Source organism: Hemitrygon akajei, chromosome 22, assembly GCF_048418815.1.
Source record: "Hemitrygon akajei chromosome 22, sHemAka1.3, whole genome shotgun sequence".
In the NCBI taxonomy this organism is placed as follows: Eukaryota; Metazoa; Chordata; class Chondrichthyes; order Myliobatiformes; family Dasyatidae; genus Hemitrygon; species Hemitrygon akajei.
This window is the reverse complement of record NC_133145.1, coordinates 33,965,880-34,105,780: the sequence shown is the minus strand read 5'-3', so window position 1 is coordinate 34,105,780 and position 139,901 is coordinate 33,965,880. Positions and strand designations below refer to the sequence as shown.

The 139,901-nt window shown below is 39.1% G+C and overlaps 3 protein-coding genes and 1 non-coding gene across 9 annotated transcripts; 2 read left to right on the top strand and 2 right to left on the bottom strand.

Annotated features, from left to right (window-relative positions):
• Positions 1–1,783: 1,783 nt before the first annotated feature.
• On the bottom strand, positions 1,784–15,231 carry cybc1 (cytochrome b-245 chaperone 1). 2 transcript variants are annotated; one of them, XM_073025959.1, is made up of 7 exons: positions 15,124–15,231; positions 9,925–10,070; positions 9,440–9,481; positions 6,467–6,540; positions 4,819–4,915; positions 4,073–4,217; positions 1,784–3,020 (listed from the first exon to the last, which is right to left on the bottom strand). In XM_073025959.1, the coding sequence occupies exons 2-7, from the start codon at positions 10,010–10,012 to the stop codon at positions 2,894–2,896; spliced, it is 573 nt and encodes a 190-aa protein (XP_072882060.1). In that variant the 5' UTR covers positions 10,013–10,070; positions 15,124–15,231; the 3' UTR covers positions 1,784–2,893. The 2 variants fall into 2 exon arrangements, with proteins under 2 accessions (XP_072882060.1, XP_072882062.1); XM_073025961.1 differs by lacking the exon at positions 9,440–9,481.
• Positions 15,232–15,300: 69 nt separating this feature from the next.
• narf (nuclear prelamin A recognition factor) lies at positions 15,301–47,251 on the top strand. Of its 2 annotated transcripts, none has more exons than XM_073025958.1 (12): positions 15,301–15,386; positions 16,292–16,398; positions 16,536–16,619; positions 16,712–16,852; positions 22,366–22,498; positions 26,669–26,803; positions 32,309–32,427; positions 33,448–33,577; positions 39,293–39,365; positions 39,441–39,578; positions 41,407–41,564; positions 44,774–47,251. In XM_073025958.1, exons 2-12 carry the CDS (start codon positions 16,372–16,374, stop codon positions 45,013–45,015), a joined length of 1,380 nt encoding a protein of 459 aa, XP_072882059.1. In that variant the 5' UTR covers positions 15,301–15,386; positions 16,292–16,371; the 3' UTR covers positions 45,016–47,251. The 2 variants fall into 2 exon arrangements, with proteins under 2 accessions (XP_072882059.1, XP_072882058.1); XM_073025957.1 differs by lacking the exon at positions 15,301–15,386 and adding an exon at positions 15,722–16,085.
• Positions 47,252–55,364: 8,113 nt separating this feature from the next.
• Positions 55,365–55,436, bottom strand: trnaq-cug (transfer RNA glutamine (anticodon CUG)). The gene has a single exon. It is a non-coding gene; the product is annotated as a tRNA-Gln (tRNA).
• Positions 55,437–55,888: 452 nt separating this feature from the next.
• cfap52 (cilia and flagella associated protein 52) lies at positions 55,889–138,353 on the top strand. 4 transcript variants are annotated; one of them, XM_073025955.1, is made up of 14 exons: positions 55,889–56,007; positions 67,816–68,015; positions 81,639–81,775; positions 84,722–84,850; positions 85,635–85,734; positions 89,013–89,129; positions 89,656–89,756; positions 91,034–91,204; positions 92,487–92,635; positions 92,735–92,880; positions 100,120–100,271; positions 115,580–115,682; positions 132,664–132,775; positions 136,681–138,353. In XM_073025955.1, the coding sequence occupies exons 1-14, from the start codon at positions 55,947–55,949 to the stop codon at positions 136,686–136,688; spliced, it is 1,686 nt and encodes a 561-aa protein (XP_072882056.1). In that variant the 5' UTR covers positions 55,889–55,946; the 3' UTR covers positions 136,689–138,353. The 4 variants fall into 4 exon arrangements, with proteins under 4 accessions (XP_072882056.1, XP_072882054.1, XP_072882055.1 ...); XM_073025953.1 differs by having other exon boundaries at positions 136,394–138,351; XM_073025954.1 differs by lacking the exon at positions 136,681–138,353 and adding an exon at positions 133,237–133,436.
• The last annotated feature ends 1,548 nt before the right edge of the window (positions 138,354–139,901 follow it).

Genomic DNA, 139,901 nt, shown 5'->3' with positions numbered 1-139,901 from the left:
TTACTGTCTGTCAATAGTTTGTACGTTCTTCCTGTGACTGCATAGGTTTCCTCTGGGTGCTTCCATATTCCAAGAATGTGCAGGCTAGTAGGTTAATTGGTCAAATGGGGGTAATTGGGTGACAGGGACTTGTTGGCTAGGAAGGACATACTACTGTACTGATTCTCCAAATAGAAAAATAAAATGAGACCTTCAACAAGGTGCAGCACATAAGTCTTCTAAACAAGAGGTTAGAACACCCTTTCTTAGATATGGAGTCCCATACTGATCATAATACTCCAATGCGGTCTGACCATTGCATTACAAAGTCTCAGCATTATATCGTTTTTGTTACAGTCCTCTTGGAATGAATGCTAACATTGCATTTGCTTTCCTCACTACCAACTGAACCTACAAGTTAGCTTTAGGGAATCTTGCACTAGGACTGTCACATTCTTTTGCACCTCCAGTTTCTGAACTTCCTCCGTTGGGGAAAAAAATAGTCCATACATTGACTATACATTTCTCTGCATTCTATTTCATCTACTGCTTCTTTGCCCATTCTTTTGGGCTTCTACCAGTCAACTAATCTTCTGTCCATGCTCGTGAAGGGTCTCAGACAGAAAAGTCAACTGTTTATTTCTGACCAGCTGAGCTCCAGCAGCATTTTTAATGTTATTCTGTCTAGCTAATGTTTGCTGTAGTATCATAGACTTACCTTGTTTAGAAGACTTATGTGCAGCACCTTGTTGAAGGTCTTTTTTATTTTTGGAGAATCAGTACAGTAGTAGGCCATTCCTAGCCAACAAGTCACTGCCACCCAATTACACCCATTTGACCAATTAACCTACTAACCTGCACATTCTTGGAAAATGGAGCACCCAGAGGAAACCCATGCAGTCACAGGAAGAACATACAAACTATTGACGGACAGTGAAGGAACTGAACCCAGGTTACTTGCACTAGATAGTGCTACGTAACATGCCGTGCCTTCAGAAAAGTCAAGTAATCCACTTCCACTGACTCTCCTTTGTCTATCCTGTCTGTTATTTCCTCAAAGAATTCCAATAGATTTGTCAGGCAAGATATCCTCTTAAGGAAACCATAATTGACTTAGTGCCTCCTCATCCTTAATAATGGACTGTTAACAACTTACTAACTGTGGAAGTGAGGCTAACTGGCATATAAGTTACTGTCTCTTGCATCCCTCCATTTTAAAAGAGTAGAATGACATTTGTGATTTTTCCAGTCCTCTGGCTTCAATTCAGAATCTAGAGTTCCATGGAAGATCACTTACTAATGCCTCCATAATCTCTTCAGCTATCTCTGTCAAAACCCATTCGGTCCAGGTGACTTATCTAACTTAAGACCTTTCAGCTTTCAAAGCACCTTCTCCTTAGTTATAGCAACTACACTCACTTATGCCCCGGACTTGAATTTCCAACATGCTGCTCGTGGGGTTTTCCTTAATCCCACTGAAAGAAGCTCCTCATGTTTTAAATCTTCTCCGCTGCCTTGTGCAATGATGAGCTACTGCAACTGTGCACTTCTCCCAATCTAATGAACTACCTTATTGTGATCTACTAGATCATGTACCTTGTATCTTTTTGTTTATTAAAATTAACACATTGAGTCCTGAATTCACCACCCTTTTCAATTTCCACTCCATGTTGTCGGAAGTTCCTTCTTAACCCTTTCTAAACTTTTTGTCTTATTCTTTATTTTGGGAACTTCAGCAATCTCTCCCTTTTACTTAATCCAAAATTTTGCAATCTTTAAATAATTAATATTTCTAAACACATCCTTTCACAATGATTTTTATTTGAAAATAGTGAATATGCAAATTATTCAGAATTATGCAAGCAATTACTGTAGATGCAGGAAATCTGAAATACCATTATTAAGCTGAAATGTTCTTTTTATAAATGATACTTGACCCATGTTTAGTATTAGATAGTAGCTCCAATAATAGCTGGACAAAAATGAAGATCCCAAAATAAAAAGGGGCTGTCAAAACGGAATTCATGCAAAATCTATTTAGCCATTCTAAATAATTTCAAGTTACAACACAAACTACTCAGCACCTAAACTATTCTAATTCTACGTTGATGTTTATATATCCAAAATTGATGCTTTAGCATCACATTGTATGAAAAATCTTTCATAGGAAACCCCAGAAAGAAGTTTTAAGCAGCTGTAGGCAGAATATTTTTATATTATCTCTCCTTTTGATGCAGGAGACCATTTGGCCTATCAATGCTATGCTGGCTATTTCAATAATCCCATCAAGCCCATTTTGCCACTTATTTCACTGCAAACTATTTTCTTTCTCTCTCATGTCCATCAGCCCTATTCTCTTCCCATCTACCTGAACTGAGAGTAATTTACAATAACTACTTAATGTACCAATAAACACATTTTTAGGATATGTAAGGAAACTGGAGCACCCATGGGCAACCCAAGTTACCACAGGGAGAACAAGCAGCATCCACATGCACAGCACCAAAATTCAGGATTGAATGTGGGTTTCTGGAGCTAAGAGGCAAGAGCACTACTTTCACAATGCACCACTTCTTTTAAACTGGAATAGTTAAAATAAATACAAAACTAATTTCTCCGTTCCAATTTTCCTGGATGGATATTATTTTTGACAGTTTGCACAATTTATTGTACACTTATTTAAAGCAAGCAGTCAACGTTAGCATTGATGGAATGTGAAAAGTATAGTTCATTGCACTGGGGAAGAAGTTTGCCTCATTGTTAAGTGTTGGACACTGATTGATCACTATACTTTCATAAGTGGTGTGTTTATAGATGATCTTTTAATGTTCCACAACATTGTCAGACGCTAAAAGCCTTTGGTTTACTTTAGTTGTGTTCAAAATGTCTATGAACCGCTTTCTGCCATTAATCATCAGTTTGTTTCATTGTCACTGCCAGTACTTTCACTGCTGTCTGCAGACAATTCTGCTTTCTCATCAAAGGCAGGTTTGTTAAGATTCAGAAAGTTGATTATAAGTTCCGCTATGGCCTTCACATCACTGTGAAAAGAAGAGAAAGACAATAAATTAGAAATGCAAACTTCGGGAAAAGCATTTTGGTGCAACAAGTGGATAGGATGCACAAAATACGTGGAAGATATAAAGTCAATACTATCCTTTAAAACTGAACTGGATAAGCATATGATGGAAAGTGTCTGGAATATAGTACAGACTGACAGGAAAGAATTTGGACTAAATGGATTGTCCTTCAAAATTGCTGGTACAGATTTATTTGTCTTCAAGGCTGTACTTTACAGTGGTTTCTGCATTCATCTGACAAGAAAACACAATTTATAGATTCTAATTTACTTTCGCTTATCAACAGTGGCTGCAGAAGGTGCAACATTGCCAAGTTATCATATGTTAGTTTGCTGATTCCTACTTGTTTTGTCCTTCATGGTAAATGTAAAAAAAATATTTTTTTTCTGTATTACATTCTTGTGCTTTGCTCACTATTTGATCTGAGAACAAGTATGATTTCCTCCTAGACATCTGGGATCCTATGTTCAATTTGAAGATTCAAAACAACAACACACACAAAGTGCTGGTGGAACACAGCAGGCCAGGCAGCATCTATAGTAAGAAGAGCTGTTGACATTTTGGTCCGAGACCCTTTGTTCTCGGCCCGAAACGTCGACAGCGCTTCTCACTGTAGATGCTGCCTGGCCTGCTGTGTTCCAACCAGCATTTTGTGTGTGTTGTTTGAATTTCCAGCATCTGCAGATTTCCTCGTGTTTGCTCTTTAACAACTTTCTAAAACTACCTTCTCTCCTAAATTTTCCCTCTCATCTGTTTTTCAACAGCGGCACAATTGTGTGGATAATCATGAATTTAGACCATCCGTTTGGTCTAAGGCTCATCAGTTGCACTGCTGGAGATGCTGATATAGAAAATATGAAAAGTAATTTAATTCACAGGAACTTATACAAGTAATTAAATCAGCACAAATGTGTGAAACTTCAATATAAACACTTTTTCTAGTTCTCCAACATAAATATAACGTAGATTAATATATTTCACAATCCAATTGACTCAAGAAACAAAGAGTTTACCTTTGATTACCCAGCACTGCGCTTTGGGTAAGTGGATGTGAAAACCCAGCTGAAAATCTCAGTACAACAACATAACCTTTGCCCAGATATCGTATTCTCTCCTCCTCCACAGTCACGTCATGAATATGCTGAATCTGCATCACAACTATAAACAGACTGCTGTGAGTCACCAGCATAAGCAAAACTAGCATAAAAATTATAGCACACGGTGATGCCACTCAATGTTCCTTGAACATGGTAAAGGTGAATTGGCTCATATCATTGCATTAAGGTGAAATCTACAGAAGCCACATGCATTGTTTCTGCCTTGTTGCAAAGGTTGACATTAAAATGCTGGTCTTTCCATAAAGGGCCCAAACTTTGTTTTAGCCTTTTCCTTGGCTCAATATTTTAGGCAGATTATAAAATATTAATTAATTAATCGAGATACTGGGCAGAGTAGGCCCTTCCAGTCATGCTGCCCATCAACCCCCGATTTAGCAGTATCATCGCACAAGATTCTTACGAGACTGTGGCGGGAACTGAACCTGAGTCACTAATACTGTAAAGCGATGCACTAACTACGCTACCATGCCGCCCTCTGGCAACCCACATGAACTAAAAATAAATAATTCCTTTTCTGAACAAAAGGAGCAGTTATTTCTCCACCACTTCAATATACTTTAAGATTCTGTCATCACGTTCAAAGAATTTTTCATAGAGGGCAAAAAGCTATTTGATGCAAGAGATAATAATTAGCACCTCACCTTGTTCCTGGCTGTTAGACCACATGGTCAGTATCCTTGTATAAAGGTTAAAATTCTTAAGAATTGCAGTTCCTTTAATCTTGTCAAACACAACTTCCTGAAAAACAGAAGAGGCATCAGCATTAAACAAATCGAAAAACACAAAGTCCTACATTCTTATTTCTTGCCAGTTATCATTAAATTCAACAAACTACGTACAAAGTTTTTATTCATCAAGTATAAAAGGTGATGCTCAGCAGATGGTGCACATGTTCACAACTGCAAATGTAGAGCTTTCCCCAATTAAGTTTTTGTCACTTGCCAAAATTCAGATAATAATTCAAAAGTTCTCAATTCAATTGTTAAATATGAACTTAGCACACAATCTGGGCCGTCATCTTTTCACAGCTACCATCAGACAGAAAGTACAGAAGTCTTGTTGTTTGAATTTCCAGCATCTGCAGATTTCCTCATGTGAAGTCTTGTATCACCTGGTTCAACAACAGCTACTCCCTTTATCCTTTTGGTTCTTGAATCAATCAGCAAAACTCTAATTACTGCAGGTTAGCACCACACTGATCTCCCTCCTGGCATTTAGCCCAACAAGCATGACAAGTGCTCTAAGCCCCTACACCTCCTCTCTCACCACTATTCAGGACCTTAAACAGCCCTTCCAAGTGAGGCAGCAGTTCACTTGTGAGTCCATTGGTGTCATCTATTGTATCCAAATGCAGCCTGCTCTACATCAGTGAGACCCATTGCAGACCAGGTGACCATTTTGCCAAGAACCTTCACTCAGTCTGCTGTAAGAAGCAGGATCTCCTCCTGGTTACCTGTTTCAATTCAACTTCCCATTCTGACATGTCTGTTTATGACCTCCCTTACTGCCATGATGAGGCCAAATTCAGGTTGGGGAAGCAACAACTCGTACTCTATCGGGGTAGCCTTCAACTTGATGGGACAGATACTGATCTCTTTAATTTCCAGCAATTTCTTCCCTCTACCACCTTAATAGTCTGGCTTCTACCTCCTTTTCCAACCCCGATGAAAACCTTGTCCTGAAACATCGACGGTTTATTACCTTCTATAGTTGTTACCTATCTTGCATGTGTTGAACTATGAATACCTTGATCATTCTACACTAAAATTTACTTTTCTAGTTTAACAGTGTTTCTCGTAAACAAAAATTGTATAACTTATGTTTTACTTGTGAATGTTGTGTATGTGATGCAATTTCCCCGTGATGTTGCTGCAAATCAGTTTTTCATTGCATCTGTGTGTCCATGTACAATAAACTCAACTTTTCTGATTATAACTTGAGATTAGTTGGCAAGTATTTGCACAGGGATGTGAATTCAAAGATATCTAAAGAACAGAAACCACAAGCATGAACGACATGCAGAGTGAAATTGGTGAAATTTATTCTTCCAGTTTACTGCTATTAAATGTGGCCGAGGTTCAAATGAACCCACCAATGCAGTGGTTTTAAGGGAGCAATCTAAAACTTAGGGGAAAGATCAAGTGCAACGAACACCCTTGATAAACACCAAATACTGAGTCACATTAATTGCTTCATTTCACAAGTAGTATTAAAGTATTGCATAACCATGAATTATCTTTACAGAAACCCCACAAATACTGAAGACAAACCTAACAAGTACTTTCCTACCTCCCAGTCTTCCAAGTTTTGTATGGCTACAAAAATGCATCCTGCAACATAGAATAATTTCCATGCCCAATTATCTGCAAAAATAAGTAAATACATTTATTTGATCTTGTTCAGTCTTTCATAATTAATCTCACCTTAACTTCACAGTAGTAAATACATAGCTAGAACACAGCATCATTTGATACAATTTCAGATTATCTTGGAGTCCAGCAGAACGCAAATTACAAGATATTTTCTTAAGCAACACACACAAAATGCTGGAGCAATTCAGCAGGTCAGGCAGCATCTGGGAATTCTCCTTAAGGGTTGCCTAGCCTGAAGTTTAAATCTTCTTCCATAGATGCTGCCTGACCTGCTGAGTTCCTCCAGCACTTTGTGTGTGTTGCTTTTGATTTACAGTGTCTGCAGATTTTTTCAAGTTTAAGATATTTTCTTAATTGGTAATTGGCTTATTACAGTCACATTTACAGTGAAAAATTTCCTTTTGCATGTCATCTGTACAGATCATTTCACAAAAACAGTACATCGAAGTATTAACACAGCATCAACACAAGTGATGCCAACCAGCTCAATAAACTGATTAGAAAGACTGGCTGTGTTATAGGCGTCAAACTGGATACATTGGAGGCTGTGGTAGAACAAAGGACCTAGAGAAAATCCTGGCAATTCTGGAAAATGTTTCTCACCCTCTTTATGCCACCTCGGCTGAAAAGAGGAGCACTTTTAATAATAGACTAAATCAACTGTGCTGCTCCAAAGAGTGCTATATAAGGTCATTAGCTCTAAAATGAATCAACCTATAGTTGGGGAAGTGATGACCCCCTCCTGTTAGTCTGTTTGAAATAAATTATTTTCTATTCTTTCTTACTTCTCTTCTAATATTTGTATATCTGTGCACCTGTAATGCTACGGTGACACTGTAATTTCCTTTGGGATCTATCTATCAGTAGGGAAAGCAATAACAGAATGCAGAATAGAATGTTACAATTACAGATAAAGTGCAGTGTATAAGGTGAAAGGTTCATGAAATGTCAGGTGAAAACACAGTGCAGTTCACTTCAAAACAATTTTTTGAATATTTTAACTGGGCATACTATGCAAGTTTAATTTGTAACTTTCTATTATCAGTCTTAAATTCAGTCCAAACATTCGTCCATCCAATCCTTTTTCCTCCATTCAAAGTGGCAAAACAAGAGTTGAAAACTGATCCAAGACCATAAACTTTCAGTGCATATGTCTACAGCCTTCTGTGCAGCTACAAACTTATATTACTTGTTATCAAGTGATCCAACAGCATCATACGTTCTTCAAAGTTTTTAGAACATAATGAAACCTTTCTAAACTGAAGCCGGAGTGCAAACATTAAGTACTGAGTGTTAAGCTACTTGATTTATCGTGTAACATAAAGGTGTCTGAGTACAGCAGCAGAAAGTGCCATCTTCAATGTCAAATTTAAAAGAGAATAAAAATCAGTTCTACAAAACGTAAGCAATTTACTCCACTAGATTTGGCAGTGAAAATGAAAAAAAAAACTGCATTTGTTTGTAATTTACATTTAAATTCAGATGATTTCCATTCCATAATATTTTACAGCGCTACATTCTATATTCAGCATGTTTGTCTGGAACAGGAACTAATGCATAGTAACTAAGTTTATCTTAAGTCTAGGTTATCCATCCATTTCTTGTTAATAAGTAGATAACCCAGTCCTGCCAGTGATTGCTAAGGTAAGGGAGGAACAAAGTTCAAATCTGAATTTTCCCAGTAGTAGTCAATTTATTTATGAACAGACAAAATTTTGACGTCACACGCTTCACAAACACCTTATCGTCTGCTTTTGCCATCACAACAATCTGACAATTTAAGAACAGAGGTAAGTTGTGATTTTCCTTGATTAATATCTAGCCACAGGTGTCAAAATGGTTGTTATGACGTGTCTAGTGTGGTGGTGTAATGGGTAGTGCTTGTCACTCTCACTTTCAACTTCCACCACTGGCTAACAGTCTTGTGAAAAGGAGAGCTGAATGTGTAAGTCTCCCCCTGCCAGTACATAGCCTCTCCAGCAGAAAGCCTCATGTAGTGCCTCCTCCTTAGACCCATTGAAACTGAACACCTTTCCGACTCAGGCTGAACTAGAGGACGGGGAGGAGGTCTGGCCCCTGCACACGTAGCACGCAGGCCCGCCAGTGTGTGGACACGCGCTGGTGCTCATGAACCAGATCCCCAGCTATGGGTAAATAGCTCCACTGCCTTGTGGGCAGCCTTGGGAGACCAAGTCTGCAGGAATAAACCCAGACAGGAAATCTGGAGTGGAGCCCCTAAGGTGGCTGGATGCCATTGAACACCCTTCCGACAGCTCCTGCAAACAAGCTGGTGCCAAACATATTGCTTCATAAGCTTTCCTTTTTACTACACTCATGAGGACATGAGGGGGATCTTGATGACTGGGCATCTCAGGATCTCAATATTTCCCACCCAGGCTTGTGGTGCTGATGATCATCACTCATTGTCCTTCGAGACAGATAAATGTCAACTAACTATCTAGCCACAATAGACCACTTGGGCACAATAAATGTCAGAAAATTAGACAGGTCGGACTACATGCGTAAAGGGAGCTGCTTCTATTTGAATTAGTGGATTTATGTCCAATAACATCATAAAATCCTACAATATTTATTTGCACATTTTACTTTATTCATTTAATCTGCAGTTTTATCAACATCATCCAAAAGGGCTCTACAGAAAATAATGTTGATTGTATTATCATGTAATCCATTCCCCCTTCATCTTTCCAAGCATAACATTTGTCAATTATTTCTGTTAGCTGCAGTTTCTACTATTTTCTGTTAATTGATGTAATGTTCCAGGTTCCCTTTAATTTGATATGATTGCAAATGCCTACTTGTTTTCAAATCTGTAAAGCAGAACTGTAAATATGTTACAGATATAAGATTAGATCATGATTTTTCTCACCCATACTGTAGTAGGCAGCAGCTAACCCAATAGAACCAATTCCTGCAGGAGAGAAAAGAACATTTCACTCATAACTATTCTCTTAATCATAAAATTTCTGGTGAAATCTTTTTCCTGCTGGTACTAACTGATCCAACTTCCATTGCTGAAGACCAAAGTAATTCATTGTTAAATAGCCCTCAAAACACTCCATTCTATTAATTTCTCTTGTAGGACTTACTCTGCTGCACTTGTTCTGTGCAAACAACAATGAAACAATTTAAGTTTTTAAATCCTTTTTTTTAATTAGTCCCATGGAATCCTTAGTATTCATCTGAAACACATTAGATTCTAGTCTGAAAGCATAATTCAAAAGATAACATTCAGTAAGATGGCACTGCCATTGCACAACACTGGCATACTTATGTGGAATTTGAACCTACTTCCTAATTCTTTTGAAGTGAGACTGCTACCATCTGAAAGTGATTTAATTACCATGCACTTACCGACTAACACAGACCATGATCTAATACCAGGAGTCCTCGTAAGGTGCAGGATTGAATCTGTTTTCTCCTCCACAGTCATGTATGCCATCTTAATAAACAACAATACCCAGTGTATGGAATATAAACTGGCAATGCTTTCAATGGACCTGTAATGAACCACAAAATGACAGTGTAATACACACTTGAAAATAAGATGCGGCAAAGAGCATTGCCAAAGATGTTAGATGCCCCACTGATAGCAAATGTCTCTTTTGTAGCTATTATAAGGTAATCCAATATGTACTGGATTTGGAGAAGTGGTATGTGCTTCCAGTAAACCAGTGTTGATGATACAGCTAATGTATCTGAGACTATTTTGCAGTTTAGGAAGACGATCTTGTTAATCAGGCCACTTTTAACCAACATTACTCAATGCTTTTAACTCTTTGCCCACAACTTTTTAAATACATTATTTTATGGATATCATTGATATTGCAAAGGGGAATGATTCACCTTCTTTTGAATGCTAATTGAGCATGCTATTATGCAAGATAAATAAGGTAGGCTGCATTTATCAAGAAATTGCACTGATGACCTGAGAGATTTATACCATTAAACACATTTCAGATTTTGCTGTCATAAGTTACCCCTATAAATATTAGAACAGATTCACAGGTTCAAAATCTGTATAATTAACAGCTAATGTAATTATCAAGTCATCTTACATTCAATTTGAAAAACTATTTCTATAGCTCTTCACAGAAATAAAAACAGAAAGGTGTTATCACAGGTGCACTCAGTGGGGACAAAATGGAGGGCTCATCTGTTGAGTCTATATGGATGAAAATGCAAAAATAAGGAAGGTACAACCATTCTGATGGCATTATACTACCAACTTTCCACCCCCACCCCAAAACACACACTCAGGAACCATAACCCCGGAACTAGAAAGAGTTAATTGGGAACAGTGGTGTTGTGCAAGTCCAAATCTAACAAGTGGAGGACGTTTAAAGCCAAGCTGCACCAAGTATGGAACAAGTATGTTCCAATAAGAAGGATGGCAAGGTAAGAGAACCTTGGACATTGAGAGAGGTGGTGAATTTAGATAAGGAGAAAAAGGAAATGCATATAAAGTTCAGGAAGCTGAAATCAAACTGATCTTGCGGAGTGTAAAGAAGCCAGAAAAGAACTCAAATAGGGAATTAGGAAAGCCAGGAGGAGCCATGAAATGTCCTTGACAATTAGGATCAAAGAGAATCCCAAGGAACTCTATACATATATCAAGAGCAAGAAGATAATTAGGGAGCATAAGGACAACTCATGGATAAAGGAGGGAATGTGTGCTCGGAGGTGGAGGACGTGGGTGAAGTTCTAATTGGGTACTTTGCATCAAGATTTACCAAGGAAAAGGACATTAAGTTTAGGGAGATCAGTATGGAAAATGCTAATTTGCTAGGGCATTTCAAGATAAAGAAGATAGTTTTGAGCCTCTAGAGGAATACTAAAGTGGCTAAGTCCCCAAGGCCTGATGGGATATACCCAAGGTTACTGACAGTGGCAAGAGATGAGATTGCTGGGGCCTCAACAAAATCTTTGTGTTCCCTCTAGCCACAGATGAGTCCTGGAGAACAAGCAATTAGTTAATGTTATTCCATTATTCATGAAAGGAAATAGGGATAATTCTGGAAACTGTAGACTGGCGAGTCTCATGTCAGTTACTAGAGAGGATTCTTAGGAATAAGATTTATGAGCACTAGGTAAATGATAGTCTAATTAGGAACTTGACTTTGTGCAGGCATTAAATTATCTATTAGATTAAGTGCATTGGATCCATGGTTCTTTGGATTCAGAATTGGTTGCCTATAGAAAACAGAGGATAGTACTCAATGGGACTTTCGGCTGGAGGTTTGTGACTAGTGGTGTTCCACAGGGACCCATACTCAGAACTCTGCTGTTATTTTGTCAATCCCTTCCATTCTCCATCCCCAGGTTCATGGGCATTCTGTGAACTCTTTCTACTCTTCATACTCTCCAAAACACTTCATGATTATAAATACTGCTATAGATCCTCCTGGAACCACTGCTGTTTCACCTAGAACCACAACAGTTCCTTCAGTCTATCAATAACATTAAAATCATTTATTCCTAGAATCATTTCAGAAAATCTCTTCTGCACCCTTTCTAAAGCCTTTGGATCTTTTCTGAAGTGTGGCACCCGAGACTGGATACAAGTTTCCAGATGTGACCAAACCAGAGTTAAAAGTATCATTGACTTCCTTTATCTTGTACTCCATCCATGGGGCCTGTATACTTTTTTTTCTTATTCTACCTCATCACTTCTTAAACAAACTATCACATACATCTCCAGCCTTCTCATATATATCTTAATTGTGCTTTCTAATTTAGTCCCTAACCATTAAGCAAACTTCTTCTCACACTGCTATTGACCATTTTATTCCATGGACCTCAGTCTTGTTGAGAAGCCGAACCCTGTACAATAAAACTCCAATAATCCAGCATCCAATTGTTTGGGAATCCAGCTGGTCCAGCTCTGGGTTCACTTTCTAGTCCAGAACATGAGAGTGAGGTCCAGAATGCAAGCAGGATGTGCAGTCAGAGCCAGCAGAGCAGACTGCGGGTGGGGCAGGGTCCAGACTGTGGGCAGTGTGTGCATTTAGCCCTGGGGTTGGAACCCAGAGTACCGGGTCAGAAACATGGGTCAGTTTAGGAAGCTAAGGACGGGACCAAAGTGCTTGCATATTTCCTGTTACTTTTGAACTTACTGGCTTAGAACATACATAATACACCAAACAACACAGCACAGGAAAAGGCCCTTTGGCCCACAAAATTGTGCTGAACTAATTAGACTAATGACACCTAAAGCTTTGCTGTAAAATTTCATATATTACCGTGCAACCAATAAACTTAGTGAAATTAAAATAATTCGGGTTGCTAATAGATGTTACATCTATAATCAGGAAAATCTGCTTATCTATCATTACCAGAGTGCTAGATTACTGGAGCATTATTGTAGCCAGCCACTGCATTTTCCTCATAAATGCTCTTTTTCAAACATGTATTCATGGGATTATGCAAAGATGACCTTCGTTCCTTATGATCCTGCAGTTGTAAACCATGGGAACAGGCAGTACAGCTGCAGTATTTTAGTTCCACTGACCCAGGTTCAGTCCTGACCCTTGGTGCTGTCTGTGTGGAGTCTGCACACCCTCCCTGTGACTATGCGAATGCCACCTGGTTACTCCAGTCTCTTTCCACATCACAAAGATGGGCAGTTAATTGGCCGCTGTAACTTCTTGTATAATTGAGTGGTGGAACATGGCAGCAGATGCTTGAAGGGTGGAGCGGACTCAGTGGGCCGAATGGCCTACTTCTGCTCCTATATCTCATGCATCGGAATCCAGGGAAAATAAAGTGGGATTAGTGTAAGTGGCTGGCATAGACTCAGTGGGCTGAAGGGCCAGTTTCAATGCTGTATTTCTCTCTGACTTTAATCTCGTGCAATTCTCCCTTTTCCAACAGTCCTCACCTTTTTCCATTTTTTAGGCTTTATAATTTATGATCTAAGCCATCAGTCTTTCCTTTGACAGCCTCTTAATTAAGTATCTTTTCAACAATATTTCCATAGGCCTGCTGTTCCTTCCATTTACTCATGTGTGAAGTGCATCAAGATCATTTATAACTTTACTGTAGAAGTGCTACTCATGGACAAAGCTGTGGCATTTCACTGCAGTACTCTTTAAAGGAAATTCTTCCAGAATATCATCATCATTATGCACCATGTGGTATGACATAGGCAATCATGGGCTATCCATGGACATTAATTTTCGACAGAAGTGTTTTGCCATTGCCTTCTGCTGGACAGTGTCTTTACAAGACGAGCGACTGTCAATACGCTTCAGAGATTGACTGCCCGGCGTCAGTAGTTGCACAGCCAGGACTTGTGATATACACCAGTGGATAGAACCATCCACCACCTGCTCCCATCACTTCATGTAACCTTGATCGGGAGGGCTAATCAGGTGCTACACCTTGCACAAGGGTGACCTACAGGCTAGCAGAGGGAAGAAGCACCTTACACCTCCTTTGGTAGAGAGGCATCGCCACCATGCCTCCCTTATTCTAGATGAATACATTTATAAATTCCCCATGGACCATTGGTCTATCATCAAAGGAGCACTTCATGATCCATCTCTTCGACCACTTTGTATCTCCACTCTTTCATCTGAGTATTTCAATCTTAGAAGTCACTTCCAATCGCATTGTATTTACACTTAATGAAATTTAAGATTTTATGCTGAATTGCATGCAGTCATTTCAACTTAATTCCTAATCCTTGTTTGGTGTTTATCATACATCAATGTTAATGCTTTGTGGCCACCTTCCTCGTATTGTGGCTCCAAAGAGTGTTGGTAACTTCCAGTAATCTGCCGCTGTTGTCTTTTAATGAGCGTATGACGGAAACACAAAGGATGGGATATGGGCAGCAACATCGGTGGGCAATTAAATCAGTAAAATCTAAGCGTTTGCTGCTCACCCAAGGCACGGAACGTCTTCGGAAGCCCCTTCTGTGAAATCAATGGGTTCAAACAAGTCACTGTGGCTAAATATGGCAGGGCAATTGTACTCGCACGGTTCTGATAACAGGTGTTCCAACTGAACCGTTCACTCTATCTCATACCACAGAAACTGCCTGATCTGCTGAGTGCCATCCAGCTTTTCTGATTTTTTAATCCCTAATCTGACCCCATCATGACAATTCCGCTGTTAAAGATAACACACTTAGAAAATTTGCAGTTATAGTTGTTCTTTCCTGGTTTGTTGAGACTGAAGGGTGTTGGGCAAGGGATTTCAAAAGGGGCGTTTTTGCGGTATAACTTACAACTGTCGGAGAAAAGTCTAAAATCAGAACAACTTGAGATTTAGAAGCAACACTTAATAGCAAAGCACTTAATTAAATATCTTAAACATGCAAGCGTTGAAGAAAAATCAGTGCAGTTTAAAAACACATTTTAGAATAAGAAAGTAACACATGTCTTAATTGAAATCTGTTCCGTAGTGGATCTATTGAGTGGCTTGCGATCAGTTTCAGAAACTTTTAGTTAGAAAACACATCTAAAACAACAACGACCGGCATTATAACTATGAAATAGTACCCTTGCCCTTGAAAATAATTCTGGTTTTAGAGGAATAAAGTCATACCGTCAGTTCTTCCTTGTGAGCCTCACCAGGAAGGCGAGCAAGTTTCAGAATGATTTCTTCCTCTTCTCGCTTGAAGATCTCTGCTCTCTCATTGGTTTGGATTAGGATCCGCCTCCGGATGCCTGCTACCCAATCAGAAGGACGTATTAACTTCGTTTCCCACCCTCACCCCCACCCCCTCCACTGCAACCAACACAGAAATGAATAACAAAACGCAGTATTCACGGGTGGCTGGGTCGGTTCCGCAGTTGTGTCAACTTACGGTTAGTATCTCTCATGATAGCCAACCGGAGGTCAGAGTTGGGACTGGAAGTGCTACTTTTGCAGAAACTGGGCTTTAAAATAAATAGTAAATAGTTCGGGCGGTTTAGTTTGAACTCGTTTATTTCTACGAACTGAACGAAAGTGAAACAAAGCTCTAAATTCAAACTGTTTTTTATTTTATTTTATTGTTTTCCGAGTGCAGAAGGGGTGAAGTCAGTTATGGAGGATGTTGGAACAGATGAGCCCCCACATTGTACTGTTCCCAGATACGTGCGCTGTGTCAGGTTCGCAATGTCGTTGAGCGGGGAGGCGGTTCTAGTGTGTCTGCGGGGCGTTCCTGCGGCAGAGCGGACTGGCTCGGGGTGATACTGTGCCGGACGGAGTGACACCGCTCTCGGGGAGGGGTCCCGTCCACGAGAGAAGCATGAGACTGGAGACAAGCCCTGCTTGATATGCGGGAGAAGTGCTTAATCCCTGGCGTTTGTCTGCTGCCTGTTAATAAACCGCGTAGGCTGCCGGAGGCGACGGCTGAGTCCCGATGAGGGGTCTCGGCCCGAAAAAGTCGGCTCTTTATTCCTCCCCCTGCATGCTGCCTGACCTGCAGTGTTGCTCCAGGATTTTGTGTGTGTTAGGCTGTCTGTTGGAATAGTTCGTAAGTGCCGGAGGAAAGGTTGTTACCACGGACGGGAGTATCGTTGGTATGGACTGCTTGAATGTATTTAGCTATGGTTTCATTTTGAAAATCTCTGGGGGGTATCGGCGAGATCGTAGCCGCCGGCCCGGTGTGTGTGTGTGTGTAAGCGAGAGACTCGTCGTTAAACATCCCGCAGACAGCGTCGAGCCCCGGGAGCGAACTCCCGATTGCGTCCTTCTCAACTTCAAAACAATCTCTTTGTGTCGCCAGGGTGGTAGAACCGCAACTGTACGGGGAGCTCCGCATTCTGGTGGAAAGGGGGAGAGGAAGGCGAACGTCATTCCCTCGACATGAAGTGTGACAAATGCACTAAGAAGGTAAATAAAAATCCTTTGTCCTTGGTTAGTTTTTAAAATGTTATTCCTTTCGTATATGTGCATTGTAACAATGCGTAGGCTTGCGATTTCTAAAAAGCTGAGTGTTGTTATTGACAACTGCTGGTGTTTTAATCCAGGAATGTAGTAAAAAGCGGATAAATGATGAAAACGAAAGTCTGGTCATCGACACGAAAAGCTCAAGCACCAGCGATACAGACGAGGTAACACGCCGAGCGGGGGCTGGGGGAGAAAATACTTCGGTGGTAAACGATTGATGCGTGCTTACTAAATGTTTGTTCTTATTCTTTCAAAGGAAAGTGAATTTCATAAGTTGGCCAATGCAAAAATATTCCTTAGTGACTGCCTGGCCTGTGAAAATTGCGTGACTCCCACAGAAGGTTCGCGGATTGCCCAGCAATGCCAAGAGTTTTTAACTGTGCTTGACCTCAATCAGGTAAAATACACGGTATGGGGAAGAGAAAGGCAATTAAATTCATGCTTTCTGTAGATTGCTGTAAAACTGGGCAGAATTTTGTTTTCAAGATGCACATATTCTTTGAGTGCTGTTGCCGTTTGGTCATATGGAGCCACAAATTTCCAGATTTTTTTTTCCAGCTTTTGTTCACTTTGCATGAATGGGATTTACCAGGATTCTCCCTATATGCTTCTTGTAGCTGTGGGATTTACACTGTAAACACGTTTTAAGCTAGCAACAAAAAGTTACAGCTGGAATCCATATTCCAAGGACATTTTTATGGAGGAAATTTATGTGTCTCTGAGGCATAGAAAAGGAGCAACAAACTGCTGAGGTCTCACTTGCGGGGTCCTGCGTTAGGCCTGGTACTCTATAACTTTTTTTTTGCAACAAGATTGTCTGTTAACTTTCTCAGGCAGCACCATCCCCCCTGTCATCCCTTCATTTGGAATTTTTTTTTCCTTTCTTATCCAGTTTGTCATGAATTCAACCTAATTTGTTTTTCTTTTTGTCATTGGTGAAGGAGATAAATGGACAAAATATGGTTTGCCTATTGCCTTTGTCTTCCAATCATTTCATACTTCCAACGTCAGTTTGGGGGGGGGGGGGTGGAGTTAAACTTATGCTATTTATCCTATATCCTGCACATGTTCTAACTTGTTCTTTCAAATGTCTACACCAGAGTTGGACAGCAAAAAAAAACGGTCCCTTTGGCCCATCAAGTGTAGGCTGACCATTAAGCACCCATGTAGTTCTTCCCCCCACTTACATCAAGTCAATCCAGATTCTGCCTCTTGTATTAGGCACGACCGATAACCTGAAACCACACATCACTGGCATATGAGAGGAAACTAGAGCACTTTGAGAAAGCCCGTGGTATCACAGAGAGATTATATGAACTCCATTAGGATATCCCCTGAATTCAGGGCTGGATTCACATTGGAGAATTGGAGGCAGCAGTTCTATTAGTAGTGCCACTCTGATAGCCGTAATATTAATTGCAAATAGTTGTAAAGTATGAGTCCAAATATTTCAGGGTGCAGTGAGTCAAAAACATTATTTCTGCAATGAAAAATCCCAGGCTTGTGTAACTTTATAGATAGATAGATACTTTATTCATCCCCATGGGGAAATTCAACTTTTTTCCAATGTCCCATACACTTGTTGTAGCAAAACTAATTACATACAATACTTAACTCAGTAAAAAAATATGATATGCATCTAAATCACCGTCTCAAAAAGCATTAATAGCTTTTAAAAAGTTCTTAAGTCCTGGAGGTAGAATTGTAAAACCTAATGGCATTGGGGAGTATTGACCTCTTCATCCTGTCTGAGGAGCTTTGCATCGATAGTAACCTGTCACTGAAACTGCTTCTCTGTCTCTGGATGGTGCTATGTAGAGGATGTTCAGAGTTATCCATAATTGACCGTAGCCTACTCAGCGCCCTTCGCTCAGCTAGAGTTCTTGAAAGGGTATTGAAGAGCTTAACAAATTGATTTCTTGATCAGCTGATAACATTTGGGAAGTAACCAATGTCCATTAAATGAAAAAGTGAGCCAGCTTATTGCAAACCTTTATTTGTGTTTCCACTTTATAGTGGTAGCGTATTGTTAATATACCAGTACACCCCAGAAGTTAGAGGCTTCAATAACATGAAATAGCAGGGAATAGTATAACAGTAGTTCGTGTTCAGGTGTACATCAAAAGAGCGCTTGTACATTGAAGTATATGCCACTGAAGAGCAAAGCATATGGTTCACATTTCCTTTGTAATGGTGCCTCGATGTTTGGTGGCTTTTCAATTAAAGTGGCTGCGCTTAATATTGCTGCCTGCACAAAAGCATGTGCCACATCTTGCCACCGTCAAAATGTGACTGGCAGTTGTACTTCAGAACACAGCTGTAATTAGCTGTCCAGGTTCAGATTACAAAAAAAGACTTATTTCAAAGTTGGGTGCCGGCATGTGTTGCGGGGGTGTCTTAATGAAAAATACTGAAGTCATCCAGCTGTGCCGCTGTACCATGAGCTCACTTTGTGTTCTTTACTTAGACGGGCAAAAGTGTCAATTAAATGTGATCATTATTAGAGTAGAATAGTATCTGAGTGTGATCCAAAGTAAAATCTCCATTGCAGGCATTTCAGCTCCATTTTTATTTTAATGGTGCATACCATTAAGCTCAAATTAATTGTCTTAAAAGCCACCAATGTTTTCATCCAATTTAGTTGACTTGAAGTGATTGTTCTAAGATAAATGACTTTCAAGTATTGATGGGTGTGGGCCAGTATGTAATAAATTGTGGTTATGTCAAAGATGACCTATAATTGTTTGAATGTTGGAAATTTGTTTGTCATCATGCTAGACAAATAATTTTGCGTTAAATGTAAGTGCATTGTATTGAATGTGCTGAAATTACCATGTCAGGTACAGAATTTGCAATTGTCTGCAGTGTATAAAATACATCATGTAGTTTATAATTTGAAAATAAATTAATAACAATAAATATTCAAGCTTCTAGTATATTATGTATAAGAAAAGTAGTGATAGTATAGTGATGTATTAGTTAGCAGGACAAAGTTTCTGAAGTCCCAGAATATCAAGCATTTATTCCAGTTGACAGTATACCAAACAGATATTGTGCAGAAATATTGCTATTTCCCTGAACAGTTGCCATTGATGTTGGCAGTTTCCACACATGCAGATTTTTATAAATACCTGAAAATGTGTGATGCTAGGACTTATTTGCTCGTCCCTTTATGGAGTACAGCAGTGAAGTATGAAGTTGTATAGATCGTCCAACACTAACAGGGAATCTGGTTACATATGGTGCAGGGAAAGAATTTAGTGGAAACTGGCTGCAAATATGTAATAGCTTCTCTAGATTTTTTTTTGTATTTTAAATAGCTTGGGTTTTTACAAGGAGTGAAATAATTAGAACATTTTGACAGCTGTCTAAACAATGCTGTCAAGAGTATTTCTCATGTAGGTGGACGTTATCTTGACCTCTTCCTTCCAGTGATAAAATTAATATTGCAAAAGATGCAGAACCTCACTCCTGAGTATGTGTCAGCCTTCATCCAGTACCACACAACCTGTAGCTTGCAAGCAAAGTGTGAGGCTAGGGGACTTGCTATAGACGAACACAATGAATTGATTCAGTGTCAGTCCATTCAGAATATTCACTTTCAATAGCAGACAGGAGATGAAGGGGAGCTGGCTGGTGAAGGGAGAGAAGGTATTTGGGAGTGCCTGGCAGGTGGGGATACGTTCTCAACATAGGCCAGTTGTCTCTCCTGAGGTAGACAAGATATTAAGATACCTATTAAGAAAAACATAGTGTAGACTCTGTTGGTGCATGGCCTAGTGGATAAGGGATCGGAAGAGTAATCTGAAGGTCACTGGTTCGAGCCTCAGCTGAGGCAGCGTGTTTTGTCCTTGAGCAAGGCACTTAACAACACATTGCTCTGCCACGACACCGGTGCCAAGCTGCTTGGGTCCTAGTACCCTTCCCTTGGACAACATCGGTGACGTGGAGAGGGGGAAGGCTTGCAGCTTGGGAAAATGCCGGTCTCCCATACAACCCTGCCCAGGCCTGCACCTTGGAATCCTTCCAAGGTGCAAATCCATGGTCTCACGAGACTAACGGATGCCTATTACTATTATTACTAGTATAGTCTCTCAACTGGACCAACAGCATTAAAGCCAATGGTAATCCACTCATTACCAAGGCTGCTTCAGCATTTCAACCTGCTCAAGTGTCAACTCAATTGAAACCTATCTTTAAGAATGAGGAAACAGGTGCATGGCTGCTCCCTCATCCAGGTCATCCTGTTTTACATTTTTCTCATAATTGTACAATCAAAATTCTGTAATTTCTTCCCCAACAACACTTTGTAGAAGTACTTTTGCAGGGTAATATATGGATAGGCACATATAGCTAGGGTGACCAAAGCTTTTGCAGAGTACATTTGTCAACGTGGACTGGAGAGCGAGTTGGTAAATCTAGCGGGAACAAAGGATATAGGGAGTGGTGAGGGTGGAGAACTGTGGAAGGGATGTGGGTCAGGTGGCGGGGGGTGGGGCATAGATGCAGACACGCCCAGCTCTGAGACACCAGGCAAGATCATCTGATTCCAAACAACCGGTTTACTGAACAATACAGAATGATCATCACTCACATATGTCATAGAGTTTAATTTTATTATGATGGCAGGAGAGTGTAATAATAAAATTACTACAATACTATGCAAAAGTCTTAAGAACCCTAGCTATATTTATGTGCCTAAAACATTTGCACAGTACTGCATAATGTAAACAGAATTGGTGAGCATTTCATCATTAAAATCTGGAAGAAGCAATTAAGTAATTTTTCTGAGTCAAGTTCAAAGGATTCACTTTATAATGAATAGATGTCAGCTATTCTCATGTTACTACATACAAGGAAGTATTTATGAAAGCTCAGTGACTGGATGCCTTGTAATGTTAGGAAATAACTATTTGTTTTATTTTTTTATATTAAATTGATGTATGGAGGTTCATTTTCATCTCAAATGGAAATCTAGTGAATGTGTTTCTTGCCTGTTCATCAGGAAAAGCTGACTTGCACGTGCCAGGGTGTTGAAGGGTTTCCATCAAGCAACTGGGTAGTCAAGTTGTACATGTAGTAAGCTCTCTTTAACTTCTCAGTGCATGCAGTAAACATAAATGTCAATTTACTTTGCTCAATTTTTTTTTTTGGCTCTTGCTTGAAGAGAATTATTTCCGCATACCAGCTATTTAAACTCTTCCCTGAAGGAAGTTGTGCAAAATTACCAGGTTGTTTCACTGCACGTGGGCCTGGTGCAGTTTGTATTCGCTTCAGTCAATGACAGATTCATTTGATTCAAATCTGAATAACGACAGCTAGTAGACTTTTTTCCTCTAATACTCTGCTGGGAAAATCAAGGGCATTTACTGTATCCCCAAATTTATTCCATAGAGAGCATACAAACAACACTTTTTACAGACATAATTTTTGCCAGTTCTCATTATGCTGGATGTGACTGATACAGGCGTATCTCTGTCCCTTACCCATTTCTTCCTAGACTCCCCAGCCCCAATCAAATTAGATAATGTCATATTCAAATCGGCATTGTCTTGAGAATCCATGCTGATGACTTCCTGGAAAATATCTACATCCCGACCATGTTTAATATGAGATGGATACTAAAATGGACAATTTATTAAAGGATACAATCCTATGTGGGAAAACGGGATTAGTGTAATTGGGCACAATGAGTGAGGGGGGCTGATGGGCTCATTTCTTTGCTGCTTGACTCTTAAAATTACTGAAATCCTCACCCTGGATTTTGCCTTTCACAGGCTTCACTTGTTCGGTAAGCACTCTACGCACCTAGCTCCAATGCACATAGGTTATGGAACGGGGGGAATCGACCATTGCATCTCAAGTTTTAATAAATGGATCTCAGTGATTTTTGTCCCTTCTTTTCCACAGAGATGTGATGAGTCCAAACATAAAGTGCTGGTAGTTTCGATTTCCCATCAGTCACTGCCCTATTTTGCTGCTAAGCACTGTATAAATGTTGCTGATGTAACCCAAAGACTTTCTGGATTCTTGAAAAGCATTGGTAAGTAATGTTTAGCTTCTCTTGTCTTTAATCAAACTTCATTTTAATAGGCGACATAAAGCTGTAAACTAAAAATGTTTAACTTTGAAGTGGAGAATTAGAACTCGTGTTTTCAAGCAGAATTTCTTGGAGAAAACAAATCCGTAAGTGTTCAAGTAATGCATGCAAATGAGCGTAAGTGAGTTGGCTCAAGCTTACTGCATCAGATGTTGCTAAGATTGGATAACTTACTGGCATCTTTTTTTTCTTTTTTTTAAATCTTTATTAATTTTTAAACAAACATAAATGAAACATGAATACAGAGAGTTTGAGAGTACATAGTTAATAGTTTAAATAAACATTCAAATAGATGATAATCAATATATAATAACCTCCCAAACTCATGGTAATTGCGAACAAAAGAAGTAAAAAAAAACACCCCAAAAAAAGAGAGAAAAAAACTAACCAACATGGGCTATTGCATTATGTCAAATATATACAGTAGTGCCAATAACTCCAAACCTCCATCCAAATAATTAAGGATAATAAAAGTGAGGTTTAGGAAAAGACAATTTAACTCATACGAAAATGTTGAATAAATGGTCTTCAAGTTTCTTCAAATTTAACTGAAGGATCAAAGACAACATTTCTAATTTTTTCTAAGCTCAAACAAGAGATAATTTGAGAAAACCACTGAAATATAGTTGGAGGATTATTTTCTTTCCAATTCAATAAAATAGATCTTCTAGCCATTAATGTAACAAATGCAATCATCCGTCGAGATGAGGGGGATAAACGACTATTATCCGCCATTGGTAAACCGAAAATTGCAGTAATAGGATGCGGTTGGAAATTGATATTCAGAACTGTTGAAATAATACTGAAAATATCTTTCCAGTAATTTTGCATACAAGGGCAAGACCAAAACATATGGGTCAATGAAGCAACATCATTCATATGGGTCAATGAAGCAACATCAGAATGACATCTGTCACAGGTTGGATTAACATAAGAATAAAATCGAGCAAGTTTATCCTTAGACATATGAGCTCTATGTACAACCTTAAATTGTATTAGGGCATGTTTAGCACAAATAGAAGAATTGACTAATTGTAAAATTTTCTCCCACTGCTCAGTGGGTATAAGACAATAAAGTTCTTTTTCCCATTCCTTAATTTTTTCTGATACTTCTGGCTGTATTTTCATGATCATATTATAAATGATAGCTACCAAACCCTTCTGACAAGGATTCAGAGCTAAAAAAAATTTCCGTAATGTCCGATGGACGTAGTTTCGGAAAAGACTGTAACTCATTATTCAAATAATTTCTAACTTGCAAATATCTTTTTAAAAAAATGATGAGTTTTAGGTAAATTTATATTTATTAGATAGCTGTTCAAAGGACATAAAACTATCTAAAAATAGATCACGAAAACATGTTATACCTTTTGTTTTCCATAAAACAAAGGCTTGATCCATAAAAGAGGACCGAAAAAGAAAGTTAGATATTATAGGGCTTGATAAGATGAACTTATTCAAGCCAAAAAATTTACGAAATTGAAACCATATTCGTAATATATGTTTAACTATAGGATTAGTTATTTGTTTATTCAATTTAGATAAAGAAAAAGGAAGTGAAAATCCTAAAATTGAAAACAATGAAAAGTCTTGTACAGATTTACATTCCAAATTTTCCCATTGTGGGCAAGCTGCTATAGTCAATTCTTGTGTCCAAAATATTAAATATCGTATATTAACTGCCCAATAGTAAAATCTCAAGTTTGGCAAAGCCAAACCGCCCTCCTTCTTAGGCTTCTGTAAATATTTTTTGCTTAGTCTAGGATTTTTATTCTGCCACAGATAGGAAGATAATTTGGAGTCAATAATATCAAAAAAAGATTTAGAAATAAAAATTGGTAATGCTTGAAATAAATATAAGAATTTGGGTAATACCATCATGTTAATTGCATTAATTCGACCAACCAATGACAAAGATGATGGAGACCACCTGGTAGCAAGTTGCTTAATTTGGTCAATTAAAGGTAAGAAATTAACTTTAAATAAATCTTTGTTTTTTGGTAATTTTAATACCCAAATAAGTAAAATAATCTGTGACAACTTTAAATGGTAAATGTTTATAAATTGGAACTTGCATATTTAATGGAAATAATTCACTCTTATTAAAATTCAATTTGTAACCAGAAAAGTTACTAAACTGAGCAAGCAAGGACGAAATAGCAGGAATAGATCTCTCAGGGTCGGATATGTATAGTAACAAATCATCAGCATATAATGATAACTTATACGTCCCTTCCCCACGAGTAATACCCAAAATATTACGTGATTCACGAATGGCTGTAGCTAAAGGTTCCAAAACAATGTCAAATAGTAAAGGTCTTAAAGGACAGCCTTGCCTTGTACCACGGAGTAACTGAAAAAAAGGAGATCTTTGATTATTGGTAAAGACCGAAGCCAAGGGTTTATAGTATATTAATTTAATCCATGATATAAATTTCGAACTAAAATTAAAATGCTGCAACATATTAAATAAATATGGCCATTCAACTCTATCAAATGCTTTTTTAGCATCTAAGGAAATGACACGTTCTGGTATTTTGGGTGAAGGAGTATAAATAATATTAATTAATTTTCTAATGTTAAAAGATGAGTAGCGGTTTTTAATAAATCCAGTCTGATATTCAGAAATAATTCGAGGTAATATATTTTCTAATCTAGTGACCAAAATTTTACTAAAAATCTTAAAATCCGTATTCAGCAAGGATATAGGCCGATAGGATGCACATTCAGTAGGGTCTTTATCTTTTTTAAGAATTAAAGAAATAGAGGCTTCATAAAAAGATTGTGGCAATTTACCTATAGTTAACGCATCTTTAAAAATTTTACAAAGCCAAGGAGAAAGTATAGAGGAAAAGGATTTAAAAAATTCTACAGTATAACCATCCGGACTGGGAGCTTTACCGGAATTCATTGAAAAAGTAGCCTTTTTTATTTCAGTTTCCATAATAGGTGCATCTAGGAATACACTATCCTCTGTTGTTAATTTTGGGATATTCAATTTTCTTAAAAATTCATCTATTATAGAAGAATCCTCAACAAATTCTGATTGATATAAAGAATTATAAAAATCTTGAAAGGCTTTATCTGTTTATGGTGGATTGTCAGAGTGCCATCTGGTTTACGAATCCTAGTAATTTGTCGTTAAACTGAAGCAGTTTTCAATTGATTAGCCAATAATTTGCCAGACTTATCTCCATGTACATAAAACTGGGTTCTAGATTTAATTAACTGATTTTCAATCGAAGAGGATAATAACAAACTATGCTCCATTTGAAGTTCAACTCTTTCTTTATAAAGTTCTTTGCTGGGGGTCACTGAATAAATCTTAACAATTGCTTTGATTTTATCAACCAATGTTAATATTTTAGAATTAGTTCGTTTCCTAACTCCAGCAGAGTATGAAATAATCTGTCCACGAATAAATGCTTTAAAAGTGTCCCATAAAATTCCACTAGAGATCTCTGCTGTAGAATTTGTTGAGCAAAACAAATCAATTTGTTGTTTAATAAAATTAAGAAAGTCTAAGTCCTGCAATAAAATAGAGTTGAACCTCCAAGATTTAGCATTAGTCGATGAGTCCATTGTCTTAATAGATAGCTTCAAAGGTGCATGGTCAGAAATGGTAATGGAGTCATATTTACAATCAATAACATCATTTTTTTTAATAAAGCATTTTAAATCAGTTTGGAATTGTACACAAAATACTGGAGTACACAATGTTAATGGCAGTGTTTTATGGTATAGACTTGGGAACTTGAGTGCTGGAATAAAATCAATGTTACAGTGAAATGGCTTCTCAGTATTTAATTTCTATATTGGCAGAAAAATGTGCATGCATTAATCTATCCACCAGAGGTTAGGTGCTTTCTTTGAGCCACTCTTTGGGCACTACTTTACAGTGAGGATGCTGTCCAGATCTGTGGAAAGAAAACATTCAGTCAAATCTTGTTGGGAATTAAAATATTAAATCCTGCTATAAATCTGATTTTTTTTAAAAATAGAGATGCTGGAATACAATGTGATAGAAAAATAATTCCAGTAGAAGTTAACTTCCATGTATTTTCCAGTAGAAGGACTTTTATTTTTGCTGATAATGCAATTTGTTCTTTTCAGGGGTTCATTATGTCTTCAATATGATATTGGCAGCTGATTTTAGTCTTCTCGAGAGTCAAAGGGAGTTTGTTCAGCGCTTTTACCAGAGAAGCCAAAACCAACATGCTTTACCAATGTTTGCCTCTGCTTGCCCTGGTAATTCACTTTTATGCATTATATCTGATTTTATGTGTTGTTTCGCAGCTAACAGACAAATAATTTCATTCAAGTTACTGTGATTGCAATTTTTTTCAGTAAAGGAGTGACTTAAATTTGGATTGAAATAATCAGTAGTTTAGTTTACTTGTCGAATCCTTCAACAAAACATTCCATAATCCATCTATAAAATCACATCATAAGCTTTTAATAATTAGTGTTGAAAGCCAAGTTTCATCTAAAACATCGTCCACCCTCTGATCATTATAAGCAGTGGAACATAGAAGGGTGTAGCTCAGGAATGGACCCTTCTGCCTTTGATGTTGTGCCGATCATGATGCCAAATTAAACTGATCTCATCTGCCTAAACGCAGTACCCTTCCATTCCCAACTTGTTTGTGTGCCATCTAAGTCCACCTAACATTTAACATTGTTCCTGTATCTGTTTCACCACTTCCCCTAGTGCTGTGTTCCAGGCACCTAGTACTTTGTATTTCTTCCAAAAAAAAACTTCTCTCAAACATTTTACTCAAAAATTTCTACCCATCTTCTCCCTCTGGTTAACTTTTGTATTCAGGGATGTGGAGATGGAGGGGAATTTCTGATTACCTATCCTACCTGCCTCTCTCAATTTTATATACTTTTGTTAGTCTCCACTCCAGAAAAAACAATCCAAGCTTGTTCAACCATTCCCTATTGCTAATTACAAATCCAGTTCATATCTTAGTGAAGCTCTTCTATATCAAGTCCATCCTTCCTGTAGTACACCAAATGGAACTGTTGACCGTACAGCAAACTAACATCAAAGCAAGAATGCTGTTTTCACCACCTATTTACTTGATCCAAGATTCTCTAGGGTACTGTCATCTACTGTATGCATTTGTTTTACATTTGAATTTGAAGTCCCAACAACTTTCGCTTCTCCACATTTAATTCTATCAGCTATTTTATCCGGTTACATGTCCAATGCGTAGTTGTCTGCTGTTGTTTTATGGTTGCAGTAAATGGCTAGTGGGAGTGCCCGGTGAACATCAACGAACACTAGAGTAGGCTTAATGTTGCCGTTATTTTGATGCCACCAAGTAGCGCGATCCTATCTATATAAATGTCTTCCCTTCTCCCATCTTTCACAGTGTATGTGTCAACTCACAGTATTCTTATGATGACTGATATCACGTGATTAATTTTATGAAATGTGTTTGAAAAAATAATTTCTAAACAGTAGAAAATATGCAGACACTGGAAACCCAAAGCAGCACACACAACGCTGGAGGAACTCAGCAGGTTGGGTAGCATCTATGGAAAGTAGTAAACGGTTGTGTTTCGGACGAAGACCCCTTCTTTAGTCCTGAAAAAGGGTCACAAGCCTGAAATATCGGCAGTTTACTCTTTTTCCGTAGATGCTGCCTGGCCTGCTGAGTTCCTCCAGAATTTGCATGTGTTGCTTTGGAAAAGTAATTGTCAGGTAAGTTGCATTTAATATGTTTTTTTTATCAAGTTGCCTACTAATGCAAGGTGACTATACCAACATATCTGAAAATACTGCATTATAACCAAAGTTTGCTCTGCAAATGTGAAAGCAGCACATTATAAATGTCGAACAGAGAAAGGATCCATTCTGCCCTTTGTGTAGCTGTCAGTTTATTGTTGCAGCAATCCAAATCTAAGAGCCTGCTCTCTTCCCACAGCAGGTTATTTTTCTAATCTCCACTTGAATTATGGAGTGATTTCTATTTTGGCAAACAATTTTGAGCTCATAATAATGCTAAAGAAATTTAACCAAGCTCCTAAATTCCCTTGGTAATTATAAATTGATGATCTTTTATCAGTGACTCTCAAACCAGCAAGTGATCTTCCCTCTCAAGTATACAATATATTTTTAAAATTTACATTAAATCATAATCTTCTCACTGTATCCAATGTCTCCACAATTATTCTACATTATTTATAGTATTAACCAAGTGATTTTTCATATAAATCAAATTTGGTAAGATTTTCAAAAGAACAATTTAAAATCTTAGCTTTTCCTATTACAGAAAGTTAAAGGTAAATTTACTGGGGGTGTGGCATCTGGCTTTGATCTCAGCAGCCTTGGTTGTCTTTCCTGCTTTATTTAGCATTTATGATGTTGCTTGTCTGTTTAAATTCAAGGGTCCTGCCTCAAATGCTGTCAATTGGCTAAAATGTTGATGCTCTACTCTTACATAGAAGTGGAAATTCGTGACGTATAGCAGTTTCTCAGTGGGTGGAGGGGTTTGGGTGGGAACAGATGACAAATCAACCTACAGAGTAGGATTTTATTTACCCCCCAAAAAAAACTTAATTTGGGAAAACTCACTGAACTAGAATTTTAAAAATAGTTTAATGAATAACCAGATCTGTTGTGTTAAATGTTGACAACAAAAACCCCCTTATTCTCCTTCCCTGTTTACCTGGTCTACAGAGGATGACTCAGTGAAATTGCTTATTAGTGTTGGAGTGTGATAGTGATTCTGGTATTCAGCCCAGTTCCTTGAAATTGGGTCATATGATACCTATTGTTTCATGTTGTGCAATGTCTGCAAATAACTAAAACTGAACTAAGTGAACGGTGAATTGAAGCAAAGTGACACTGTACTATCAAAGTTGGTAGAATATGACCAGAAGGAATACAGACAGACAGACCTACTTTGCCAATAACAATATTCTGCCTTGTTAGATTCACTGTTCCTTTATCTGCAATTTAAATGTAAGAACTTCATGTTGATCCTAAACAATTAACCTTACTTTAAATTTGAATGAGAATTTAAGTTGAAGTTTAGTGTGGAACTAAATTCTGGTATATTGCTTGTCCTTTCTTTTAACGAAGCAGTAAACGTACATGTTTGCTGAAGGTCTTTTAAAATTATTTTCTCTTTTTAAAGAGATCTACATGGGGTGGAGGTAATTTTAATTTACGATTCCTCTGACAAACTACGAGTAGGGTGTACAACGTATTAGCGAGCATCCCAGATATATTTGATCCAAGATCGGTGTATTGTCATTCAAGTGTACACATGCATACTGCCAAACAAAACAACATTTCTCTGGACCAAGGTGCACAACACATTACATATAACTCACACACAACACTAAGTAATATTGCCACAAATAAATTAACGGATAATTAGGTGCATTTATGATGCAAGTTTTTTTTAAATGATGAGATTCATGCTTGGAGACTGAGAGCTCAGTAATCTTCCAGCCTGGTGGAAGACGCTGTTCCCCATCCTAACAGCTTTTGTCCTGATGGTAGGGAGTCAAAGAGAAGGCTGGGCAGGCGGGAGGGATCACTGACCAGACCGAGGGCCCTGTGTCTGCAGCGCTCCTGATAAATATCTCTATTGGGTGAAGAGCCAGCCCGATGATCTTCCCCAAGTCTTCACAATCCTTTGTAGAGCCTAGCAGTCAGTTGCCTTGCAATTCCCATATCAGTTATGACATTAGCTATCCTGTGGAACTTGCTGTGGACATTAACAAAATACCTTCCTAGTGATGTGTTGCATTTAGGGACTGATTTTTTTTCAATAAACCCACCATCTAGAAGGAAATATCAAGCTATAGTGGATTCTGTGTTTAAAATGCTGCTGTTCCTTGGATTTCTTTACAGACATAGTACAATTTTCATCAGTGATTATTGTCTAAATAGGTGATAGATAAACGTAAGAATATTGATTTTTTTTTTCTGTTTTAACATTTGCAGATGTTACACATTTCAAGTTTGTTATTCTCCAGAGTATAACATTACTATTTATTTTTAAATCTCCAAGCATTCTACATTGAGAGGAATCTTGTGATTGCCCATGACAGACTGTAGTAATGTAACCCCGGGTTCTAACAATAGTTTCTGCTTGGGATCTAAACTTTCACATGCCCTTCTGCTTGTGTCAATTCAAAATACTTTATGTTCCTTTATAGACACAGGCATTGTCAACAAGCTCAGAACTTGTTACCCAAGCTTTCCCTTGAGAAACTTGTTGGTAATGTATAGAGTGGATTTGTATTACAGATGAAAGTGAATGTGCAGAGTCGTGTATAAATCAATCTCACAACCAACTTCAATTGCTCTTTGCATCAGCAAAACTTAGGAAAATGATTAATTATACCCAATACTTGTACTCATTACTGTTTGTGTTACCGATCCCAATTATAAAATTGTATTGATAGAAGGAATAAAATTAACTAACTTATTCAAATAGAATATTTTAGGTATCTATTTCAAAGCTGTAAGCCACTATTGGTGAGTGCGGAAGAACAACAACAGTGTCATGTTGGTTTAACAATTATACACTTGCATTCTGAGCTCTATTTCAAGTCGAAGAGCATAGGTCCAGATTGAGTCAATGTGATTCAATCTACTCGCTTGTCTGGGTGAATATAATTCACCTACTTTTGTGTCTGGCTATTGAATTCATATTTTTCCAGTGATTATATAACACAAATATGGTGTTAGCAACACTTGCATTGTTCAGAGACTATTCCTGAGGTTGGAATGGTCATTTGTTGGTGTATGGTCTCTTGCTGGTCCCTGCTGTATGAGTACAGCACTTCACTGTATCAACTCAACCTTCCAGCTTGGGGCAAAGGCACTGAGGTCTGGCAGGAGTCCATTCCTCCACCAGATGGATCTCCACAGACTGATGCCCATGGTGCTATGTGGCACCTGAGCACAGGTAACGTCTACCGTTGTAGTTGAGTAGCTTTGTGATGGAAGATCCTTTTGCATTGCTTCAGGTGTTTTAACAGCTGAGGTGAGGCCAGGCAGTGGGTGACTAGTGTACAGTGCAGTTTATGCATCAACTAAACCATTAAAAAATATATATGACATTACCTCAAGAAAGGGACAACTCTTTACCAGTACCCTTGCATAGGTTTGTCCTTGTCTGATAAAACTGTAGTGAATGTGATTTCTTTATTTCCATGTAGTACATATCTGTAGAAATTGTGACTTTAACAGTAACTGTACATTCTTTACTGTTTATGTGAGGCATGTATTGTAAATTTATTTGAAATCTTTCTATAAAGTATTTGAACTTAAACCATGTTGACTAAAGTTGAATTGGTGGAAAAAAAACATAATTCTTTTCAAAATCTAAAATATTACATTGAAACTTCAAAATGTATAATATTGGATTGCATTGTTTTCACTTCTTTTTGGAGCTTGCAGAAGATTTAAGTATCAACTAGTCGTTGATGGAAGTCCTTGGGACATAAAATCTAGTAGACACTGGAAGAGAAAGGCTTTGACGTTTCTTCCAAATATCCAATCATCCCAGTCATAAACTCAAATTAATTGCAAATTATTTTACAATAGGAAAGTAATACTTGACATTTGAAGCGAAGCCTTTTGTTTATAATTTGTGTAAGCAGCTAATTTAAAACTCAGTAAAAATGAGAAGGTCTAATGCTGTTATTTCCCAGAATTGGAGCAAGTGTTGAAAGGTTGTTCAAGTATTGATTATACAGTTTGGTGCTTGTCTATTGCAGGCTGGATTCGTTATGCTGAAAAAGCACTTGGGAGCCTTGTACTTCCGCACATCTGCACTGCCAAATCTCCACACCAAGTCATGGGATCCCTGATAAAAGACTATTTTGCTAAAAAGCAGGTAAATAGGTGAAAGTAGCACACTTTTGTAATGTTAGCCTTCATGACAACTCCATAGTAAGTTTCTGATGCTATCTAAGCAGGATATTAAACTCTTCTGCAGTGCTGGTCAATATCACTCACTTGACCAGTCCTTGGAGATGCAGGTTTCAAAACGGAAACAATCTCTGCTGTATCTGTGAACAAAAAAAAAGATGGCTCACTGTTTTGACCCAATGTGTTGATGTGAATGTGCCCAAACTATTCCTTATCCAATTGCTTCTTGCTGCATATCCAGATACACATGAGGCTTGTGAACAAGATTAATGACCTCCTTCACGTAGGTTGCTTAAGGCATTCTCCTGTAGTGCTGCAGATGGCAACTATTTGCAGAAGTCATGATGTGCTGAAGGACATAACAGCAGCATTTGTCAAAAAATAAACAATTTTACCCATGGAATTCTGAGATGTGGCAAACACCTACTGAAAATTAAACACTGACATAATCATCAAAATGGAGGGTAATTAAAAACTGTCGTCTAAATGCATGCTAATCTTTCTGAAACATTTATTAAATTTGACCAGAAACAGGGTGCTGAAAAAGCACATTATTGAACCGTGTAACACAAACAAAATGGTGGAGTAACTCAGCAGGACAGGCAGCCTCTATGGAAATGCCTGTCGGCGTTTTGGGCGGAGATCCTTCTTCACGAATGTGTATTCTCAAAACAACATACGATAGAATCTAATGCAGAAAAATAACTAGTTTGGGGAAATATTACAATGTTACTGATGCAAGAAAGTTCTATGGCCATCTTGTAAAATACCTTCCTATGTTTAAATTTGAAATCTCTGTTCCTTTACAATAGAAACCTTTGAGGTATAAAGTATGGCCAATTGTAAATGGCTTTGCATGGCTTTAATAACTTTGTTCTAATGTAGCCCTGGATAAGTGCGGTATTGAAACAAATAATTTTATTTGTTGTGCTCGGACTGTAAAGGTATTTTGGCTTTTGTCCTTCACGTGACAATTGTTTTTCAGCATCTCCCTCCTGAGAAGATCTTCCATGCAGTCATTACTCCCTGTTATGACAAAAAACTGGAGGCACTAGGGGAAGATTTTTACAACAGTGTTTGCAAGATACAGGATGTTGACTGTGTCCTAACTTCAGGTAATGTCAATACCTTTGATTAAAAAATGGAAAACATTAGAGATGAGCAGTTTGTAAGCACCCTGAAGGAAAATAACTGGCAAGTGCAAACTACTGATTATAAAATTAATAAACCAACTTGGTATCTGACTTGTGTTGCTTTGGAAAATATTTGAAATATGTGAAACTCCATGTTAGTTAGAAGCAAAACTGTTATATATATATATATATATTTTTTTTTAAGTTAGCATTGGTTTTAATGGCATCTTGTTCATAGCCCTTCACCCTAGTGGGTCATAGGCTGCCGACAGCAGCTCACCACAGTCCTGTCTTGGGCTAGTCTTTCAAATTATTCCCAGGTGTAGTCCATCTTCAAAGATCCTTCCTCTCTGAGGGGTGAGGTCTTTGTTGCTTTTATAGGCATTTCTGTTGCACTGGGCTTTTATGGGGTGGGATTGCTAGCCCCATGCCCAACCCGCCTCCTTTTGTAGCCAGGCTTGAAACCATCCATGATGGTGTTTTAATTGCATAATGTACATAAAATACAGCCAATCCAATACCAAGATAGGTAAGGTTAACTATTGATGATTTGAATTGTCTGGACTTGATGTTACTGGGGTAAAAAACATCAGGGTTTCTGTTCGGAGGTTAGGTTTTAGTTAGTTGCTGTGAGGTAGGGGAGGAACCCACCTCATGGATTATCAAGTTGTAGGTGGTAGCTGATGTACAAACACTTATTAGCTGATTTGGAGGTGGGAGGAAAGGGGTTGAGTACTTGGACTCAGCTCACTGGTATAACATGATAAGGGTTGATGGGTTATTGGGTGATAAATGTTACTGGAATGGATATGATGAAGGTAAATTATTAACTGACAGCAGGCTTGCTGGGAGGTCCATGTTATCCCAGGATACTGGGGGCTCCCAAGCAATCTGCTGCAACTGCCCCAGAGTACTCTAAAATGAGTGTTGCATGTCACATTTTTACCATGATGCACAGTCACGTTGGGCACACTGAGATGGCTCACACCTGCAAGTACCTGCATGATTTTTGTGAAGTTGTTTTAGGGAGAAAAAAATCAAACTTTGGTTGTATACTTTTGGAAAATTGTTATTGGTGGAAAAAGTATTATGGTCCTGAATTTCTAGGTAAACTTAACAATTTGTTTATAATCTTTTCCCTCTCTCAGTTTGGTCTTTCTCTCATTTGGATTAAATGTTGGTCATTACCAGAAGGTCGATGATTATTACTGAAGTGAACTTCAGGAACTAGAGGGTTGATTGCATTGGGATTGCAGAAACCACAATTAAGAAATTTGTTGATGATGCCAAAATGTCAGTGTTTGGCAGTGAGGGGAAAAAAGAAGAGAGCAGTTGAATACTTGGGTGGACCTAAGTAGTCCAGAGCATTGTGCAGGCCTTCGTGTGGGGAAGGTAAACAGGCAAGAAAATGAACAATAAAACAATTCTGAGGAGTGTAGAGGAAGAAGAGGATCTTGGATTGCACAAACTGGAATTGCTGAAGGTAACACAGTGAGTTGATAAGGCAGTGAACACAAAACAGGAGACGATGCCAGGGCTATAAAATAGAAACCACTGTTAAAATACTATGTGCAGATCAAGTCACCGCACTTCAATCGGGATGAGAACCAGAGCAGCAGTGATGGTTGGAGATGTTGGTCTCCGTTGGTCACATTATAGTAAATCTCACCACCACCTTCTGTACGATTACATTTTCTGTAGTGACCAGAACTGATCACGGTATTCAGGCTTTTGGCCTGACTACCCTTTTTGTCCAATTATGTCCTTGTCCTCATATTTTCTGCTTCTGCTAATAAATGAAAGCATCCTGTATAACTTCTTCACATTATAGACCTGATTGTCCTTCCTCATACTACTGAATACCTTGCCCTTTTTTTGCCTTGTCACACTACTACAATGGATTTGCTCTTGTACACCTGTATTAAATTACACTTGGCAATTTTCTGTTAAATTTACCAGACCCGACCTGTCCAAATTGATATATAAATCTATGTATACAAGCCATCTGATGTATTTATATTTAACGTTTATTTGTTTGCTTTTGGCGCTGCATCAGATCAGAAGTAACAATTATTTCATTCTCCTTTACACTTGTGTACTGGAACTGACATTAATCTATCTGAAGTTGGTTGTAGGTTACATTGAGACAACGATAGGGTGCAGAGCTGAGCTGAGAACTGGCAGATGGTGTTCAATGCGGAGAAGTGCAAAAGTGATACACTTTGGAAGGTTGAACCTGAAGAAGGAATAAAGGGTTAATGGCAGGATTCTTAGTGTGGAGAGACAAAGATTTTTGTATCCCCATCCATGGATCCCTCAGAGTTGCCACACAAATTGATAGGGTGATTAAGGAGGCATAAATTGGTCTTTATTAGTCAGATGATTGGCTCAAAAGCCATGAGGTAATGTCACAACTTTTTACAACTCTCGTTGGACCACATTGAAGTATTGTATTCGATGCTGGACATCTCTTTATAGAAAGGATATGGAAGCTTTGTAGAGAGTGCAGATATTTACCAGGATGCTTCCCAAATTAGAATGCATGTCGTATGAGTATAGGGTGAGTGTGCTAGGGCTTTAGAACAAAGGAGATGAGAGTTGACTTGATTCAGGTGTATAAGATGAGAGGCATAGCTAGAGTGGGTGCCAGAGACTTTTTTCCCTGTAGTAGAAATGACTAATATGAGGACTTACAATTTTAAAGTATTTGGAGGAAAGTATAGGGGGAATGTCATATTTTATTTTAAATGAGCTGTGGGTACGTGGTGTATGTCTCCTGGGGTAGTGGTAGAGACAGATACATTAGAGACAATTAACAGGCTCTTAGACACGTGGAGGTTTATCTGGGAAGGAAGGTTAGGTTGATCTCAGTAGGTTAAAAGTTTAGCACAATATTAGGGCCAAAGGGCCTGTACTGCTTCTTGTTCTTTGTTGGGGGAAATGTTTAGTCTGAGCTTTTTGAATCATTTCATTTCATTTGATCTGTGACTAATACGCCTTCCACATTCACGTTTGCTGAATCAGCCTTGTAAAACTGGATTTGTATCAATTTATGACCTTTTCTCCCATTTCATCTGAGACTTATGAACTGTGATCACTACTTTAAAGGGTTCTCCCACTGACACACTATGCACCTAATGGGCTTTATTCCCTAAAACTAAATTCAGAACCAGCCCACTGTTTACTCATCCTCCTGCCTCCATGCACATAGTGCTACATTCATAATGACTTCAGACATATCTCGATGTTAATATAAAGTCCTACAAAGATTTGAACCACTTATAATAAAGCAAGTTGTATCAGTCATCGCTGTGCATCACTGAAACTGACCTTTTGGCCTAACGTGCTCAAGGCAGCCACCAGGTACTTGTCTATACATTTACCAGAACCTGATGAAGTCAGATTTGCCAAGTCAGAATTTGTTGAAGGGCACCACTTTCACCTGGTGCACCATTAGTGAATCTGAGGTATGCATCAGTTTGCAAATGACTCATCATTTAAATAGATTTTTGTTCATTGTGCTCCCAGTTGCACAACAATATCGCAATTGCATGCCCAACACCAGATTCTGGAAACAAGCACTCATTTTACAGGAAGGGGTTATGAGGTAGACAATGGAAAATATTCTAGGACATACTTAAAACCTCTTGGAAGAAATGCAGCATCCCTGCTAGACTACCCCATGCCTATGGCCTGCATTTTACCTGACTTAATCTGCAGAGTCCGCAGTGATATGATCCGGTTACAGTAGGCAGCTCTACCGCTGTGCCTTTCAAAGGGAACACTCGCCATCCTGCAAGCTTCCCACTAAGGAGGGGAATAACGATTTATTTTGAAAGTAACCAGTGAACAAGCCCTCCACTGAACATAGATCTCCCCAGTTAAATTATCTGGTCGCAAAGTACTCTTACAATATGTAACATTTTAATCTTGTACTTTATTCTACCGGTAAGATATATTTGTATAATCTGAATCTTCAACCCTATGTGGTATAATTGCTGATAAATATTAAATAAATATTGTTACAAATGTTCTGCAATTTTTAGATATCATTGGTAATATCAATTAAAGAAAGTCTGTTCCGGTTGTTTTGTGAAACAGTTAAGTGAGCAAGTTATGAGTGCTTAATCAAGTGAACCTTGATTCTCCTCAACTAACTAATAGATACCGTAGATGGAGGGTTTTTTTGTGGATTTAGTCCAGCAATAGTCAGATAAAATATCCTGCATTCTGGAGTTAATAATGTAGCAGTGCATAAGACTAGATTGTAGAGCTCTCATGGGTCAGGAGTGGTTTCGTACCAGTCGTCACTCCGGTCTTAATAAAACAGAGCAGGAGTTTAACATTTCATCAGGAAAAAATGAATTGCTGATGAGCTGCATTTTGGTAACATTGATGTAATACATAAGTGAGGTTGTATGTTCCTCCAGAAAAGAATAATCAAAAGTAACCGAGGAACCACATGATATTAAAAGTGGATGTTGGATTGATGTGTGATAGAGCTGCTGAAGGTGAATGTCAACTAAATACTAATCTGCCAATTAGCTTTGTGTGAGGTCTGTTTGATAAAGCAAATGTGCTTTGAATTAAAATGAAAGCTTGGAAGCGTCATGCTTAGAAGTATTTGATAAATATATAATTTCAGAAAAATTCTTGAATATTGAGATTTTTGTTCTTGGAAGTCAAAAAGAGGTTGACACTGGAAATCAAGAGCAGCTTTGAACAACATTCAATGAAAAGATTCAAGTACATTATTATCAAAGAGTGTATAAATTATACAATTTTGAGATTTGCTTGCTCTCAGGTGGCCACAAAGCAAAAAACTCAGTCAGGTAACTCAACGGAGAGGTTGTAGAAATTGGTTAAGAGTTGGAAGATGGAGTTGTTATTGTCTTAATATTGAAATTATTGCAATAATTATTCAAAAGTATCTGAACCTAATTAATTTATAACTTTTTATTTATATTTAAGTGCAATGCAGAACAAATAAGAATACTACCAGTACAGCTGCAGTACTATAAAAATTGTTAGTTCCTAATAGCTATCGACTGAGGAATTCATCCAATGTACACTGCTGTTCTTCAGTCTGTAAATAAACAAAATTAGCATGGATGCCTAGTGTAGATAATAGACTGCCTTCAGTTGCATCTTCCAAATCTTCATTTTCACTGTAACATTCAAGACAATTGTCAATACTTTCAAATTCTTCATAGTTTCTAACTTGTTGAAGTAGTGAAATCATTTAATTTTAACTCCTGGCTATTTCTGGCATCTCCAAGCCTGAATGCTTGAAACCGCAGTCAGCAACATAGTTCTGAGTTCTCTATTTGTCACCACTATCAGTGACAAAAATCACTTTTTGAACATAAATGTACACAATTGATGCGAGGTTAAAAACTGTTTGCTTTAAGCATGTGTAGTTGTCTAACAGCCACTCAATTGGACGCAACTGGAGTTGGTTAGAAACTATTTGGCAACAATCTCTTATCCCAATTAAATGTCATTGTGCCCTAAATAAACAAAGGGAATCCTGATTATTTCCTCGATTAGTTTTTGTTCTATAAGAGTTGTCACAAATAAGCAACTGCACCCATTAACCAATCCATTGTATTGCATTAAGAATCTGACAGTTATCTTCTATACTGTATCTAAATGTGCAATCTGAAAAATTGTTTTTCTATTTTAATATGGTTTCAGGTGAAGTAGCACAGATGATGGATGAAAAAGGTCTCCAGCTAACAGACGTGGAGCCGAAATGTTCAGACAATTTGTAAGCTACCTAATTTTCCTCGAAATTTTCCTGATTGTTAATGAGAAACATTATAACCTTTATTATTTGGTGCAGATTTGAAGAAATTGGTGATGTAGCTATTGCAAGGCATGATGGGAGAGGATCTGATGGCTTCTTGGAACACATTTTTAAATATGCTGCTAAGGAAATCTTTGGCATTGAAGTGAAAGAAATTATCTACAAAACACTCAGGTAACTTTTCCTATAGAGAAAATTTCCAAATGGATTAAATTGCTGTAATTATACAGAAACTGTAAAATTGTTTTCATTAATAGTCTAAGAAATTTAACAAACCTAGTGAGTCCAAGGCAAATAAACTGTCCTCTGAATCAGTGTAACTGTTTCCATGTTAGTCCAGCAGTCCTTGATCCTTGAGTGAAATTGTTCTAGTACTGTAGATGGCTTTGAAATTCTTGCATACTTTCATTTGCAATTGGATTAAAACCATCCAAACACATTTTTAGGTCATGGAAAGTCAAGATACAGCAACTTTCTTTTTATTTTGACTATTCCTGGGCATGAATTATATGATTATTTTTTTTCTAAATGCTGATTGTTGCTATAAATGTTTTTAAGTATTTCTGAAATCCAATATCATTGACTTCAATAATCCAAGAGTAATACCACCATGTGGCAGAGGACAGTGGTTTGCACCCCATAAAGGACCTGCCCCGATCGGTTCATGACCTGATCAAGGCAGAAGAGCAACCATAAGCAAGTTCCCAGGTGGCAGAAAACTGTTAGCAAACGTGCCCCACTGTTCCCCTGAAAGCTTATTTGTAACTGTGGGCAGTATGTAAATTAGGAATTTGTAACCTGGGGAGTATTTGTACACTTTTTCACAGACTAAAATTTCTGAGTACACCACAGCAATGTGAAACTTTTATTTTGCTCCAATGTGTATCAGAAAGCTTAGAGTACAGAGTCCCATTTTCTTTCATTCTCCTTTTCAGGATATGAGCATTGCTGGCAACTCTCTTGGTAATTGCCCAGTTTTAATTGTCTTCAGTAAGATGATAGAGGACTGCTTTCCTGAACAGTGAAGTATTGTTGGATACAATAGGAATTCTAGGAATTGGAATCAGTGGCAATGAAAGGCAGGCAAATCATTTCCACACCAGGATTTGTGACTTGGAAGGGAAACTTGCAAGTGGTGATGTCTCAAACAAGAGAAAATGTGCAGATCCTGGAAATCAAAGTAACACACACAAAATGCTGGAGGAACTCAGCAGGCCAGGCAGCGTCTATGGAAAAGAGTAAGCCGTCAGCGTTCTGTGTTGAGACCCTTCAGCAGGACTGGAAAAAAAAAGAGAAGTGGGAGTAAGGGGGGGGGGGGGGCGGGGGGAGGAGAGGAAGAAGTACAAGATGGTAGATGATGGATGAAAACAGGGGAAGGGGAGGCATGAAGTAAAGAGCTGGGAAGTTAATTTGTGTAAGAGATAAAGAGCTGGAGAAAGTGGAATCTGTTAGAAGACAGAAGGCCATGGAAGAAAGGGAATGGGGAGAAGTATCGGAGGGAAATGAGGGGCAGGAGAGATGGGAATGGGGAATAGTTGGGGAGGGGCAATTACTGGAAGTTCAAGAAATCCATGTTCATGTGATGTGGTAATGTCTCTGTGTGCCTGCTGTTGTCCTCCTTGGTGATGAGGGTAGTGAGTTTGGGAGGTGCTTTCTGAGTAACTTGGCAAAATGTACATGGTCGTGTAGTGCAGTTAAAGTGCTGGATACTTTTATACTGACTGCAGTGGAAGTGCCTTGCCAACAGCATATTGCTGGAAAATTCAGTACTATTTTTACTAAAATACTCTTAAAATATTTTTTAAATATTTTCTCACAATGAGGGGACAGAATATAAGCACAGAAACGCTGTAAATGAACCTACTTTAATGAATTTTGATCACATTTTGTATTTATATATTGTATTATTTAGTCTGCTTTTGGAGTGAAGGGAAGTTTTCAAATTTTGAATAGTCTAGTTTATTTTGTATGCCGTTTGCTTTAAGTTTGTGCTTTTGCTTAGGAATAAAGACTTTCAAGAAGTCACACTGGAGAAAGACGGGGAAGTTGTTTTACGATTCGCAGCCACATATGGATTCAGGAATATTCAGAATATGGTGCAAAAACTGAAGAAAGGGAAATTTCCTTACCACTTTGTTGAAGTTCTTGCATGTCCAGGCGGTAATGTATTTCTCTTTCAGCCATTTTAATGTGATGTGGTAGTGTATCAGCCTATTTTATTCTACTACTCTATCTAGAGGATAGTATTCTCCTGAAGGAAAGTTCATTTTGGGAAGTAAGGCTTCTAATGACAGGATGACCAGCACTGAATGAAAAGAAAAGATTATAATGCGATGCTAATGTTCATATTCTGTGTGCTGTCAGATTCATGGAAACTCCTGTTTTGTGAGGGTCAACAGCCAGGATATCCTGGTGGCCAGACATTTCAATTCCTCTTCCCATTGGCACACTGGATGCATGTCCACAGCATCTTCTGCTTCCACAATGAGCCCAGTCACAGGCTGGAGGAGCAACACCTCTTATTTCATCTCCAACCTGAGGACATGAACTTAAATTTTCCTGTTTTCTGATAACCACTCCCTACTTCCATGACCTGCCTGTCACCTCCCTCTAGTTCCATACCTCCTTCCCTTTATTCCATGATGCACTGTTGTACCCTATTAGATTCCTCCTTTTGCATTCTGTTACTACTTCCACCAGTCATCTGCTATATTCTCAAATCATTCCCTCTTTTCCCCCTCCCCGCCGCCTACATTCCTCCTCACCTGGACTCGCCTTTGACCTGCCAGCTTCTGCTCCTATCCCTCTCTTTGCATTTACTCTGCCCCTTTCCTTTCCTTTCCAGTCTTGAAGAATCTCAGCCCAAAAGGTCAACCGTTCATTTCCCTTGCAACGCACATGAAATGCTGGAGGAACTCAGCAGGTCAGGCAGCATTTATGGAAATGAACAAACAGTTGGAAGTTTTGGGTGGAAACCTTTCTTCAGAGTTTTTCCTCTATAGCCTTGGGGAATCTAAAGAAGACAATTATTTTTAAATTTAGGTCTATAGAAACTTTGCAGAAAACAAGAGAGGAGCCCTAGGGCAGATCAACCATGACTTTTGGGTGAACGAAGATTGAGGGGGTCAAATAGCCAGCTCCTAATTTTTTGTTTGCTCTTAACAATTAAATTGAGTAAATAGATGTTGAATCTATTTTATTCTAGCTTTTTTAAGAACAGGAAGATTCGCATAAATTTCTGATTGCCTTTTTTTGGTAATGAATCGGAATCAAGTTTATTACCACCAGCATGTGACGTGAAATTTGTTAACTTATCAGCAACAGTTCAATGCAATATGTAATCTAGAAGAGAAAAACAATAATAAATAAACAAGTAAATCAATTACAGTATACAGATATTGAATAGAAGTGAGGTAGTGTCCCAGGATTCAATGTCCATTTAGGAATCGGATGGCAGAGAGGAAGAAGCTGTTCCTGAATTGCTGAGTGTGTGCCTTCAGGCTTCTGTACCTCCTACCTGATGGTAACAGTGAGATGCTGGAGGTCCTTAATAATGGACACTGCTTTTCTGAGACATAGCTCCCTGAAGATGTCCTGGGTACTTTGTAGACTGCTACCCAAGATGGAGCTGACTAGATTTACCACCCTCTGCAGGTTCTTTCGGTCCTGTGCAGTAGCCCCTCCATACCAGACAGTGATGCAGCCTGTCAGAATGCTCTCCACGGTACACCTATAGATGTTTTTGAGTGTATTTGTTGGCATGCCAAATCTCTTCAAACTCCTAATGAAGTATAGCCACTGTGGATATCACTGTATGTAACAAGTACCAAATTTTGTTCTCTATCTTTACTACTTTGGTTAATTTTAGCTAGTTTGGTAGTAGAGGTATTTTGACCCTAATGTCTCAAATTCCGACAGTGAAATCAGCCAAGGTGCTTGTTCCTCAGTGCAATTCACTCATTCTTTCTGAAGCACATGCTATATTAAGGCCGGGAATAGCACCAAGTGTGCCATTTTTCCCAATGATTGATTGCTTTGTCAGTGGGCATCGTCTGGGTTTGTGTGAAGGTAAAAGGATAGTGTACCCTACATAACACAGACAGTGTTCTTTATTGAATAAATCCACATAACCATTAAGCTAAATCTCGCAGGATCTTTCATTCAAATGAAGTTGCCTAGTTTATTACTGCAGATATTACAAAAATATTTACGCTAACAGTAGTGGTGCCATTTTTTAATGTTATGGTATTTGAATTGTTTTCATTTTCTGTTGTAATAAACCCTGATAATGTTTAACAGTAGGGGACAATGTAATGTTCACCTGGAGAATGTAAAGGAAATGTATTGCTTTGTGTAACATAGCTACTTGAAAGGAAGTAAAGAAAATGTATTCAATATTTTTTTTAAAGAAACATCTAATACTTCCCCAGCATTTGTGATGGATAAACTCTTTTTGGACTTCAGCCGGGTGCAGGTATTAACTGACACTTTGACGACTAACTCTGCCATCATCAGGGATGATGCTGGGCACGTCTAGTCCAGTGGTATCTATATCCCCATAGTCTGTCTGACGATATGAATATCACCGGGCTAGACATGCCCAGACCTCGTCCCTAATGATGGCAGAGTTTGTTATCGAAATGTTGGGGAAAGTTGATACCTGTACTCGGCTGAAAGGCAGAGAAGAGTTCATTCATCTTCAGTGTAATTATTATGTAATGTGGTGTCCTTGTATGAAATTTGTTTATGACTTGTAACTTTAGTGCAGCTTTTAAAAATGGAGATCAAAAAGAGCTTTTACTAAGTTTATGCAATACATTAATCAATAAAGTAAAGCTGTAACACATCATTTGGCCACATCAAATAATAGTTTAGAGAAGTAATTGGGGGAGTGGCACTGATAGGCATGTAAATATTGGATCAGCCATTTAAGTCTCATTTGAGTCTCATTGAAAGCATCTCTTTAACATATTTTTAACAATTAAACATGCTATCAAATTTACACTAGGTAATGTTGATGAACAATTAGGACTGGCTGCTTAATTCCAAATGCAATAATTTGCAGCTCTTGGGTGACTTAGAAAAGAAATAAATCTTGCATGGAATGTAGAGTTATGGAAAAAGGTGAAAAATCTCCTGCTTCAGTATAATACATATAATGCAATAAATGTCCATTTCGTACGTCACAAATCTTTCTTCCTATCAGAGACTTGGTGTTAGCTCATCTTCAGTAGGTACTCTGAGACTGAGGGGAAAATTGCTAATTAGATTGTAACATGCAGCTTGGTTATTGATTTCTCTTAACTATTTTCAAAATCAAAACATTTTTTTCATTGATTTCTTATAGATTTCTTTTATTGGTTTGACAGGATGCCTCAATGGAAAAGGTCAAGCCATGACTGAAGGTAGAAAAATGGACAAGGATTTGCTCCATCAAATGGAAGACGTGTACAGCAGTCTGCCTGTTCACATTCCAGAAACTGACCTGCACGTACAAATGCTTTACCAAGAATGGTTAGAGGGAAGAAATTCCACCAAAGTTCATGAAGTCCTGCACAGACAGTACCATGTGTTAAGTGAGGCACTGACTAGTGCGGACATCAAATGGTAGGTCTGCTGGTGCTGGAGAACCAAGTTTTGGAACCCCAGTTCTGAATTTCTCGAAGGAACTTTGGCGGTGTCTGTCAAAGGTGCAATTTGGCTGACAAACCATTGGTCACTGATGTTTTATACCATGACATTGTCACTGCAAGAAATACAGACTTGAATAATGTAATTTATCCAGCCCTTCAGATAAATCTGAGGAGATGTGGAAAACACAAGCCACTTGAATGTTTCTATTGTTCATGCTTGCTTTCAAATTAATATATTGTGTAAACAAGGTCATAATTAAGTCAGAAGTTATCGTCTCAGATGGAGAAATGCAGACCTTTATTGATAAAAGAATAATTTCTCAAATGCAGTTCAATTCTAGAACATGTGCTAGTCTGTTCTGTTCTTGTAATACTTTCAAGGTGTGGACGGGAAATTGTTATTAAGCTAAATCTATATTTAACCTTGAAATCATGAATGGAACTACATGTCATTTACAGTCATTGGTGCTTTTCAGCTCTGTGTTTGCACACAAAGAGCACTTCACATTGAGAACCCACAAGACTACCTCTCGTATCAATGTTAAGTCCACAGAATGCTTTGCTGCAATTCTGGATGGTTCAGTTAGTGGATGTTTAAGTTACTTTTTTTTTATCCTGTTCTTCTAGGTTTGTACTTGAGTCCTGTGAGTTCTTAAATTGGGTAGACATGTATTATCTGTTAATTTTAAAGATGCGCTTCTGAAGTTCAGTAGTTACCCTGCTGGCAATTAACCGCCGACTCAGTTTAAAAAGTTTTGTAACTGTCAAGTTCATCAGTTGCTTTCTAAAGTGTTCTGAGTGCAAACATTTAGTGGCCTCAAAAATAGTTTGGCCTTACTTTCGTCCCTGCAGGTTTTGAACACATTGGTTCAAATGTTTCCATTTAATATCAGAGAATGTATACATTGTACAACCTGAGATTCTTCCTCTTTACAAACATCCATGAAACAGAAAGTACCCCAAAGAATTACAGTAAAAATGTTAGAACTCCAAACCCCACTTCTCCCCCTGCCATGCACAAGCAGCAGCAAAGCATCAACCCTCCCTCTAGCCCACTTATTTCAGCAGAAAGCATCAGCACCCACTACCCACCAAGCAAGCAATATCAAAGTCCCCAAAGGGACCATGATCTGCAGTACAACAAAAACTACTCATTCACCCGACAATTCAACATGCGACAGGCTCTTTCACTCCCTAATAAAGGGACAGAGGTGTCATGAAGCGACACCTTTCTTTGTTGGGGAGATGCTTCAGTTGGCGACACAAGAATGGAATAGGCTCATTCAAAGAGCCACAGAGCCTCAGAGCCCCGAACGTGCACACGCCTTCCAGGCTGCGTCCTTGCCATATTGGAAAACCAACCGGTCGGTGAGCCCCCAAGAATGGGAATCATTGCCGTAAAGAACGCAGTTTGAGTGCAGCTGTAGATTGAGGACTCTGACAGGACCCCATCCATTTTGAAAGGGGGGAGAAAGAGACATTAAAGGAAGAAATTAAACTTTTTTGTAGATGAGCTTGAAAAAGCTGACCTCTGGTGCCATTTTTGCTCTGCCCAGTATTGTATAAGTTGTTTCATTGCCTTCAACTTATTGAGTGAAGTAAGTATTCCACTCAATATACACTATTCCCATATCAATCTATCAATACAAAATTAACAGATGGAAAAATATGGGAGCAACATATTTGTTGGTGTTATAAAATTGCACATCCTTGCAGTTTAATGTTAATCATTAGTTTTATGTAATTACTACCTTTATTGTATTCTTTTGCAAATGTAAAGAATATACCTACTTTATCATTGAGGCAAAAATGCAATATTTAAATCACAAAACCCATTTAGAACCCAGAAAAGACAATTATTTTGAATTCCCACAACAGATGCCCAGAGATGATTCTAAAATGGTATCTTATTCTGTATAACTCATGGATGAATAATAACTGTACAACATTTTGACTTTGTAATAAACCTTTCTATACTTGAGATTGTACATGAGAAATTTCTAAGTGCTAATGTTAAGAAATTGATTCACAATCACAGTCTGAGCTTTAACTGTATGTATAAAATCTGAACAAAATTCTGTAAACTCAACAGCAGTTTTGTGTATGTGTTGCTTTAATGTGAAAATTAGTTTATTTTATCTGTAATTGCTTAAAAGGAGTAGCAAGATTAATCATAAAATATTCTGGTATAAAGCAGCACAAATTTGAAAAATACATTCCAGTCTTTCTTTCTCCCCCCCCCCCCCCCAATGAATCCTGATGCCCAATGGTCATTATATATCTTGTGCATTTAAACCAATTCAATGTAATTTTTTTTTGGGGCGATGTATTGGATCAGTCTTCTCAACATACAACTCAAGTTTAATAATGTTGTTCTGTGAAGGTCATTATTACTGATGTCAATGACTTTACAGCACAAAACTTTTTTTTTGGAACCAGGAGACCACATTGTCTGGGCTGAGAAAAAGAAAATTAACAGACTACTATTGCAGGTGTGCTTTTACACATTTTAGCAACTTAATTTATTGGCGAGGTTAAATATAACATAGAAAACAATTTCTCACAGGATTTCAAAGGGGTGTCAAAAAAGAAGAAACAGCCCTCGTGCCTAAAAGGAGATTATTATAGAATTCCAATGAGATTAAAAGGAGCATGGGAAGCTGAGTGCTGTTAAGGGGAAGCAGTTCACAAAACAAAACCTCAGTTCTGTTGAGGGCAATCAATATGGGAAACAGTCACGTATTCAAAAGAAGATCAGGCCAAGGATGGAGGTGAGGAAGGCTCTAATGAGGTTAAAGGCAGAACAGGAAACAGGTTTGGTGACTTTAAAAAGCACAAAAGCTGATAGCTTTCTGGTGGGCAGTAGCAAATGAAAAGCAGCCTAATAAGTGAAAGTATTTGGTGTAGCAAGCTATAACAGAAAAGTAAAGTTTGTGGCAGTTTCCCCGACTGAAATGCCAGCAACAGTTTTTTTTTGAAAAGCAGGCAGGGATTCTGAATATTATGTGATCAGAAAACGATTGTAAGTGAGAAAGATGGGGACATTCAGAGACCAAAACTGAAACTTTTAAAGAGGTGCTGGAAATGGCTGAGATACCTTGAGTTATTTCCCTCAATCTTCATCAAGAAAGAAGATGCTCCTGGTTTCTCAGCAAAGTACAACATAACTTCTGTTCAGTTTGGCTAAAAATTGATGCTGAAGAGATACCAGAAAGGCAAGCTGCATTTAAAGTGAATAAAGTTAAAGTGCATCCTAGGTGGTTGTGGAAAGTGGGGAAGGCAAGTGCAGAGGTCCAGGGATGGTGTAAAGGAACTGGAAAATTGCAAATATACCTTCCTTGATCAAAATTGGGATTGAGATAAAACTAGTAATTAGAAACCTAATGTTTTGTGATCTGTAGGTTCTTCGGAAGTCAAGAATAAGGAATTTTTGCTTATGCTCATTTTATCAAATGTTAGAAGAACAAAGGAGAACATCGAGAGAACGAAGGGATGGCCAGCCTAAAATGTAGTTGTAGTTGTCTCATACTCCGATTAGGGATAACAAAATTCCATTAACCAATAAACATTCAAGTTGTGTGACACTTGCTACTGAAAGCTACGAAGTAGTATCTGAAAAAATACAGAAGCAACTATGCATTATTGGAAGATTCACTGAGTGATTACATGTATATAGGTGATTATATAAAAATACAAGCAAGCACAGGAAAGTTAAATTACAAGAAAATAATAATTCTACACCCCAATTCAAGAATAGTGAGGAAAATTCTAAAATAATCTTCCAGAAAATGTCAGCACAGGCTTATTTATTAAAGGCAAATCATACTTCACTAACTGATAACATTTTTTGAAGAAATAGAAAAGGTTGATGAGAGAATTAATGCTCAAGTATGTAGGTCACAGAGGGCATTTAATAAAGTGCCATATAAGTTTTTTAAGAGGTTGAAGTCTATGATACATAAGGAACTGCAGAAATTAAAATTTGTATCTTGGACTGGAGGGGAGAATGCAGTGGAGTTCCCCTGGACTTGGCAGAGAGGCAGAATGAATGTGTGGCTGGATAAGTAACAGATCATAAGGAATAGAAGCAAGAACTGGCCATCCAGATGCTGAGCAATCTTCACCGTTCTGCTGTGGCTGATCTTCAACCTCAGTGACATTTTCAGCATTAATGTCCTGAAATCTGTTTGCATCAATACAACAACTGAGACTACTCAACCATCTCGGGTATAAAATTCCAAAGGTTTTCCATCCTATACAATCTGAAATTGTGCCTCCTAGTCCTAGACTTACCAACTAGTGGCGGGACAGGGGGAACCTTCCCTGCATTTGGCCTATCAAACTATTTAAGAATTTAATACATTTCAGGAGATATCTCCTCAGCTCTGAAAGTACACTCGGTGACCACTTTATTAAGTGCACCTGATTGTTAATGATCACTCAGTATAGATACCTATCTATCCAATCCTGCCTCATACTATTTGATAAATACAATTGTCTTACAAAGTGGACAACTACATATTGTTCCTCATTGTAAACCATCTGTTGTATCGTCTACCACTCACTCATATTTCTCATAACCCTTCAAAGTCTGTTCACAGCTTCCTCCTTATTCTCAAATACACCCAGTTTTGTACCTCCAACAAGCTTGGAATTGCCTCCTCTAGTGAAAAACTGGAGCCCAAGCACTAATCTCAGAAGTCCAGCTGAGTAACCTGTGAACCATCCACCTTCCTCCTCCTAATCCTACCAAGTGTACAATATTTATTGCTTCATCCTTGTCTTTTCTACAAGTCACATCCTCAAAGAATTCCAGCATATTGGTCATACATTATATTCTTAAATCTATGTTGACTTAGCTCAATCCTATTACTCATTTCACCCTTATGGATTTCGGGCTTTTCCCTGATGTTAATGTTGGTTGATAGTGCTGCAAAATGTGAATTAGTGCATTGTTGGTTAGAAATAGTGGCAGTATAGTCAAGAGCACGTAATTCTAACATGGATACAAGTTCATTGAAAAAGACATGAAAGTGATTAATAAAGCACACACAATCTTGGGCTTATGAGAGATAGAGCAATATAGCAAAAAGTTATGATGAACTTTAATAAAACACAAGTTCCACTCCAATGAACTGGGAGATCGCTCTCTTCTGAAGTGTTGGTCTGCTGCATTCAAATCAGGTGACCCTAACCTTTCCAAGGAGTCAAGATAATTACCTCTGCAAAGCTATCAGAGAAGCTAAGAGACAGTACCAGTTCAAAATTGAGTCCTAGTGCAGCCATCAGATATGTCAGGACTTACAAAGTGTAACGGGTTACAAAATGAAGTCAGGCAGCATAGCCAACAATATTCTCTGCATGTTTTGAACAGATGGAAATGGGTAGGTCATCATCTATTCCGAGATTCACCTGAACGTAGGATGCTGTCCAGGACGTAAGATGAGTTTTCCGAAGGGTGAATCTGCGGAAAGCATTAGGCTCAGATGCTGTCCCTGATATGTCCTTAGATCCAAGCAGATCAGTTGACAGGGACATGAACCCTAATCCATTCCCTGTATGCTCAAGACTATGTGGCCAGATTCAGCTCCTCCATCGATAAGTTTGCAGATGATAAGATAGTGAGCCACGTATCAAATAATGATGAGTCAGAGTACAGGAAGAGGATAGAGAGCAACCTTTCCCTCAATGTTAACAAAACAATGGAGCTGGTCATTGACTTCAGAAAGGAGGAAGTGCACATGCTCCTCTCTACACCAACAGAGTTGAGGTTGGGAGGGTTGAGAGCTTCAAGGTCCTAAGAGTGAATATAACCCATAACCTGTTGTGATTCAACTACATCGATATAACGGCCAATAAAGCTTACCAAGGCCTCTATTTCCTCAGGAGGCTCAAGACATTTGGCATGTTCCTGTCAATTCTTACCAATTTGTATTGATGCACCATAACAGATTGACATAGAAACTGCTCTGTACATGACTGCAAGAACCTGCACAGAGTTGTGCACACAGCTCAGCACATCAGAAAAACCAACCTCTCCACCATTGACTCCGTCAATACTTCTCATTGCCTCAGTAAAGCAGCTACTATAATCAAAGACCACACCCACCCTGGATGTTCTCTCTTTACCTCTCTTCCATCAGCAGAAGAGAACAAAAGCCTGAAACACATACCACCACCAGCTCAAGCACAGCTTCCATCCCACTGTAATCAGACTCTTGAACAGAACTCTTGTATGAGAAAATGGATGCCTGACCTCATAATCTATCTTGTTCTGACCCTGTACATAATTGTTTACCTGCACTGCATTTACTCTTTTACACATTGTTCTGCATTTTAACTTGTTCTTCCTCAATGCACTGTGTAATGATTTATTCTATATGAACAGTACGCAAGACTAGCTTTTCACTACTTCTTTGTACGAGTGATAATAATAAACCAGTACTAATAAACTAATACCAAATTAAATAATATGTCTAGTACTGGGAGGCACAGTTTAGGAAAGATATGAGCGATTTTGAGAGGGTGAAGAAGAGATTTCACAGAACTATTCATATAATGGAGGAGTTCAATATGTGGTGGACTAAACAAGCAGGGTCATTTTTCTCCAGCGAGAAGAGAAAGTTCCCACAGAATCTGATCATTAAAACTATGAAGGCTATTCTAATGAAAAACTATTTTCATTGGCAGAAAAGCCAAGAATTAAGGAGCATAGACTGAAACTTCTTTTGACAAAAGAACAAAATGTAACATGAGGAAAAAATATATTTATGTGACAGGCAAGTAAAAGAGCCCATCACTGCATTTGCACTGCTATTAGTGGATCACCCTTCTGGGGATTGAAAATGGACACTAGATGTCGATGACCAGTGATGAGGGTAAACTCTCGCCCATACAGGTACTGGTTAAAAGGCTTTACACCCAAAAGAAACTCAAGGCCTCTTTGTCAATCTGTGCGTAATTTTTCTTGACAGCAGTAAGGGAACGTGAGGCAAAGGTTACGGAACATTCACTTCCGTCACTCAGAACGTGACATTACTGCACCTATACCATAGCGCTAGGTGTCACAGGCAAGTTTCGCTGGATGATGTGGATTATACAGTGTGAATATAGTGTCTGACGCCACTATTTCCTTTGCCTTTTGAAAACCACCTCACTCTGCTTTGTCCATTGCCCTTTCTTCCCCATCTGCAGTAATGAGATCAAAGGGTGGAGCACAGTAGCAAGGTTTGGCAGGAGCCTGTTATAGTAACTGACAAATCCTAAGAAGGACAGCAACCGTATCACATCCTTTGGCCTTGGGGCATCTGCCACTGCTTGGATTTTCTCAGCACGCTTATGCAATCTTGGTGCATCAATGGTGTCACTGTCTTTTTGTTTTGGAGATACTTCTTGTCATCCAGGTAACACTGAGTGCCTGGGCAGCCTCGCAGCACCTGGTCCATGGCTTTCTGCCAGAGTGCAGGTGCAGCAGCTACTCCAAAAATAAGCCTATTATAGTGCTAAACCCTTTGTGAATGCTTATGGTAAGAGCAGTTGTTTAGAATTGGAATACATTATCAGGAGTGGTAGTGGTGTCAGATTTCATCTTTGTATTGAAAAGGAGTGTAGGGTAATTTTTAAAGAAATAGTAAGTTTATGGAGGGAAAGCAAGAAAGTGGGACTAAATCAATTGCTTTAACATTGAAGACACAAGAGACTGTTGATGCTGGAATCTGGAGCAACAAACAATTTGCTGAAAGAACTCAGCGGGTCAACCCACTGTATTCCTCCAGTGGATTGTTGTTCTTACATTAAACTGGTTTATGAGCTGAATGGTCTATATTACACTATTTCATTGTACTCTCATCATGTTTCTAATTATTTTGGAATGTATTCTGTGTGTGCTGCTAAATGTTATTAAAAATAAAAAGAGCTTTATGGTAATTAAAGTATTTAGTAAAGGATAGCTGCAAATCATCAGTTTTCTTTAACTGCTACATTGTGTACTCATCTAAATTGTTAATTATCTTTCCTGTTATTTTATAACTACTCTTTGACTACTTCTTTGCTGGGTCTATTTGACTGCAAGCTTATGAAGTGCTTCCTTTGCCCACTGGGGGCTTGCTGACCATCCTTCGACCAAGGATCTCTTTGGAGATACGTGAGTTAGGCATCTGAATGGTATGACCAATCCATCGGATTTGCTGATGCTTTATAGTGGTGGAGATCCAGTTCATGTTGGCCTCCTCCAATACGCTGGTGTTAGTGTGTCCGTCCTTCCAGCTGATCGTCAAAAAACCTTCATGCGGCTCTTTGGTGGTATTGCTCTTGGGCTTTCAGGTGGTCCATGATTCAGTTCCATACTGAAGTGTTAGAAGGATGACTTCTCCATCGACCAAAAGATTTGTTTGGAACTGTAGGCCACTGTCCTCAGAGACTCTTTTCCTTAGTCTTGCATAGGCTCCATTTGCACTGCTCAGGCGGTGATTGATCTCTGAGTCTATGTCTGCAGTTGAGGAGAGAATGGTGCCAAGGTATGCCCCGGCAAAGGCATTCAGAATACATTGGAGGTCTTCTTCAGAGTGCGCTATGATGGCATTTTCATCCACATACTGAAGCTCCATGATAGTGGTTCAATGGTTTCATTCAGAGAATGTATACAGTATACAACCCGAAAATCTTACTCTCCACAGACATCCTCAAAACAAAACTGTCAAAGAATGAGTGACAGGAAAAAAGCGTAAGAGACCCTCTCTGACACACAAACAGCAGCAAGCAGCACCAACCCTCCCCTCACTCACTCTCGCGGAAAGCATCAGCACTCTCACCACCCACCGTGCAAGCAACAGCAAAGACCCAAAGAGAGTCTCTCATCGCAACAGTTCAACATCCCTCAGGCTATCTCTCACTCACAAGAGATATCACTCCTTTTGCAGCGATGGAGGAGCTGGTTTAATGTTAAAGTCCGTCTGTAGAGCGTTTTGATTTTGAGTTCCCCCAACTTGAGAACCGGTAGCAAACTCTCACTCAGCACTGAGGGAGAGAGTGATCATCTGAGTGCAGAAGCCTCCCACAGTCACACTCACTGTCTCTTCAAAGTTCAAAGTACATTTATTATCAAAGTATGTACACAGCCTTGAGATTCATCCCTTACAGACAGCCACAAAACAAAGAAACCCAAAAGAAACTGTTCAAAAAAAAAACCATAAGACATAGGAGCAGAATTAGGCCATTTGGCCTATTGAGTCTGCTCTGGCATTCAATCATGGCTGATCTTTTTTTTTCTCCTCCTCAGCTCCACTCCCCGGCTTTCTTTTGGTTGCTCTCTGTGTGTTTTTAAAAGCTTCCCAGTCCTCTGTCTTCCCATTAATTTTTGCTTTGTTTTATGCCCCCTCTTTTGCTTTTACTTTAACTTTGATTACCTCTGTCAGACATGGTTGTACTATTTTGCCATTTGAGTGTTTCTTTGTGTTTGGAATACACCTGTCCTGCACCTTCCTCATTTTCCCAGAAACTCACACCATTGCTGCTCTTCTGTCATCCCCGCCAGCGTCTCCTTCTAATTTACTTTGGCCAACTCCTCACTCGTCCCATTGTAATTTCCTTTACTGCACTGAAATCCAACTACATCAGACTTTACTTTCTCCCCATCAAATTTCATTGAACTCAATCATATTGTGATCACTGCCTCCTAAGGGCTCTTTTAACTTAAGCTCCCTAATCACCTCTGGCTCATTTTATAACACTCAATCCAATATAGCTGATCCCATAGTGGGACCATCAAATACCCAATGTGCAGAGAAAAAAAACCAAACAGATCAGGCCAACAATAAAATCAAGCAAGCAAACAAAAAACAAGGATGAAGGATCTTGGTCCAAAATGTCATAGATGTGGTCTGGCCTGCTGAGTTCCTCCAGCATTTTGTTTGTGTTGCTTGGATTTCCAGCATCTGCAGGTCTTCTCATTTGTGGAAAGAAGCAAATAACTTTCAGAACTGAGGTCCACAAAGAGAGTCTGTCCACAGACCCCCAGTTCAGCAGCAGAGACAAGTAAACGTCATGGAGCAGGTTCTTAACCTTGAACCGTTGGGCTGGAAATCCTGTTGTCCATTCCACACATGATTGGGATTCCCTGTGGCAGTTCTTGGCCAATGAGGGAAAGAATGGCCGCAATAAAGATGATTCCATAGGGTGAGTGTAATGATACAGGCCTGTTTGACAGTGAAGAGTTGTGAATCAGCGCCGCTAACCGTAGCTATAAATGTAATCTTCCAAATCAACGGTAGGTTATTTGTAAGCATTTTGATGATAGACAGACTCAAAAGAACGTTGCAGGTTAATTACAAGGTTCCACCGAGATTTGAACTCGGATCGCTGGATTCAGAGTCCAGAGTGCTAACCATTACACCATGGAACCCCCGCTGTTAACATTCAGTTTGTGTAGCCCTTTCGATAAATCATCATTAGATGCTTCGTTTCATTTTCTCTAGATTTCGTGATAGAATTAAACATATCATTGCACATAAGTGTGCAGAGACACATTTTATTACAATTAAAGCAAATCAGGCTCTACCGATAAATGGATTTTTTGTTTCAAAATGTGTATATTCTTACAGGAACTCCTGAATCATTTTCTGCTTTAACCTTTAAAAATTTAAAGGCCACTTCCGTCATCAGAGTAATCACTCACATGACTTTCGCAAGAATTTTAAAATTTATTTTGTCAGTCTGCTTGTCATTACAACAGCGATCTCAGCGCCTAGGCCACCCGCCCCAGTGCGCATGTCTCTGTGGAACGCCGACTCCTTCACGTGATCAGAAAGGGGGCGTGCACTCAGTCGCACTGCGCATGTGCGCGGTCGCCTAGCAACTGTCTGTACACAAGGAGCCGGCTCCCTCGTTGTGTAACTGCTCTGGCTCAACAACTATGGCCGAGGAAAACGGGGACCTCTCTCAGTTAGAGCTGGAATCAATCATAGGGTTCAACGGTAAGAGTGGTCGTAGTGATGCCTGAGTCCTACTGGCGATGGGCAAGAGCCGGGTTCCGCCAACTGCGAGGGTGCAGCTGCCGACCCGAGACAACCCTTGCTGTAGCATTGTAATCTGTTACCTTAGAGACTGCTTGCTCCCCATTCCCTCTCACATGTCTCCACACCCCAAGGGAACTAAAGAAACTCTTATTAAGTTTTGCGAGGGACGCATTAGAGCAGGCAGATTGCACTTTAAATTTTGAAACCTCAAAAAAGATGTTGGAACTCTAAAATTAAAGTAGAAAATGACGGAAATATTCAGCAGGACGGGCAGCATCTGTGGGAAGAGAAACAGAAATGATATTTTGCTTCGGAGACCCTTCGTCTACCTGGGAATGAAATAAAATTAGCTTGTTAAGCTTATTGGAGCATTTTCTTTTTAAATATTTAATTCACGAGCTAGATAACTGGAGGGCAGCAAGTGTAGTTCAAGAAAAGGAGCAGGGATAATTCAATTGATTACAGATGAATGAAGTTAACTTAGTAATAATGAAGTTATTGCTGAAAAGTTCATGGAACATGCATGATTAATCTATATTTGGAAAAGTTGGAATTAATCTAAATTGTCAGCATGATTTTATTAGGGAAAGCTGTACCTAACAACATGGGCACTGTACGTATGTTCTTTTAGAGCAGAAAAACTCAGCAAAACTCAAGCATTCAAAAACTCAGAAGGGAAAGGGGTAGAAGATGAATAGAGTACTGAGAGGGGATTGCATAGTTAGAGGAGCAGACAGGAGATTCTGTGGAAGTGAGAAAGATACCCAGATGGTCTTTTGCCTCCCAGGTGCCAGGGTCAGGGATATCTTGGATTGTGTCACAGCATTCTAAAGGAGAAGGATGAGCAGCCAGATGTCATGATACATACTGGTGCCAATGACATGGATAGGAAATGGGTGGAGGTAGTGAAGGGAGACTATAGGAAGACAGGTAGAAAGCTGAAAAGCAGGACCTCCAAGTTAGTCATCTCTGTCACATACCAGTGAAGGTAAGAATGGGATGTTTAGGCAGATGAATATATGGCTGAGGAATTGGTGCAGGGGACAGGGTTTCAGATTGCTGGATCATTGGGATCTCTTCTGGGGAAGGTACAATGTTGTGGGCACCACTGAGTTGTTACCAAAAAAAGAGCATAGCTGGAAGCTTAACATCCAAGGATAGACATTTCATAATAGGATGAGATAATTGAGTGGCTCTGTTGGTAAAATATTAAATCAATTTCTTAGAAAGAGGTGACATAGGATTGGAAGATGTAGAATCCTTGTAAGTAGAGTTGAGAAACTGCAGGGCTAAAAAGACCCTGATGGGAATTTTGTATATAATGTGCCTCTGAACAGTAGCCAGAATGTGGGGTACAAATTACAATGGGTGATAGAAAAGGCATGTATTGAAAAAGGCTATGTTATGATATTCATGGGGATTTTAATGTGCAGGTAAATTAGGAAAATCAGGTTGGTGATGGATCCTAAGGGAACAAAATTCTAGAATGCCTACAAGATGGCTCTCTAGAGCAGCTAGAGTACTAAGGGAAAGGCAGTTCTGGATTAGGTGTTGTGTAATGCACCAGATTTCATTAAAGGACTTACGGTAAAGGACTCTTCAGGAGGCAGTGCTCATAATATGATAGAAATCATTCTGTGGTCTGAGAGGGAGAAGGTAAAGTCAAATATTACAGTGGAGTAAAGGGAATTACAGAGACATGAAAGAGGAGCTAGCCAAAGTGGTTTAGAAGGAAATGCTAGCAGGGATGATGGCAGAACAGAAATGGGTGGAGTTTCTGGGGTCAATTTGGAAGGTACAGAATAGAACATGCTAAAGATGAAGTACTGCAAAGGGAGGATGAGGTAACTGTGACTTGACAAGGGAAGTCAAAGACTGCATATAAAGAAAAGAGAAGACATATAATATAGCAAAGATTAGTGGGAGGTCAGAGGATTGGGAGGTTTTTAAAAAATCAACAGAAGGCAACTGGAAAAGCTATAAGGAAAGAAAAGAAGAAATATGAAGGGAAGTTAACCAATCAAATAAGAGGATACTAAAAAGTTTTAGATATATAAAGTGTAAAAGAGGGACAGGAGTGGGTATCAACTGCTGAAAAATGACCATGGAGAGGTAGTAATGGGGGACAAAGAAATGGCAAATGAACTTAAATACTATTTTTGCATCAGTCTTCACTGTGAAAGACACCAGCAGTATGCCAGAAAACTTTGAGTGTTAGGAGGCAGAAGAGAGTGTAATCTCTATTATTAAGGAAAAGGTGTTTGGGAAGTGAAAGGTCTGAAGTTAGATCCAGTGTTCTGAACTCCACTCCAGTGTTCTGAAAGAAGTAGCTGAAGAGACTGGGGAGGAATTAGTAATGAACTTTCTAGGATCACTAGATTCTGGAATGGTTCTTGAGAACTGGAACATTGCAAGTATCACTCCACAATTTAAGAAGGGACAGGGCAGAAGAAAGGAAATTATAAGCCACTTAGCCTGACTTCAGTGGTTTGGAAAATGTTGGAATCCATTATTAAGAATGAGGTTTCAAAATACTTGGAGGCACATAATAAAATAGCCCAATGCCGGCATGGTTACCATCAAGGGGAATCTTGCCTGACAAATCTGTTGGAATTCTTTGAGGAAATAAACAGCCAGGGACTCTATAGTTAGGGAGTCAGACAGGTGATTCTGTGGACGCAGGAAAAAAACTCGGATGATAGTTTGCCTCGCAGGTGCCAGGGTCCAGGATGTTTCAGATCGAGTCCATGATATCCTGCAGTGGGAGGGAGAACAGCCAGAGGTCGTGGTACATATTGGTACCAATGACATAGGAATATAATGAGGTGGAAGATAAATGTGTGGCTGAAGAATTGGAGCAGGGGTCAGGGATTCAGATTTCTGGATTATTGGGACCGCTTTTGGGGCAGGTGTGACCTGTACAAAAAGGACGGGTTGCACTTGAATCCCGGGGGACTAATATCTTGGTGGGGTGGTTTGCTAAGGCTAACTGGGGAGAATTTAAACTGGAACTGTTAGGGGGTGGGAACTGAACTGAAGAGAATGGGGAAGAGGCGTTGGCTCACAAATAGAGAGAGCTTGTAGACAGTGTGTGAAGGAGGATAGGTGAGTGATAGAGAAGGGATGTGCTCAGATGGATGGTGTGAGAGGTTTTCTATGTTTCTATGATAGAGAAAGGAAATACACGTTGTTTACTTGTCAGAAGGTCTTTGACAAGCTGCTGCACATGAAGCAACTTAATAGAATAAGGGACCATGGTATTTCAGGAAAGATACCAACATGGATAGGAGATTGGCTGACTGGCAGGAGGCAAAGAATGGGAATAAAGGGAGCCTTTTCTGATTGGCTGCTGGTGACTACTGGTGTTCCACAAGAATTTATGTTGGGATTGCTTCTTTTCATTTTATATGCCAATGACTTGGATGTTGGAGTTATAGAGTCATAGAGGTGTACAGCACAGAAACAGGCCCTTTGGCCCATCTAGTCCATGCTGAAACCATTTAAACGGGCTTCCATATCCCTACTATCAACTTCTCTTAAATGTTGAAATTGAGCTCGCATGCACCACTTGTGCTGTCAGCTCGTTCTATATTCTCACAACCCTCTGAGTGAAGAAGTTTCCCTCCATGGTCCCCTTAAACTTCTCACCTTTCACTCTTAACCTATGATCTCTGGTCGTGGTCCCACACAACCTCACTTGAAAAAGCCCGGTTGCATTTACCCTATCTATACCCTTCATAATTTTGTATTCCTCTATCAAATCTTCGACATTTTAAAGAATATAGTCCTAACCTATTCAACCTTTCCTTACATCTCAGGCCCTCCAGACTCGGTAACGTCCTTGCAAATATTCCCTGTATACTTTCTATATGTTTACATCTTTCTTGTAGGTTGGTGGCCAAAACTACACACAGTACTCCAAATTAGGCCTCACCAATGTTATCAACTTCAACATAACATCCCACCTCCTGGACTCAAATACATTGATTTATGGCCAATTGTCAAAAGCTTTCTTTATGATCCTATATACCTGTGACGCCACTTTCAACTAATTATGGACCTGTAGTCCCAGATCTCTTTGTTCTACCACACTCCTCAGTGACCTACTGTTCACTACGTAAGACCTACCCTGGTTGGTCTTACCAAAGTGCAAAACCCTGCACTTGTCTGCATTAAATTCCATCTGCCATTTTTCTGCCCATTTTTCCAGCTGTTGCAAATCCATCTGCAAGCCATGGTAGCCTTCCTCATTGTCCACTACACCCCCAATCTTGGTGTTATCTGGAAATTTTCTTGATCTGGTTAACCACATTATCATTGATATAAATGACAAACAACATAGGATCCAGCACCAATTCCTGTGACACACCATTAGTCACAGGCGACCAGTCAGAGAGGCAACCATCTACCTCTGGCTTCTCCCACAAAGCCAATGTCTAATCCAATTTACTACCTTATCCTGAATGCCAAGCAACTGAACCACCTTGACCAGCCTCCCATATGGGACCTTGTCAAATGTCTTATTGAAGTCCACATAGACAACATCCACTGTCTTGCTTTTATCCACTTTCCTGGTTGTTTCCTCGGAAAACTCTATATGATTGGTTAGACCTGACCTACCACGCACAAAGCCATGGTGACTATCCTTAACTAGTCCATGTCCACCCAAATACTTATTTATCTGTTCCTTAAGAATACCTTCCAATAAATTTCCCACAACTGATGTCAGGCTCACCAGCCTATAATTTCCTGGTTGCTGTTTAGAGCCTTTTTTAAACAGTGGAACAACATTGGCTATCCTCCAATCCTCCGGTACCTTCCCTGACACTAAGGATGATTTAGGTATCTCTGCTAGGGCCACAGCAATTTCTGCACTTGCCTCCCGTAGGGTCTGAGGGAACTCCTTCTCAGGCCCTGGGGATTTATCCATCCTAGTTTGCCTCAGGGTTGCAAACACCTTCTCTTCCGTAATCTGTATAGGGTCCATGAAGTTGATGCCACTTTGCCGCACTTCTATAGGCTCTGTGTCCGTATCCTGTGTAAATACAGATGCAAAGAATTTATTTAAGATATCCCCCCATCTGTTTTGGCTCCACACATGGATTACCATTCTAGTCTTCCAGAGGACTAATTTTGTCCCTTACAATCCTTTTGCTCTTAACATATCTATAGAATTCCTTAGGATTCTCCTTCACCTTGTATTCTAGAGCAACTTCATGCCTTCCTGATTTCTCTCTTATGTGTTCTTTTGCAATTCTTATATTTCATAAGTACCTCATTTGTTCCTATTTGCGAGTACCTTTTTTCTCTTAACCAGGGCCTCAATATTTCTTGAAAACTAAGGTTCTCTATACTTGCTTTCTTTACCGTTTATTCTGACAGGCACATACAAGCTTTGTACTCTCAAAATTTTGTTTTTGAAGGTATACCTTTGCCAGAAAACACTTTCCAGATCATTCCTGATCTCATTAAAATAGGCCTTTCTCTAATTTAGAATCTCAGCCTGCAGACCAGGCCTATCTTTTTTTCATATTTAATTTGAAACTAATGGCATTGTGGTCACTGGATGTTGTTACGTATCCCGTAACTGGATCACTTACCAGCAAAGATAGAGAGGTCCGTTGAAGTCTGATGGCACTATTTTTTTAGAAGTTTTTATTTATAAAGGGGCACAAAAATAAGGTTAATACAAACATTCAGATAACATACGTCGTCAATACTCAATCTAAAGCGCAGGTATAGTAATAATCAGTAAGAAATAAGCTCTATCGTTGTCTAGGGGTAATATATTGTCCGATGCAAATATAAAAGTCTCTCGAGGTCACTGCAGTTCCACCAGCTGCCGTCTTTTGGGTGTCGCGGTGGTGCACTTTGTTGAAGAGAGAGAGATAGGTATAGAATGGAACAGTTACCCAGCGGGTTTTCCAACCTTTATGAGTTCGATCCGTCGGAGTCTCGTTGGGGGGGTGGCCGCTCACTTGTGGCCTCTCCTGTAGCTAAAGCCGTTCTTCCGTGGTGAGGTCTCCAATCCCAGGCAAGAAAAGGACGCACACGAGCCCCCCCCCCACCGGCTGTTGCTATTAAACGCTGTCACAGGATTTCTAGCGTGTCTTCTGGTGCGTCTGAGGGGCCGTCTTTACAACCTCTCTTTTATCTGGACTCACGGGGTCTCAGATGTCAATCAGGTTGGGATGGTGCAATCTCTCTCTGTCTCTCCACCCACGTTGCCCTGAGGGTATACACGTAGTACAGTTCCCAATTCACAAAGGTGTCTCCAAGAGACAATGACCACAGTCGCCAGCTTTTGCCTCGCTGTGAAACGAGGGACACCGCATGTATCTTTCTCTTCTCTTGGGTCATTGACCCCCCCTTCACTAGGGCTCTTGCGATTCTCACAAAGGAGGGGGCTGGGATCATAACAATGTAAAGTGTTCCCCTGCACAGACTTCTGACCCCTGCCCTGTCTCATTCTCTAATAGAAGATCTAGTATCATACACTCTCTCATTGGGACTTCTACCTACTGATGAAGGAAATTTTCCTAAACACATTTGACAAACTCTATCCCATCTTGTCCCTTTGAAGCATGTGTTATGCCGTTGGCCCCCTCCTTTGTGAAAATCGCAAGAACTCTAGTTAAGGGGGGGGTCAGCTGACCCAAAAGAGAGAGACGTGCGGAAGACCACGTTCTCTCAAGAAGCAGAATAACGGTGACTTCGATTATCGTCTCATGGAAACCACGTGAAAAGCCCTCGGGCAAAGTGGGCTGGTTGAGAGAAAGATCGCATTACCTGCAACTTGATTGATACCTGCGATCCCGTGAAGAAGTATAAAGGCGGGTCTGAGGGGAGGACCCTCAGATGCACCCAGCAGACGCACCCAGCAGACACGAGATCGATTCCCGTGGGAGCGGGACGCCATTTTGAAGGAAGCCACGTACGCTAGATTCCGACTTTGAATCTGTGGCTAAAACCAACGAAAGACTGCTTTTAACATAACAACGGGGAAGTCTGCTCCCCTGATTCCAAGGATTTGCTCTGCCAAGACGACGGGCAAGTGTGCATCTTTTCTAAATTATAAAGGAAAAAGCCTGCAAACTTCTGAGTGACTCTTAAGACTTCCGTTGGACTCAGTATTACCCCCCTAGACAACTGTAGAGCTTATTTCTGATTGATTATGGTTACACCGGTGTTTTAGATTGAGTTTTGACGATTTGAATGTTTTGTATTAACCATACGTTTGTGCCCTTGTTGAATAAAACGTTTGAAAATAGTAGCATCCGACTCAGCTGATCCATCTATCTTTGCTGGTAAGTTACCTGGTTACGGGGTTTTCGTAACACATGGAATTCCCAGTCAATATGTGGACAGTTAAAATCACCTACTATAACAACATTTTCTTTCTTACACGAGAAAATCTGCCGATGCTGTAAGTACAAGCAACTCACACAAAATACTGGTGGAACACAGCAGGCCAGGCAGCATCTATAGGAAGAAGTACAGTCAACGTTTTGGACCGAAACCCTTCGTCAGGTCTCGGCCTGAAACGTTGACTGTACTCCCTATAGATGCTGCCTGGCCTGCTACATTCCACCAGCATTTTGTGTGCGTTGTTTTTTTATTTCTTACGACAGTTTGCAACCTCTGTACAAATTTGTTCCTCTAAATTCCTTAGAATGTTGGGTAGTCTGTAATATTTTCCCATTAACGTGGTCATATTTCTCAGTTCCACCCATATTGCCTCACTAGTCTAGTTCTTCACTCTGCCCTGAGGGAGCACGCCCATGACATTTTCTCTGACTAGTAACATCACCCCACCTTTTTTCTTCTCTTTATCAATCTTTTTATTAGTTAAATAAAAGTGTGTATGTATATATATAAAAAAACAAGAGGAGAATTGTCTCAAAAATCTATATCAATAACAATTCAAATAAAAGGAAAAATACACATGATCATGATCATACATAGAATTAATCTAATAATATATAATAAAAAAACACAAAAAAGCACAAAAAAAAGAAAAAAAAAACTGGGCAGTTCATCTTGAGGGTAAAAAGCAGGAAAAAAGCAAAAACTTTCTGATCAAATCCAAAACTTCAAAAAGGTAACTGGAAGGGCCATAAGTCAGAGCCTATGAAAATAAAGAATAAAGGGTCGCCAAGTTTCCTCAAATTTAAAGGATGTATCCAATGTCTGACTTCTTATTTTCTCTAAACTTTAACAGGACGTAATGGAGGAAAGCCAAAAAAAAAAGACAGTAGGTGGATTAGAATCCTTCCATTTAAGCAAAATGGCTCTTCAAGCCAACAAAGTTGTAAAAGTTGTCATCCATAGAGCGGAAGCAGGATTATCTCCTGCTTCCGATGGAATAATCCCAAAAATTGCTGTTAATAGATTCAGTTGTAGATCCAAATTCAAGACTTTGGATAAAGTTTTAAAGACTTCTTTCCAAAAATTATCTAACTTGATACAAGACCAGAACATATGTGTGAAAGTAGCCACCTCAATGTTACATCTATCACAAATAGGATTAATATTGGAAAAAATATGGGCTAATTTATCTTTTGACATATGCGCCCGATGCACTATCTTGCACCCCACCTTCTTTAATCTCGTCTGCTCTGTCACCTCTAAAACAACAGAACACCAGAATATTGAGCTGCCAGTCGCCTCTCCTGCAATCCAGTCTCATTAATGACTGCAGCATCATAATTCTGGGTGTTGATCTCTTTCACCTTTTCTACGATACTTCCTGTACTCAAATACACACAGCTCAGGACACTAGTCGCACCACACTCAACCTTTTGATTTCTGACTTTGCCTGAGGTCTTATTAACATCTGTCTCCACAACTTCTCCACTAACTGTTCTGGTACTCAGGTTCCTATCCTCCTGCAACGCTAGTTTCAACTCCACCATGCAGCATTAACAGTCTTTCCTGCTAGCATTTGAAATCCCGCTCCAGTTCAGGTGAAAACCATCCATTTTGTACAAGCCCCACTTTCTGTGGAAGAGGGGCAATGATCCAAAAATCCGAGACCAACTCCTTAGCCATGTGTTAAAATGCATAATCTTCCTACTTCTGGCCTCACTAGTACGTGACACAGGTAGCAATCTGAAGGTCTTGCCTTTTAACTTAGCACATATATCCCTGAATTCCCTACGCAGAACCTCATCACTCGACCTACATGTCATTATTCCTACATGGACCATTGCCTCTGGCTGTCACCCTCCCACATTGAAATGTTGAGGATGCATTCTGAGACCCTGGTACCTGGGAGGCAACATACCACCCAGGAATCTCTTTCTCACCCACAGATGGCTTTATGGCCAAGTTTGCAGATGATACAAAGATAGGTGGAGGAGCAGGTAGTGTTGAGGAAGCAGGAGTCTGCAGAAGTATTTTGACAGATTGGGAGAATGGGCAAAAAGCGGTTGATGGAATATAGCATAGGGAAGTGTATGGTCATACACTTTGGTAAAAGGAATAAAGGCATAGACAATATTTTAAGTGGAATGAAAATTTAAAAAATCAGAGGTGATAAGGGACTTGGGAGCCCCTGTACAGGATTCCCTGAAGGTTAACTTGGAGGTTGAATTGGTTGTAAGGAAGGCAAATGCAATGTTAGTACACATTTTGAGAGGACTGGAATATAAGAGCAGGGATTTCATGCTAAGACTTTATAAGGCATTGGACTAACTGTACTTGAAGTATTATAAGCAGTTTCGGGCTCCTATCAAAGAAAAGACATGTTGGTATTGGAGGAGGTCCAGAGGAGGTTCTTGAGAATAATTCCAGGAATGAAAGGGTTAATATAAGAGGAATGTTTGATGACTCTGGACTTGTGCTCAATGGAGTTTAGAAGAATGAGGAGAATCTCATTGAAACCTATGAAATATTGAAAGAGTGGATGTGGAGAGGATGTTTTCTATAGTGGGTGAGTCTAGGACCAGAGGGCCCAGCCTCAGAGTAGACGGACATCAATTTAGAACAGAGATGAGCAGGAAATTCTTTAGCTAGAGGGCAGTGAATCTGTTGAATTCATTGCTACAGACAGCTGTAGAGGCCAAGTCATTGAGTATATTTAAAATATGGGTTAATAGATTCCTGATTAGTCAGGGTGTCAATGATTACAGAGAGAAGGCAGGAGAATGGGGTTGAGAGGGATAATAAATCAGCCAGGACGGAATGGTGGAGCAGACTAGATGGACCAAATGGCCTAATTCTGCTCCTATTTCTTACGGTCTTATTGTCTAGGAAAACTGATCTGTGCTTCACTGAGTGGTGGAATTAAAGATAGTATTAAATCAAACAATTACAAAGTTGCCACCAACAGCAGTCGGTCTGAATTTCAGGAACATTTTGGTATTCAACAAAGGACGAGAAAAAGATTGATAAAGAAAGGGAAGGTGTCATGATCAAAGTGTCAAGAAAGTTAAATTAGATTGTGAGAGGTCTTCCATGTATTTAAAAAGGAATTGACTTGCAAGGTAAAAAGTGTATTCCTTGCAGATATAATTTGGAGAAATTATAATGATGGAATAAGGAATGGCAGAAATATTAAACAAATATTGGTTGTCACAGAAAAAGTCTCCACCAGAAATCTGAGAGAATCCAGCATCCAGCAAGAGTACAACACTGAAAGGAATTAGTAAAGCAAAAGCGCTGGGGAGTGGTGAAACTGAAAGATGTGATGACCCAAATTCTGGAGTTTTGAAAGAGGAGTTGATAAAGAGTGAATGCTTTGCATCATGAAATCACTGAATTGCTATAGCACTTGAAGCAGTCATTTAGCCCATTGTGTCCATGTTGGATTGCTTCCAGAGGAATTCACTAATTTCAGCCTGGCCTTTTCTCTGTTGTCTGAAAAATATTTCTTCACAATATGTTTAACAGACTTCCTTTTGGATGCTCAGTGAAAACTGCTTCTACCACATCTACAGGCAGTGCATTCCAGATTCCAAATAAAAATTACACAACTGCTATTTCCTCATATTGTCATTAATTATTTTTCCATTGGTTATCATATTGCAAAATTCTGTAGATTGGGAACTATGTGTGTAAAGTGAAATCTATGTTGAGGGATGTAAGCACAAAACAAAGAATAATAGGATTGAGCAAAGTCATTGTGAATTTATTAAATGGAAATAATTTTCATTGGAATTTTTTACAAATACAATTATTAGAGTAAGGAAATACAGAAACCTGTGAACCTTGTGTATTTGAATTTTGATGAACGTTTTTGGCAAGGTCCCACACAGGACATTGGTCAGAAACATCAGAAGCACAACGTTTCAGGAGTAATCTATTGGCATAGGTTAAGACTTGGTTAACAGACTAAAAGTAAAGCGTTAAAATGAACTTGCCATTGTCAGTTTCACGGGCTATGTGGCTTCTGCAGGGGCCAGTGTTTGGACCTCAGCTGTTTACAATCTATATCAATAATTTGTTGAGGGAATCAAATATTATATATCCAATTTGTTGATGATGTAAAACAATATGGGCAAGCTAAATGAGTGGGTGAGAACACGGCAGTTGGAATATAATATAGTATCTCTCATGCATCATCATTACCTTTATTATATGTGTTAAATTGTGTTCATTATGTTACTTTATTAATCTTTACACATCTATTATATTTCTTTTAACTATTGGCTATTCCGTTACTTCTGAAAGTCCCTTTTGCAAAATATTAAGTGTTGAATGTAATCAGGGATTCTTGTATTTGGTTCAGATCAAACAGTATGCCACTCTACTTTTGTATTGCAGGCAAGGTGCCTTGTGGCTTATCTGTGCACCCTGATGGTGAAAATATAATTTACCCCCTGGGATGTACAACTATAATACAAAATTTGAACAGTAGCCAACAAGCTTTCCTGGAAAGTCACACAAACAATATCTCCTTTGTTACGGTTAGTAAGAGTGGAAAGTATATTGCCACCGGACAAGTCACGTACATGGGTTTCAAGGTAAGAATAATGTACTCTTCAAAAAAAAGGCAATAAATAGCAAATTTTAGAGATGTGAAATGAGAAAAAACATATTGTTTCATAGAATTTGTGATGAGAAAATTTAATACAATAATTGATTGGGAATGTAGAACATTAGGAATTTGTTCTTATTTAACAAAATGCCATGGTGTATGACAGTGAGTGGGAAGAAAATATAAATTGGATTTGTTTACAAAATCTGTTACATTTTGGTTTACTATACGAGTAAACATGTAGAATTAAAGTTATTTGCAAACAGAGGCAAATAGAAAGTATTTAGTTCTTAAAACATATTAACTTAACAGTTTTGGTTTTGCAATAGGAAGCCAAAAGTAGGGTTCAAAGATGATTCAGAATTTAGTTAATAATCACTGATTTATATGTAATGAAATATTTGTTTTGCAGCAGTAATGCAGTGAAAAAACATAAAAGTTACAAAAAGTTCAAAAAGGAGCAACTAAGTTGTGTGTACATGATGTGTATTTAATATTTTAGTAGTATTTGAGTAATATTGTAAATATATTGTTTGATTATGTATCTTGTTCGATTAAATAATTCACTGTGTGCACACGTCCATGGCAAGCAGTGAGGACCACTGACATCCTTGGGTGGGTGTGTTTGTTATTTGTGTGGCTGGAGGTGGCTGATGAGTCCATCATATGGGGTAAGCCTGTGAAGGTTCTCGTTCTTTATGCTTATGTTTCAATGTCATTACTTGCATGTGAATTTGATTAAAGTGAGGGAGAGTTCTCAAGTTGTCAACCTCACTCTCTCATCCTAGTCTATTTGGATCGAGTGGCATGATGAGTCAAGATGGCTGGAAATAAGTCAGGATGCAGTGGACAACCAGGGCTATTTATGGGTCTTGCCTTGCTCTTCGTGCTCTACAATGTGTGCTGGGAAACCAGCTGGTGGTTTCCTCCATGCAGTCCACTGAACCCAGACTGCACATGCTTTGGGTAGACAAGCTTGAAGTCACCGAGGGTTCAGAAAAACCCAACAGCTACTCACCTGGTTTGTCTGGCCTGTCGAAACTGTTGCTCTGTGTGACCTCTGTTGCATGCAAACAGCTTACTTGGAGCCATAGGTGAGATTTGTGTGCCAGGTGAGAACCAATGGTGGAGGACCTACCTCGGAAGGTATGACAGGTCTTCACACTACAGGTGCTACCCCTCCCTGACATCCCATACACCCTAATTCATTAAAGGTTATATGTAAAAATATGTGAAATGTATGTGTCATACATGTAATAAGTGCATGCTTTGCTTAAAGTAAAAAATGAACTAAGAATTACATCTCTCGGCTTCCTTGTTTTATAAGACATAACAGTGGTGATAAAGAAGTTTTAAATGAATCCAAGATGACTACCTACCTGTTGAAATGCAGCCAGATATTTGAGTTTTTTAACAAGCGTAGCAAGGAGCAGTCGTGTCTTTAAAACAAAAACACAGCACGTTTTCTTCACAAAAGGAAAGGCGATTGAGTTTTAAAAAAGTCAGAAAGCGGAATAGTTCATGAGTTCAGTTACAGTGAGTACCAGGTGATAATAATCATTAAAAAAGGAGCAGCAATGGTTAGCTGCATCAGAAAGATTGACATGTTTGATTGCACAACATATAACTGGAATATGTATACTGAGCTAACTGAGCAATATTTTAAAGCAAATGGAATAGCCAATAAGAAACAAGTACTAGTTTTGCTGAGTGCATTGGGTGGAAAAGCATATAGTTTGCTTAGGGGTTTGACTATTCCAACGAAAAAAGCTGAAATGAGCTTTACTGATATTATGAAAGTAACACAGGAACATTTATAACCAAAGCCATTGTTGACCGCAGAATGCTTTAGCTTCCATAAGCGGAATCAAAAGGAAGGGGAGTCCATTTCAGCATGCGTAGCTGAATTGAAGAGATTGTCCAAGCGTTGTCAGCTTGGCAATGGGCTTAATAATGCACTGAAAGATTGTTCAATTTGTTACAAGAAAGCATTAAAAAATGGCCGCTAACTGAAGCACAACTTACATTTAAAATATCTGTATCAATGGAAGCAGCAAGCAGAGAAGCAATAGAATTGTAGTCAGCAATGAAAATGAACATGAACAAAATTGAAATGTCTAAACAGAAATCGGCCTGGCCAAACAAATTGTGCTACAGTTGCTACAGCGGCTCACATACACCAGACCAATGCAAGATGAAAGGTGAAACTTGCAGAAAATGTAACAAGGTAGGACACACACAAAGAGCATGTTGGGCAGACAAAAATAAATGGAAAAAAAGATGAAAGTCAAGTTGCAGTTTCAAAAAGAATACTAATCAGCATGCTGTTGATGAAAATTGTTGAGAGTGACCTAGGACTATGTAGCCTTGAGATTTATAATATTAAAACTAACAATAGATAAGCAATATGCTTAGACCAGAATTGAACAGCAAATTAATTCAAATGGAATTGGATACTGGCTCAGCTGTTTCAGTCATTCCACAAAATGAGTTTGAACAGCATGTCAAAGATACTAAACAGAAGCCTGTAGACATCCAACTAAGAACTTACTATACTGGAGAAAAGTTAACTCCTGTGGGAATGACATTCGTAACAGTGAAATACAACAACCAACAAATCACATTGGGTTTGTATGAGGTTAAGAACAAGAGGGCCAGCATTGTGGGGTTGTGATTGGCTGAAACAACTACAACTTGCTTGGAGATCTATCCACAGCTTGCATGCCACGTCCCCAGCAATAGCGAATTAGAAAAGGTACTGAATGGGGCCACAGCAGTGTTCAAGGATGGCAATGGAACACTGAAACATATGAAGGGTAAAACTGTTCAATGAAAATGAAAATGTCACATCCAAGTTTTACAAAACTTAATCCAGTTCCTTATACCATCCGTGATAAAGTAGCCAGTGAGATAGATCGCAAGGAGGTTGAGTAGAGTCAATGGCAACTCCAGTGATCCCAGTAGCAAAGAAAAATGTGTCTGTCAGGATCTGTGGTGGTTTTAAGGTCGCCATTAACTCAGTACTGAAAGTAGATCAGTACCCTCTACTCAGGATAGAGGATACCTTTGCAAACCTTTCCGGAGGGAAACACTTCAGGAAAGTGGACTTAGCTGAGTCCTATCTACAAATGGAAATGGAAAAAGAGTCCTAAGTGTTTCTCATCATAAACATTCACAAAGGGCTTTATCGCTATATTAGGCCTATTTTTGGAGTAACATCTGTACCTGCACTCTGGCAGAAAGCTATAGACCAGTTGCTGCAAGGCTGCCCCGGCACTCAGTGTTACCTTGATGACATCATTGTTACCGATGAGGAATACAAGGAACATCTCCAAAATCTCAAGACAGCGTTAAAAAGATTAGAAGATTATGGGCTCAGAGCATGATGTGTAAATTCTTTAAACCAAGCATCATTTACTATGGTCACACCATTGATGCCCAAGGATTACACAAGTGTGATGTGAAAATTCAAGCAATGTTGCATGCCCCACGGCCAAAGGATGTGTCACAGTTGCTGTCCTTTTTAGGATTTGTCAACTACTATAACAGGTTCCTGCTAAAACTGGTTACTGCACCCCTTGATCTCATTACTGCAGATCGGGAAGAAATGGCATTAGAGAAAGCAGAGAGAGGTGGTTTTCCATACAGTAAAGGAAATAGTGATGTCAGACACTGTACTCACACTTTATGATCCACATCATGCAGTGAATCTTGCCATATTCTATTCAGGATACAAACATGTGCAGAAGATATGTGTCCCGAGCTGTTAGAACCACTTCCTGGAGTCTCAGAGTCAACTCCTACAACCACCACAGAGGAGGCCCCGGAACCTGTTTCACGGCCACAAGGTTTTAAATGTTTAGGCCTGAATGTCTGTGGATGCTGTATAGTAGTTGTGTTATGTAGTATATTTTATTTATATATATATTTCTAGTAGTTGTGAGATATATATATATATATATATATATATATATATTTCTGAATGGACAATGAACCAACCCATGAATACTGTCTCATTATTTTTGCTTCCTTTTGCACTATTTACTTAATTTATTTTATATAAATGTACTTAATGTACTTTTGATGTATTGCACTGTACTACTACTACTGCAAAACAATAAGTTTCACATCGTATGTCAGTGATATTAATCCTGATTCTGATTCATACCAAATCTCCTCAAACTCCTAATAACTTGGAGCCATTGGTATGCCCTTTTTTTATGATTACATCAGTATGTTGGACCCAAGATAGAACCTCTGAGATGTTAACGTCCAGGAACTTGAAGCTGCTCAGTCTTTCTGCCACTGACCCCTCAATAAGGACTGATGTGTGTTCTTCAAAATTCCCCTTCATGAAGTCCACAATTAATTCCTTGGTCTTGCTGATGTTGAGTGCAAGGTTGTAATTGCAACACCACTCAACCAACTAATCTATCTCACTGCTATAAGCCTATTGCTGCTGTCTGAGATTTTGCCAACAACAGTGTTGCGAGTTGCAAATTTATAGGTGGTATTTGAGATGTGCTTAGCTACATGGTCACGTGTAAAGAGAGCAGAGTGATGTGCTAAGCACACATCTTTGAGTTGAGCCTGAGCTGATGGTCAGTAAGGAAGAGATACTCTTACTGATCTGCAATGAATTTGGTCTGATAAGGAAAATGAGGATCCAGTTGCCGAGGGAAGTATGGAGGGCCAGGTCTAGATGCTTGTTAATTAATAATGAGGGGATGATGGTAATAGGCTGGTCCTTGACTTATTTCCACTTGGCATAATTTACCTATTATTATTTAATTACTTATGGTTTTATATTGCTATATTTCTACACTATTCTTGGTTGGTGCGACTGTAACAAAACCCAATTTCCCTTGGGATCAATAAAGTATGTCTGTCTGTCTGTCTGAATGGTGAGCTGTAATCAATATACAACAATCTGACATACAGTATATTTTTCTGTTATCTGGTTGCCCCAAAGCAGAGTGGAGAGCCAGTAAGATTGGTATTGGCTATAGGCAAATTGTAGTGGATCCTGGTCCATGCTTCAGGCAGTAGTTAATTCTAGCCATAACCAATCTTTCATATCACTTCATCACAGTAACTGAGTGCCACTGGGCAATAGTTGTTAAGTCAGCTCACCCTGATCTTCTTGGGCATCAGTATGATTGCTGCTCTTTTGAAGCAAGTGAGAACCTCAGACTTTAGTGAGAGGTTGAAGATATCCTTGAACACTTCAGCCAGTTGGTGGCACAGGTTTTAAGTACCATTGGGACCTAATGTCTTGTGGAGCTTCACCATCTTGAAGAATGTTCTGATAATTGGTCTCCAAGACAGAGATCACAGGGTGATTTGCACGACTAGTGTTTTTGTCCCTTTCAAAGCATGCACAGCAGGCATTCGGTTTATCAGGGAATGAAGCATCACTCCCATTTATACTGTTAGGTTTCGCCTTATAGGAAGTAAGGGCATGCAAATCTTGCCACAGCTGTTGGGTATCTGATTATATCTCTAGTTCCACACAGAGTTGCCTTTTCGCTGTCATGATGGCCTTCGGTAGGTTGTACCCGGATGACTTGTTGGATTCTGCTCACTGGCCTTGAGTGCCACAGATCCAGTCCTCAGCAAAATGTGACTCTCCTGGTTCATCCAGGCCTTCTAGTTTTGGAAAACTTTTTTTTTCTCCAAGACACAGATTCGTCCACGCAGGTCTTGATGAAGTTGATGAAGGCTGTGACGTTCATTCAGATCTGAAGACGAATTCCTGAATATAGTGCAGTCCATTGATTCAAAGCAACCCTGTAAATGCTCCTCTGCCTCCCTTGACCATATCTTGTATATATGTTGAAGAAAGTATGTACTTTTGTTATGTTTGAAGTGTTTTTTAATTCAATATTTCAATGAATGGCATTGTTGGGGAAACGTTTGCTGTGATCAGGGAAATGGGCATGGGGATATAGGAATAAAACATAAAATAAATTGTGGAATCCATATATGACTAACATATGGTAAGTTGTTATCTATTAATCAGATATGATTTATATGTTTAGAAACACACTACTGCTTTTGTTTGATGTGCATAGTTCATTTCACAGATGGAGTAAAACTTCCATTATCTTCTACGTTCATGATTTTAGTGATAGAAACATTGAAAACATCGAAAACCTACAGCACAACACAGGTCCTTCGGCCCACAAAGCTGTGCCGAACATGTCCTTAACTGAGACCAAAAGATTTTCTGAACTGTTGGATATTATTCCAGTTTATACTCCAATACACTTTTAATTCATTTCTTCTAGATTTTTTTCTGTAATCCGAGTAAGCTTAAAGGGAGTAGGGATAAGGGGAATAAAGCCGCCATAAGTTTGAAGGGAGTATGGGAGATAACTCTTTTTCCAGCAAATCTGACCAACTGTCTGTAGATTTGCCATTTTACAGACACCTCCACGGCATCACTGGCATTCTCAGGTTTCATTTCACAGGATGATTTACAGGGTTCATCACCAAAGATTCATGCCCTTGGGATTTATCACGGAGCTATAGTCCTAATGTGATTTCTTCTGAGAATTTTCTGTTTTCTATGCAGGCTGTAGGGTATCTTCACTGATATCTGTAGCTTTACATTATCTCAAATACAAGTTTACACATGTACGCAGTTTTTTTTCACAGTCAGTCATAGCTGATCTCAATTTCCTAGGCTAGCGTCATTGAAGGTCCCAGCTACAGATGTCATATATCATTTATAGCTATACACTGCTGTACTAGAGCTATCACTCATGCTCTCCTCCCAAAGTGAAAACTTAATCATTTCAACATAAGATGATGAGAAAAGCTCAGCAGGTCAGGAATTTATGATAAAAGACCTTGGAGCTCAAATTTTAACTGTGTCCCTTTCCGTAGATGCTGCCCATCCCAATGACTGTTCCAGCATTTTCTGATATTATTTCAGATTTACGGCATCGATGATTTTTAATGAGTTTCCACCCCTTCCAGCACACTCATTCACAAATCACTAACACATTTGCGGGATCTTTTAAGCCACAGTAGTGTATTAGTAACCAGTCAGTTTTACCATTACAGTACAGCTTTACTAGAACCATTAATGATTTTAGAAAGCTGCTTAATTTAAAATGGACTTTCTCGTCCCTAAGCAGCAGTATGAAGATCCTGATTCAATTTTGTCTCAGTAAGTCCTTGCAAAAAAGGCTTTCATATTATTATAAAATAACATTTAGTAAATCAATATTAAAGGATTGTACAATAATGTATGTTATTCTCCATTACTTGTACACTTTTCTCACTTTTCATGCATAGCTCTTGTTACATTTCAATCAATATCATTGGAGACTGAGTGCAACTGTTTAGTTTTTTCCATTTCTAAAGCTCACACATGAGCATCAAAACGGCTGCCTAAGAAGGCTTGAAGGCAAACAATATAATGGATGTATAAGGTGGGAGTAATACAAAGTAGTTCAGAAGGGGGATAATAATTTCCTTTTAATTAAATGGAATACTTAATTATCAGCTGCAAATGGCCTTGTCACATGATCAAGAAATACATTTATTAGTCTGCTAAATATTTGGCCTATTAAACTAAATAATTATTGATGACCACACTTGGGTTCAAACTTGCTCTAACAAAAGAGCATGGCATTCTAACTATACTTGCATGTGCTTCAAGCAGAAAAGTCTAGCTCTAAACTTCTTCCACTATGACATTCAAATGATAATCACTTCCAAGGTCAAAGTAAGGTATGAAAAATACTTTACTTATATTTGACAATTTGTAGTGTAATGACAAAACTGAATTCATACTCACATTTCTGGAGGCTTCTTAACTCATCTGGGCATCACGGTAAGGTTAGTGGTTACCACGACATTATTACAGTTTGGTGTGACTGAATTTGGAGTTTATTTCCAGCGCTGTCTGTAAGAAGTCTCTGAACATCCTTCCTGTAGAATATGTGGGTTTTCCCTGGGTGCTCTGGTTACCCTACCCAGTACAAAGATGTACTGGGTAGGGTAATTGATCATTGTAAATTGTCCCTTGATTAGGTTGGAGTAAATTGGGGTTATTGGGGGTTGCTGGGATGATGTTGCTCAAAGCGCCAAAAGGTGCTACTCCATACTGCATCTCTAAATAGAATAAAATTTAAAATACTGTTGGATTTTTGAGTAAATCTATGGCATTGGTAAAGTTCTGCTGTGGATTGGTGGGGGACAGAGAGCAAAGTTCAGGAATATATGACCTTTTTTTTGGTCGGAAGATTATGTCAACATGGATCACTGCTGGGAATCCAGTTATTCATAAAGTAAATCAGTGATTAGCATGAAGATAATATTTACCATACCAAGATGAAGATAAACCTTCAAAGGTATAGAAGTGAGCCAAGTCAATGGAATACGTGGAATAATTTCAGGTCATCTACTTTGGAAGAAAATAATAGAAGGCTGTGTTTAAAAAATTGTAACAATTTTTAAAAAACAGAATAAGCAGCCCAATTGACAGGCACCCCTTCCCCAACCATTCAGTCACTTCACCACCGATGAGCAATAACAACAGTTTATACCATTGACAGGATGCTCTGCAGCAACTCTCCAAGCACCTTAGGCAACACCTTCCAGACCTCTGCAGTACTATCACATAATTTCAATACTGTGCTGTCTAAAACTGCCCACGATATACCAGCTAAGGCCGTTAATTTTTAGTCAAGTTTGTCAGGCAGGATCATCCCTAATAAAGCCATGCTATTTTGATTAATCCCTGCATTTACACATGCAGGTTAATTTTGTCCATCAGAATTTTTAAGAATATTGCTGATCAGTGACAATAGACACACCAGCTGTTATCATGTGGTTCATCCTTTATGACCTTTTTGAATAAATGCACTGAGGTAAACGTCCGCCCTTACTCAATGAAGCAGGCACAGAAAAACCATATGGCTTACTTCTATTTATTATATTCTAAAATTTCTTAGTCTATTTCTTTCATTCATCTTAGTCTGTTTTTCATTGACATTTTCCATACCACAATTCCTGAGGAGACATTAAATTGTGTAGAGGGAGAAAGAGAGAGAGAGTTTAAAAGAGGCGAATGGGAGCAGTTGGCACATTTTGTGTGTGACAGTTCCCCAGGAGACATTGGATTGTATAGAAGGAGAGAGTTCAAAAGAAGTGAGCAGGAGCAGTCAGCATATTTTGCGTATCACAGTTCCTCAGGAGACATTAGAATGTGTATAATTAGGTTGGCAAATTCCAATAAGAACTTAGATTTTTTTTGTTATTTATTCTTTCTTTGTTTTTTTAACTAATCTGGATTTTAAATTTTATTTATTTTTTATGAATGAAAACAAAAAAAATTTAAAAGGTTTATACAGTGCAAAACAAACATATCGAATTACAATTCATAACCATAGTAGAGCACCCATAGTAGAGTCAGGTAAAGTTAGTTACCACCCCACCCTCCCACTATTCAACTCCAAGCCAACCTTACGATATATAAAAAAGTTAATCAGAACTATATCACCACAGAGCTGTATTTATAAAAAGAAGGTATATTTCTTTGTTTCTTACCGCACATTTAGAGCATTGGGGATGCCAGGCAGGATAGTGGAATGCTCTTGCGGGATGTGGGAAGACAGGGAGACCTCCAGTGTCTTTGATGTCGAAACCAGCAAGAAGTGTATCCAGCTGCAGCTTCTAACCGACTGTGTTAAGGAGTGGGAGCTGGAACTGGATGAACTCCAGATCATTCAGGAGGCTGATGGGTTGACATACAGGGAGGTAATTATGCCCAAGGTGCAAGACACAAGTAACTGGGTGACAGGAGGGGAAAAGGGGATAAGCAGCCAGTGCAGAGTACCCCTGTGGCCATTCCCCTCAACAACTGGTATGCTGCTTTGGATACTGTTGAGGGGATGACCTAACAGAGAAAAGCCAAAGCTGTCAGTTCTCTGGCAGTAGTATGGGTGGAGGGGTGGTGAGTTCCTGCAAAGAGAGTTCAACGGTAAGTTAAAGGACATGACCTCCAGGATTGTGATCTCAGGATTGCTGCCCATGTCATATGCTATGAGGCCAGAAATAGGAAGATCATGTAGTTTAACACGTGGCTAAGGAGATGGTGTCAGATTTTTGGATCATTATGCTCCCTTCCAGAGAAGATGGAACCTGTAGAGAAGCGACAGTTTACACCTGAACTGGAGGGAGACTAATACCCCAGCAGGAAGGTTTACTGATGCTGCATAAGTGGGGAGTGGGGGTAGGTTTAAACTAGAGTTGCAGGGGGATGGGAACCATAGTGTCAGAACAGAAAGTGGAGTGGGTGTGGAGAAAGATGTTGCTAAGCGTTCATACAAAGTGGGACTATGTTCTGAGCAGCATATATTTAAATGCAAGTATTGTAGGACAGGTGGATGAGCTTAGAGATTGGATCAGCACATGGAATGATGACGTTGTAGCCATTACTGAGTCTTGGTTGCTGGAGGGGTAGGACTGGCAGCTCAACGTTCTAGGGTTCCATTGTTTTATATGTGATTAAGTGGGAGAGGTGGCATGACTAGTCACGGAAAATATCAAAACAGTGCTTAGACAGGACAAACTGAGAACTCATCTAATGAGACTGTATGGGTAGAACTGAGGAATAAGAAAGGTATGACCACATTAATGGGATTATATTATAGACTACTCAATAGTGCACGGGATTTAGAGGAGCAAATTTGTAGAGAGATCGCGGACTGTTGCAAACACCTTAAGGTTGTGATACTAAATGATTTTAGCTTTCCACCTATTGACAGGGATTCCCATACCATAAAAGTGGTGGTTGGAAAAGAATTTGTCAAAAGTGTTCAGGAAAGTTTCCTTAAACTGTACATGGAAGTCTCAACTAGAAAGAGTGCAATACTAGCAACACGCAAAATGCTAGGACCCAAAAGGTTTCAGCCCAAAACGTCGACTGTACTTTTTTTCCATAGATGCCCCCTGGCCTGCTGAGTTCCTCCAGCATTTTGTGTGTGTTGCTGTCTTTTAAATGTTGTCTTATATCTGCCTCAACCACTTCCTCTAGCAGCTCATACCATACATGCCTTAATCTCCATGTAAAGAAGTAGCCCTCAGTTACACATTTGCAGATTTTCTCTTGTAGAGTGCAATACTAGATCTCCTCTTAGGGAATAAAAATAGGGTAGGTGACAGAAGTTTGTGTAGGGGAGGGCTTAGCATCTTGTGATCACAATGCTATTAGTTTCAAGGTAATTATGGAAAGGATAGGTCTGGTTCTTGGATTGAGATTCTCAGTTGGAGAATGGCCAATTTTGATAGCATCAGAAAAGATCTGGCAAGTGTGGATTGTGATGTGCTGTTTTCTGGCAAATGTATAATTGGTAAGTGGGAAATCAGAAGTAAAATTTTGACAGTACAAAGTTTGTATGTTTCCGTTAGAATAAAAGGAAAGAATAACAGATTCGGGAACTTTGGTTTTCAAGAGATTGTGAGGCCTTTGTTAAGAAAGACCTGCATAACAGGTAAAGACATTTCAGAACAAATCAAGTACAGTATCTGAAGAATATAAGAAATGCAAGAGAACACTTAGATAGGACTAAAAGAAGGCATGAGTTTGCTCCTGCATACAAAGTGGAAGAGAATCCCAAGAGCTTCTACAGATATATTAGGAGCAAAAGGATAGAAAGGGACAAAATTGGTCCTTTGGTAGATCAGAGTGGTAATCTATGCATTCATCTGGAAGAGATGGGTGAGATCTTAAGTGGATTTTTTTTGCATCTCTATTTACTCAGGAGATGGACATAGGGTCTGTAGACATGAGGCAAAGCAGCAATGAGGTCACGGACCCTATACAGATTACAGAGAAGGAGATGTTTGCTGTCTTAGGGTGCATAAACCCCCTGGCCATATAATGTGTTTCCTCAGATCCTGTGAGAGGCTAGTGCAAAGTTGTAGAGGCCCTAGCAGAGATATTTAAAACATCTTTAGCCACAGGTGAGGTGCCAGATGATTGGAGAATAGCTAATGTTGTTCTATTTGTTGTTATATTTAAAATGTTACAGAGGGCTACTTCTTTACATGGAGATTAAGGCATGTATGGTATGAGCTGCTAGAGGAAGTGGTTGAGGCAGATATAAGACAACATTTAAAAGACAGCAACACACACAAAATGCTGGAGGAACTCAGCAAGCCAGGCAGCATCTATGGAAAAAAGTACAGTCGACGTTTCGAGCCGAAACCTTTTGGCAAACAGTTGGGCAAATATACGGATAGGAAAGGTTTAGAGGGATGTGAGCCAAGTGGATCCAACTCAGATGGTTAAGATGGCAAGTTGAGCTAAAGGGCTGGTTTCCTTGCTGTATATGTTTAAAACATCTACACATGTATATAATGCAGAACTTCCATGCTGTCATTTTTAGTGTAAGCCTCATCATTCTATTTTCATTACATTGATATGATTGATGCACCATCAATAACTCACTCTGAGACGTAAGAAGTGAGATATCGGCTTTTATTGACTGGAAGAATGAACAACACTACATCCTGGAGAATGAGGCTGGGCTCAGGCCTCAATCGCCTTTATACAGGGGTCTGTGGGAGGAGCCACAGGAGCAGTCAGCAGGGGTCTGTGGGAGGAGCCACAGGAGCTGTCAGCAGGGGTCTGTGGGAGGAGCCACAGGAGCAGTCAGCAGGGGTCTGTGGGAGGAGCCACAGGAGCAGTCAGCAGGGGTCTGTGGGAGGAGCCACAGGAGCAGTCAGCAGGGGTCTGTGGGAGGAGCCACAGGAGCAGTCAGCAGGGGTCTGTGGGAGGAGTCACAGGAGCAGTCAGTGGGGGTCTGTGGGAGGAGCCACAGGAGCAGTCAGCAGGGGTCTGTGGGAGGAGCCACAGGAGCAGTCAGCAGGGGGTCTGTGGGAGGAGCCACAGGAGCAGTCAGAGGGGGTCTGTGGGAGGAGCCACAGGAGCAGTCAGAGGGGGTCTGTGGGAGGAGCCACAGGAGCAGTCAGCAGGGGTCTGTGGGAGGAGCCACAGAAGCAGTCAGCAGGGGTCTGTGGGAGGAGCCACAGGAGCAGTCAGCAGGGGTCTGTGGGAGGAGCCACAGGAGCAGTCCAGAGAGGTATATGTAGTTCACCACAATGATATCAATATCCTTCAGGTCAACTATCTTCTTAAAAGTGAAAAAGGTTTAACACATGTCCTAATTCTTCAGTGTATGATGGTAGTAGAGCCTTAAGCTGTGGCCTTCCTGTAATGTATTTGTATTAGCTGAACAAAATGTCGGTGTTCAGTCATCCCGGATCATGGAATGTACTCATTACACTGGAGGACCAGTAACTTTCAGCCAGATTGCAAGTGTGAGTGGTTAGTCTTCTAGCTGTAGTCATTATTTGTCTTAATGTGTGTAACACTAAATAGAGCACAGAATGGCTTTCTGGAATGCACCTTGACCTGACTGTTTTATCTCTTTACACAGCAAATCGGCAATATTTTCAAGTACAGATTTTCTTACCATTTAAAATACATTTTAAGGGGGAAATGTAGAATATGCACCATATAAAGTTCTAACATGGCAGTTATTTAACATATTCTAGACTGAAAGCCAGGCATTCTTTGTCTTTGCAGGCTGATATCCTTATCTATGATTATTTTAAAAAAGCAGTCCATGCAACTATGACTCTTCACCAAGCCAAAGTTGAAGCATTAGCATTTTCCCCAAATGATCTCTATTTGGTATCTGTTGGAGGTCAAGATGATGGCAGGTAATAATGAGAATAAGACATTGCATTAAGTTGCCGATATACACACAGTATTTCCTTTAATAGACGGTACTATAGAAAAGCTGCAGACGTAACAAAACATAGTTATTTTTAATATAAATTTTGTGAATAAATTTAAAAGGTAGGGATAATTCATTTATTCTAGACTAACATAAAGTATATGGAATGAAAATGGGAATTTACCAATATAATACAATTTTAATATTATTAATTTATTTACGGAATTATCTGTTGGGCAATCACGAGTGGAAATAAAAAACTGATCCAAATTCCCCAGGGTCTTCACCCATATTTATTCCACCAACATAATAGGAACCAGATTATCTTGTCATTGGAACTCATCAGGCCAGGCAGCATCTATGGAAAAGAGTAAACAGTCGAAGTTTCAGACCGACACCCTTCATCAGGACTCCTGTTTACTCTTTTCCATAGATGTTGCCTACTGAGTTTCTCCAACATTTTGTGTGTGTTGCTTTGGATTTCCAACATCTGCAGATTTTCTCATGTTTATCATCTTGTCATTATCACTTTGGTGTTTTTGGGGGCTTACTTTTGCCCAGCATCCTATATTACAACACCAACTGCACTCCCAAAAAACTTTGAGAGCTACAAAGATTTGGCATGTGCCAAGGTAATGAAAATTGTCATCCAAATGCAAGCTTTTCTTAATTCAGTTGTTAAAATGTTTAGTCACCGATTAATCACACTATATTGTAATAATTTTAAACAATGATTTAGAACAAATTTATATTCATTAAAGAGCTACTATTTTGATGGATATGATGAACGTTATTGATGTAAAACAAAATCTGTTACTGCAAATTGCTAGCTAATCTGTTGAATATTTTGTTTTGTGCAGTGTTCTGGTTTTAGTTCAAGCATCTATGGTACTTTAACAGAATCATACATTTATTGTGAAACAGAAATAGGTCATTCAGTGAATTGAGTCCATATCAGTTCCGTGTAGTGCAATCTAATCAGTTCCGTGTGGGTGGCCCTGCAAGTTCTTTTCCTTTGCACACTTCTTCAGTTCTTTTGTGAAAGCCATGATTGTTCAGCTTCTATCGTCCTTTCAATCCATGAATTCCCATATCATTGCTACTCTCTGATTTGCCTTATATTTACTCCTCTTCAACCACTATCATGCACTGCCAAGTCCACTTACCCATAGCCCTCCCTCTTTTCCACCGCACGCCCCATCCACCAAATGTCTTTGGCCCTGCAAAGTAAATCTGTGCTACTCATGCAATCTTCTGTTAATCTTTGCTCTGCTTACATCTGGCTTTGTATAACTCACATTTAATCTTTTAAATGTCTGATATATTGGAACAATCCTTATGCTCATTTTATTTTGGTTGTCATTAATTATGCCCACTTGAAGGAAACTGGAACTGCTCAATGGTTTAAACAGCATCTGTAGAGGAAGACATGTAGCTAATGCTTCTAGTCAAGTGACCTTTCTCCAGAGCTCTATTTAATGACTCATTAATTCCTTTGACAGTATTTCAGTATTTTTAACTGTGACTTATCAATGAATTACTAATAGTTAGCAGTTCATGACCACGCTGTCCTCTTTGGTAAATGGCAAGAAAAGGTTAATTCATTCAGTCAGATCAGTAAATTAGAACTGTAAATACTAATGCAATCTATGCTAGTTGACATAAAAATGGTATGGTGAATCACTATTTAAACTTAAATAAAGGCAATTATGAGGACATGAAAGCCGCACTAAAGAGTGAACTGACAAATTAGGTTAAGAGATCCTCCAGCTGAGAAAAATATTAAGTACAATATTAAGTTTAAAGGAAATGCATAATTATATTGAAAAGTGGCAGAAGATAAGATTGGACAGGAAATTAAAAAATTGGCAAAAAGTCTAAGTAGGATTACCAAAATAAGCATCAATCATATAGAAAATACACATGAGGAATTAGTAATGAAAGACAAAACTGTGACAGGTAAATTGAAAACTCTATTTTTGCATCAATCTGCACAATAGAGGACAAAAGTAACCAGAGAAACAACATTAAATCAAGATTTGGAAGGGAGGGATGAATTTGGGAAAATTATAGGGAGGAACTGGTACAGAACAAATTGCAGGTAGGCAAAGCTGTAGATTATACTGGACTTCATCCAAGGGTCCCTAAAGCAGTGGTTGGTGACAAAATGGATTCTTTGGTTATAGTTTCACAGAATTCCCTAGATTTGGGGAAGGTTTCATCCGCAGAAAATATTGTATGCTACTACTGTATTTGAAAAGGGAGGGAAACAGAAAGTGGAAACTACAGACCAGTTAGTTTAATACCTATCATAGGGAAAATGTTAGAAAGAGTTATTAAAGGCATTTTGACAGACAGCTTAGGAAAAAAATATGGCAGACAGGCAATCTCAACTTGATTTTGTAAAAGGGAAATCATTTTGATCAATTTATTGGAGTTTTACCAAAAAATTTTAATGGCTGTCATATTAAAAGTTATTGTGAAAAAAATAAAACAATAACACGGTACAGGAGATAACATATTGATGTGGATAGAAGCATGTTTGACTAACAGGAAGCAGTGAGTAGGCGGCAATGGGTCAATTTTTGATTGGCAAGAACTAATAAAATGAAGGAAATCTTAATGGTATTTGGGTGAAGTGAAAGGGTTAACAATTCCCATGCTGGCTTTGATGGGCATTTCTGTCAAAATATCAATTTCAGTGTTATTTTACTGCCCTGTAATATAACAAATGGAATTAAATCTGTGTTGTTGTAACAGAATTCAAAGTAATGTTTGAGAAAACAAGAGTTATGTCTTCTAATTTCTATTTTTTTGTTTTGTTTACTTTTAAACTGTTCAAATGCTTGAGGTACTATAGTTCCTGTCTCTGCTGGACTTGATGACTAAAACCAAGAAACAAATTAAGTTTTGCTTTGTCATTTTACAGTGTTGTTATTTGGAATATTGAAACAAAAACATCTATCTGTGGCCATCCTGCTACTGTTCCCACTGCAGGAAATGCACTAGCTGTAAAATTTGCCAGCAACATGGATGATGTCTTCATTACAGCAGGAACGTAAGTTGGAAAAGTATGCTTTTGCTGAAATTATTTGGAAATATAGTGAAAATTCCTTTGTTAGTCTTCCTGTTGGCAACTTATATTGAGCTTCATTGAGAATTTTTTTAATATATGCTGTAACTTAAACAGTGGTTTAAAGCAAGCAGAATTGTTGTAGACAATCTGAGAACTCATAAAACACACACTATCGTAAGATGCCCTCAATCTTTAATGTTAAGACAATTAAGTATTGATGTGCTAGTATACATCAATACTTAATACACTGAGCACATTCCATTTAAGTAAATCCAGCTGTGGAAATTATCTTGTGTTTAGTTTTCTTTAGTGCTATAAAAATATAACAAGGGTTAAAAAATCCAGAACCATTCCCAGTAATGTAACATTGCTAAAAATGTTAAACAAGGGATATTTAGAAATTACTTATAATGCGGATACTAGATACAGATAGCCTTCAGTTTAAATTAATACACATTTCAAATGGGAAGCAATGTAGAAAACTCAAATTAGATTTTTTTGCCATTTGTTTGAATTATGTTTATTAGCTGAGTAGGGTTACAATAAATCTTGTTTGGGAGAAAATAATAGAGGAAGTTTATCTATAATGTCTTTTGAAACAAATCACGATCAATGTGCATATCCATAGATTAAGTTGACAATTTAGATCCATTCTTTGACTGTAATTATATTGAAATGTTACAGGAACTTCTCTTCTAATTTATTGCTGTACAGCTGCAAAATCACAAAAATAATGAAATTCTCCAAACTTGCTTTATTTTTGTAGTGGTACACTTCGTCTCTGGCTGCTGGACTTACCCAACAGAAAGATTCGTCCCACTGAGTGTCAGACTGGAGTGTTGAAAAGAATGATCAACTGTGTTGAAGTGAGCTGTAGTTTATAAAGTCCAATTTATTAAAAGTACAGCTATAAATCAAATATTATCATGAATGAGTACTATTTTGCATTAATGCATTGTTTGAAACAGAGAAACATTACAAATCCCAGAAAATCCAGTTCCTTTTAATGGATGAACCATATGTGTCTATCCTACCAGCTGGGAAATTTACACATCTGATAATTTTCCCATGTGACCTTATTACAACAAAATTTTACCTTAAGTTTGAAATTGATTTATTTCAATGCAAAACTAGGTTCTTAAATCCAGACAAAGAAAACTGTGTATATTTGAGGGTCAAATTGGCTGTGCTTGATTAGGTCTATTAAAAGTCTATTAAAAAAGTCTATTAAAAGCTATGATGGTGCACAAGTAATGCCTCTTCATATTTTGACTTCATACAAAATATTTGACTTTCTCCGATATTATAAAGGTAAAAGAAGAGAGTAATATAATGAATAAATAAATGAAGGTGAAAAGCGGTATTCCTAGTATTAGACACACAATTTACTGCAGAGTGAGTCAACAATTCCCAATTGCAACAGAAGTTAAGGTTATAACATGGTAACATCCAACATTTAACCACACTCACTGTTCCCAGTTCCAGACACTGACACCTGATTTATATAAAAAAAAGACTTGTTCCTTTGTGGTACAAAATCCACAGGAGAAGGGCCCATCTGTAGCTGACAGAAAAAAAAATTAAAGGAAGCACTAAATCAAAAGGCCAAAAATATCAGTGGACTTGTAAACACTGGGAGCAGTATCGAACTTGGAAGATAAAGAAACTGATAAAGAAAGGTAAGGTAGAATATGAAATATGAGTGGCAAAAAAAAGTAAACTGTAAGTGCTTTTGCAGCTAGAAATCTAGGTTTATGGCTCTGGACATACGACTACCGGTAAGTACCTCAGGCATTTGACCCTTGGCTCCTTGATTCCGAGTTCCATGAACACGCTTAATTTCACTGACCTTCTAGCTCCAGCTACATAATGATCCATGTCAATTCACAGCTCCCCTGACTTTCATACTTAACTGCATACCAATGACAACTCTGGCTAATCTTGTAGTTCCCCAGCAAGAATATAGTTGGGTGTAGTTCCAGACCAGGTACTATTGTGTCAGTCACACTTATATTAGAGACACTGCCTTGAACACTGATGAAAGGTTTACTTAACTTTATCAAACTCTAACTGCAAGGTAAAAGATCTCATAATCTACACTGTACAGTACCCATTAAAATACAAGGTCTTAGAATTGTGACACCCAACTTGCTTGAATCCAGACTTGCAGCTCCTCTTTTCTGAGTGTTGGTCCCAGGTTCTTGTGCTCTTCTAGGATTCTGTAAGATAAACCTGTTTCTAAAACTTATTTCCGTCTTCTGCCGCCTGTTCTCCTTCTATAAGGTGATGCCACGTCAAATGTTCTTTTCCAGGTGTAACCCATTTTGTTCATCTTTGTTCTGATACAGGTAAAATATTGGTTGCTATAGTATCACCTCAAATTTTCCACTGCCAGTCAAGTTCAGGGGAATTCATGGAATTTATTTCTATGTACTGTTTAAGGATCTTGTTTCCCACGTGGGTCTGATGACCAAATGGCTTCACTTAGGTACTTTGCTGTTTTAGCCTAGACTTCTATTTATTTATTATTACCATCTTTGAGACATGGCTGGCATAACAGATTCCTTACAGTGGGCACAGTTTTTCTTATTTCATCCAATATATAGTTTCTACTGAATGAAACTGAGAAAATGTTGTGTTGCACTTTTGTCCCGCTGCCGACATCATCCTATGCTTAACTAATCCTTGAGATTCACTCCTTCCATTAAGTTAATTTAAGTTAACTTCCATTAAGTTAAGTTATTAATCTCCTCGCTTACATTTTCTTAACAGTCTCAGAGAACTTCAGGCACTATTAGCCAACTTTGTATATGATAATATCCAAACTCGGTACTTTGATGGCTGTTTTAAACCCATTGATTATCGCAAAGATCAGGAAAGATGTGTGTGTCTGGAACTGAGAACAGTGAGTGTGGTTAAATGTTGGATGCTACCATGTTATAACCTTAATTTCTGTTGCAATTGGGGATTGTTGATTCACTCTGCAGTAAATTGCGTGTCTAATACTAGGAATACCGCTTTTCACCTTCAGGTTTATTTATTCATTATGTTACTTTCTTCTTTTACTTTAATATTGGAGAAAGTCAAATATTTTGTATGAAGTCAAAATATGAAGATGCTGGAACCCTGAAACAAGAAAAGAAAATGCTAGAAGCAGGCAGAGAGAAACATTGTTTGTTCTTTAGTGTTTCTAGAATGTTCTTGTCTTATATATTTGATTGATATTGATGTTTTTATTATGTTGTTTTCTATAATAGTGTAGATTTATTAACAAAAATTTAAACAGTATATTTTCCCACTGCAGGCCAAGCATGACTCCATCAGAAATGAACTTTACTTTCAGTATCTGTCATCTTGAAAGCCTATTAAGTATCTTCTTCAACTGTTTTGCCACCAGCCTTCCTTAACTGCATATCCAGAGGGGGTTAATCTTTCAAATCTGTCTTCCATCCCATTCACCCCTTGAACTGGAGACCCAGTGGAATCTGCCAGTGGATTGTATGAAAAGTATCCAGTGTTATTATTAGGTGTTAAGAAATATCTAAATGTATATTGTTATGGCACTGGGAAGCAAAATTGAGATTTTACTGCACTATAAGATTTTGGATGATATAGTTGTATTTGTATACTATTTAGTTTTGCTCATTTTAATTAGAAATTATAATCATTTTAAGTGATTCAACTAAAACAAAGGGAGTTCAAATTGGATTCAACCACATTCCTAACTGGACAGAGGAGCCAGTCTAAGGCATTGATAAAATGAAAGCAAGATAAATCAATCTTAATTGATTCTGTTTTTTAAAATTTCTTAAGTGTTCAGTCTCACTTAAGCTGCTTACTTGGCTAATGATTATTCAACGAAGCAGGCTCAAGGATCTGAGCAGCTTATTTCATTTTCTAAAGTGAAGGACCATATTATTGAAGAATGTTTTGCTTCAGTCACATTTCTATGTTATAATTTTCAAGTACAGAGCTGTCAAATGTTACATTAGACTGGAGGTAAAATAAATCTAAATGTTTTTCTTTCTGTAAAAATAAAACTTATGTAATTATTTAGTTGAAGGTATGTTTTTTTCCTGCTTTTAATTAAGTGTGACATTTGCAAAGGTCAACTGACCTGATTTATTCAATTCCCCACTAATAGGTGACAAAGGATGATAATTTCTTCTATGGTGGAACTACTACTGGTGATATTTTGATGGTCAGCATGAAAACTGGCCTCCTTAACAATTATGGGCCTATTAAGAATAAATTCAGTTTGGTAAGTTGAAATAATTAATATTTTTATTACAAAAGACATTGATTTATGTAGGGCCTCTAATGCATCAAAGCATCCCAAAACTCTTGGCAACTATAAAGCAGCACAAGTTTCAAATGCAAATATAAGAACAAATGATGGAAATATTTAAAGAAATGTTGAAAAAGAGGTAAGAGAGTTTTTAATGACAAACTATGGAGACAGAATAAAGGAAATCATGTTTGTCTGGTAATGTCAGGTCCAGAGTTAATACCAGCATAGATAAAGATGTCAGCAGTATCTGAGTTTAGACAGGGTGGAGAAAGGCAATGGCTGGAGATAGAAGTATGTTTATTAAGGAATGCTGAAATATAAGGTGAACATCTTTACTTAGTAAAACCATTATCTAGATAACTGGAATGATTATTATTTCTCTAGGAGAATTGATCTTATAATTTTTCGCACAGTGAGGTTGGTATTAGCTATAATTGTATTATTGCTGATGTGAAATTTTAAAATTATAATATTTAATCTGTTTTATTACCTGAAGGGTGTTACTGCAATAGTAGAACTGAAATCAGGGGATCTTCTTGTTGGATCTGGAGATGGTATTGTAGCTCTGTGCAAAGTACCAGGCTTCAAAACACTCAAGTATGTTGGAATACATTTAATTATGTATATATAAATAATAACAATTTAACTTTCTGTGATAACAAGTGATAAATAGTGTTTTAAAAAGGGAATTTCAAAAGTGATTAAATGTTAGTGTTTTATTATGAAATGTAAAACACAAACTTTTAAAATAGTTCAAAATTTTGTTATTGACTTAAATTATATTTATCTTTCAATTCACCCTGAAATTGTATAAGACATTTGGAATTAATTCATTGTGAAAACAGGTCTAAAAATTGTGTGTTTTCTTTTCCACAATCCATAATTTTAACTTTCATCCTTAGCAGGTAGCAGGCAAGCAATGCACTCTTAGGAATTTGGAAGTACAACTGTAAATTAGCATTTGATCTATGTAAAAGTGGTCCAGATGATTCACCTTTGTTTTTTTTTTCATTTCCTATAGTTCTCAAGATGTAGATCAAGCTCATCTGATCAAGCTCTCATGTTTTTTGGCATCAAAGTTAATGATCAAAAGCTTTTAATTTCCTTGTTGGCAGGAGATACAGTAACGTCACTCATTTGGTTTGCATTTACACATTTAATTGATGTGGCATATTGGAGTTAGCCTGCAGTAATGTTGGATAATGTGATAGGAGTGGGTGTCATTTACTTAATTGCAACTTGGGCCACCTACCATAATACGAATTAAGAAATCATGTATGCATGGCCTTTGCTATTCCATTCCTTAATTTATTTTATTTTTACTTTTATTTAGCAATACAGAGATACAGCCCTTTGAGCAATACCCCAGCAACTCCTGACATACCCAATTAACCCTAACCTAATCATTCCACAGGGAGGATATACAGACTTCTTATAGAACAGTGCTGGAATTGAACTCTGAACTCCGGAACGGCTCAAGCTGTAATAGCATCATGCTAGCCACTATGCCACAATGGCATCCGAAGATAATTATAAGATTTAATTCATTTTTATGTTCTTTGTTAGCATCCAAATATTCGATTTATTAAAAGCTTCTGTTGTAGTTCCAAGGGTTTCCATTAAATCACAATCTTGGACTATATTGTTCAGTTTTGACATCTTTAAAGTATGTAGCAAATTAAATTTGCATTTAACCTTTCAACGAAATATTTCTAATACATTTCTGTTTATAAAAATGGGTGTATTTTAATATTACTGATGAAAAAAAGACTTACACGCAAATGAAACTGAACAAAGCTAGATGACCTGTACACAGCAAATATTATTCTGTCCTGTCAACTATTGTAGATTCACAACCCTTTTATTAAATACAGAAAAATCCAGGTGGATGGTGGGATTACTTCTATCAGTCTACGTGGTCAAGGACACCAGTTCTTTGTTGGTACCCTTACCTCCCAGATATATCGATGTAACTTCACTGAGTTCAAAGAGGAGCTGATCACAACATGTCACTGTGACTCTGTCCTTGACGTAGCATATCCCTGGTACGTTCATGAAACATACTCTGTTATCCATCTATATTATTTTAACAGAAAGGATTAATAAAGTATTTTATATTCAGACACGTTATGTAGAAACCACAGATTATTATATCAACAGTTTTGATCTTTTTGTGTGACAGAGGGAAAAATGCAAAGTTAGAGAATCAGGCTTCTGATTAGTTGAGAAATGATGGGAACAGATAACCATATAACTACATTCCTCAATGCCCTACCATTTGCCACATAGTGTAAGAGTGTGATTTTCCTCTGGGGCTACCATTTGAATTTAAAAAAATAACAATGGAATTGAATTTCACCTAGATGTAATGTGCTAATAGCTGTCAAATTGACTGAGTCACATAATTCATAGAACATTCACAGATATAATTGTAGCTTTGAAAGTATAATAAAAATGTTGCTTGTGAGAGATGCATGAAAGTGAAAATTAAGGTTGTGATAATAAAGGTACATTCTACAATGACAGAATTCTGAAAACCTTCAGAAAGACACAATAGGCACTTTAACACTGTTCAGAGTATATCTGATTTGTCACTTTACTGCGAAACTTCGTTGATCCATACCAGCAGATATCCTTGTATTCCAAAAACTCTGTAATACATTTTCTCTTAGCTATACTCTATGAAAGTCCTTCTTCAAAGTCATTTTCAGGTGGATAAATCAATATCCCTCACAGCTCTCATTAGAAAGTCTATTCATCTCAGTTATGTTGCCAAGGACAAAAAAAAACTTCAAGCTGTTGCATCAGAAATTCATGGCAACCAAATGCTAGAAAAATAAAACACACTAAAACATAGAAAGTCTGAAGCAATAATGTAGAAGAACAATTGATTCTGGTTGAGATCTAATAAATATAGTCTTATTTAAATAGAAAATTGGTTTTAATAGGCATTAGAGATGGGAAAAGAAACAAAATATCAGAACAATGGTTCTCTGGTATTTAAAAAGTGAAACTGGATGTTGGTATTCTTTTTACCTCCTACTCTGATGACGGAATAACAGAATAGGTTAGGAGACAGATGAAGAAATTTAATGCAAAGGGCTACAAAAAAAATTTCGGTTTCTTAATCATTATTATCACATACTAATTCATTGCATTTGTCTTTCTTCCAAACCATTAATTTGACAATGAATAACCATTGCTCATCTATGTGCAAAAGATCTGAAAGATGCATACATTTTTAAAAATACTTATCATCCTTTGCAATTGATTTTGAAGGCAAGTCTTTAAAGCTGCCAACTTCACATTTTTTTTGTTTCAAAATAGTGGAACATCAGACCTATTTGGAACGTGTTCCAAGGCAGAAATAAGAATATGGCATACCCCTACCAATAAAGAACTACTGAGAATTGTTGTGCCAAACATGACCTGCAATACCATTGAATTTATGCATGATGGGAGGAGTATTATCAGTGGTAAGAAACAAATCTATTAAAAATCAAATAAACTTTATTCTAAATTTGAATCCATTCTGTTTATTTAATATATAATTTTTCAATGTGAAATTTCCTTAGCTTGGAACGATGGGAAGATACGAGCTTTTACACCAGAGACTGGCAAATTAATGTATACAATCAATAACGCTCATCATGAAGGTGTCACAGCAATTGCTGCCACTAGTGACGGCAAGAAAATAATCAGTGGAGGTGGTGAGGGACAGGTCTGTATAAAGAATAATCTTCTTGTGAACAGGCATTTTTAAGGTAGTATTGCTAGTTTTCAGTTTTATGCAATTGAAAATTGTTTTTTCTTATAATGAGTGAAACCCAACAATGGCCTTTTTCCGGAAGAATTTTCATCTCTTGGAATATTTGATGGGCCACATCCTATCGTGAACCATTCTTCCAACCCCAACAGCTCTTGTATCATGTCTACATGGCAAGACATTTTTTTGTGTGTCACTCTTTTTGGACTATTTTAGAACTTGGACCAGGGATGCATATCGTTGGGCAAATCCCAGAGAATGTTCTTATTCCAACAGCCAGGGAGTTCCAGAATACTAGTGGAAATCTATCTAAATCCTTGCATTCACTTTACTGTCCACCACTGCCATAGCATGCAATCTCTAGAAGTTTGCCCAGTCTCGATTTTGTCCCCCATGGAGCATTGCTTAGGTAAATTTTTGTCGACCACTGCACAGCAATGTTGGGTATTCCAATTCACACATCCACCACCCACTACAAGAAAAGTGCTAGTAAGTCCCAATCCTTCTCTCCACTACCTGCCCCCCTTCACTTCATACTCCTGCCATCACCATTGCAACTGCTTCAACCTCTAGCACCTAACTTTAATAATAATGCCACAGCTTTTTGCAGCATCATAGGAAATTGAATCTTGATACTCTAGGTCAATGTCTACTAGTGTGCCAATAAATCTATGCCATGGTTTAGGTGCACCAGAATTTCTAAGCCATAGAATTTTGAAGCAAAGTAGAAGAACATCTTGTCAATCATGCCTGTTTTTGTATATTGAGGAAGTTATTTAAGTAACCTCTTCCCCTCTTTCTTTCCCCATTCCTCTGAAGTTTTTTCTTTTGAGTTTTTTGTTGAACTCCACAATGAAAGCTTAGTTTCCTCATGTGGATTGGAAATAATGTCACCTGCATGCTCACAATCAACACTGCACACTTCAAGGATGTGTCCTTTGCCCACTGCTGTACTCTCTACACCTGTAACTGTGTGGCTAGGCACAGTTCAAATGTTGAGGGAACGCTCACCACTCCTCATTGAGGGATCAGCAGTGGAAAGGGTGAGCAGTTTCAAGTTCCTGGGTGTAAACATCGAAGTTCTATCCTGGGTCGAACAGGTTGATGGAATTGCAAAGAAGGCATGGCATTGGCTATATTTCATTAGGAGTTTGAGGAGAATCGATATGTTGCCAAAGATACTCTCAAATTTCTACAGATTTGAGTGGACAACATGCTAACTGGTTGCATCAGTTATCAGTGTCTGGTGTGAGGGGGCACTGCACAGGATTGGAAAAAAACTGCAGAAAGTTGAAAACTCAACCAGCTTCAAAAGGCGATGCTTCAAAAAGGCAGCATCCATCATTGGGGATCTCCATCACCCAGGACATGATCTCTTCTCATTCCTACCATCAAGGAAGAGGTACAGGAGCTAGAAGGCACACACTCAACATTTTAGGAACAGCTTCTTCCCCTCTGCATCAGATTTCTGAATGGACAATAAATCCACGTGCACTACCCCACTCTTTTTGCATACTTATTAATTTTTAAAAAATAATTCTTATTGTACTTTATAGTTTTTTATTGTTGTGTTTTGGAATGTACTTGTCCTCCATTCTCCATATTACCATGTTGGGCACCTTCAGACCTGCGGGGCTCATCGTCTGGTGTCATTCTCTTATATCTCTGGTTACTTTTAACCATAAGGTTTTCTTGGCAAATTACTGGAGTGGGTTGCCATTTCCTTCTCCAGTGGACCATATTTAGTCTGACCTCTCTGCCTTGACCTGTCCTTGAGTAGCTCTACATGGTATAGCTCATAGCATCACTGAGATACACAAGCCCCCTCACCATGACAAGGTAACGGTCCTTGAAGAGGTCCAAGAAGGGAAATGCAAAGGAATGCTCAAATTACCAAACAATTTCACTATTTTCTCATGCTAGGAAGGTAATGCTAAATATCATGCAAGCAAGACTCGGGCAATATATGGAATGAGAACTGCCAGATGTACAAACTGGTTTTAGAACACGCAGAAGCACCGGAGACCAAATTGCTAACCCACGCTGGATAATGGAGAAATCGAGGGAATTCCAGAAAAGTATTTATCTATGTTTTTTTGACTACTGTAAAGCCTTTGACAGTGTGGACCATAATAAACTATGGGAAATCCTTAAAGACATGAGGATACCTGGACATCTGATCTGCCTTATGAGAAGCTTGTATGAAGATCAAGAAGCAACAGCTAGAACTGAACATGAAACAACATTCAGGTTCAAGATTGGGAAAGGAGTAGGACAAGGCTGCATACTGTTACCCTACTTATTTAGATACTTATTTGAAGGTATTTGCATTTTTCCAGTCTAAAGACCATTGTTGGGTTTTCCAGATCTGCTGGCAAATTGCATGCAACACTTTTACAGCATCATGTTTTAAAGTTTTAAACAATTCAGTTGGAATCCTGTCACATCCTGCAGCCTTATTATAGGGAATGTTTTCTATCGCCCATTTGACTTCACTTTCCAGAGTGTCCGGCTCTAGATCGACGAGGGAGTCATTGCAGATGTCTTCGCTGTTGGGATCTTCCCTGTACAATTCATCTGTATATTCCTGCCATCTCTTTTTGATGCCTTCTGCTTCTGTAAGGTTCTTCCCTTCTTTGTCTTTTACTATACTCATTTTTGCATGGAAATGACCCTTTGATTTCTCTAATCTTCTTGAATAGATCTCTTGTTTTTCCAATTCTGTTGACTTCTTCAGTTTCTTTGCATCGTTCCTTTAAGTCAGTTTCCTTATCTTTTCTTGCTAACCTCTTGAGCTTTGTATTCAGTTGGAGCTATTTTTTCCAATCTCCATTGGTCTCTACTTCTGTTCGCTGCTTCGCCACTTGTAGAGCCTCCACAGAAAGCCATTTTGCTTTCCTGGTCTTCTTATTGTTTGTAATATTTTTTGTTGCCACCTCTTCTATAATGCTCCTTACTTTTATCCATAGTTCTTCCGGCTTTCTCTCTACCAGGTGTAATCCATTGAATCTGTTCTTCACAGCATGTTCTTGAGGGATGTTACCAACATCAAACTTTGCTGGTCCTTTGGTTTTCCTGATGTTCTTCAGTTTCATTCAGAATATTGCAACAAGCTGCTTGTGGTCTGAGCCACAGTCTGCTCCTGGTCTTGTTTTAGCTGACTGTATAGAGCTCTTCCTTCTCTGATTGCATAGTATATAGTCAATCTGGTTTCAGTGTTGTCGTCTGGTGATATCTATGTATAGAGCCACCTCTTAAGCTGTTGGAAGAGGATATTTGCTATAACCGGAGAGTTAATTTGTCAAAATTCGATGTCCCACTTCATTCCATACTCCAAGGCCATAGTTGCCCATTACTCCAAGTGTTCTGTGATTCCCAACTTTGGCATTCCAGTCTCCAATGATAAATGTAACATCCTTTATATCTAGGTGTCATATCCAGGAGGCGCTGCAGTTCTTCATAAAGCTGGATAATTTCATCCTCGTTGGCATCTGTGATTGGAGCATAAACTTAGATCACTGTGATGTTGAGAGGCTTGCCTTGAAGTTGTATTGTGATCATTCTATCATTTTTGGGTTTGTATCCAATCACTGATTTTGACACTTTTTTTGACAATTAAAGCCACTCCATTCTTTCATCAGGTTTCCTGCCCACAGTAGAAGATCTGGTAATTGTCTGATGTAAAATTACCCATTTCAGTCCACTTTAGTTCGCTAATTCCCAATATGTCAATGTTTAGTCATGCCATTTCATTTTTGACCACATCTAGTTTACCTTACATTTCAAGTTCCAATGGTGTATTGATCTTTACAACATCGGACCTTCTTTTCATTTCCAGGCACATCATCTAATGGCTGAAAGTGAGGAGAATCTGAGGAAGCTTTTAATCAAAGTGAAAGAAGAAAGTGCAAAAGTGGCTTGTTGCTCAATATTAAGAAAAGCATGATTATGTCAACCAGCCCTAATAGCCCTGTGGTAATAAATGCAAAAGGCAGTGGAAGTAGTGACGGATTTTGTCTTCCTCGGTTCAAAGATTAATATAGATGGTAACTGCAGCCATGAAATTAAATGGTGCTTACTTCTGGCAGGGCAGCAGTGGCAAATTTAGATAAAATACTGAAGAGCAGAGGCATAATATTGTCTACGTAGATCTGTATAGTCAAGTCTATGGTATTTCCAGTTGTGATGTATGGCTGTGAGAGCTGGACTATTAGTAAGGCTGAATACAAAAGAATCAACGCCTTTGAACTTGGATGCTGGAGGAAAGTGTTAAGAGTTTGTTGGACAGCAAGAAGATCCAACAAGTCAATACTTGAAAAAACACAGCCAGACTGCTCCCTAGTAGGCTTGATTATGAGACAAAAGCTCAAATATTTTGGCCACATCATGAGAAGATAGGATTCCATGGAGAAGACTCTAACGTTAGGTAAAACAGAGGTAAAAGAAGGAGAGGATGATAGAGACTACAATGGATAGGTAATTTTACTCAATGTGAATGACCTTGGGGTATCTTAGAGAGGCAGTTTCCAACAAGAAGGCCGGGTGTGCAGGAGTCCACGAGATCACAAAGTGTCGGACTCAACGACCAAACAACAACAACAATTGCAATGTACTGATGCTGCAAAACAACAAATTTCATGACATACAGTACACCAGTGATATTGAACCAAATTTTGATACTATTCTTAAATGTGTTTCTCTTCTTTCTCTTTTGTTCCTTTCTATTAATTGTCTAAGAGCTGTGTTTTCTTGTTGCTGTGCATCTTGCCAGTGGAAACAGTTTATCCTTTTTTTTCTAGATACAAAGTTCTTCAAAACTTTGAACTGCTCCATCCTTCTTTCTCTTTAATCTTCTGTGCTATAAAGGAGAAAAACCAAGACTTTCCCAATAATCAGTAAAATATATTACAAAGACTTTCACATTTTGTCAGATATATTTTGTCCAAAGTTGGAAGCAGTGCTTCAGCTAAGTCTTACCAGTGCTCTGCAAATGCTTGGCATCTTTGCATTTATACTTGTCTTTTAATAAAGATGGGTATCCTGTGGCGATTAAGTTCTTTGGCTGATATCCAGTGGTATCCAATGATTGATCTCGAGATACGTGTTTGAATCACAGCGCAGGTCTTAAAGGATATGAGTTTAAGTACTGAAATAACTCTGGAAATTGGAAAGCTAATATCAGTCATGGCACTCATGAGATTGTTGTAAAAACCCATCTGGTTCAGAGAAGTAAATTTGCCATTCTTTCCCCGGTTTGTCTTGTATGTGACCAGACACAACAATGTGGTTGACTCTTAATAATCCTCTGAAATGAGCTTGGAAACTATTCATTTCAGGGACAATTTCAGATGGGTAATATATACTGATCTTGCCAGCAATGCCTAGGTCTCTTGAATCAATAAATAAATTAAACAGCATTGTTCTGCCACCTCCAAAGTTTTATGCGTATGAACCAATTCAGATCTCTCTCTTTCCACTCCACGTTTAAAATTCTGCCATTCACTTCACGTTGCTTCATCTCATTCCAATTTAAATCTGTCACTTCACATTTACTATTTTACCTTTACTATATTTCCAAGAATTACATCACCTGCACTATCTGAAATTATGCCCTTTTCCTCAGTACTAGCATATAATAAGATGAACTAATACTGATTCCTACGTATACGCTGAGAAGAACCTATTCACTACTAGTTTTGTTTTCTGTTACTTGGCTCCCTCCTTACTTCATCCATTGTGCCACACCCTCATTAGTCGAAAGCTGTGAAGACTCTGTGACCCTATGTGAGCAAATTCAGTGAATGCATTTTGAAAAGCCTGATTTCACAAATTATACTCATAGCCTCAGGCAGCAAGTAGATAATCACACTCTATCACTTATGAAGCAACAGGTCTCCAAATTCAGACTTAACCTTATTTTCATATTTTCCATCATACATAGAATCATACATATGTATGGCTGCATAACTCACATCAACTCAATAAATCTATATATTGTTGGTTATTACTCAAATACACTGCAGAAAAGTTATTGACCTATTTCCATTTTTATTCAGGACAAGGTGGTGCACAAACAGCAACTAACTGAAAAGAATTGGTCTGTCTACATATTTTGATCTCCAAGGAAGAGTTGTTATGGCCATCTTAATGGTGCCCAGTGCTGAGTCTGTGATCTGTGAAGTTGATTGTTCGGGGATGACAGTGTCCTCACTTTCAATTTTACATCCCATCTTGGATATCCAAAAATGTAACCTGCCCTGCAGCAGAGGACCTTGTAGCCACCAACTCAATTTCTGATGCTTCGAGTAATGTAGGGGATTGATGTGTCTGGTAAAATATGGATAGGTAGCAAAATAAATCTTAACACTGAATGTCTGCAAGAGAGAGGTCTCTACTACATTGCACTGCACTCCCTCTTCCAATAACAGTTTACAGTGAGCCTGGATAATGTAGACCATTTCCCACAAGCCACATCTTGGCAAAGGCAAGCTGACAATAAAATTCCCCATCACCTTCAGTACACCAGCACACCTTTTTGAGTTAATGAAGGAAGATGAAGACCATAAACCTACAATAATTTCATGGTCTATTCAGCAGAAGTCATATATGCCCATGTCTAAGTTCTGAAGCTTGATTACCAACAGTATCTCAAAATATTGAAAAGGTACTACCAATTCTGTTTGTGCAAAATCTTCCAAATTACTGAAAAATACTAATGTCAATATCTCTCTTAAAACAACATTCCTTGTACTGAAGCCCTAGTTACATTTGGTTGGTAATGTTGAGCAGGTTATGTCTCCTGCACGCCTGACATCAGACTCCTGAAATAAGCACTCCATTCTGAGTTCTATTGTAGGAGGAGATGATCAGATGCAGAATTTAAAGACAGAGATTTAAGTTCTGAAATCTTCATTGCCTATTGAGAATGTCTGGCCTTTGATTACTTAAGAGGGCGAATGTGCATTTGGAATGGGTTTGGGAATGTTAGGGCATCAGGGGCACATAAAGGCCCTGTGTAAGTGGTGGATCGATAGATGTTTACAAATTGTACACAACCTAAGAAAGCATTAAAACTGAGACTGTTCCTGTCTTTTTAAAGTCTTCCTAAATCCCAGCAGCACCATAACATTCTCCCAAATACCAGGTGGTCAACCATTCTAGTCAAACACTTGAGAACAATCTTTTTGATTTCAGGTGCGGGTGTGGGAGATTGGTTCAAAAAGCCAAAGGCTGATTGAAGCTCTAAAGGAGCATTCATCTATGATATCATGCATTAAAGTTAAAAAAAACAATCAAGAATGTGTATCAGCGAGTTTTGATGGCACTTGTATCATCTGGGATATAACGTAAGTGGTTTAAAATTTACTTTCATGATGTAAGGAATATAAATCTGTGTCTTTACTATAATATTACATGTTTAATCAAATTATTTCCCGTTTTCAACTTTGTCTCTTTGGGTTAATCAGCCATAACTTAACATGCTGTTTTTCACTTAAAGAAGGAAGTCTTGAATTCACATTATTCTACAATCTCAAAACTGCCCAATTGATTTTTTAAATCTATTTGACTTTTTTTTAATGGATTGCAATGTTTGTAATACGGGAAATAGTGGTTGCCAATTTGGACACACAAAGACTTCTGGGATAATAACCAGGTTTAGTTGATCTAGTTTTATTTGATTCAGGGATAAGTGATGGCTGTGATAGGAGGACTAACACTAGAACTTTTCTTCAAAGTGGTGCCATGAGTCTTTTAGTTTGTATCCTGGTAGAATATCTCACAATGTAACACTTTCTCACTGGAGTTTCAGCCTGGATTATTTGCTTGTGGTTCTAAACTGAAGCTCAAGGCCCTATCAGAATAAGGAGTGCTGCCAACTGAGCCATACATAGCTTGCAAAAGTAAATGTTGGTTAATGACATGCAGAATGAAGAAATTATGGTGGAGGAAATAGCTGAGACAGTTTGCACCAATAATAAAATTCTTAATAACCTGTGTCGGGGTATCAGGTTCAGTAAGATGAAACACAGGAAGAGACATTTCAAGGGCTAGAAGACTGCAGGTCATGTAATCCTGAACAGATAAGTACATTCCCAAAAGGTGACAGGTAGAATATAAAGTGGGCAAATATGAAGTTATGCATTTTGGTAGGATGAAGTGAAAGTTTCTCCTTCCATAAAAATACATAAGTTGTCACTCCACAAGTTGCCTGCATTAGTTTTGTATGAGGCACCCCAACAGCAAGTGCAGAGTGTATACACAGAGATCAGTATTGTGCTGGAACATGTAAGGTAGCAACTTCCCCAGCTGTACCACTGTGCCAGCCTTTTGAATGTAAACCCTTCTCACTATTTAATGTACATTAAAGACATAGAAAGCCTACAGTGCAATACAGGCCCTTCGGCCCACAATGCTGTGCTGAACATGTACTTTAGAAACTACCTAGGTTTACCCATAGCCCTCTATTTTTCTAAGCACCATGTACCTATCCAGGAGTCTCTTAAAAGACCCTATCATATCTGGCTCCACCACCGTTGCTGTCAGCCCCTTCCACACACTCACCACTCTGTGTAAACAACTTACTCTTGATATCTCCTCTGTACCTTCTTCCAAGCATCTTAAAACTGTGCCCTCTCGTGTTAGCCATTTCAGTCCTGGGAAAAAGCCTCTGACTATCCACACAATACATGTTACGTGTCACACCCTGACATACACACAGCAAGTTCCTGAACAATATAAATGTATATGATGAATAAAGTTGACCCTTGATCCTTGACTATGTTATGTGATTAACTTATGGACTGTTACAGAGACAGTCAGCAACACACCCTTTGATAAGCTGCACGTACCTATGAGGTCTATACATTCAAAGACTGCATAAAGCCCAGACCAATCATATTTTATGTGTATAGTTTGCAGATTCTCTTTGAAATGGTGTGGTTACATCCACTGCTCCAATTTTCTCGCAACTCCAAAACGTGTGGAGTTAATTGGCCATTGTAAATTGTCCCTTGTGTGTAACTCAAATCATAGAGTCTGTGGGTTGGAGTAGACCTGTTATTGGGAATGTGGGATTAGTGTAAATGAGTGCAGACTCAGTGGGCTGGAGGATGTGTTCATATTCAAGTTCATTATCATTCAAGTATGCACATGTATACAGCTAAATGAGACCACATTCCTCAGAGAGTGAGGTGCAAAACACAGTAAAGTTGATTCCATTTTGAATTACTCTAAATGTATTGGCATGGTACATAAAGGTGGTTGTCTCTCGGGGTCCAAGGAAGACTAAACATTGTGCAGTCATCTGTGGATACGCATATGGCTTTAGAGGCTGAAGGCTGAAGCACACATGCAGCTGCAGGTTGACATGGAATGGCGGTTGTTAGAACAGGTGCATACACAGCTATGTGACATCGGTCTCGTTCTGCTGCAAGGCCCTGATTTCGGTCATCCTCAAATCCAGATGCAGCTTTTTTGGTCAGGGCGCGCCACGCAGCCCCGTCGGCTGCGGACTCCTCAAGTTGTCGAGGCTGGAGGTCTACCCATTTGATGTACGATTTCAGATTGTCTTTGAATCTCTTTTTGGGGCGGCCCTGATTGCAACTGCCATGCTCAAGCTCACCGTAGAGCAGCTGCCTGGTATATAAAACAGGTATGGAAAATAACTTCTGGGCCTTTTTTAAGTGATAGGAACAAATATTGGTAGTTAGAGGGAACTTTATGAGTTAAGCAAATTAGATTGAAAAATAATAGTTTGTCTTTTAGTTCAAGGGTAGAAGACAGAGGTTAGTAAGCAAGAGTGAGATGTGCTGTAATTGTAAAGATGGCTGCAGCTGAGGCTGGTTTGGTGTCCATAACAAAGGAAAGACATACAGTGCTTTCCTTAGAAATTGTGTAACACAAATTCACTGAATTGAATGTAGCTGTCTTTTAACTACTAAAAATCTAGATCAATGCCTCATCTGAAAGGGTCCCCTACTCATCACCACAACAGTAAGACTGCTAAACAGTTCTGTCATATGAAGGCCAGGAGTTGGACGTGGTTATCAGAGGCTAATTTGAGACACACGCCATTGGGAGCACTTTATAGGTAGTGGGAGCTTATCCCCACTACCACCCTGGCTCTGACAACCATTTGGAACCATGATGGCCAGGGTCATTGAAAAAGGCTGCACCTCTGACTCCTTCCTAGTAGCTAATGGTGTCAAATAGATCTGTGTCCTCGCAGCCTACTGCTTGCCACGATGCTGTTCTCTGCTCCCTCACAGACTGATGCAGGAATAACAATTTGCTATATGTCTAATGGATGCTTCTTGGATCTGCAATGCCTCAAGGCCAAGACCAAAGTGCTGGAAGCAATAGTATAAGCTTTCCTCTTTGCAGCTGACAGTGCCCTTGCCATGCACAGTGAAAAGGACCTGCAGGAACTCGCTGACTACCTTACTGTGGCAGCAAGATAATTTGATATAAACATCAGCATGCAGAAGACAGAATTTCTACTTTAGCCCACACCCCATGCCAACCCTACAGAACCACGAATTGAGATTGAAGGCACACTTCTCAACAATGTTAACGCCTTCACCTACCTGAGAAGTTGCCTCACCTTCTGCAGTCTAGATTGAGTGGTCTCAAACAGACTTGCAAAAACTGAGGCATCCTTTGGCAAGCTATGAACACGTGTGTGGGAAGAATGTGGCATCCGGATGAAGACCAAGATAGCAGCCTACAGAGCAGTCGTCCTGAATTCTCTGCTGTATAGCTGTGAAACATGGACCCCATACTGTAGGCACATCAAGATGCTTGACCAGTTCCACCTGCGATGCCTTTGCAAGATCACAGGCATCTCGTGGCAAGACAGAGACACCACCGCAGAAGTGCTACAACAGTCCGAGAGCCCTTTCTCAGAGACACTGATCGTGAGGGCTCATCTTTGATAGGTTGGACATGTGGTCTGGATGGAAGACCTTGCAAAGATGGTAGCTTTTCCAAATTGGCACATGGCACCAGAAAGCAGGGAGACTCCACAAAGCGCTATAAAGACTGTGTGAAAGTTTCCTTGATAGCATGCAATATCCTTGTGACTGGTTGGAAGGCCTTGGCCAAAGACCACAATGTCTGGCACCTGGCAGCCTACAAAGGCACCAGCACATTCGAAGAGCAGCGGCTGAAGGACCTTGATCAAAAGTGCCCTGACCGCAAGGAGAGATGACCCATTCCCAACGGACTTCCAAGAAGAAGGCTGCTAAAATGTAGCTCAGATAACATGCTGAAATTTCTGGAGTGGACCTAACTTCTAAGCATTTCTGATTGAAGCTTGCTAACACAATTTCCAGTGTTCCATGAAAACTTACAAATGACTCCTACGGTTTTTCTGGATTTCCCATTTTCATCCCTTGTTTACTCTGCTGCAATCCAATAATTTCATATTGGGGATTTCAATCCAGCTCTCTTGAAGAAATGCCTGCCCAATTACCATCAGCACATAACCTGTAGCACCAGGGATCCCAACACTCTAGACCACTGTGATGCTACAATGAGAAATGCCTACTATTCCATACCCAGACCACACTTCAGGAAATCTGATCACTTGGCTATCCTCTTACTTGCACGCAGGCAGTGGCTAAAGAACAAGGCTCCATTGTGTCACTTGTGTCAGATATGGCCCAAATGCGGAGTGAGAGACACTGAAGCGGAATGACATTTCACAGACTTTAATGTGAGCAGTTTTAAAGGGAAAATAAAATAATAAACACTAGGCCAAATAGGGCCTTGAATGGAAAATGAAGCCTACAATGCGGCTGAAAAAAAAACTAAGAATAAAATTAATACTGTTGGTCTTCAGAGTCAGTTGACTCAACAGTCCAATTTCTCAGGCAAAGCCGAATGCAAACAGGCAGCAAAACATTACTGTGCTGTGTCCACGTCTTGACAAATACTACGACGGAATGAATGGAATTAAATACTATTACAATGAAATAATAATTAGCTGACACGTGCATATTTACGAGCGCAGTTCCTCTATCTGCTGCACTACCAAATCTGTGGTTGTGACAGGGCCCTCCTCTCTAGGCACAGCCCCTGAGGTGCCACAGACCTATGTCTGCTGGAAGTCCTGGGTGAGGGACTTGTCTAAGATGTCCCTCAGAGATGCTAGTAGATAAGTGCCATGGTGTGCACTGCCAATATTGGAGCCAAAGACTTCCATGTAGAGACAACCACAAGAGCTTTTACAGAGATAGCTTGACCAAGTGACACCATGAGAGAAATCATTCTCATAATGAGGACCCTCCAATTGGAGTTAATCGGGCATCTGCTTCAACAATAAAACTAACACAGAATCCCTGAGCCTGTCAAAATAAACTTAAACAGCATGCACCAGGAAACCGTATTACAAAGCGAGTCGCTCAAGAAAAACACAAGGAACTCTTAAACCATTAATAACTGTTGTTAAGCAACAATTAACCAATTCAGGTGACCTAAGAACCTCAGAGCCCAGTGCTCTGATGCCCTGCACAGGCCTGAAGTCACTACATGACCTCTCCCACCCCCCCCCCCCCCCATAGCTGGTACCTGATGGCCCAGGAAGACCCTGAAAACTCGCGATCCCGGGATGACTCGAGAAACCTGGGGAATTTGAGAGGGAGGCATGGGGAACTCGAGAGGCAGGGAGACTTGGCAATCCAGAGAGACTGAGACCTGGGAAACCCAACAGACTGAGAGACCAGGGAACCTCAAGTGAGATCAAGAAATCTAGAGTGGGACCGAGAGGGATGCTTGGGAGTCCTTGAGATGGGGAGGACATTGAAAAACTGTAAACACATTGAATAAGTCTTGGAAATGACCGGAAAAGAAAACCCTGGGAACATAGAGAAAAGTCCTTGGGAAACCTTGAAACCATGAAACTTGAAACCTAGAGAAGGAACCTTTTCAAATCTCACTCAGTGTTTTATCTTTCACAATTTTTCCAGAGGCAATTAGGATATACTCTCAATTTTAAGATCAAGACAGCATAGACAAGTTTCTTCCATTGCTAAGCTAGCTGGTTCTCTGTAGATCTGTTTCATTTGCTACAGGAAAGTTCAATTTTCCCAGTGTGTACCATGACTTTCATCAAGAGGTTAAAAATACTCTTGATAGGGTTACTTTACTTGTGTATTTGCACACTCCAGCCAGGGATCAGCTTTTGGACTAGGGCTCTTCCAGAATTTACACTATTGACTTGAATGATGATTTGCTGAATCAATTGAAAAGCTTGCTTGAAGCGCTCATTTGTTATGCAGATCTGAGTCACGGGACCACAATGCTGGGAACCTGGGTACTTGTGACTTGAAAAGCTTGGAATGGATACTGGAGAAACACAATGTAGAATAGAGAAGCTTGGTATGTAGATTCGGGACTCTCGGAATGTAGAGTCAGGACGTGCACTGAGAATAGAAAGCCCCCTCTCTTCAAGCCACCAATGTCAAAATGTCACTGTTCAAACTTTGCTGGGTCTATTACTTGGCAAGATCCTTCTGTCACGCTGGAGACAAAAACAAGAGTTCATACATAGGAATTCCAATGGAACATTGTTGCCTCGACAAATCAGTCTGACCAATGAATCTCATGGTCAAGGTCAGCTGCTCTCTCTTCACTGAGTCCACCTTTGCGTGGTCGAGACTTTCTGTCACCAAGTTCGGATATGGCCCAAGTGCAGTGTGAGAGACACTGAAGCGGGTTGACATTTCACAGACTTTAATGCGAACAGTGTTAAAAGGAAAAGAAAACAATAAACAGTAGGCCAAACAGGGCCGTTAACTAGCTCTCGAATGGAAAACGAAGCCTACAATGCAGCTGAAAAGAACAACTAAGGATAAAACAAATACTGTTAGTCTTCAGAGTCATTTGACTCGACAGTCCAATTTCTCAGGCAAGGCCAAATGCAAAACAGGCAGCAAAGTGTTACTGTGCTGTGTCCAAGTCTCAACGAATACTACGATGGAATGAATGAAGTTAAATACTATCACAATGAAATACTAATTAGCTGACGCGTGCATATTCATGAGTGTAATTGCCGTATCTGTTGCGCTGATGAATCTGTGGTTGTGACACTATGATTAGTACAACAAAAAGGTGATCATCAGAGACAGAGGAGCAACTATGGGATTGCTTTGAGTTGGTGGACTGGGCCATGTTTAAGGAGTCATCTGTGGATCTAAATGAATACACCACGGTTGTCACAGACTTCATAAAAACAGTCATAGATGAGTGTGTCCCCACAAAATCATTCAGAGTCTCCCCCAACTAGAAGTCCTGGATGAACCATGAAATCCGCAATCTACTGAGGGGCAGATCAGAGGAATTCAAGTCTGGTGACCAAGTAAGTTACACGAGGTCCATGTACAACCTCGGGAAAGCCATCTCATGGGCAAAATGACAATTCCAGACTAAACTTGAATCAATGAAGGATCTTCGACAGCAGTGGCAGAGCTTGAATGTGAAATCAAGTGACATGTAACAACAGGGCTTTGCTTCCAGATGAGCTCAATGTCTTCTATGCTTGCTTTGGCCATTAAAACATGGAGGAACTATCAGGAACTCCCACAGCTTCTGATGATTGTGTTATTTCATTTTCTGATGCTGAAATCACAGAGCATCCTTCAGAAGGGTGCGCTCACAGAAGGCATCCTTCTCAGATAGGATATTTGGCTGAGTACAAAAGGCCTGTGCTAATCAACTGGCTGGAGTGTTCACTGAGAAACTCTTGCTTCAGCAGTCTGTGGCAGCTACCCACTTCAAGCAGGCTTTAATTATATCAGTGCCTAAGAAGAACATGATAACCTGCCTCAATGACTGTTGTCTGGTAGCAGCTGCATACACTACAGTGATGAAGTGTTTTGAGAGGTTGGTGATGAAATATATCAACTTCTGCTTGAGAAATTACTTGGATCACTCCAATTTGCTTAGCAGCACAACAGGTCCACAGCAGATGCCATCTCATTGACTCTTCACTCAACCCTGGAACATCTAGACAGCAAAAATTAATACATTAGGATGCTCTTTATTGAGTACTGCGCAGCATTGAATATTACTATTCCATCAAAACTTCTCGATAAGCTTCAGGACCTTGGCCTCAATTCCTTCTTATGCATTGGATCCTTGACTTTCTCACTTGCAGTCAGTTCAGATTGGCAGCAAGTTCTCTGCAATCTCCATCAGCACAGGTACACTTCAAGGGTGTTTGCTTAGCCTTCTGCGCTACTCACTTTACTCTTATAACTGCGTGGCTAGCTAAGCACATATTTAAGTTTGCTGCTGACCCTACTGTTGTAGATCAAATCAGATGTGGTGACAGATTGAACTGTGGCCTATCATTGAACAGGAGTGTGAAAAGAAGTGACTTAACACAGTCTGTGATTGAAGATTAAAAAAGCAGCGCTTCACAACAGTTTTCAGAGCTTGAACTGTGGCCTATCAGTGAGAGATTATAAGGCTAGCAGGAAGGAGCTTAAGAATGAAATTAGGAGAGCCAGCATGGCCATGAGAAGGCCTCGGTGAGCAGGGTTAAAGAAAACCCCAAGGCATTCTACAAGTATGTGAAGAACAAGAGGATAAAACGTAAGAGAATAGGACCGATCAAGTGTGACAGTGGAAAAGTGTGTATAGAGCCAGTTGAAATAACTGAGGTACTTAATGAATACTTTGCTTCAGTATTCACTAAGGAAAAGGATCTTGGCAATTGTAGGGATGACTTACAATGGACTGAAAAGCTTGAGCGTATAAACATTAAGAAAGAGGATGTGCTGGAGCTTTTGGAAAGCATCAAGTTGGATAAGACTCTGAGACCGGACGAGATGTACTCCAGGCTACTGTGGGAGGTGACGGAGGAGATTGCTGAGCCTCTGGAAATGATCTTTGCATTATCAATGGGGATGGGGGAGGTTCTGAAGAATTGGAGAATTGCAGATGTTGTTATTCAAGAAAGAGAGTAGAGATAGCCCAGGAAATTATAGTCCAGTGATTCTTACTTCAGTGGTTGGTAAGTTGATGGAAAAGATCCTGAGAGGCAGGATTTATGAACATTTGGAGAGGCATAATATGATTAGAAATAGTCAGCATGCCTTTGTGAAAGGCAGGTTGTGCCTCACTAGCCTGATTGAATTTTTTGAGGATGTGACTAAACACATTGATGAAGGTAGAGCAGTAGATGTAGTGTGTATGGATTTCAAAAAGGCTTCTGACAAGGTACCCCATGCAAGGCTTATTGAGAAAGTAAGGAGGCATGAAATCCAAGGGGACTTTGCTTTGTGAATCCAGAATTGGCTAGCCCACAGAAGGTAAAGAGTGGTTGTAGACGGGTCATATTCTGCCTGGAGGTCGGTGACCATGGTGTGCCTCAGGGATCTGTTGTGGGACCCCTTTTCTTCTAGATTTTTATAAATGATCTGGATGAGGAAGTGGAGGGTTGGATTAGTAAATTTGCTGATGACACAAAGGTTGGAGGTGTTGTGGATAGTGTGGAGGGCTGTTAGGGGTTACAGCTGGACATCGATAGGATGCAAAACTGGGCTAAGTGGCAGATGAAGTTCAACCCAAATAAGTGTGAGGTGGTTCATTTTGGTAGGTCATATAATTTGGCAGAATATAGTATTAATGGTAAGACTCTTGGCAGTGTGGAGGATCAGAATTATCTTGGGGTCCGAGTCCTTAGGACACTCAAAGCTACTGCGCAAGTTGACTCTGTGGTTAAGAAAGCATACAGTGCATTGGCCTTCATCAATGGTGGGATTGAGTTTAAGAACAAAGAGGTAATGTTACAGCTGTATAGGACCCTGGTCAGAGTCCACTTGGAGTACTGTGCTCAGTTCTGGACACCTCACTACAGGAAGTATGTGGAAACCGTAGAAAGGCGCAGAGAAGATTTACAAGGATGTTGCCTGGATTGGGGAGCATACCTTATGAGAATAGGTTCAGTGAACTTGGCCTTTTCTCCTTGGAGCGACGGAGGATGAGAAGTGTCCTGATAGAGGTGTATAAGATGATGAGAGGCATTGATCATGTGGATAGTCAGAGGCTTTTTCCCAGGGCTGAAATAGCTATCATGAGAGGGCATAGTTTTAAGGTTCTAGGAAGCAAGTACAGAGGAGATGTCAGGGGTAAGTTTTTTACACAAAGAGTGGTGAGTGCGTGGAATGGGCTGCTGATGATGGTCATGGAGGCGGATATGATAGGGTCTTGGATAGGTACATGGAGCTTAGAGGGCTATGGGTAACCCTAGTTAATTTCTAAAGTAAGTACATGTTTGGCACAGCATTGTGGACTGAAAGGCCTTTATTGTGCTGTAGTTTTTCAATGTTTCTATAACACTGAGGAATTTAAAATTGCTGACCCTCTCCACCTCTGATCCCCAGATGAGGACTTGCTGTTAGATCTCTGGCTTTATCCTCCTGAAGTCAAGATCACCTCTTTGGTCTTGCTCACATTGAGTAGGAGATGGTTGTTGTTGTGGCACCACTCAGCCAGATTTTCCGAAGACCATAAAATTTAGGAGCAGAATTAAATCATGTGGCTCATCAAATCTGTTCTACCATTTCATTATGGCTGATCCTTTTCCCTCTCAGCCCCAACCCCCTGCCTTCTCCCTGTAACTCTTCATGCGCTGACTAATCTTTCAACCTCTTCCTTAAATATACCCAATAACTTTACCTCGACAGCTGCCCATGGCAATGAATTCTACAGATTCTCTACTCCCTGGCTAAAGAAATTCCTTCTCATCTCCATTCTAAATGGATGTCCCTCTATTCTGAGGCTGGGTTTTCTGGTCTTACACTCCCCTACCATGGGAAACGTTCTTTCCACATCCATTCTATTGAGGCCTTTCAACATGAAATAGCTTTCAAATGAGAACCCCTCATTCTTCTGAATTCCAGTGAGTAAAGGACCAGAGCTATAAAACGCTTCAAATATGATAAGCCTTTGGATCCCAGAATAATTTTTGTGAACCTTCTTTGAACTCTCTCCGATGTCAGCACATCCTTTCTTAGATAAGGAGCCCAAAACTGCTCACAATACTCCAAGTGAGGCCTCAACATGGTCTTAAAAGCCTCAGGCTACATTCTAGTCCTCTTGACATGAATGCTAACATCGCATTTGCCTTCCTCACCACCAACTCAACCTGCAAATTAACATTTAGGGAATCCTACACTGGGACTCCCAAGTATCTTCACATTTCAGATTTTTGAAATTTCTCTCCATTTAGAAAATAGTCTTTTGTGCAATTAAGTCTTTCCTAACAAGGGTATCACACTGCTTGGCACATGAGACTTGCAACAGTAAAAATCTTAGGTGCTGCTTCCTCCTTCATGGTGGTTGTAGGAGTTGATTCTAAGACTGCAGGAAGTGATTCTGACTCTTCTGTACACCTTTCTTCTCATTCCTTTGTCTTCTAGTTTGTGCATCTTGATCTTGCGGAGGTGCATTTAGTTCACCAGAAAATTCTCTTATTTATCTTTCTATTGCTTCGTTTACAGGCTGATCTCTCCTCTTGGTTTCCACATTCATAACACCTTCTGCTGAATCCTCTGTTTTTCCATCTGCACTGACTCCTTTCTTTTTAGTCTTCCATTCATCCAGCTGGGCTTTGGTCTTTGCATCTACTTTTACAAGCAGCTTTTTTCTCCTATTTGAAGTTCATGCAAGAAACTAATGCATGCAGAATAGATTCTGATTATTTATACTCACAAAACCTGAAAGCTTGCAACTTTCCTAAAGTTCCTTGATCTCTCTTCCAGCCTAAAAGCAAGCCACATTTTGCAATTAACTACCTGATTAACATATCAGAAGCTTTCTCAGATTTGTTGTCTGCAAAAACTGTTGTAGTCAGAGTACTGTTTTAGTCATTTTCACAATCTCTCAGAGTAGCATGGTCCTTCCTTGGTCCAGTATGCTTTCCAACCAAAGGCACAGAATTTGGCATCAACACCTGTTTGCCCTCTGTTGGACCACGGTTTATGGTGTACAGCTTGGAGACAGTTTTGGCAGCATACAATACCATTCTTAATTCCCCACAATGCTGGCCCTCCTGTTTTTTTTACCACATACAAGCCCAATGTGGTTTGGTGGTTGTTGTATTTCACCATTAAGAATGTCATTTCCACAGGAGTTACCTTTTTTTCCAGTATATGCTCTTAGTTGGATATCTGCAGGCTTCAGTTTAGTATCTCTGAAATGCCACTCAAGCTCATTTCTGGAATGACGGTAACAACTGAGCTCGTCTCTAATTTCATTTTAATTGCCGTTCGCTTCTGGCAAAAGCCGTATTGCTTGTCTGTTATTAATTTTCACACAGTAAATCTCAAGCCTACGCTGTCCTGCACCACTCCCATCTTTATCAAATCTTTTCATCAACAGCATGCGGATTATTGCTCTTTTCAAACTGCAACTTGACTTTTATCTTTTTCTCTTCTCTGTACAGTCCATTTATTTTGGCTACCCAACATGTTCTTTGTGCATGTCCTACTTTGTTGTATTTTCTGCAAATTTTGCCTTTAAATTTGCATTGGTCTGGTGTATGCGAGCCCCTTCCACAATGGTAAAACAATTTGTTCGGCCAGGTTGACCTTTGTCTAGATGCTGCAATTTTCATTGCCAACTGCAACTCTATTGCATCTGTGCACAGTTTCCATTGATACAGCAATTTCAAATGCTCTTTTAAATGTGAGGTGCTTCAGTTAGGAGCCATTTTTGAATGCTTTCTTGTAAGAGTCTACAAATTAAATAATTTCTTGGTGTATCATCAAGCCCATTACCGAACTGACAAATGCTTAGACAATCTCTTCAATTGAGCCACATATGGTGAAATGGACATGTCTTCTTTTTGATTCTGATTTTGAAACCTAAAGTGTTGTGCAATCAATAACGGCATCAGTTCTAAATGTCACTGCATTACTTTGACAATATCATCACATTTTATTTCTGCTGGTTTTTTTGGAGCAATCAGCCTTTGAAGCAAATTGTATGCCTTTAAACCCAATGCACTCACCAAAATTGGCACTTGTTTCTCACTGGCTGTTCCATTTGCTTCAAAATATTTTTCAGTATACATGAGCCAGTTATCTCTTGTGGAATCAGACATGCCAATCTTAATGATGTAGCTAAGCATTTCTGCTTTTTTAATGATTATTATCACTTAGTACCCATTCCTTATGAACCCTGAATTCATTCGTTTACTGCCTTTTTTAAAAACTTGAAATGTACTGTCTGTCTCACTGTGCTTCAACAGGTCGATAGCCATCTCAGGTTCATGTTTAAAATACCTCAGCACTACTGTTATGTTTTGTAACTTCAAAACATTAAACTAATTCAGTGGAAGACATGGGAGTCCAAAATCTGAGTCTACCTTTGTGTTTACTTTAAACAAGACATGCGTGTATCATGTGGTAACTTGTTGTATGCAATTCATATCTTTATACATAAAATCCATAATTATTTATACTGTGGCAACCCACTTTCTGCACATGCGAACCGGCTCACAAATAGCCAGCGCGCGGGGAGTGACTTTGGTAATGCACCTCTGACGTCATTTCCGCCCGGAGAGGGCGGACGCTGGGGATTAAATGCCAGCGCCGCGATGTTTGAATAAACTAGTCTCGAAACGACTTACCAACTGCGTGTCGTCTCTAGCTCTGTATGTAGTACATCGCTACAATACAAACAAGAATACTTAATCAAATAATATATATACAAGATTAGTCAAATACTACTGAAATATTAAATGCACAACACAATGATGCTCCAATTTTTTACATGAGCAAATTAGATGAGTTGGTAAGGTCATATACAGTATTGCCTTATTACAAAGTATAGAAATTACAAAGGGGATGAATACTTTCTCAGCTCCATGATTTTGATTTTTAAATTTTAGTAAATTGTTGACAGGTTTTTGGAATTTTTCTTTTGATTTGACATGATGCACAAAGCTTTGTAGATTAGCTCAAAAAATCCTACTTCAATATATTTTAAATTTAGAAAATGAGACAGTAAAATGTGGAAATAATTGTGGGGACTGAATACTTTTTCAAGGCACTATATTGCTTATTTATTACTACTATTATTTCTTCTTTCTTTTTGTATTGGCATTGTTTGTTGTCTTTCATTGATTCTATTATGGTTATTGGAGTTATTAAGTATGCATACAAGAAAATAAATTTTAGGGTTGTAGATGGTGATAAATATGTATTTTTTTCTCTTGAACTTACTTTGAACTTGAACTTTGCTGATCGTGGCTAGCTTTCCATTAAAGTAGAAAAAAGATCTAAGTGAGTCACTTTTCTCTGAGCATAACTTCTACATTTTTAAAACACTTCGCATTTTTACTTAAATATTACAAACAAGTTGTTGCCCCCATATTATAATAATGTGGGAAATGCACAAAAGGATGTGTTCACCTTTGCATACCAGCAGATGGCAATAGTGACCATCTAATGTGAAATGTACCGCTAAATAATTCCTCTCTCAATGTTGCAATCCAAGGCTAAGCTGCAGGTATTATTTTTTGCAGAATAATAATTTTTTAATATTATGATTCAGCAGGTAAACTCATATCCTTGCATGAAATTGATATATGAGGTTGAATAATATTCCAGATTCAAACTGTGGTGCATTTCTTGATTTCAGTTGAAGCAAGAATTCTTATAGAAATGAAAAAAACAGATTATGTTGAAATTCCTGAGCAGGTGAGGCAGTGTTAATGTTTCAGGATGCTTACCTTTCAGTAACACTGACATGAAATTTCATTGACCTGCAGTGTGAACTCTTCCATACAGCTGCTGTTGGATCATTCACTACCATTATTTGCAACATTTTCTGTTTTATGTCAGGTTTCCAGTATCCATAGCATTTTGTTTTTATACAGTAATGCTGTAATTAGCCTATTTATACCAGGAGGTATAAAAGCAAAATTAAATATCATCATTCTGACTCAACAATAGTGATTGTTAATTCGAGGACACCATAGTGCAGGGGTGTCAAACTCATTTTAGGTCACGGGCCGGATTGAGCAAAATGCAGCTTCATGCGGGTCGGATCAGTCGGACGCGTGCGAACGCAGCTTTCGTTGCCTCCATTTTTTCAGCCTGCTCTCATGTGTCTCAGTCTCTGCTATAACTACAAAGTGTTTCACTTTACAAATTCCGTTTCTTATGAAGAAGACTGCCGAGCAAGACTGCCAAATAAACACTAAAAACCCTGAAAACCTGGTACCTGAATAAACTCAGCATTAGCCATATCATACGCCATAGGCACTTCGATTACTGGGGCCAGCTTTAATAGTAATTAGATATTATCTCGCGGGCCAAAGATAATTCCACCGCAGGCCGGATTTGGCCTGCGGGCCTTGAGTTTGACATATATGCCATAGTGGAAAGCTTGCCAAGAAATCCTGAGTGAAAGGATTGAGATCAGAATGTGCTCTAATGAAAACAGCTTGCTAACACTCAATGCCTAGACTCAAGTGGATTGTGGTATTAACCATATTCCTGAACTATGTAGCTTTGTTAAGAAAAGGAACAAAACATTGAGAGGGTGAAGGGAGGTAAAAAGAATTTCTTTTTAACTGAGCTTTAACACTGTAAAAAATGTATTTTGTATTTTTAAATAATATATTTATTTTTACCAGGCGGTATGCAAGAAATCAAATGATTTTGGCAAACACCCTTTTCAAATGTGTCTGTTATCATCCTGATGAATATCAGATAATAACCAGTGGAAAAGACAGAAAGGTAAGATCGTTACTTCTGGAGTAAGAAAGATTTCTCATTAATAAAATGACTATTTTAATGTGAGATTGTGATATATTTTAATACCAATATAAACTAAAAATGTTGCATTAAATAAACAGTCAATATTTTTCAAATGCTTTTTCATTGTATTATGAATTTTATTTTACTAAAGAAAACTTTAACAAAGCAAAATTTAATGAGAAGGTAGAGGATTGGGAAGCTTTTAAAAACCTACAGAGAGCAACTAAAAGAATCATTAGAAGGGAAAAGATGAAATATGAAAACAAGCTAGCAAACAATATCAAAGCAGATAGTAAAAGCTTCAGGTCATTGGGTGTCTAAGGCAGAGATAGGTTCTTGATTGGACAAGGCATCAAAGGCTTATGGGAAGAAGGCTGGGAATGGGGTTGAGGAGAGAAAATAGGATCAGCCATGATTGAATGGCAGAGTAGACTCGATGGGCCAAATAGCCTAATTCTGCTTCTAAATCTTATGAACTTAAGGTCCCAAGTTTCAGGGACGGTTATATGTTCATCTTTGACCTTCCCTTCTTTCCGTTCTTCCGTTACTTGAAGACAGTGAGTTTTTCTTTATGCAGAATTAGTCTGGTCCATGCTGTTTACCCTCTAATATCTCCATTTATGTATAAAGTTTGATAATGAGTATTATACAGTATTCCTCCTGTATGTGGCTATACCATACTTTTCATCCAAACAATGGAAGGAAGCAGTATAATACAAGACATAAGGTGAATGCACTTAGTCCTTTTGCTAAGGTTGTAGCATCAAGAACTATAGCGCATAGGTTTAAGGTGAGAGAAGAAAGATTTAATAGGAAATTGAAGGGCAATTTTATTGCACAAAGGGCGACATTTATTTGACCATAAGACATAGGAGCAGAGTTAAGCCAATTGTCCTCTCAAGTTTGCTCTGCCATTCAATCATGGCTGAATTATTTTCTTTCTCAGCCCTATTTTCCTGTTTTGTCCCTGTGACTTTATGTCTTTATTAATCAACAAACTATAAATCTCCATTTCAAATATACCCATTTTCTTAGCCTCCAGACCTGTCTTGTGGCAATGTACTCCACAGGTTCACCACCCTCTGGCTAAAGAAACTTCTTCTCATCTCATTTCTAAAGGGACATTCTTCTATTGTGAATCTGTGTCTTCTGGTCCTAAACTCTCACTATGGGAAACATCCTCTCCATGTCAACTCTATCTAGGCCTTTCAATATTTGAAATATTTCAATGAGATCACCTCTTACTCTTATAAACACCATCGAGTACAGACCCAGAGCAATCAAATACTCCTAGTACATTAACTGTTTCATTCCCATGGTCAGCGAAGGAGAAGTATGTCGACTGTTCCAGCGACTTAAGACCCGAAAATCTCCAGGCCCAGATGGGGTCTCCCTCTCCTGTCTACGAGCCTGTGCTGATCAGCTGGCTCCCATCTTCACTCAGCTCTTTAACAGATCTCTGGAGCTGTGTGAGGTTCCGACTTGCTTCAAGCGCTCTACCATCATCCCGGTCCCCAAGAAACCCACCATCACAGGACTGAACGACTACAGACCTGGCGCACTGACATCTGTAGTCATGAAATCCTTTGAACGCTTGGTGTTGAAACACCTGAAGACCCTCACCAGCAGCCTGCTGGATCCCCTGCAGTTTGCCTACCGGGCAAATAGGTCAGTAGACGATGCAGTCAACCTGGGACTGCACTATATCCTGCAACATCTGGATCGTCCTGGGACCTATGCTCGGATGCTGTTTGTGGATTTCAGTTCAGCGTTTAACACCATCGTCCCTCATACCCTCTGCTCCAAATTGTCTCACCTTACTGTGCCACCTGACCTCTGTGATTGGATTTACAGCTTCCTGACCAACAGAAGTCAGCAGGTAAGGATGGGACAGGTCACCTTGGATATTCGAATCACCAACACCGGCGCCCCCCAGGGGTGTGTCCTCTCTCCACTGCTGTTCTCCCTCTACACCAATGACTGCACCTCCTCCAACCCCTATGTGAAGCTTTTGAAGTTTGCAGACGACACTACCGTCATCGGACTCATCCAGAATAGTGATGAGTCTGCATATCGACAGCAGGTGGACCAACTGGCGCTCTGGTGCAGTCGGAACAATCTGGAGCTGAACACGCTCAAGACAAAAGAGATGATAGTGGATTTCAGGAGACATCCCCCCACTATGTCTCCCCTCACAGTCCTCAGCAGCCCTGTGTCCACCGTGGAGAACTTCAGGTTCCTGGGAACCACCATCTCTCAGGATCTGAAGTGGGAGCAGAACATCAGCTCCATCCTGAAGAAGGCCCAGCAGCGGATGTATTTCCTGCGGCTCTTGAGGAAATACGGTCTGCCTCAGGAATTGCTGCTGCAGTTCTACACTGCAGTCCTGTGCACTTCCATCATTGTGTGGTTTTGCAGCCGCCACCAAGCAGGATAGAACCAGACTACAGCGCACAGTGAGGACTGCCGAGCGCATCATTGGAGCCTCCCTGCCCTCTATTGTGGACCTGTACTCTTCCAGGTTGAAGAAGAGGGCAGGGAACATCATAAAGGACTCCTCCCATCCTGCGCACTGACTGTTTGATCTGCTTCCGTCTGGTAGGCACTTCAGATCCCTCCAGACTAAGACTAATAGGCACTGGAGAAGTTTTTTCCCTACTGCGGTCACTTTGCTGAACAGTTAACTGCCGGTTAACTGTCAGCTAACTATTACTTGGATAGCACTACCTGTATGTATAATCTATATTTTCATTTATATTTATCATTATTATTGTTATGAGCAGAGAGACAACATCTGCCGGAAGTAAATTCCTTGTATGTGCATAGGTACTTGGCAAATAAAGTCTGATTCTGATTCTGATTCTTGTAAACCTCCTCTGGATCAGCTCCAATGCTAGTACATCCTTCCTCAGATTTGAGTCCAAACCTACTCCCGGTACTCTAAACGTGGTCTGACCAACATCTTATTAAGTCTCAACATTCCATCCTTGCTTTTATGTTCCAGTCCTCTTGAAATGAATCCTAACATTGCACTTGCTGTCCCTACTACCAGCTCAACCTGCAAGTTAACCTGGAGGGAATCCTGCATTCAGACTTCCTAGGCCCTTTGCTATTCCAATTTCCGAATTTTCTCTCCGTTTAAAAATAGTCTATGACTTTATTCCTAGTACTAAAGTACGTGATCATACACTTCTCTGCACTGTATTCTATTGGTACCATCATTCTTCCAACGTTACCTGCCCCTCCACTTATCTTTGTACCATTTATAGGCTTGGCCACAAAGCCATCAATTTTGTCATCTAGATCATTAACAGGAACACTACAAGCCATCGGCAACCAACCAGAAAATGCTCCCTTATTTCCACACTTTGCCTCCTGCCAGTCAACCAATCTACTTTCCGTGCTAGTATCTTTCCTGTAATACTATGGGCTGTTATCTTGTTAAGCAGCCTCTTTTGCTGCACCTTATCAAACACCCTCTGAAAATCCAAGGAAACAACATCCACTGACTCTCCTTTGTCTATCCTGCCTGTTATTTTCTCAAAGAATTCCAACAAATTTGTCAGGAAAGATTTCCCCTTCAGGAAACAAAGTTCTGCCTATATGCCCCCAAGTTCAGGACTCTAACATCTTGCTGACTAGCCTATAATTTCCTTTATTCTGCCTCACTCCCTTCTTAAAAAGTGGAGTGACACTTTTTGCAATTCCAGAATCTAGTGATTCTTAAAATGTCACCAATAATTCCTCCTGTCAGAACCCTGGTGTGTAGTTCATCTGCCCCAGGAGGAAAATACCTTCGGACCTTTCCGTTCCCTGAGCACATTCTCCTTTGTAATAGTGAGTACACGCACTCGTGCTTCTTGATTCTCTCAATTTTTGCCATGTTGCTGGTGTCTCCACAATGAAGATTAACACAAAATACCTAATCAGTTTGTCTGGCATTTCTTTGTTCCCATCACCACCTCTCCAATGTTGTTTTCCAATAGCCTGGTGCCCATTCTTGCCTCCCTATATTTCTGAAAAATCTTCTCGTGTTCTTTTTTATATTATTAGCTAACTTACTTTCATATATCTTTTCTCTCCTTATGGCTTTTTTAGTTGCCTCTGTTGGATTTTAAAAGCTTCCCAATCCTCTAGCTTCCCACTATTTTTTGCTATGCTGTAAGCCCTCTCTTTTGTTTTTATATTTTCTTTGACTTCCTTTCTCAACCACAGTTGCTCATCCTGTCTTCTTCTTCTTCTTCTGCTTCTTCTTCTTTGGGATGAACCAATCCTGCATCTTCTGATTTACTCCCAGAATTTCCAGCCATTGTTACTCTACTATCATCCCTGCTAATATCCCTTTCTAATCAACGTTGGCCAGCTCCTCTCTCATGCCTCTGTAGTTCCATTTACTCAACTGTGTTACCAATACATCCAATTTTAGCTTCTCCCTCTCAAACTGGAGGGTGAATGCTTATATGTTATGATCACTAACTCCTTAAGAATTCATTTACCTTATGCTTCCAAATCAAATCAGGTTCACAGCACAGCCTCAAGTCCAGATTTGCCTTTTCTCTAGTGGGAACAACCACTTTGTTCTAAAAAGCAGTCTCATAGACATTCTACAAATTCAACCTTGGAGTTTCCTAACTCTATCCACAAGGAGTCTAAATTTTCTGATTCTACATCACTTCTTTCTAGGGATGTGCTTTCATTTTTTACCCATGGAGCCACCCCAATCTTGCTGCCTAACTGGCTGTCTTTTTGATAGGGTGTTTATGCTTCAATGTTTAGCTCCCAGCTGTGATCTTCTTTCAGCTATGACTCTGTGATGTCCCCAGTGTCATACCTGCCAATTTCTAGCTGCACTTTAAGTTCATCTACCTTTTTTCTGTATACTGTGTGCATTCAAGTATAATATCTTTATTCCTGTATTTACCACCCTTCTTTTCAAATTTGTCTCCTGAATTTAAATTCTATCCCTTTCAAAACTTTCTGTCTTATTCTTTATTCTGGAGATTTCAATAACTTCTCCTGCACTCTACTTACCTTTTACTTTATTCAAACTTTTCCAAGGTATTGAACTCCCCCTTCCAATCCCACTATTTAGTTTAAAATCCTATCCACAAGCCTAGTTATGCAATTCACCAGAACACTTGGGTTCAGGTGGAGCCTGGACCGACCGTACAGCTCCCTCTTTCCTCAATATTGTGTCAATGCCCATGAATTCAAACCCACTTCTTCTATACCAGTCATTGAACCAAACATTTAACTCTCTGATCTTATTAACCCTGTGCCAATTTGTGTGTGACTCAGGTAACAATCCAAAGATCATCACCTTTATTGGTTCTGCGTTTTAATTTAGTCTCATGCTGCTCAAATTCCCTTAGCAAAACTTAAATACAAAAGATTCTGCAGATGCTGGAAATCCTGAGTAATACACACAAAAAGCTGGAAAACTCATCAAGTCAGGCAGCATCCAAGGAGAGTAATTAACATTTTCAGGCCGAGACCCTTCATTAGAACTGGAAAGGTAGAAGAAGCCAAAATAAGAAGTTGGGTGTAGGGGAAGCTGACAGTGAAACCAGATGGAGAGGAAAGTAGGTGAGTGGGGGAGGGGGAGATGAAGTGAGAAGCTGATGGATGGAAAAGGTAAAGGGCTGAAGAAGAAGGAATCTGCTTTGAGAGAGATGGAGGGGAGAATGAACTATAGGAGAAAGTGAAGGAGGAGGGGCACCAGAGGGAGGTGTTAGGCAAGTGAGGAGAAGAGAAAGAGTAAGAGAGAATGATAAATGGAAAAGAGAGAAAGGGGAAGGGGGGGAAATTACCAGAAGTTGGGGAAATCGATGTTCATGGCATCAGGTTGAAGGCTACCCAGGTGTTACTCTTCCAACCTGAGAGTGGCCTCACTATGGCAGCAGAGGAAGCCATGAACCAACATGTCAAAGTGAGAAGGGGTGTGGAATTAAAATGGTTGACAAATGGGAATTTCTACCTGTTATGGGCAGAGTGAACATGTTTTGCAAAACCTCTTTCTTGTTCTTACCCATGTGGACCACAGCAATTGTATCTTTCTCCTACCTCTCCATATTCCTCTGGAGGTCAAAAGAGGTGCTTCAAACATGGACACCAGTCAGGCAATAGAGCTTTTAGGACTCTTGATCTGTGTGAAAGCAAATTGTTTCTCTTCCCCTATGCTATCCCAATTGTAATTACATTTCTTTCCCCTCTCTAGGATGGCCACAGTTTGATTATTCATCCTTTTCAATAGCCCCTATTCCCATCTAGACAAGAAGCAAGGATCTCAAGCCTGTTGGACATGCTGAAGGGCTGAAGCTCCTCTATATCTCACCACATTCTTTATTCACAGTCACTTGCTGTTGTCCTGTCACATGCTCTTGTCCTGACCACAGATTAACTTTGAAATAGTTAAACTTATTTCAAAAGAGGTGCGAAAGCAAGTACGAAGACAGCTAGAATAACAGTCTTTAAAAGACCATTGAACATGTATATGGATAGGAATGGTTCAGAGGGATGGGCCAAATGTGGGCAAATGGATTCAGCATATATGAGAACCTTGGTCAGCATGAGCAAGTTGGGCTGAAAGGCTTATTTTCATGATGTGTAATTCTATAACTAAAAAGCTCTAACGTATGCTCTGCTGAAATCAGATTACTCTATCAAAACTAGCATTCAATGCCTTTTCCTACTTATTAATGAATAAATCTGTTGGCAGAATCTATTAAATATTCCACACCCTACCATTTTCTTTGCTATCCTGATCTTTTTGCTTTAAAACAGAGAAGGTGGGGTTTCTCCATAGAGCATTAATTTGGTGGAGTTATTGATTGAGCTCAGTCGACATGAATGGGACTGCATTTATGTCTTTCTATAGATTTACCCTCACAAGATTCTTGCTGCTCTCCACAAATTGAAATACTTCAGTAAGAAAGATAGTTTAGTTTTCAAGACAGACAGTGATTTATAAATTGCAAATAAATAAGAGCAGAAGCTGAAACTGTGAAATCCAACTCATACTCTGCTTGGCTGATGTACTTCGAAGGCTGTCCGAAAGAGTAACAGCAGAAGAGCTGAGAGGCACTGGAAGATGTTGTCACCATACTGAAAATGCTTTCAGAGAAATTGGAGAGGTCTGATGTTAACATGAGTGATTTTGATGTCACTGGTCTTTGAAGAGTGACTGCATTGAGAATCAAATGCAGCAATCACACAAGTGTCTGCATGACCTGGGGGATTGCACACTATGATTGGCACCTCGAATGGATATTTGAAACCATAGCCTTGGCCATTCAGCAGCTCACTTATTTAGAGCAAAATTGGAAATACCTCTTCATGATAGGAAAATTCAGGTGCTCTTAAGATGATGATGCTGAAATAGTTTATTGATGTGGAGGCTATGATCACCACACTTCCACTTCTTGCACACAGCCTTTTTCCCCACTTTTCCACCTCAATTCCTCCCAGTTAGTCAGTACCTAGTATTTTTCAGATCCAATAGCATTATGAGAGCAGCTTCACCAGAGCAGTACAGCAGTTCAAGAATGCTCAGAACCAACTTCTTAAGGGCTTTAGAGTTGTGTAGTAATATTTGGTCTTGATAATGATGCCCATGAGCCTGAATATATTTTTTTTAAAAGCTGCTTGAGTCCTGAAGGTTGTGTAGGATTTTGTAAGCAAAACATGTGAATGTCGTTCAAAGTGCTCAACAAAAGCCATAGCTCTTTACTTCCATTACGAACAAACCAAAAGCAGTTGCTTTGCACTGATGTCTTTATATGACTGTCTCTTAAAGTGAAGACAGCTCAATTATGGTGTTTGTGAATTATGTAGAATAGTTTCTATTATCAACAATATGTGTTCATCTATAAATCATTACATCACCCTACACAAGCACCACCCCTGCCCCACCCCCAAGAATTCACCAAAACCGGCATTGTGAGTCTGTCTGGAGCTTGTAGAAGCCACGTGGTTTGGGTCTTATGTGCCTTGGTTGGAGTAAGAGCAGGTGCCTCTGGCTCATCCAGAGGTCTGCTGACATGCACTTAGTTATGTTGTGATGTAGGTGGTATGTAGTGGAAACCACAAGACCTTAAGACCATAAGACATAGGAGTAGAAATAGACCATTTGGCCCATTGAGTCTGCTCTGTCATTCAATTATGGCTGATCCTTTTTCCCCTCCTCAGCTCCACTTCCTGGCCTCCCCATACCCTTTGATGCCATGTCCAATTAAGAAACTATTAAGCTCTGCCTTAAATCCACCCAACGATCTACCCTCCATAGCTGCCTACGGAAACAAATTCCACAAATTCATCACCCTCTGGCTAAATTTCTCTGTATCTCTGTTTTAAATGGACACCCCTTTATCCTGAGGCTGTGCTCTGTTGTCCTAGACTCCCCCACCATGGGAAACATCCTTTCCACATTTACTCTGCCTAGGCCTTTCAACATTCAAAAAGTTTCAATGAGATCCTCCCTCATCCTCCTAAATTCCAGTGAGTACAGACCCAGATCCATCAAACATACATCGTATGATAACCCTTTCATTCCTAGAATCATCCTTGTGAGCCTCCTCTGGACCTGTTCCAATTCCAGCACATTTTTTCTTAGATGAGGAGCCCAAAATTGTTCACGATACTCAAGGTGAGGCCTAACCAGTGCCTTATAAAGCCTCAGCATCACATCCCAACTCTTGTATTCTAGATGTCTTGAAATGAGTGCTAACATTGCATTTGCCTTCCTCACCACCGACTTAACCAGCAAATGGTCGAGTGTGCAAGTGCCGTCTCCAATGGAATCCCACCACCAAGCACATCCTTCCCTCCCCCCCCCCCCCACAACTTTCAGCTTTCAACAGGGATCACTCCCTACGTGACTCCCTTGTCTATTCATCCCTCCCCACTGATCTCCATCCTGGCACTTATCCTTGCAAGCGGAACATGTGCTACACCTACCCCGACATCTCATCCCAAACACGGTCCAGGTGAGTCGACACTTCACTTGTGAGTCTGTTGGGCTCATTTACTATGTCCGGTGCTCCTGGTGTGGCCTCTTGTATATCGATGAGACCCAACGTAGATTGGGAGACAGTTAGGCCGAACATCTACGCTCTGTCTGCCAGAAAAAGTGGGATTTCCCAGTGGCCACCGATTTTAATTCCACTTCCCATTCCCATTCAGTTATGTCTATCTATGGCCTCCTCCTCTGTCGTAATGAGGCCACACTTAGGTTCGAGGAACAATACCTTATATTCTGACTGGATAGCCTCCAACCTGATGACATGAACATTAATTTCTCGAACTTCTGGTAATGCCTTCCCCCCACCTCCTTTCACAATTCCTCATCCCCTTTTTCCCCTCTCATCTTATCTCCTTGTCCACCTATTGTCTCCCTCTGGTGCTCCTCCCCCCCTTTCCATGGCCTTCTGTCCTCTTCTATCATACTCCCCCTTCTTCTGCCCTCTATCTCTTTCACCAATCAACCTCCCAGCTCTTTACTTCATCCCTCACTCTTCAGGTTTCATCTATCACCTGGTGTTTCTTTATCCCCTCCCCCCACCTTTTAAATCTATTCCTCAGCTTTTTCTCTCCAGTCCTGCCAAAGGGTCTAGGTCTGAAACATCAACTGTATTTTTTTCCATAGATGCTGCCTGGCCTGCTGAGTTCCTCCAGCATATTGTGAGTGTCAACCTCCAAGTTAACCTTCAGGGTGTTCTGCACAAGGACTCCTAAGTCACTTTGCATCTCAGATTTTGGGATTGTTTTCTCCATTTAGAAAATAGTCTGCACATTTATTTCTACTACCAAAGTGCATGGCCAACATTGTATTTCATTTGCTCCTCTCTTGCCTATTCCCCTAATCTGTCTAAGTCCTTTTGCATCCTACCTGTTTCCTCAGCACTACCTGCCCCTCCACCAATCTTCTTATTATCTGTAAACTTGGCAACAAAGCCATCTATTCTATCATCTAAATCATTTTTTTTTAAAAAATGATGGTGATTGCATGTGGTCCATTAGTTCTGAAGGCCCAGCATCACCCAGACCAGGCCCAGAGAGCAATTGTTTGGAGTGCTCAGAATCAGACAGTCCTAAAGATTGTAATAGGTGAGTTTTCAGAGTGGCATATTCATCATGTGCAGCGTGAACTGGGCTTCCACTTGTCAAACCACATGTTAGCATGCTGCTCCCAATATTCTTAACAGATTCAAAGCGACTGCATTGGTCAATATGTCATTGAGTAACTGTGGAATTGGCTGAGAGCATCGGGTCACCAATGTAGGATTTTGTTCCATGTGAGATTAACTTTATATACTTAACAAAAGCCGCAGACCTTTACTTGGGGTATGAACAAACCAAAAAACAATCACCTTACACTGACATCATTATGTTAGACACTCTCTCTTAAAGTGAACTCAACTCAATGATGGTGTTTGTGAATTATGTAGAACAGTTTCTATTATGAACAATAATAACCCATTACATTACCCCTGAGTTGAATGACATCTTATCATAGTGTAGGTGAAGCAGTTTCTGAGCAACATCACCCAGAACTCCAAAACACAGTGTATCTCAATCAAGAGGATCTCTGAAGTCAGGGTAGAAGTCTATACAGCATCCCTCTGCTTCTTGTGAAACCACAGAGGTTGCACGATGTAAATGTAGTAGGAAGAGAAAATTCTATTCACACAGCACACAATAGTGCAAATAAAATGTTTTATGCAAGATTATGTGTTAAATTTTAAAATTATTTGTTGACACCAATTTTTAAGGTGGAGAATAAGGGAATTAGGCATTGATGTGTTGAACAAATCTTGCAATAGTGGGGGCAACTTGTGTTGCCACTACTCTTGCAATACCTGATTATCTTCCTCCTTTTAATTCTCCTGGTCCTCATCAGCGAGAAAAGTGCTCATGGGATTGATGTCTGCTGCAGGTCCTTCACTTGCTGCTGTGTATTATTGTGTATCAGCAGCATACCACCACTACCACTCAACTTGTATATTACAACACAGAAGGAAGCTCTCATGCATCCAACAGAGCATTTCCATTCTCATTTTCCTACAATGCTGAAATTTATTCTTGCTCTCGTATGCCATTGAATTAGCTGGTATGTACTGAAGGATGCTGTTATGTTTGGTAACTCCTGAAACTAATTGAAAGAAAAACATAGGGGTTAGGATAATGTATCTACTTAGTTTTACTTTTAATGAGGTACTCAAATATGATGTGGTGCTCTAATGACATATGCCAATCATGTACTTACTTATAACCCATAATAAGGTTTCAAAGGTACATGTAATGTCAGAGAAATGTATACAATATACATCCTGAAATTCTTTTTCTTCGTTTCTTCGCAACCATCCACAAAAACAGAGTGCCCCAAAGAATGAATAACAGTTGAATGTTAGGACCCCAAAGCCCCCCCAACTCCCCCCTCCCACGTGTAAGCAGCAGCAAAGCAACATCCCCCTCTCCCCCACCAGCGCCCTCCACTGAGCACTCAAGTGTGCAGTAAAGCAAGAATAAAGACACAGACTTGCAGTACCCCAAAGGCTGCTTGTTCACCCGGTAATTCGACATACCACAGGCTCGCTTTCTCTCCCTAACAAGGGAAAAAGTGGTGTCTCCATTTCATTATGTAAACACAGAGAATTCTTAATCAAACAATATATTTACAATGTTACTCAAATATTCCGAAAATATCAAATACAGTACAGGTACCTCCATTTTTGATTTGGTATCTGAAAGAATAGACTGCCGCATGTTAATGACAACTCCTTGGGAATCTTGTGAAAATTTACATGAATTTTAGAAATGTCGTCTTAAGATTGCAGACCAGGTGCAAGATGATGCATTGGAAGCACTCAAAGCTGATGAACACTCATGGGCACTGTGGGAGTTTCTTAATATGCAGTTGATGACACTGATGGGAAGCCAGCCAGAATCACAAACCCAAGCACTCTATCAGTCTGACAGTTCTCAGAACAAACTAAGTTTCTGCCAACTGTGGGAAACAATCCTTAACTCAGTCACGTTTCCAATCCATTTGTGTGCAGTCAACTGCAAGATCCTTAGCTTGACGACAGGTGTCAGTTTGACAGCCACCAGCAGACTGGGGCCATCAAGTCCAATAGCCAGCATATCTTGTTCCAGAAGGCTGTAACTAACTGCCACTACCTGCTCTGCTTCTCTGATCCTCATGAAACATTGATGTTAAAATACATTGAGGCAACTGATACTAGGTATATACACCGCTTGTGACAGCTGTACAGACATAGAAAAGTTCCCTCTGGAGATAACATCAACACAAGAACTTTTCATAAAAGAAGACTCTAGAACACAGATGAAGAAGAACTCCATAAACAGCTGGAACAGCAGAAACCTGCTTCTCTCTGCAGAACCTTCCTCTCTTCTGCAGTGCCAGGTATCGAGAAAAGTAGGGTTCTGCTTTTCCACCTTTTATAGTGTCGGTTCATCTTCCAAATTCTACAGTCTTCTTTTCTAAGACATTCCTGTGTTGATGTTATCTCCAGATTTTTGAAAGTCAGCAGCAGGATTTGCAACCTAGTTTATGTTTACATTCATAAATCTGACAGAATTTTGAAATTAAGATTTGAAAACAATCGCTCAATGCCTCTTTGGTAAGAGTGGCATGATCACTTATGAAAAGATTTGTAAAATTGTTGTGTTTACTTGCATGTCAGTTTTTCTATCCAATGCTGCTGTGCTCTTTGGCTTATGAGTTGCAGTCCTAGGAAACATTTGCAAACTGTTATTATAATCCAGTTAAAATGAAAATTAATTAACTGCAGATGCTGGATGTATGAAATAAAAACCAAAATGCAGGAAATCTGGAGTAAGTCTGGCAGCTTCTGAGGAATAAAAAAGTTAATGTTTTAGGTCTGAAATCCTTTATTCAAATAGTGAAATTGAGAAAACAAGTTTTAAGTTACAAAAATAGTGACAGATAGATTAGAGGGTGCATCTTAAATAAGGTGAGGCTGAGATGAGGATGGTCAAAGAAAAAAAAAACTACAAACAAAACCCATAAAATGCAAAACTGTAGGGAATGTTAAACAGGCCAAGCCACGCTGATGAAGAGAGAAACACTGAAACTATATTACAGATTGATGACCCTCAGCAGAGTTGGCCTATTCTGATACAAACAGAGAAGGTGAATTAACTTGACTTCTTGAATTTAGTATTGAATAGCTGGCTAGTGGCGTAGTGGCATCAGTGCCGGACTTCAGAGCAAAGGCTCCTGAGTTCGAATCCAGCCGGCCCCCTTGCACGCTTTCCGTCCGTGCTGGGTTGAGCGTCGAGCTAGCAACTCGGCCTCGTAAAAATAAGGAAGCCTGCTAAAAAAAACGCCGTCACGACGGCGTCCCGATGACTCCACTCAGAATTAAGGGCTTTCTTCTTTTTCTTCTTCTTCAATATTGGATCTAGAAGGCTGTACCTTGCTTAGACATAAGGTGAAGTGCTATTCATCAGCCACATGTTGGGCCTCATTATAACATTGTGCAAGACCAGAGACAAATCAGGGCCACTCCTTCAGATTATATGCAGGTGTTCCGGAAATCGGTCACCCGATCTGTATTTCGATCCTCCAGTGTAGAGAAGACCACATTTTGATCACTGAACACAGTATACTAATTCCTGCAAATATTGCTCATACAAAGCAGGTGTAATGGTGACTTCCAAACTACAGCTTGATGGGCTTGTTAAGTGTTGAGTTAGCAATGGGATTCATTTCCACAAGTTGATATTAGATTTATGAAATGGCATTATTTCTGGAGCATTTAAGCTGAATTCTACCCTACAATCTCCTGACAATCCCAAAATCACCTGTGCCTCACCTATGCAATAAAGCTAAGCTTTCCCCTGAATTGAGGTATCTGTATGAATAAATTCAATACACATAGTAATTCTTCCAAGGTGTTTTCATAAGATAAAAGAAAAGATGCAGGCTACTCAGCCACTGTTCCCTCAAATCTACATTCCTGTACTCTTCCTCACTTCACCCAATTACCTCATGTGCGGCAGTTGACTCTTTCAGACACCAAATCAAAATTAGAGGTGCCCTTCAATACACACTAGCTAATTCAAGGGCGTATGAAAGTGAGAATAAATTCCAAAACTCTGTGGAGCTGCACTCCATTTGCAGTTAAGCTCCTTGTGCACACTTTGTTAATTACTCCCACACATCCATGTGATTATAATAACCATATATAATGTATACTGCATTAGTCCCATTATGAGACTTCATCTGCTATATTATGCACAGTTATGATCTCCCAACCCAAGGAAGGATATATTTGTGATAGAAGCAGTGCAGTGCAGGTTATCCCTAGGATGTAGAGGTTTACCTGTGAAGAGATATTGAACCATCTGGGCCTATAATATCTCAACTATCGTAGAATGTGAGATCATCTCAATGAAAAGTACAAAATACATAAATGATTTGACAAAGTAGTTGCAGAGCTGCCTTTCCCCAAGTAGTGTGTCTTTAACTAGGGTCTACTGCCTCAAGTTAAGAGAAGCCATTTCAGATTGAGATAAAAGGATATTTCCACAACCACAGATCAGTGAATCTTCGTGAATTCTCTCCCCTAAAAGACTGCAGTGGCTAAATTCACTGCATCTATTCAAGGCAGACATCAATAAAATCTTGGATATTGTAGGAATCAAGGAGTGTGGGGATAGGGCTGAAAATGGCATGGAGATAATAATGACAGAGCTATTCCTGCTTCTACTTTTTATGCTGTTGTGAAGGGAAAGTGCTCGAAGTATCATCAGTACAATGTTATAGTCCCGTTTCTATGTATCTTTAAAATGTCATTAGTTGTTCATGTGACATCGTTGAATTTACAATTTAATTTGAAATACTGCAGTTTGCATTTTCAACTGTTAATTACTTAAAATCGTCACCATTAATCTCCTAAATCCTCCATACATTCAATTCATAACTTATGCATTTGCAAGGGAGTGCTCATGATGATTCTTTTGTTATGCCTGGCTTATTCAAATTATCTGCTTCACAGAACATTTGTTTCTGATGTGCTTGAACTACGACACTCCCAGCCTATAAATTTAAGATATGAAATGTGATTATAATTAGTTGGTGTGTCACTCAACAACCAATTTGGGAGAAATAATATGGACACAGCAATGTTATATGCCTTGCAAAAGTAAATTTTATTCTAATCACAAAACTAAATTTGTAGGTTCTAAATTTCCTGGAGTATTTCTGTAAAGCAATGGAATGAGTACAGGATTCTACCAGCTTTACATACAGAAAATCAATTGTAACTGATTTATGCCAGTTTTACCTCAGAATAAACATAAAACCAGGAGCTGGTGATAACAGTCGACCCCACAATCTGTTCTGCCAAAACAGTCATGACTAATCCAATCTTGGCTTCAACACTACTTTCTCACTCTCTTCCCATCTCTTAACTACCTTATAGTCTTCCTGTCTTTGCTTTAAATAAAATTCATGACTTCATCTCCACAGTACAGCTGTCTGCTGGAGACTTCCAAAAAGACACAAGGTTCTGAGAGAATAAATCCTTCCTCATCCTGTCTAAAAGGGTGATCCAATATTCTGAAGCTCCAGATGCCCTCTCTCAAATATTTTCTACACATGCACCCTTCCAATCCCCTCAATCTTAAAAAAGGTATCAAAACTTCTCTATGTTTATATTCACAATCCTTGCAATAAAGGCAAGCATTTTATGACCTTTGCAATTACCTTATGTGTTTGCATGCTTGTTGTGTTTGTTTTATTAGAAGCCCTAGATGCCTTTGTACCAGAAGATTTTATGGTATCACTTTATTAACCAATATTTTATTTTTACATTCTTCCTTTTAAAGTGGATAATGTCACAATTCCCACATTATACTCCATCTGCCAACTTCTTGCCCACTCAGTCAACCTATCCATATCTTTTTGTCCTTTTAGGGAGAACATACCCCTAGTACTACAACACATCCTGTCCCCAGTTTATTTGTTTAATGAAGTCTTGAATCATTCATCTGAATTTTGGTGCAAGATTCTGGTCATTCAGATCTAAGTCTTGGAAGTTGCTGAGAGAACAGTGCTTGATAAAAAGGTTGGCAAAGAAAGAAGCAAATTGTAAACAAGTATCAAAGCAGTACTTAAAATTAAACCATGACAGTAGGTCAAAGAGACAAAGTTCACGGAGCAAAGCCAGATCCTTTTACCCTTATCTTCTACTCTACTCTTTTCCATGGGTTTTCAGATGATTTTAGTTCTTCCCTCTCTCCCATCAGACAAAAGATACAAATGCCTGAAAGCAGTTAACACCAAGCTCAAGGACAACATTTATTCCACTATTATAAGACTATTGAATGATTTCCTTATACAATAAGATGGAGTCTTGACCTCTCAATCTACCTTATTATGACCTTGCACCTTATTATCTACCAACACTGCACCTTCCTTGTATCTGTAACATTTTATTCTGTACTCTCAAATCACGTTACCTTGTACTACCTCAATATGCTATTGTAATGATTTGGTCTGTATGGACAGTATGCAAGAGAAGTTTTTCACTGTACCTTGGTGAAAATTATAAGCTAATTTATCAATTTAGTAACATGATTTTCCATTTTATCAAATTTTGTTCTATCAGAATGAGACTTTCATACTACCATTGCAGTTAGAAAACATTATAAAATTACATCCTTGCATGTGATAGGGAGAAATATAATCCTAATTTGTGTAATAGACTATTATATAAGAACTGACAGCTAGTTATTTCAATGGAAAATTACATGCTGTTTTGTGGAAAGGTAATACTCCCTATATGTAAGGATTACTTACAGCCAAAAATCAAGTCAAGTTTATTGTCATTTGACTATAACAAAAACAAAATAAAATTAATAAGATGTATTATTTCAACAATGTAATGTTACAATTTATTTTTAATTTAAGATTGGATATTGGGAAGTATTTGATGGATCAGTTATCAGAGAGCTGGATGGCTCCTTATCTGGTTCCATTAATGGAATGGACATCACAGCAAATGGTGACTTCTTTGTAACTGGTAAGAAAAATCCTAAATACCCATGAAATAATTATCTGGCAATTTTTATCATGGGATAATGTAACAATGCGGTTTAGAGTGCTTCCTAAATTTCCAGGTTAATAATTTTCAACTTCTCATGATATTTTCTGTTTCTTTTAAAATTTTTAGTAATATTTCATGTATGATTTTGGCTTTTATTGGCAGCACTGATCAGAGGGTGGTGGTTATGTTCAATCTGTGGTAATAGTCATTTTTTCAGGATCTTGGCAAGACTAGCATCTATTTTCCATCCCTAATAATCCTTGAGAACTATGGTGACTATGTGTCTCCTTGAACTGCTGCAGTTCTTCTGGAGAAAGTACATCAAAAGGATTTTCAGAATTTAGATTCATGGAGCCATGTAACACAAATACAGGTGTTTTGTCCCGACATGTCAAGTACTCAAACCAACACTTTGTCCATAATCTTTTACACCTTAGTGCTTCAAGTATTCATCTTGTAAATATTGTATGGGTAGCTGTTTCTAAGGATGACTTACAGGTGAGTGATGTTCTCATGTGCCTGTGGTTCTTTTTGTTCTTTGAGGTGAAGTCATCAGTTTGGGAAATGCTTTTGGAATAAAATAACCAAGTAACTGCACTGCATTTTTTCATTAAAAGCATATGAACCTACAAGTTAGGAGCATGTGCGAGCCACTCCTATTCCCCCACTTAGCTCATAGTTGATCCATTTGCAAACTCAACTCTGCATTCCTATCTACTTAAGGTAGCCTTTACTCACTTGCTTATCATTTTCTATCTTTTTGATCTCTATAGAATTCTGTCTTAAAAATAGCTGAACATGGATTGAATTGTATTTATTTAAATTTTACATCCATCCCACAACGTGAGGGAGTAAAACTCTTTGCATTATGATGCCATCGCAGTGTACAGACATGTGAATTTATAAGTATATTGGCTTGGAGAAAGAAGCTGTCCCATAGCCTGTTGGTCCTGGCTTAATACTTCGGTACTGTATGCCAGATGGAAGCAGCTGAAACAGTTTATGGTTGGGGGGTGACCGGTGTTGCTGATGATCTTCTAGGCCCTCTTTTTGCACCTGTTGCTGTAAATGTCCTCAATGGAGGGATGTTCACATCCACAGATGAGCTGGACTGTCCGTACCAGTCTCTGCAGCTAGTTTTGAAATACAATTCTTCAACCAGTTCTTACTGGTGGAAGTTGTCAGTCCCCATAGCCTTTGCTACCTCCAATATTTTTATCTGTTTCTTGGTATCATATGGGGTCAATCAAATTTGCTCAAGCCTGGCTTCTGTAATGATGGTGACCTCAAGACAACGCCCAGATTGTTAGTCCACTTGACACTTCTGCCTGCATATGATTGCAAATACTTTATTTTTCAACACTTAGATAACGTATGATGTCATTCAGACTGAAACTGTTCAACTGAAGAGGTTATGAATTAAATTTCACTGATTTGCACCAAGATTATTTCTCAATAAATTTATTTTAATATATTAAATTTCAGTCTGGAATGTGCATGCATTTATACATCAGTGCAATCAATACATACAGTATCTTAAAACAATATATAAAACTACAACCATAATATGTGGAGAAAATTCCAAATCTCTATGATATACAATCAGTGGCCACTTTATTGGGTATCTCCTGTTCCTAATAAAGTGGCCACTGAGTGTATGTTCATATTCTGCTGCTGCTGGTATAGCCCATTCACTTAAGGTTTAACATTCTATGCATTCGGAGATGCTCTTCTGCGCATTCAATTCTTCTCGCAATTCCTCCGTCTCCGCCACATCTGCTCTCAGGATGAGGCTTTTCATTCCAGGACGAAGGAGATGTCTTCCCTTTTTAAACAAAGGGGCTTCCCTTCCTCCACCATCAACTCTGCTCTCAAATGCATCTCTCCTATTTCATACACATCTGCTCTCACCCCATCCGCCCGCCACCCCACTCGGGATAGGGTTCCCCTTGTCCTCACCTACCTCCGGGTCCAACGTATAATTTTCCACAACTTCCTCTACCTCCAACGGGATCCCACTACCAAGCACATCTTTCCCTCCCCCCCTTTCTGCTTTCTGCAGGGATCGCTCCCTACGCGACTCCCTTGTCCATTTGTCCACCCCATCCCTTCCCACCGATCTCCCTCCTGGCACTTATCCTTGTAAGCGGGACAAGTGCTACACCTGCCCTTACACTTCCTCCCTCACCACCATTCAGGGCCCCAGACAGTCCTTCCAGGTGAGGCGACACTTCACCTGTGTGTCGGCTGGTGTGGTATACTGCGTCCGGTGCTCCCGGTGTGGCCTTTTATATGTTGGTAAGATCCAATGCAGACTGGGAGACCGTTTTGCTGAACACCTACGCTCTGTCCGCCAGAGAAAGCAGGATCTCCCAGTGGCCAAACATTTTAATTCCACATCCCAGTCCCATTCTGATAAGTCTACCTATGGCCTTCTCTACTGTCAAGATGAAGCCACACTCAGGTTGGAGGAACAACACCTTATATTCTGTCTGGGTAGCCTCCAACCTGATGACATGAACATTGATTACTCTCACTTCCATTAATGCCCCTCCTCCCCTTCTTTCCCCATCCCTGATTTATTTATTTACCCCCTCCCTTTTTTCTCTCTCTCTGCACATCACTTTTTGCCTGTTCTCCATCTCCCTCTGGTGCTCCCCTCCCCCCTTCTTTCTCCCTAGGCCTCCCATCCCATGATCCTTTCCCGTCTCCAGCTCTGTATCCCTTTTGCCAATCACCTTTCCAGCTCTTAGCTTCACCCCACCCTTTCCTGTCTTCTATCATTTTGGATTTCCCCCCTCCCCCTCCTACTTTCAAATCTCTTACTAACTTTTCTTTCAGTTAGTCCTGACGAAGGGTCTCGGCCCGAAACGTCGACTGTGCTTCTCCTTATAGATGCTGCCTGGCCTGCTGCGTTCCACCAGCATTTTGTGTGTGTTGCTTGAATTTCCAGCATCTTTGGATCTCCTCATGTTTGTGTGCTTACGTAGATGTCTTTTTCAAGAATCCTTTTACTCAATATTCTTTCAACCTCGCAGTGTAGATCCTCAGTCCCTAAAGAGAAATATAAACTATTAGATAACATAGGCAAGCCTACTCCTATTTGCTTTGGTGGTCAGCATAGTTATCTCACTTTGCATTTCCAGCTATGTCCTTATTTGAAGGCTGGTAACCTTTTCTATGTAACTCTCTAACTGCCTGATTAAAACTCAAGAATGTCTGGGAATTCCACACTCTGCTCACTGCTTGTTACTGCATGACATAAAAATTTTGAGCTATATTGCTACTTTTCCTTTATTTAGTTTCTCATTTATCTAATGAGTTAATAGGCATCCACTGAATAAATATCCCCTTAAAATGACTACAAAGGCTTATAATATGAAAATATTATTGTCTTGGAATAAATTAACAGTTCTATTATTAAAACTGTTCTATTATTAAAAATGTGTTTTTTTTAAAACCTGAATTTACTAATATTCAGTATTCTTTAAAATTGTTACAATATATAGATAAATATATTGTTTTATGCAATTTCATAACAATATTTACTTTTTGTACTAATTATATTGTTGAATCTCTATCTGTTTAAATCAGGAGGTGAAGATAAATTGATTAAATTGTGGGGATACAATGAAGGTGAAGTTACACATATTGGAATAGGTCACAGTGGTAACATTCAACGTATTAAGATCTCTCCCAATATGAAACACATAATAAGTGTTAGTTCAGATGGAGCCATTCTGCGATGGAGATATCCTTATACAGACTAGTGCACAACACACTTCATGACAAGTAACAATATTACTTCAAAATGTTAGCTCATTTTCAAATTTCAAACAGGCAGTAATAAATTTTCATGAAAATTCTACTTTGTATTTCAGGGAAATAACTTCAAATAACTGTTCTCCCAGAACATCATCTTCCTTTAGAAATTAATTAAAATTCTATACCTTTGTCATTTAATGCTGAAGTTGTAATGTTGGAGAAATCTCCTACCTAAAAGTTACTAAGTAAATGACATGAAAGTTAAGTTGTCAAAATGTATATTTAGATACAACTTGGAAAATAATTAATGTTTTCTTTAATAACTTGTGATTATATGTTATAAACTAGATTCCTTGTTGCTGTGTATTAGCTTTTCAGTAGGATATTCAACAGCTGGTATCTTGATGTAGCTATGATTTTGAATGATCTATAATTTTTATTACAATGCAATTTATGGAAGAAATAAAATAAAATTTGACATCTTTATTTGCTATCTTTAAACATTAACTTTTAAAGGTATGATTTTATATATAAATAATTGGAAAGTGTGGAAAATGTTTCCTGTGTTTTGTATGTAATTAAACTTGTTATAAAATGAATTTATGATGTTCCAACAGCAAGAAAATTTATCTTTATGCAATTATTGCTTTCTCATAGTCTCAGGGTGAAATAGAGCAAACACTGGAACAAATAGCAAATAACTTTTTTTAATGGCTTGTATTGATCTGTGACCTGGAAATCTCAATTACCACTGGCTAAAGTGATTTGGTTCATTAAATTACAATAATTGATCCACCTATTCAAGTTAACTTCAGATGGATGAGTTGCCAAACACTCAAAAATGCCAAAATAAGAAAATGGGAAAAAAATTGACCAAGCCTACAAACCATCAGCAGCAGGAAATGCAACTTACATATGACCTCAGCTTTAGCATAACTGTCACATTAGCAATAACAGCTATAGTTAATGTTGGTGTATGTTTAGTAAGTGTACATATTAAAAAACTCAAAGGCTTTTAAACCAGGAAATGTCACCAATTACTAAACATCCTCAAACATCCTCCATGGGTCAGCTTATCAGTGCTGAGAAGGGAAAAAATTTCTTCTCCCAGAGGTTAATAAATCTGCAATTCTCTACCCAAGTTGGTTGAGGAGGCTCGGTCACTTTTTATATTCAGAGCAGCTAGTAATTTTTTTTGGATGTTAAGGGAATCAAAGTATTTCAGGTTAGTACAGGAAAGAGGCACTGAAGGAAATGATCATCCCTGATTCTTAATTAGTGATGGAGCAGAAACAAGGGACTGAATAGCCTAGATCTGCTTTTATTTCTGATGTTCTTATGTCTTCATTCACTCTGTCTCTGTGAGATATGAATGTTATTTTCTCAACATACACACATGAGGGACTGGCCAAGATTACTTATGTCTATTTCATTAATCTGCAGCTGCTTAAGCATATGACTTAATATACCTAGAACTCATAAAGATACTCTATCCAAGACTGTAGATCGAATTGCAAATTACAAACTCAGGATGTTTTAACCTTCTTCACTTTTTATTATTTTCATTTGCAAGGTATGTCAATGTTTTTAATACCTTAGTGTTTCCTTGATCCATGTATGTTTTTATACTTACTAATATAGGAATAATTAAAATGCTCTTTTAATATATTATTGACTATTTCAATACGTGAATTTGACCTGTCAAATTTAGCTTTTATGTGCAGACCCAGAAAGTATTGTTTGCATGGCCATAATGTCCTTAGTACACTTTAGGAGATTCTTTTTTTGAGATTTGGTATTTGAGGCATAATGTCCATTTCTAATTTTGAGATATCTGTGAATTATTACAGATCTTTGAAATATGAGTGCTATTGCACAAACACGCGATAGATTCCTCTGCCAAGAAATCAGAACTGTTTCCATAAATCACCTATAAAAACAACAAAAAATACCTGTTAGCACTATTTCTATTATGAAGTTGGACAGAGCACAGTATCATTTACCCTGATGCAGGTTTCGTTTGTCCATTGAATGTCCCACACCTCAGATTCAAATTAATTTATTTATCACAAAGTACTATACATTGAAACATAGAGTGAAATCTGTTGTTTATGTTAATAACCAACTCAACTTGAGGATGTGTGGGGGCAGCCAACAAGTGTGGCTACACATTCTGTCAGTCAAATAGCTTGCCCACAATGTTCATCAAAACAACACAGATCAGCAGCAGCAACAACAACAACAAGCCCCTTTCCCACCCTCACACACACACAGAGGCCACTTCCAGGTCTCTGACCACCAGTCCTTGGCCCCAGACTCTTAGACTCATAGACATTGGGCCTCCAACCTCCATACCTTGTAGATATTGGGCCTCTGATTTTCAGACACGGTGACTTTGGTTTTCTACTTTTGGGCTTCAGCCTCTGGTTTTGACTCTAGTGCACACCAGTCATAGAATTTTGAACTCCAGGCCTTGTCCTCCAGACTCGCAAGGACCTCCAACCCCAGGATTTGCTGACTGGGGTGGGCCATTAACCCTCATGTTTCCTGCTTGTATGAACCTCCGATCCCAGGACTCGCCGACCTGGGGTAATCACCAGCCCTCACTCACAGGGTCTTCCTCTTCAGCGACTGGAAACCTGACCCCCCAGGGATTGCTGGTCTTTGACTGTGAGTGCTCTAACTTGGATTCCAACCACTATAAAACTATAAGACTGGATCAGATTAGGTCATTTGGCCAATTGAGTCTGCTCCACCATTCAATCATGGCTGATTCTGTCCCTGACTCTTCATTTATTGCTCCTGACCTCTAACGGCCCTATGGAGCTAAAAAAAAATCTGCGACTGAGCCACAACCTCGATGGACATTGCAGCTCAGCACCATCTTGAACAGAAGATAATGCTTTTAAAGTGAACAGCTCATTTCATTTATTTAACAACTTTGGAATGGTAGATTGTGATGTTTTACCTTTGTAGTTAAGTATTAACTTTGAATATACATCCATTTTATGCATTAAGAATACCTAAAATTCATTTTCTAGACACTATCTTTCAATTGTAATGCTACAAAGTGAAAACAAGCACACTAAGCAATGAAAAGTATGAAAAAATATATTAAAATATTATGATATATTCATTTTGCTTATCAAGTGCTAAGACTTAGCTAGGCTATTTCTTTGCTAGAGGCATATCCCTGTCAAAAGTAAGGTTGTTCCGCTGCATGCATTACCATGAGATGTGATTTATTTTAATCATAGTGCCAATACTTCCACAACATTTTAACAGTGTATCACTGTAGCTTAAAATTCAATGACCGGATATTTCATTTCTCAAAAAT

Bases quoted from the DNA above. Each gene is read 5' to 3' on its own strand.
- cybc1 (XM_073025959.1), bottom strand. From the start codon at position 10,012: ATGGCATACATGACTGTGGAGGAGAAAACAGATTCAATCCTGCACCTT. The intron at 4,916-6,466 runs GTAGGAAAGTAC...TCTGTTTTTCAG, and splicing joins AAAACTTGGAAGACTGGGAG to GAAGTTGTGTTTGACAAGAT. The intron at 4,218-4,818 runs GTGAGGTGCTAA...GTCTGTTTATAG, and splicing joins GTCTAACAGCCAGGAACAAG to TTGTGATGCAGATTCAGCAT.
- narf (XM_073025958.1), top strand. From the start codon at position 16,372: ATGAAGTGTGACAAATGCACTAAGAAG. The intron at 26,804-32,308 runs GTAATTCACTTT...TGTCTATTGCAG, and splicing joins GTTTGCCTCTGCTTGCCCTG to GCTGGATTCGTTATGCTGAA. The intron at 39,579-41,406 runs GTAACTTTTCCT...GCTTTTGCTTAG, and splicing joins ATTATCTACAAAACACTCAG to GAATAAAGACTTTCAAGAAG.
- cfap52 (XM_073025953.1), top strand. From the start codon at position 55,947: ATGGCCGAGGAAAACGGGGACCTCTCTCAGTTAGAGCTGGAATCAATC. The intron at 89,757-91,033 runs GTATGTTGGAAT...TATTAAATACAG, and splicing joins CCAGGCTTCAAAACACTCAA to AAAAATCCAGGTGGATGGTG. The intron at 115,683-132,663 runs GTAAGATCGTTA...TTTTAATTTAAG, and splicing joins CCAGTGGAAAAGACAGAAAG to ATTGGATATTGGGAAGTATT.